This window comes from Phyllostomus hastatus, unplaced genomic scaffold (genome assembly GCF_019186645.2).
Source record: "Phyllostomus hastatus isolate PE091 unplaced genomic scaffold, TTU_PhHast_1.1 phas_contig_17, whole genome shotgun sequence".
Lineage (NCBI taxonomy): Eukaryota > Metazoa > Chordata > Mammalia > Chiroptera > Phyllostomidae > Phyllostomus > Phyllostomus hastatus.
The window spans coordinates 21,342,199-21,466,561 of NW_025333664.1; the positions used below are offsets into that span (position 1 = coordinate 21,342,199).

The 124,363-nt window shown below is 48.8% G+C and overlaps 4 protein-coding genes across 6 annotated transcripts; 1 reads left to right on the forward strand and 3 right to left on the reverse strand.

Annotated features, from left to right (window-relative positions):
- Window positions 1-468: 468 nt before the first annotated feature.
- HM13 (histocompatibility minor 13) lies at window positions 469-37,961 on the reverse strand. Of its 3 annotated transcripts, none has more exons than XR_006785047.1 (13): window positions 37,664-37,961; window positions 29,408-29,506; window positions 24,392-24,474; window positions 18,972-19,060; window positions 17,209-17,294; window positions 17,005-17,130; window positions 16,215-16,272; window positions 13,128-13,211; window positions 9,390-9,426; window positions 7,423-7,525; window positions 3,506-3,591; window positions 1,654-1,856; window positions 469-887 (listed from the first exon to the last, which is right to left on the reverse strand). XR_006785047.1 is itself a non-coding variant. In XM_045833505.1 (13 exons), the coding sequence occupies exons 1-13, from the start codon at window positions 37,844-37,846 to the stop codon at window positions 788-790; spliced, it is 1,281 nt and encodes a 426-aa protein (XP_045689461.1). In that variant the 5' UTR covers window positions 37,847-37,961; the 3' UTR covers window positions 469-787. The 3 variants fall into 3 exon arrangements, 2 of the variants coding, with proteins under 2 accessions (XP_045689461.1, XP_045689460.1); XM_045833505.1 differs by having other exon boundaries at window positions 1,710-1,856; XM_045833504.1 differs by lacking the exon at window positions 1,654-1,856.
- A 23,822-nt stretch (window positions 37,962-61,783) lies between these two features.
- On the reverse strand, window positions 61,784-70,494 carry REM1 (RRAD and GEM like GTPase 1). The gene is made up of 5 exons (XM_045833264.1): window positions 70,392-70,494; window positions 68,989-69,375; window positions 67,859-67,941; window positions 64,440-64,641; window positions 61,784-62,377 (listed from the first exon to the last, which is right to left on the reverse strand). The coding sequence occupies exons 2-5, from the start codon at window positions 69,329-69,331 to the stop codon at window positions 62,106-62,108; spliced, it is 900 nt and encodes a 299-aa protein (XP_045689220.1). The 5' UTR covers window positions 69,332-69,375; window positions 70,392-70,494; the 3' UTR covers window positions 61,784-62,105.
- A 2,709-nt stretch (window positions 70,495-73,203) lies between these two features.
- DEFB124 (defensin beta 124) lies at window positions 73,204-74,259 on the forward strand. The gene is made up of 2 exons (XM_045833200.1): window positions 73,204-73,318; window positions 74,102-74,259. Exons 1-2 carry the CDS (start codon window positions 73,261-73,263, stop codon window positions 74,257-74,259), a joined length of 216 nt encoding a protein of 71 aa, XP_045689156.1. The 5' UTR covers window positions 73,204-73,260.
- Window positions 74,260-85,288: 11,029 nt separating this feature from the next.
- On the reverse strand, window positions 85,289-93,308 carry DEFB123 (defensin beta 123). The gene is made up of 2 exons (XM_045833666.1): window positions 93,191-93,308; window positions 85,289-85,520 (listed from the first exon to the last, which is right to left on the reverse strand). The coding sequence occupies exons 1-2, from the start codon at window positions 93,246-93,248 to the stop codon at window positions 85,372-85,374; spliced, it is 207 nt and encodes a 68-aa protein (XP_045689622.1). The 5' UTR covers window positions 93,249-93,308; the 3' UTR covers window positions 85,289-85,371.
- Window positions 93,309-124,363: the final 31,055 nt, after the last annotated feature.

The following is a 124,363-nucleotide window of genomic DNA, read 5'->3' on the forward strand; positions in this document are numbered from 1 at the left end:
TTGGCTGCTGCCAAACCGGGAATACAATCTAAACTCTTCCCTGGGGACCACGAAGGCCTGCACATCCCTCTGGCTTTACAGACACGAGTCCCTTTGCTGGGCGAGGCCAACCGTTTGGTACCAACCCCTCTTCTCCCTCAATGGGGTGGGTGGAGGTGACACATCCAGCACGTGTCAACAGGCTTGCTGCCCCCTGGTGTTGTGAGAGGAGGGCTCATGGGCCCCCTCTGCTGGCCCGAGGTCATCCTCGGGGTGCTGAGCTGGCACGCTGGCCAGGAGCTGGGTGGGCATCCAGAACAGAGGGGCCCAGAGGTCTGGGCGTCCTCCCAGGTTTTGATCGTTCAGTCCCCAGGAAGGGGCTTACAGGGAAGTTGAAGGGCGGGGGACAGTGAGAACTAGTAGGCCCAATGTGAGATGCTGGGTGCAGAGAACCCAGAACCCCTCTGGGAGCACGATGTTCTGCCTGGGCAATGGGATGAGTTTTTAATATGAGGCAAAGTCAGTCCACAATACAAAAATCTAAAAATCAGACCCATTTTTCCCACCTGGCACCTGTGGCAGTGGGAGAAGTTGGGGGCTTCCTTTGCCTTCAGGTGATGGGGAGGGGCAGAGGAAGGCTGGAGAAGGGGAAGAGGGAACCAGGCCACAGGGGCCCAGCGGCAGGATCCCGCTGCCCCGGCCCCTCCCTAGAGTCGCCGGGCCTCTGGCGCCCTCTGCCTGTGCAAGCCTGTGCTGGTCCGTCCCCGCCCGCCTGGTGCGGCCCTCCGAGGGTCAGGCAGCGGCCACGTCACTTATCCTTCTTCTCCTGCCCCTTTGATGGTGAGGCCTCTGTTCCTTCTTTGGGTTCTGTCGCAGCTGCTGAATCCTTAGGATTTGACTCCTCGTAACTGACAAAAAAAACCAAAACAAAACACACATACACACACACAAAACAATAAAAACACATTTAGAGGAGCAGGAGAGCAAGATCCTTGTGCCCCACCAACCATTCCGCTGTCCCAGAAAAACCCCTGGGCTCACGAGGAACGCCAGCACCTGCTGTACCACTCAGCCCCCGCCAGGGCTTGTCCCCGCCCCACTGTGCACCACCCCCTCCCTGAGACAGGCGGCTCTGCCTCCCCAGTGCCCCGTGGTGCCCAGTGATGCCAAGGGCAGTGGCACATGGAGGAGAGGTTGGGCTTTGGCTTCTCGACTCTTCTGCTGGAGACAGGGGAAACAGGGGCAGCCGGGACAAGGCTACGGGAGGGGGTTGCTCTACTGGCAAGCAGCAAGGTGCCACCCTCGAAGGCGGACACCCTGGCTCAACTCTTACTACGGGCTCCACTTATTGAGCAACCGAGTTCATGCCAAGGACAATACCCGTGTTTCCTCACCAGAGCGGCCCCGTGAGGCAGAATGCACCCACTTACAGATGAAGAAAGACTTTGAAAGAAGAAAGTGACTTGCCCAAGATTATACACGTACAGCTAGTAACAGTCTCTGCTGCTCTACGACAAAGGCCGTTGACACCCACTCTCACGAGAGCCCCCATTACTGGTGAGGACACCGAGCTCCGGGCTGCCCTGCCTGACGGCTGTGGAGGAGCTGCCTCTTGCAGCTTGCCCCCGGCTACGGTCCCTACCCTGTTCACTGGAGCTGGGGTGTCTGCCCTACCTTGGGCCCCGGGGCAGTGGGGGGAAGCGGGCAGGTGGGCACCCGCTGGGCATTACATGGCGCTGGGGTTCAGCGGGCGCCGGCGGCGAGGGCCGGCTAGCTTCTGCTGCATGGAGTCGGCCAGGCTGGCGGGGGAGCCCGAGACCGTGGGGAAGTGGGTGAGCCTCGGGGTATGAGGCAGGATTTCCGCGGAGGACTCGTAGCTGTGAGAGACAGATAGAGATACAGAACACAGAGATGGCGAGGAAAAGACTAAAGGACAGAGACTCCTCTTCCCGGGGGCGGGGAGCAGAACTGTGTCTGTCTTTCTCTCTCTCTCTGCACTTTCGGGCTCTCTGGAAAGAAGCCACCGGTACTTGGAAAGTAAGAAAGGAAAGGTGTGCCGATACAAGGGGACTCGGGGCAGCTGGCGCCAGAGGTCCGAGGGCTGTGGGGAACACCCTTCCGTCGCACTGTCGTGTGAAAAATCAAGATGCAGATGCCACCCTCTGCGCAAGAACGTGGTGTGCCCACACACTCGATCTCAGGTGCAAAGACGTCTCTGAACGTGGCCACACCGAGAGAGAGCTGGCCTCCGGGGGGTGGCTGGGGCACTGAGGGCGTTGTCCCTCTCATGGAATTCTGAACCACGTAAGTGTGTTGCCTATTTGAAAAGACAAAGGGGGGAGTGCCAATCAAAAAGGAAAGGAAAGCGAAGGGTAAGGTGGAGAATTAGGGAGAGACACAGAAAGAGATGAGAGAGAGACCACCTACTTTTTCACCTCAACCTAAGAACCCCCCGAGGGGTGGGGGTGGAAAGAGGGGGGCAGAGCGCCTGCACAGCTGGGGTCCGGAGTTTGACCTCACTCGGACACAGCAGGATGGGCCGAGACTGGGTGAGAGCCAGAGGGTGAGGGCAGGTGTTGAGTTCAGGGATCAGGTCTCACCCCTGCCTCCAAAGCACCCCCAGATTTGACACCAAGTTCACTTTAGCCCTGTCTCAGAGTCCACAAGGCCCTGCCAGGCCAAGAGATAAGGGCAGTCAGGCTGGGAGCTTGGGGCCTCTAGGCAGGGCAGGTACGGGGGAGGGTGAGTCACAGGTTCCCTCGGAGGCAGCCAGGTGCACAGAAGGCCCTGGCGGGCGCTCCAGGGACAAATCGGAGGCCAGGCAGGTGGAGCTGGGTGGAAGGCCTGAGTGGGCAGCTTCAACTGCAGCTGGCAGCTATTTCTGGGTCCCGGGCAGGCGGGGTCAGTGGTGCTGGGGAGCAGACACCTGCTGGAGTCACGCAGACTTTGGGATGTGGGTGGGGCTGTGCCTGGGGTGTGGCTGGTGTGCACGCAGCCATGGGGAAGGGGCATGTACGTGACTGAGAGAAAACAGCTAACTGTGGGTTACAGGCACAGAGGCGCCTGAACAGAGACCGGCACTTGATTTCTAATCTGGGACACCTCCCACCTCACTGGAGGCCCCCCTTTTACTCCAATGTGAAAGCTGGGGCCTGGGGAGGAGAAGGACATGCCTGGAGTCACATACTCGGTGGCAGCTGATAGCAACTCAGGACGCCTGAGAGTGAGGCAGGGGCGGACGGGGAATTCTACACCAGCCAGTTCCTTCTCAAGACAGCTGGCCTTTGGCCGTGGGGGCTGTCTGGAGAGACCCAGGTCCTTGGCTCCCCTGGCTCCTGGCCCAAAGAAAGGTTCTTATTGGTGCCCACAGGTCATGCACCCACATGCGGGTGGCAAGGGTGAGGGGCAGGGCTGGCGGTGGGAACAGTGTTCCCCCGGACACGTGTGAAAACAGCCCCGGCAGGCTCCGCCGGCTGCCTGCAGGTGAACCTGTGCCATGAGAACATCTGCCCCCGCCCCCACTCACCTGAACATCTCCGTCACCTCTCCCTTGACCAGGGCCACCAGGACAGGAAAGCCGATGCAGGCGGGGACCAGGTACAGCAGGGCAGGCTATAAGAGGACACAGGCTGGTGAGGCGGTGCTGGGCAGAGCACCTGCTCGGGGCCATGCCGATCACCCCAGCCCTTTCCTGGGCACGACAAGGACAGCGCTGCCCAGGTTCACTGAGCCAGTCAGTGGCTGGGCCTGAATCCGGGACTCCCGGTTCCCAGGCCAGGCTGCTCCTCCCTGGGAGGGAAGGCACAGAACCGGCTGGTAGCATCTTGGTCACCTAGGACATGAGGTTCAAACATGCAACCTGCTGGGTTAGCCCCTATTCCCAGAGACCCTCCTTCCCTAGGTCTGGGGCCAGAGGTTCGCATTTCAGTTCACAGGCCAGCACTCAGTCCACTGACCACACCAGCCAGGGTAGCATTTTAAACTAAAGCCCCAGGAAACACTGATACAATAACATGACGATGCTGACGACACAGCTGCTATGGGTGGGGCACCTGCTGTGGCCTGTACTGGGGTCACCCAGCTGGTCGCTGGCTCTCCCAGGATTCCTCACACACAGGTGGTCTGGGCCCAATGCCTGCACTGAGACTCCACGTGAACCTGGGTTTGGAGGATCGCAATTGTCCCAAGGGTGCTTGTTCACGGAGCGCTGACGTGCACTCTGCCTGCACTCAGGCCTCCCAGGGGTGTTTTAGGCCCTCTGCGCACCCCTCAGGAGTGTCTTCCTCGTGCCCAGGCCCCAGAGGGTTAAATGGCTACCTGGGGGTCGAAACTCGGGCATTCTAGACCCTAAAGCCATTTTTTCCTTGTAGCACCTGAGTGGGGTGTCACTCTGCTCTTCAACCCTCCACAGCCCCAAGGCTCTCGGTCCGAAGCCCCCATGGGGCCCCCTGCTTCCTTTTCCACCTCTGCCTGACCACCCTGGCCTTGCTTCGGTCCTCATGGTCGCCTGCAGCCTCGGGACCTCCGCACGCATGATCGCTGCTGCCTGGGGAAGCCCTTCCCCACTCTGCCTAGATCCCTCCTCCTTTGGACCTCAGCTCAGCTGTGACTTCCATAGGGAAGCCTTCGCTTGCCTGGAATCAGGACCTCCTGTTGTACACTCTCAGGCCGCCCTGAGATCTCCACAGCATGCCCTAGCCATTCTGAACAGAACACCCCTGCAGACCGCAGCCCCTCCCCTGCTAGACTGGGACCTCCGTGCAGACGTGTCACAGCTGTCTTGTTCATGGCTGGATTCCGGCTCTCCGAAGAGGAAAATACTGAGCAAACGGTGTCTTCGTGGATGCTCACAGAGTTCAGAGGATGTCTTGGAGATGACTGGCTGAGGAGACACCACTGTTCCTAAGGCCAAGACAGCTCCTGGCCAGCAAACAGGGCTCCACAGACCCCCGAGTGTGACATTCAGATCATTTTTGGCAACTGTTTTTCTGGCTGTGAACCACAGCATTTCATATTAAATTATCCTTGAATCTAACAATACCACAATACTAGCATCTGAGTTTCACAGATGACACACCTGAGGTTCAGACGGAGGCAATGACTTGTCAGAGGTAACACAGGGTGTCTGTAAGTGGTCGAGTTTGGATTTGAACCTGGGCAGCTGGCCTCCTCCCACTACGTCACTTCTCTGCTATGAGCTAGGCTTTGAGCCAAGAGCAACAGAACTCACAACGACAAAGGTCTCCACCAAACCATGAGGGGCAGCCAAAGCAGGACTCACAGCTGATGGGAGGGGCTCCCTTGGGAGGCGGCGAGTTTGCGACTATCAGAAGGACACAAGTCTATTATTTTCTCTTCTCTCAAGGCACCAGGGAAGCTTTCCAAAGAAAGTCGTGCCAAAGAGAGGCTGTGATGTACAGCTCGGGGTGGTGAGTAGTGGGCTGGGTCTCCTGGCTTTTCGTCCTGCCCTGGCTTTGCTGTGACCACGGGGGAACCACTCCTCCGCCTCTGTACAATGCGAGACCCCAAACACCTCTGAGGGCTGTTCTAGAAGGCTTCTAGACCCCTGGCTTAGAGTGGCTTTATTTTTAAAAAATCCTCACCCGAGGACATGCTTATTAACTTGAGAGAGAGCGGGGAGGGAAGGAGGGAGAGACATGAGAGACATGGATCTGCTGCCTCCCACATATGCCCCGGTCAGGGATCAAACCCACAACCTTTGGTGTATGGGATGATGCTCCAGCCAACTGAGCCACCCGGCCAGGGCCAGAGTGGCTTTTTGATAGAGGTTCGATGGGTCGGAGGCCGTATAGGTAGCGGATCCTTACCAAGGGAACCGCTGGCCCTGGGACTGCCTGTGTCTTGAAAAGGGAGAGGGACTTCACAGCACAGGCTCCCCTTGTGTCCTGGATCCGCTTCCCATGGTTTTCAGGGAGAGGACCACATGGACGACTGGGAAGAACTGCTCGGCTGCTGCTGGGGAGCAGCACAGGCCTGGGCCCAGGGGACAGAAGTCCAGACTCCAGTTAGGGCCCAGCCTGACTTGCCAGGTAACCCAGGAAAGTCTCCTTTCCTGTCTTGGCTACAGCGTCCCCCAAAAGGAGAGGAGATTTAGTCTGCCTCTCCTGCCTCCACCCAGCTGTGGGAGAGCTCCCAGAAGAATCCTCTCAGTGTCTAGCCACGGCGGAAGGCAAGCCTGCCACCTGGTGGCCACTGGGGGAATGGCTCCAAGCTTCAAATCAAGAGGGCTGAGAGCTAGAGGACAGCCGCCTAAGCTCCTTCCCCAGTCCAGGCTCAGTCACTCTCTGAGACTTCCTTGACAAGTATAGGTGACTCTCAGCTTGCACAGACCCCAAGGCTGTTTAGACCAGAAGAGAATGAAAGGTAGCTCCCACTGGTTCTTGATTTCTTCACCTATGGGTAGAGGACCTTGGGTCTTAAATCAAGCATAAGGTCAGCAGCCTGCCCAGGGTCCTGCAGCCAGCAGAGAGAGGGGTCTGGATTCCCACCAGGGCTCTTCCGATACTGCCTTCCCCAGGACACAGGTTTGAATCTCGGCTCCACTGCGCACTTGCTGTCTGGCCACTGAACTCCAGCTTCCTCATCCTTTCACAGAGACCCTCATGAAGCACGGTGGGGCCTGGCACATGGGAAATGCTTTTATTTCCAGTAAAGAGTAATTCTGTCTGCTTACTTTGCCCTCCAGTCTTCCCCTCTCCAGGTCGCACTGCCAATAGCTCCCAGCCCCCACCCCACCCCAGTTCACTCTGTGGCAACTCCATATCCACCTTGGTGAGACAGGGAGGCAGAGCCTGGACAGCTTGGGGGGGGTGGGGCCTCAATGCTCCACCACTCATTGGGCAGGGCGGGCACTGGGCTGACATACTCACCACCACCCCAGCCTCATTCCTCTGTCTCCCCTACAGAGGCTGAGATGTCATATCCTCTCTTTCTTAGGCTCCCTGCAGCTGGGGCCAAGTGACACTGATCTGGCCCATGAGATGTGGGCAAAAATCTGCCTGTTTCTTTATTTTAGAGAGAGGAAAAGGGAGGGAGAACAAAAGTGAGAGAAACATTGATCAGCTGCCTCTTGCATGCCCACAAATGCGGACCTGGCCCACAACCCAGGCATGTGCCCTGACCAGAATCGAACTGGTGGCCTTTCGGTTTACAGGCTGATGCTCAATCCACTGAGCCACACCAGCCAGGGTGGTTTTGCCCTTTTGATGAAGGTAAGAGGCATGGCTGGTGGTGTTTTTCCTCCTCCTTGCCGTTCATGTGTGTGCTGCCTGGATTGTCTTTCATCAACCATGAGTGAAAGGACAAGATAATCTGACATACTTGCTCTGACATGACTGGGTCACGCCTACCTCTGCATGTGACAAATACACCTTGTTACCTGCAGTGAAGCACTCCTGAGACACGGAGGGCGGCCCTGCTCACCTGGGCGTGCTTAAAGATGTGCATGATGAAGATGGTAAGGCCCAGGCCAAAGATGTAGGCTGCGAAGCTGGTGTAGAAGTAGGTGTGGGTGTTCTTCTTCAAGCTTCAGGGAAGGGGTGGGGGGAAGAGGAGGAGGGTTAGATGCAGGCCTCCGTTCTGAGGGGCAGCTGGGAAGACGGTGCAGGCTGTGAGGTGGCTGAGAGCTCTGGGCTGGAACTGCCCCCACTATGAATCTTTGGACCAGTCACTTCCCTTCACCAGCCTCAGTTTACTCACCTGCAAAATGGGGAAACCACAAGCTATTGCTCTGGTGGTTGTAAATATCAAATGCTATAACCTAGCACAGTGGCTTAAGATTCCAGCCACCATAAAAATCACCTGGAAAACTTGTAAAAAAAAAAAAATACAGAGCTCAGGTCCAATTTCCTGATCTAATAGGTCTGGGGAGAGGTCCGGGAATGTGAGTTTTGAAAAAACCCAGGGGAATCTGATACAGGTGGACCATGCTTTTAGAGAAACTGGAAAGCTAAGTTATTACTTTTAAATGCAAGCAATGCAAATAGTAGTTGAGTAACCCATCGTGAATACCACGCAGATGCTGACTGACTGCATGGGCAAGTGCCAGAGTGACTTCTTCCTGGTCACTGGTGATTCATCCACGACTAGCCTCAGAACAGCTGAATCCCGTGCAGCCTGGCACTGCCATTATATGACTTTCCTTTACAATGCCAGTTCATGGCCTCTGCGTGTCCCCAGCACCTGGGACAATGCCTAGCAACATTTGTGAAATGGACGAGTACTTCTGACTCCCTCCTCTCCTTGCTCTGGCTGTTTCTAAGCCTTGAGCTGCAAGCATATTGAGAGTTACTCTGCTGTGAAGCCTGGGGTACAACTGACTCCCTTTGGGAATGTTGCACAAATTCTGGAACCAGCTCTGAAGGGCTTGCTTATCCTGCAAGTCCAGGCTAGGAGTGGGATTCTGCCTCTGAGGATGCTGGCAGCTGGATATGTGTCCCCAGCAAACAGTCTGATGACTCTCGTGGGTTTCTCTTTGTGTCGCCTCTGAATGGCCAAGAGTAGAGCTGGCTGGCACAGACTGGCCTCAACTCAGCAACTGGCCAGATCCTTTCCAAAGGCTGTGTTCTCAAGGTCCAGAGTGGCACTGCGCAAATGACCCAGATGGATACGAGGGGAAGGGCTAAGTTTCACATGCAAACTGGATGTCAATGATACTGGTACCGAGTTTTTCATTACCACAGTCAATGCAATGACTGCTTTTGCAACTACTGGGCACGAGGAAATGAAGTTCATAAACCACCTCAAAATTAAGCACACACCCGGCACCCCTCCACTGGGACAACCAAACGCCACCTGCTGGCAGCAGGTCCAGCTGCCCAGGTGCATTATTAACTCAGTCTGGACATTTCCTGTGTTTTAACTGGTGACTCAGGCTCGTCTCCCCCTTGTGCTCACTTTCTACAATGGACTGAAAACCTCTGAGTAAGGAGAGGGTGGGGGACAGCTCGAGCAGCTGGGCCATGGTGACCTGACCCCAGGCTGATAAAAAAAGATAATGACCGTGACTACAGCTGGATTTCCCTGGAAGTTACCGAGGTCAGCCTGTGCCCAGCACACTACAGATCTGCTCAATGCTCCTGAGGCAGGAACACTTGTTTACCACTAATGTAAGGATGAGAAACCTTATCTGGAAAAGGTCAGTTCACTTGCCAAGGTCAGAGGGAGAAGTGCTATGTGTTTAAATTCTCTGGCCTATTTTCACTTTTTTTTTCCCCGCCACAGGCTCTTTGAGCACTTAGAACCTCAAAATGCAAAATGCAGTAAAATCAGAATTGCTCTGGCTGCTGTGGAGGTGCAGGGTCTGGGCCCCCAAAAGCCACTGGAGAACCCTGCCAGGGGAAGGCCCTTCACTCACAGAGCCTGAGGGTTAGGGGTCCTAGGTAGCTCACCTGATGTCAAAACGCAGGAGCAAGGCAATGAAGATTCCTGCAGGGAGAAAGCCAGGGTTAGACAGCGGCTAGGAAGTCAGCACCTCAGCACCTGGGCCAGGGAGGAACCAACACACAACCGGGTCCCCAACCTGGTGTTCCCAGTCATGGAGCAATCGACAGGGCCAAGGGAGCTGGCACTGCCAGTTGCCAGCAGAAATCCTGTTTCTCTACCATCGGGCCTAGAACAGCAAGGTTCCAGGAGTTTGCTTTGGCCTGGGACCACACTGATCTGGCACCTCAGAGCACCGTATTACCACACTGGCTGCACCTATCCAAGTGTTCAAGGAGTGCGCCTGGTACCAGGCACTGCAGGCCATAGGGGGCAAGCCGAACCACTGCTCTCAGAGCTTAGGCACAGGGGCACGGGGTGTGCATGCTGCTCGGGTAGAACCAGTCAGTGTAAGGTTACAACTGTGAGAGGCCACATCCAGCGTCTTGGGACAGTGTAGCAGGGTTAGACCCAGGCTGGGGGGTAGAGGGGGCAGAGGGCAGGGGGGTGGGCTTCTTTGAGGAAGTGACACTTGCCAGGGAGAAGGAACAGCATGTGCAAAGGTTCTGAGGAAAGAAGGCTCAGGGGATGCAGCAGGAGCCAAGGAGGGCTAGTAAGGTTGCAGCCCAGAACAGGAGATGGAGGGGCTACACCAGCCATGCAGGGTCCACACGGCACAAGGAGGAGCTGGGTCTCCATCTTGAGCAAGGGGACACACAGGAAGAGCTCTAAGTGGGAGAACGACTACACAGCGAGTTTGAAAAGACCCCTGTGGTGGGTGCAGGGAGAAAGAGCAGGAGCACTCAGGAGAGGGTGGTTAACTCTGCCCACCCACTGCACCCCTACTGGTACTTCAATACCCGGCCTGGCCACCCTGAAGCCTCAGCATCCCTCAGACATACCCTCTGGCTTCTGGATGTTACTCGCACGGCGGCGCGCGCGCACACACACACACACACACACACACACACCAGTCTGTGTCTCCCTCACTGGTCTTTGGGCTCAGCAGGGCAAGGGCTGAATCTCCTTTAGTTGAGAGCAAGCTCTCAAGAACCTAAACATTCTTTGCGGATTAGAAGCACTGACTGGCAACACATGCTTCATTTTATATTTTTAAAAAAGATTTTACTTTTTAGAGAAGGGAAGGAAGGACAAAGAGAGGGAAAGAAACATCAATGTGTGAGCGAAACACTGGTTGCCTCGTGAACACCCCCAACCAGGAACCTGGCTTCTAACCCGGGGACCAGGCATGTGCCCTGAGAATCAAACGGGTGACCTTTCAGTTCACAGGCCAGTGCTCAGTCCACTAAGCCAGACCAGCCAGGGCCACACACTTAATTTTAAAGAGGGAAATGAGTTAGTCCCTACTGTAGACTGGGTGTGAGCAGGGAGTTGGTGAGTGGACCGCAAATGCTGCCTCTCTGGAAACAAAGTGGGGAGTTTGGTGCCCCCTGGTGGCTGAATTCTGCAACTGTTCTCCAACTGATCCAGGGGTCAGAGCTCTGCTAAGAGCTTTCACTATTCCTGATGCATCTGGTCCTCAAAACAGTGATCTCCAGCAACCTGTTCTCCTTTGAGGACTATCACTTGGGCTCCATGAGGGTACAATCCACTTCTATTTATTGTGACTGCTGAGAGACCGAGAGACACGTGGGTGTACGCAGAAATGCAGAGCTGTCCCGTGAAGTCCTCAAGCCCAGACTACAACCAACAAGGACGCCGGGGAAGCCTGCGTGGGGGCCTGTGACAGACCTCGCTGCAGAGTGAACCAAATGTTTTACGGGACTTAATTTCTTCTGCCTACTGGAGCTGCCTTTTCCTGGGGAAGCACGTCTGCCTGCCCCACGGCACTGCACGTTGTGGGAACACCCGGGTTCAAGACCATACCCCCTGTTCCCTAGGCTGTGGGCAAGTCTCTTTGAACCTCGGTCTCTTCATCTGTGAAATGGAAATGCCGTTGGCTTCATCGGGCTGCTGGGGGCAGTGAAGACAACGTATAAAAGGCACTAAGCGCAGTGCTCGGCTAACGGTAGCTGTTGCGATGATCCTACTGCTGTAATAATGACTGTTTCACCAGCAGTTCTGACGGTGTCACCTGTTTTGGCACTCAGACAGACCTGGTCTCAGTCCTGGCCCTGGTGCTTGCTAGTGGGTCATGTTAGGGAAGTCCCCTCACTTCCGAGCCTGTTTCCTCAGTGGCGTGAGAGAGAAAGTCTCCGCCTCCCACCGCACGTATCACAAAATGAAAGCATCACAACACCCAGGCTATGAGAATTACTATTACTTCCTGCAGTGGGAAACAAACTCACTTTTAATTTGTTGCAAACTTTCTTCTTTTGCACATATTTCTATGCCTTATTCCCAGCTTTTGTAATTTTTATCTATCTATCTGAATGTATCAGGGTGACACTAGTTCACAAAACCAGACAGGTTTCAAGTGTACAATCATCAAAATATCATTGGCACACGGCATCATGCACCCATCGTCTCGGCAAAGATCCTTCCATCCCCCTCGCTCTGGCAATCGCCACACTGCTGTCTGTGTCTGTTTTTTTACATATATATGTATGTATATAACACATATATGTTTTTGTGTAATCCCTCCACCTTCTTTCATCCAGTCCCCCAACCCCAATCCCCTCCGACAGCTGTCAGTCTGTTCTCTGTATCCATGAGTCTGTCTCCTCTGTTAGTTTATTTTGTTCGGCAGATGTCACATGTGAGATCACATGGTATGTGTCTTTCTATGGCTGGCTTACTTCACCTAGCACCATACTCTCCAGGTCTGCCCATGCTGTCGCAAAAGGTAAGATTTCCTATTTTTAAGCAAGCACTGGGGTCCTTTGAACCCTCTGGGGCTGGGGAATGGGTTCGCCCTTTGGACGTTCACTGGCCCGTCGCCAGGCCCTGATCAGTGGACACAGACACCCAGACCTCAGCCGCTGCAGCTGCTCTCGGAGTGGCAGCTCAGCCTTGCCCTTAGTCTCTCGACTGGTCGTTGCGCTGCTGGTGCGCTGAGAAGAGGCAAGGCCGTGTGGCCTCCAGGGAAGAGTGCCCACGACTGGCCTGCAGACGAGGGCACCTGTGCGCACACCCACAGGTGCACCGACAAGCACCCACACGTCGATAACGGGTTCAAGGGCCAGCTTGTGCAGACGAGAAAGTGTGTGTACGTAGGCCTCCGCCAGGAGCGCAGACCCAGGAGCCTACACCCTTGGTGCCCCCACGTTTACACCCACCGGCACGTTCTCCCGGAGCCTCCCGGCACCAAGAGGGGAGGACTGAGGGGCCCTGGCGGTGTGGCGCATCTGTACCTTGGGAACGTTGGTGAGGGGAATGGAGTGGACGTGCGAGAGGGGTCAGGGTCTTTTTAGACTGTCATGAAAAGTGGTGTTGTTTTTCTAAGTGTGTTTCAGTCTGTCATGCACACTTATCTATTCTTGTTGAGTAACGTCTGTTCACCCCAGCCGGAAGCTCTGGGAGGACACTCTTGCTCACTGCCGTCCCTCCAGCGCCCAGCCCAGGGCCTGGCACTTGACTGGGGCTCTAACACATGTTGAGGTGGATTCTTTCCGCAGACCCTGGGCCGAGCCAGGGCTGGGGTGCAGAATCACCTTCCCCCGTCCCTTTCCCACGGGGTAAGGCTGTCTGGTTCACAGCGTTGCTCCTCCATCCAGGGAATACACCCCCAACCCCAGCCCGGTCACCTGGGATGACGATATCGCCGAGCCCCAGCATGGCGAAGTTGTCCGCTTCAAGGCCCTTCTCCAGCAGATCCTGGGGAAACACCACTGCAGGGGAGGCAGGGAGTGAGGGGTTGGTGACGGCCCAGCTTACTTTGACTGCCCAGCCCCCACCTCTGTTGTAGGGAGCTCACATGGCCGCATTTCTGGGTGGGGGGTTGGGACAAGGAGATGAGAGGATGCTGACAGGCTCAAGGGCAGTGTCTTTATCTGAAACCACAGCTGGTAGAGCGGGGAAGACCCTAGGACCATTTAGTCAAAGGCGCAGTGCCTTTATTGAGCTGTGTAGCAACGCAACCCTTTGGTGAAGGGGACCGACCCTAAAGCCAAGTGCGATATATGAAAGAGCGCACACAGTGCTGACATCTGATGGGCTTTCGGACTCAGTACAACAGAGGTCTGGCCAGACGGGGCTGTTTGTTCTAAAGGAGGGGGAGCCTGGGCTATGGGTTCTTTCTGGGTCTGTTGTGGAGAACCGGCCACACCTACGAATTCCCTGCTTAACGCCTCTCATTCAGAAACCCCGAGGGCAGGTCTGTTTGGATAGATGCAGATTGAGAGACATGCCTCACCGGGTGTCTAGTTATGGCCAGAGGCAGCCATCCCACCTGAATTTCACCCTCAGGGCCCTGAGAGCAGAAGAGCAGTTAGGTGCGGGCTCCAGGGTAAAAACCCTGGCTGTTGTGTGACCTCTCTGATGTGTGACCTTGCACAGGTGACTTAACAGCTCTGTGCCTTGGTTTTCTCACCTGTGAAACGGGCACAACACCAGAAATGAGCTGGTAGGGCTGCGGTGAGAATCAGAGGACTGGCACGTTGTTAACTGCCCTTCATGCCTTCTACTAACCCATTCCTAACTCCGTGTGCGCAGCCCCTGCAAGGGATGGATCAAATGTGCTGTAGGGCTCAGACAGCCAGGACAACCTGGCCCCTGAGTTCCTGACCTCCCTTGCTGCTTGGGGTGGTCATGTGACCCAGCTCAGGTCAATGGTCGTAGGCAGAGGCACACTGGGGGTTGTGGGTAAGCTGGAGCTAACAAGCGTATGGCTGCCCTTCCCTGCTCATTTCTTCCTGCTTTGACTGCACAGTCAGAGTGATCTACAGGTCTTCTCCTTCAATCTTTTCGGTTCAGGAACCATTCAATTCTCAGGAGCAGATATGGAAATCAGGGTCCAGAGAGGAGAAGTCTCTTTCCTAAGGCCTCACGGACAACAACTGTCAGATCTGGGATTCAAGGCCAAGTCAAGTCCAGTGACTTCAGCACACGTGCACTTCACCACTCTGCTATTCCACCTCCGAGCCCTACTCCTGGCAGTGGAGGGCAGCTGGCCTTCTCCCCTAGCCGGAGAGCCAGACTCCAGGCACCAGAAACCAAACTACAACAGAGCCATTTCCCCGGTCAGAGCCTTCCAGTGGCTCATCACTCCCTACCCAACGGTGTCCAAGACCCCTGGCACGACGGCCTTGGCTGTGCCCAATCTGGCTTCTTTCCTGCTGCTCCCTGAAACTCAGTCACACTCCCTCCCTGAGCCTCTGCCCCCCGGGCCCTCCACAGTGTCTGCTTCCAGCCCCTTGCTGAAGCTGCACTCACTCTGCCTTTCATGCCCACGCTGCCCATGCGCGCTCGGTGAACGCGTATTCATCCTTCACGACTCAGGGAAGCTTGTCCTGACACCTGGGCTGGGTTCGTCCACAGAAGCACGTGGGCAACGACGGTTGCCCGGGCCTGCCCAGCATCTGGCCTCTCGCTCTGGAGAACTGTCCTCACCTGGCACCCTGGGATCTGGGTGGCTGCTAATTCAAACACTGGGCCTCGAGGCACAGGGGAGAACAGTGACCCAGGCCCGTCCATCCCGACGCTCCATCTCCCCGACGGGAGTGCCTGGCTCATGGGCTGGGGCAGGCCCCGTCCATTATACGCCAAAGCCGGGAGGAACTTGTTTCCCTCAGGGGCTGCGGAGCTGGGAGCACTGCCTTTAGGAGCAGCGTGGCCAGGAGCCCCGCCAGCTCACGGAGAGGCCCCGTCCTCAGCAGGGCAGAACCAGACTGCGGGAAAGGCAGCCACTCACTGACCCTCCGAGGCCGACTTCGCTCTGACTGCCGTGAGCCAGCGCCTCCCAGGAGCTCACTCGCTCTTCACGCCTTCCCACCAGGACCCTCCCCTTCGTCCTTGCTGTCATGCCTCTGTGGGACGGCTTCCAATTTGGGTCTCCTGATCCCAGGAGGTCACTCTAGAATAGTCTAAGGCTCCAACTCTAAGGTAATCATGCTTTCCCCCATGTCCCTTGCTGAGGACTGTTTGGATTTGAGCCTGTGACCCAGTTCTGGCCAGTGAACTGTAAGGGAGGCTGCAGGGAAAAACATTTCTCTCTGATGAGAGAGAGACCAAGTTCCCTCTTTCCGCCTCAATGCTGGGAACTGCAGGACCATGAAGAGATGAGTTTAAGGGACAGGCAGGCATGCTAAGGATGGTGGGGAGGGAGGAATGAAATCGCCTCGGCCCTCGGTGACTCCAGCGTGAGTCAGTGACCTAACCCTGAGGCGCTCCACCAGGGGGTTTGCTATTGTGTGCAACAGCAAAACTCCCACACTGCTTAAAGATGCTTGCCGCTGGGTTTTCTAGTATTTATAAACAGCAGATACACTAAAACACATGACCAGGGCGGCATAATGCGTGGGATAGATGGCACCCAACAGCCAGGCACCAAAGGGATCCGGCGAGGGGCGTGTCTGCAGCGCCCCCGTGCACCCTGCCACAGGAGCGCCGGCTGCCCTGTTTCCATACGTGCTCCCATCCCAGCTCAGCCCACAGCTCGCTGCTCTGTGACTGAGTGGCTGGAGGCCAGGACTCGGGCAGAGGGTGGCTGGGTGTGAACACAGCCCGACGAATCAGTTGAGGACATGGACACCAGGCTGGAGACACGGGAGGGCTCAGAGGAGGATGGGGGTGTGGGGAAGAGCTAAGGGAAGGGTATGACCAACACAGGGGCCACAAGGGAAGGGCCAGTGGGGCGGGGGCAGAGGGCCTCCCCATGTGGGGTGGTCACTTACATTTTATTGGTGCCTCAAAGGACCTGGCCACTGTCACCATCACATTAGTGCCAAACACCTAGAAGGAGAAGAGAAGAGTCTGGAAGGAGGTAGGGATGGGGTAGGACAGAAGGGCTGACCTCAGGCTCCCCGGTGTCCTGCTGTCTGGGACCTGCAGGGAGAGGGCAGGGAGCTGGGAGGGGCTCCAGGGCGGACGTGAAGTTGAGAATAGCTGGCCACCAACACTGGTCATTTGGACACTTCACGGGGCTCCCGGTTCTGGGCAGCAAAGAGGGGCAACGCAAAGCAGTTAGGAAAGGGCCTCCGGTGGCCCGCGCCAGGCACCCGATGTCTGTCCGGGGCTCTGCCCTGCCCAGCGATGCCCTTCCTTGATCATCCACTTAAAGTGAGGAGAGGCTACCTGAGGTTGGAGAAGGGCTGACCACGATCCCACAGTGATGCCTCTCGGCGTGAACGCGGCAGGCCCCCTAGCCCAGGGCTGTGTAGCCAGAGTGTGCAGACCACAGCAGCCTGTCCTCATAGCTCAGTGCCCGCGCCGGCCCGTTACTCAGCGTTAACCACCCCTGCCAGGGCCACCGTGAGAAAGAGGAGGGCGGCTGAGGGCACTGGGCACAGGGTGGGCTCTTGGTCAGGGCGGGGGGTGGGGACTGCTTTCTCCTCCGTTTCGTGGATGAGGCCAACTGGGCCCACGGGGGACCTCCTCTGGGGCCCCGACTTCCAGGCCACGGCTGTGGCCCTCTGCCAGGTGACCGCTACCCGGGCCCGGGAAAGGGGGAGGGCGCAGACTCACCCAGAAGACATCGTAGATGAAGAGGCCGCCCAGCAGGATGCAGCCGGTGCTGACGTTGTTCAGGTGCAGGAGCTCCACCCCATTGAGGGAGAAGGCCAGGCCGAAGAGGTTGTTGGCGATCCAGTGCTGGGGAAGTGGGGAATGAGACCGGTCCGCTGTGCCCCCTTGCCCTGCCCCACCCAGGCCCCTGCCCGGGCTACCTACCTTCCTCAGCAGGTACCAGACGCCCACGATGCTGCTCAGGCCCAGGCACACCAGGTCCTTGGTGTCAAACTCATAATTGATGATGTCTGGGCAGAGAGGCCGGGTAAGTCCACTCCCCGGGGCGGGGCTGCCCCTCCCACCTGTCAGCCCCTGGACGGAGGAGGGCATGGCAGTGGGCACTGTCAGAGGCTCATAGGCAGGGGGTGCTCACGGGAGCCACCCCCAGCCCCTCCACCTTCCTAGAGGGAACGAGGCTCAGAGAGAACACAGGAGCATTGCTAGGGCGTGCGGGGTCAGTGGGAGGGGCTGGAAGCACAGGGGCTGCACCTGAAGGTGGGGGACCCTGGGGCAGGCAGTTCTCTTTCTGAGCTTCAGTTTCCTTATCTGTAAAATGAGGATCATGTCCCCTCCCTGACAGGCTGCTGCGGGGAGCAAGTGAGACGGTCCTTATGAAGTGCCCGGCGCACAGTGGGGGCTCCATCAGGGCCAGCTGCCACTGAGCCCAGGTCTTTAGCAAAGTCCCAGTTCTTCCAGGAATCTTTCTATTTTGCCACCAAAGGGATCAAGAAGGCCGTAGGCAGCCCCAAATCACTAGTAGGGAAGGAAGAAGGTAAGAAATGGGGCCTGGAGAAAAAGCAGAAGGGAGTCGCCAGGTCAGCTCCTCTGGGAGCGATGTGGGCGAGACCAGTCTCCATCACTCCCCAGGTTCCTGCTCAGGGAACCCAGAGAGAGCGGGGCCTGGCCCAGGGCCACCGGGCACCGCCATTTCGTTCGGATTCCAGAGCGCAGCAGACTGCTGGTTGGCCCCACTTCTGTCCTTTCCTCTGTGCTGACAGCACCCTGGTGACTTTTATTTGGACATGAGGCCAACCAGCTCGTGGCCACATTTCCCAGCTTCCCTTGCCAAATGGGACTGGGGCACAGCTGCCTCTCCTTCCATACGGGGGGGGGGGCGGGGGGGGGCGGGGCTGTGGAGTGACGCTGTGCCACCCCAGGCCCAACAGAGCAGGATGGGTGCAGCCCAGGGCCCTGAAGGCTGTGGCGCAAGCTTAGCCTAAAAAAAAACCTTCAACAATAATTTCTTGGGCACAGATGCACTAGAGATGCGAACAATAATCATACAAAATCGCTGCTCTTTAGGGGCAAGACAGAACTCTCGAGGCTCCAGGAAGAGAGTGAGACATTCACGGGCCCAGACTTCCACATGAGAAGCACCTTCCACTTCGTGACGCCACTGACAGCCCTCCTCAGCACGTGAACCCACGTCCTAACTACTCCCAAAGTCCAGGCTTTCCTCAACACTTCGTACTTTTCACTTTTTAAAAAGCCATGGAACCTCCCTGTCAAATTAGGTGGGGAAGTGATCACACTGAAAATACTCTCATTACATGATAAAAATAGCCACGCCAGTCAGCTCCTACTGGCGTTTACTACCACCAGGAAGCAGGCTGAATGCTTCCTATTCATCACCTGTTTGCATCCTAACAAACCGCCTACAAGGGAGGTAACAGATCATCATTTTTATTTTACAGGTGGGAAAAAAAAAAGCCCCAGCAGAAACACCCAAGGCTCAGAGAGGTAAAGGCACTCGTCCAGAGTCCCCTGTGCAGGCAGTGGCAGAGCGGGGATGTGAACCTGGGCGGAGAGACTCAGAACCCACCTCCTCTATCACTAGCTCTACGGTGGAGTCTCAATGTGGGAGGGACAAAGGTGAGGGGAGGGCAGGGAGACACCCCAGGCAGGGGAAGGCGGGCAGCACTGACCTTCCTTGTTCTCCCCGGTGCCCTGCGTGAAGAGCAGCTGGTACTGCCGATTTGGGAAGCTGGCCGGAAAAAGCTTATTCATGAAGGGGCTGGAAGAAAAGACAGAGTGGATCGGCACACGGAGCGCCCGTGAGCAACCACAGCCCCAACAGCCCCATGAGCCCCCATCCCCAGCTGTGGTCTCCAGCAAGCACCCTCTCAGCCGTCCCGGTGGCAGGTGTCACTGTGCCCATTTGACACTTTAGGAAACAGAGGCCCTCAGCGGCTGAGTGACTGCCCAGGGTCACATGGGGAGTTGGCATCTAAGCTGAGACGTGAGCCTCGGGCCCTGGGCTCTAGTGTTTCCATACTGCCTCCTGGTCATCGCCCAAGGAATACACACAGGCAGACTTGCACGTACAACACAGTTTCTAGGAGAGCAGTGGATTCCAAAGTCTGGTCTATGCACTGTCTGTCCAAGAGTCCCTCCCTCAAGAATGCATATTCCTGGACTCCCTTCCAGACCCACTAAGCCAGATGACCTGATGGTCACCCTACTCCCTTGACCTGGGAGGCCTGAGATTTTTACAAACTTGTTGGACTTGATCCACCAGGTGAATCACAGCCCCTAGGGCAGAAATACCCCCATTAACTCCAGGATGGGCTTGGCCTCTTCACTCATTACCCAGCATACTCTGCTTCCTGGCCAGGCAGGGAACAGACTTCCTTTTCTGGATCACGTACAGAACAAGGTGAGCATATCAGGCCTTTTGGCCCAGCTTGGTCCCCGGGGGTGGCAGAATGTGGAGCAGCGACAAGCTTGGGTGGCCCAGCCCTGAAGCCTAATCTGTCCTGCAGCAGCTCTGTGGCCCTGGATGAGTCCCTTTAGTGGCTGTCTGTGTGGGGGGACACTACCACCTGTGTCAGGTATTGCTGTAAAGAGAGGGGAGAGGCCAGCCCAGCGCTGGACCCACGGCAGGAATGCAGGAACTGTAAGCCCCCCTCATCACTGGAGCTCGTCCAGAGCCTCAGCCCAGAAGCATCTGGCAAGGCCCGACAGACTGACAGGACTAATGAAGCAGGTGACTCCAGAACGGCGTTTCCAATGACACGTGAAGGGAGGCAGGCTGGGGGGTAACCAGGGCACAGTGTAAAGGCAGGGAAAAGGAGCCCTTATTCTAAGACCCCGCCAGGGCTTGGAGAAAGAAGACATGGAGTTAGGAAGAATCTCTGGACTCAGGCCCCCCCCACCCCCGGCATTTTTCAAACAGCCAGTCCCCCCAGGTCCACAAGGCTGTGGCATGACGAGAGGTGTGGCAGGCCTGAGGACGGAATCGGGAGTGGGCTTCCACAGCCAGCTCTGAGCAGGTGGGAGGCGGAAGCTGGGATGAGTGAGGCTGGAAGCTACCTTCAGCTCAGTCTGCTGAACCACTTTTTGGCAAGTCTAAAGCCGGAGTGTTTGTGTAGAGGCAGCAAGAAGGCCTAAGGAACTAAGCCCTTCATTCTAGTCTGGCCTCTTCCTTAGAAGCTCGATGCTTGGCTTCTCAACCAGTAGAATACAGCGACTCAGAACATGGACTCTGGAGGTAGACTCCTGGGTTCAAATCCCAGATCTGTCACTTATTAGCTGTGTGACCTTGGGAAAGTTACTTAACTGCTCTGTGCAATGATTTCTTCATTTGGAACACTACAATATCTTCCTCATAGTCTTACAAAGATTAAATGAATGCTTGGTACTCTCTAAGCTTTATCGCAGTTTTAACTTCAAGTAGGAAGTCTGTACACTGATATCTTTGTTATCCCCAAGAAAAAAGGGGCTGCTGGATAACACAGGGCGAGAGGCAGGCAACCCGGATGGTATGAGTCTGAACTGGAGGGCAGGGGTCCTGTCTCACCGCTGTCACCCCGCCCATGCCAAGCCTGGTGCAGGAGGCTGCTGGCAAACACCTGACTGAATGCCTCTGAGTGCAGACTGTTCCTGGCCACCAGTGGCTCACATCAAAGCGAAAGGTCACTGCTTCCTGCTGGGAAACCACATCCTGCTGCGCGCTCCTGTGGGCATGGAAGGCCTGTCTCAGTGACACTGGTGACATGGCCTCCGCTTCCCAGAGTGGCAAATTTTGGCTTTCAGGGACTGTTTTCCCCCTAAAGCAGGGGTCCTCAACCTCCGGGCCACGGACCAGTACCAGCCCAGGCCTGTTAGGAACCGGGCCACACAGCAGGAGGTGAGCTTGGATGTAATGTGCTGGAATCATCCCCAAACCAGCTCCCCACCCTCTGGTCCACGGAAAAATTATCTTCCATGAAATCAGTCCCTAGTACCAAAAAGGTTGGGGACCAGTGCTCTGAAGGTCAGCTGGGTATGAGCTCACAGGTGATAAAAATAAGCTGAGGTTCATTGGCAGGAGGACTTTGGCACAGCTCGAGTCCTGGTGATTGTGCAAGGTAAAGGCAGGCGGTAGCGGCAGGCGGCCTGCGGCTCCCGCCTCCCCCAAACCCCAACCTGCGGTTTCCTTCCAAAGAGGCCTGCAGTGGAGGCGGTGGCGGAGGTGGAAGGAGCCCTACAGGCCTTGGGGCTCAGGTTTCTCAGCCTTCCAGCAGGCCGCTCCCCCGCCAGCCCCTGGAGTTCTCAGGCCCCCTGGGTGAGAGGGTGGCTGGGCGATCCCCTCTTTAAGCTCCCTCTTCCCCTTCACTTTTGCCACAACTGGAAAGAATACCGGCCACAGAATCAGACAGATCTGGGCTCAAAACCTACCAGCTGTGAACCCTCGTGGTCTCCGGGTCTCGGTTTCTCTGTATCAAACCTTCAGACCTTGTCGGATCCTGAGGAGGACCTGGCTCTAAATCAGCTCACCAGAATTCCACCACCGTAGACTTTGAGAAAGTATTTCACACAACTCAATTTGACTGAAGAATAAAGGTAAATTTAATCCTTGGACGAACTTCTTAAATAGCATGATCGAATTGTGCCCTCTTCCTTTTTTTTTTAAAACTAAAATTATATTCAGCCAGTTCTTTTCCATGTAAGTTTCACAATAACAATTTCCTTCATCTCAGTTTCTAGTCCATTTCCTATTGTTCAGAGGACAGCTCTGACCCTGTATGGCGGACACCTCTTCTTGCATGTGACCATGCATTATTTTTGTAAGGTCTAATCTTCCCAGGTCAGATTTTGTGCTCTCAATGTTATCAAGCAAATGATTCTTCTGATCACTTTTAGTCACTCACAAACACCACCATGTGCAGTTCGAGTTGCTGTTGGTTCTATTTTGTTGACAATTTCTATCAGTAAAAATTTGTTAGAAGGCAGACAAACAACTGTTTCTTAGCTAATCCACGACAAATTCGGGATTATGTTCCTCAGTTACTGTACTAAAGAAAAAAAAGTGTCTTTGGTATCAAAATGATACAGGTTCAAAACAGTCTGCTTGGGCAGCGGGATGGAGCTCTGTTGCACGGTTGTTAGGATAAAAGTGAAACCACCTGTGCCCCAGCACATGGCCCACCAAGCTACCAGGTGACGGTGGCTTTCAAAATATACTGGGTTCCTTCACTCTGTGAGGGAGGCTGGGCTGTGGGGAGTGGGAGGGGTCTCAAGCCTCTCAAAGATTTCGGGGTGGAATAGGTGAGCACTGGAGTGGGGGCTGCGGTGGGGGAAGACCCTCCTCAGGACGGGAACCGGTGGGTCCCAGTGTCTGGCAGTGACTTCCTGGACCCCACCCTGGGGCCATCAGGAAGGGAGAGGCCTGCCTCTGAGGGTGACTGGGTCTGTAGCTGCCTTGCTAGGGCCACATGAGAGGTGACTTTGATTCTGCGGGATGGGAGCTGGACTAGAACTCTCCCAAGTGGCTAGACGGAAGGCAGGTGTAGCTGAACAACACTGAACTCAGTCAAAAGACAATTCAAGTCCCAGCTGTGACCTCGGGCCGGCAGCTCACTCACGGCATGTTCAGCACTGTGCTTGGGTCTGCAGCAGGCCTGGATCTGGCCCACGCCCCAACCAGGGGAGCCTGGAGGATCTCCATTTTGTAAGTGAAAAAGCTGGTGCGCAGAGATCGTGCAGCTAACACAAGTATGGAGCTGGCCGAGCCAGCCTCGGTTCCAGCGCCATCCGCCTCCCGAGCTCACGCTCCTCATGCACTGCCTGCCGCGGGCCGAGAGGGATGAGGCCAGCTCACCCCGGCCTTCAACGCCCCTGTGAGCAGATCCTGCTCTTCCTCTCCAGATTTCTCTCCGACTGCTAGGGGAAGATTCTGACCGCCCCTCCACACCCACAGCCCTCCAGCTCCTGGCCTTTCTCTCCTTGCCTCTTCCAGGTTTCCTACCCTTCCAAGCTGAGTTCAAGTTGCATTCCTTCATTTTGGGAGCTTTCCCTGGTCTGCTGGCCATGTCAAGGTTGTTCCATCAGGTGTCCTTGGCCTGAGACAGCAGCACTTTAAGGGGCCAGATGGAAACCGATGGGGTCACTTTTGTAGTTCGGCTCGGGACACAACTCCCACGTGGCGTGTAGGCTAGGGATGCGGAATGTTTACAACGCACAGAGAACTGGCGTGTCCAAAACGCCCCAGCAGGCCTGCCTGAGAATCACTGCTCTAGGTCCTTCATGCCCACCGAACTGACACAAGACGTGGCAATCCGACCAGGTGACAGTGGAAAAAAGGATGGGCCCTGGGGCCACACAGACCTGCCTTTGAATCTTGGCTCTGCTGCTTATGAGCTGCGTGATTTTAGCAAATTTGTTAACTTCTCTGAGCTTCAGTTTCCAAGTGCAACACAGGATTAAAAGTGGAAGCTAACCTAACAAGGTCATCTGGCAGGTGAACACAATGGTAACAATAACAAGAGTTAGCAGTTACTGGGCGCATTCAGTACCAGACACCGTGCTCAATGCTTCCCACATGGCCCATGAAGAAAGGTGCTAGCATTCTCCTCCACAGTCAGGAGAGCAAATTGAGGCCGGAGGAATTAGGTAACTTGCCCAAAGTCATAGGGCTATTAAATGGCAGAGTCTGGAGTCAGAGTCAGGTAGTCAAATTCCAGGGCTTGCCCTCCCAACTTCTTAAGGCACCCCACTGCCCCCTCGTGAACTATGACCACAAGTGGGTGCTTTGCACGGTGCCTGGCGCAGCGGGCTGCAGCACCCGGCAGGGGGCACTGGCACTGCTCAGCTCAGTCCTGTGACAAGTGGGACATTGCCATTACTGTTCACAAATATTACTTTCCCAACAAGCAGGGACACTCGTCTCACTCCCTGTAAGGAAACTGTGGCCCAGAGAGGTTACAGTTCTCGTCCTAGGTCACCTGCGGTGTAGGATTCCCTTGGGTTTTACAGCCAGGATTCAAACCTGGCTCTGAGTGACGCCAAAGGTCATGCTCTCATCCAGGACCCTGTACCGGTTCCTGAAAAAGCTGCTTCAAAGGCTGCGGAGATGCCTTCTGACCTGATGGTGTGCGACAGGGCCAGGATCCCCAGCACGAAGAAATACATGGACAGCAAGAGGTTGATGTACTCCTGGGAGAATATCTGAGGCAGAAATACAAAGAGAAACAGAGAGTCAGGGCTGCCGGTGGCTGTGAGGAAACCAGAGTCCCCATTCCCCCTCTTCTGGAGGTCGGCCGCAGCCCTCCGGAGCTGGGGTGCGGTGTCAGGAAGAATCTCCGACAGCACAGAGGCGTCCCAGTTTCTGTGGCTACGGGGGAAAAAGAGGGGACCACCAGATGCACCTCCCAGAGGAGTCCGTGGGTTTGCGCTCAAGCGGCTCAGTCCCCGGAGACGGGCAGTGCTGCAGTTCTGTCCAGAGCCCTGCATAGGGATCGTGGGGGAGGAGGCCTGGACTGCGGAGTCCCCAGACAGCTGCCTGGACCTAAGAACGCGCTCTGCACAGTGTCCTTCTCCCAGGCCCCGAGCACGCTGCTGACAAGTCATCTGCACCCAGCCCCACTCTCCACATGCTGCTCTTTCAGACAGCTCCTCCCAGTGGGAAGTTATGACAGCCAGCCCTGACAGCTGCTTCTTGGCCTTATGGTGTGCTGTTAGGTGAAACTGAGAAACCGAGAAACGCTCTCTCTCATGGTGCTCCAGAACCAGCTGTCACCCGCTGTTAGTGCTAGGCTTTGGGAAGGCTCTGCCATGGTCACTGCATCGTCTTCCGACTTTGCTACATGAGGGCCTCTCACTGGGAGGCAATCAGGTGCTGCCGGCTGGGCCGCAGGGACACCGGGTACTCCCAGGTAGGGCTGTTCTGGGGTCTGTTTAAATCTGCCCCACTGATCGTGTTGCTCCTCTGCTTAAAGCCTCTCAGCCTCTCGCTTCCCTCTGCCCTCACAGCCCACGGCCTCCACCCTCGCCGGCCTCTCAGACCCGCAGTGACCACCACGGGCTTCCTCAGCTGCAGCTTACACCGTGCTGTGCTCGCTCCACACGCTGCCTGCACGCTCTCCTCTCTTCGTCTGGGCCAACCCCACTCACTGTTCTCCTGCTCTTGGCTCGTATTTACTGCCTACCACCTACTACATGCAGGGCACTGTGCTCACCATGGGGGATTCAGCAAGGAATATGGCAGAAAAGTCCCTGCCTTCATGGAGTTCATGTGCCAGTGGGGGAAAAAGAATCTGCAAAGAAATGAATATGTGATATATTGTCAGGTGGTGAGGGTGTCAAGAAGAAAAGCAAGCAGGGCAAGTAGAGAGAGAGAAGTGGGGAGAGCGGCTATTCGGATGGGTGGCCAGGGACAGACCCCCAACAGGACGACACTTCATTCAGGACAGAATCCTTAACAAAGGGCGCAGCTGTGAGGGTACGTGGGGGCAGAGCATTTGAGGCAGGGGGAAGGGTGAGTGCAAGGGTCCTGAGGTGGGTACATGCTTACATGTGCAAGGAACAGTGGGGGCCCGAGTCTGGAGCTGAGAGGGCACAGGGAGGGCACCAGGAGACCAGGCTGGGAAGGGGAGGGAGACAGACTCTGCAGTGCTGTGGAAAGGCTTTAGATTCACCTGGGGGAGACAGGCTGCAGGGTAAACGTGGAAGCAGAGGCCAGTGGGGAGGGCACTGCGTAATCCAGCGGAGGGCGGACAGCGCCCTGGGCCAGAGAGAGGGAAGTGACAAGCAGCGGTCAGTCCAAACCTGGCTGGAACTGGAGACACAGGCTGTGCCGGGGGCTGGCTGTGAGAGCTGGGAAGGGGCAGAAGGATGGCTCCCGGGCTGTCTGGCTGAGCAGTGGGGTGGATGGAGGCACTGCTGTCTAATGTGGGGGTCTGAGCAGGAGCAGGGGTTCACTCCAGGATGGTTCTTCTGTTCTTTTCTGGTGCTACAGATTTTGCCTTCACAGCACTTCCCAGGGCTGTACCTTGCCATTCACCTGTGTGGTTATTTAATGAGGGTCTATCTCCACCTTTTAATACGAACTCCTTGAGGTAGGAATGTGTGGGCTGTCTTTCTCACTCTGGTGTCCCCAGGACCGGACCTGGTGTGTAGCAGGCTCTCAATAAATGTTTATGGGAAGAGTGAATGAATGGATGAGCAAATCAATTGCCAATAGAGAAAAAGACCCACAAACACAGGCTTGTGGACTATGTTTTCCTCATGACGACGTGCGGCACCTCTCTCATAGTGCTTTGCAGTGCGCGCCCTTGAGAACTTTCTCTCTGGCCACCCCTTTGAGTGTCTGGTTGGCCTGCCTGTGTGCCCAAGTCTGGATTTCTTTGTGTTGAAGCTGCAAGAAAGTTTAATTTTTATGAGCTGCCTCAAAGCACTCAGTTTTAGAAGATAAGGGATAAAGTAAACCTTAGGACTTTAGGAAATGTTACAAACTCCAGTGCTCTACTCAGAAGGACAGGAATGGCTGCAGGATGGCCACTGTCAGGCAGACCAACTGACCAGCTGTCGGTCTGGAGCTCAGGAGGAGTCTGGTGGCCGTGTCGTCCAGGCAGCTGCCTTTCAGCAATGCCGACGTGGCCGTTCTGAGGACACGGGGAGGAGGTGTGCTGTGTCCTCTGGCTCAAGGCAGGCTGGGCCTTACCTGCCAGGAGAGGACGGCAGGCTGAGTAACAGGCACCCAGTGCCTTCAATAAAAATGTGCATACCCTCTCTTGCCAGAAATTCCTTTCTGGGGAATCCAGCCTAAGGAAGGAATCCTAAATACTAAAAATGTTAGAAGATCTTGAGGCAAGGGCCTGGCTGTGTATTCCTGGCACTTAGCACAGCAAAGACTTGAGAAATATCTGCTAAAAGCCAAGTCAGAGGCAATGGGCTAACGGCACGCACAGCCACAGACAGACCTCAGAAGTACAGGGGAAGGAGGAAGGAAACAGGAGATGCACTGCCCAATTCCAGCTGCGGAAACTGGACCCTCACTCAGTACACACAGATGTGCCGACACCGAGCATTTCACGAGGAGACATGCCTACAGACACCAATCCAACTACTGGGGCAGGTGCCTCTGGCACGGAGGGAAGGCAAGGGAAAGATGGAGGCGGGCGGAGGGGACAGAAAACAGGGAGGGGCCTGGCCTGGGCGGATGATGGCGTGCTCATGAACCAAAGCATTTAATGAAGTCAACTCTTCCCCCGAAGTCCAGGAAAAAAAATAAAAAACCACCAATGAATATCTAATGTTACTTGATGCACTCTTATTCACTGACAAGAGTGAAAAAATCAGAATGATTTTTTTCTGTGTAAAGTGAGGGGGATGGTGTAAGTCAACCTTGGCTTCTCTGCTTGGGGGCAGAGACTGAAACCACGAAGAGGAGTGGTTCTGACCCAGCAATGAAGGCGCAATGGAACGGGGAACGGGCCCTGACAATTCTGTGTCTGACTCCCGTGCAGACCGGTAAGAACAAACCGGTAATGATTTGGGGTGCTTCCCAGCTCGGGTGGGAACCCAGAGAAGCCAGCACACCCGGGGCTGTTAGGGGGGTCAGCTGTGTGACCCCTCCGGAGGGACGTGGCACTGCGCGTCCAAACCCCAGATGGAGATGCTACCGGACGCTGCGGGCACACTTGTAAAGATGTGAGCGCCCCCACAGACGTGCACGAGGACGGTCCTGGCAGCACTGAGTCCCCCTCAGGGCATGTCTGTAAAACAGAACTATGAGCACCTATGAAAAAGACTGGGTTAGATTTAACTGTCTTGATACAAAAATACCTTCGTGGTAAGAGTTGTATGTTTGAGACATGCATTTATTTCTAAATTTTGACATAAATGTAGCTCTCTACGTAAAAATTCACAAGAAACTATACTGAGGACAGGATTATGGCTCATTTGCACCTTTCCTTAGATTGAAAAATTTTTTTAACCATGTACATGATATTTTTAAAATGTAAAATAAAGGTTGTCCTTGAGGAATTTTAGTATGTCCTTTGAGTATTTTATTTGATCAGGAAAAAAGTGCTTGTGATGTACTATCAAGAAAAAAAAGACACAACACTACTGTTAAAATGATTATTATAATTATGCTAAAAGTATGCTTATTAGAAGCCCGAAAGGACATAAGCCAAAATGTCATAAGGGATTACCTTTATGTATTTTTCCCCTCTCTTGATACTTCTCCTTCCTTTTCTTTACGTTTTCTGTGTATATTACTTTTATAATTAAAAAATAAGACATGTTAGCCCTGGCTGGTGTACCTCAGTGGATTGAGTGTGGGCTTGCAAACCAAAGAGTCGCCGGTTCGATTCCCAGTCAGGGCACATGCCTGGGTTGCAGGCCAGGTCCCCAACAGGGGGAGCTTGAGAAGCAACCACATATTGATGTTTCCTTCCCTTTCTTTCTCCCTCCTTTCCCTGCTCTCTAAAAACAAATAAATAAAACCTTAAAAAAACAAAATAAAATGAAAAATAAGACATGTTATATTTAAAAAGGTTTAAGGAGACTTTGCAGTAACATGAGAAAATGTTAATGAGGTTATTAATGGGAAATGGAAAAAAAGCAGCTACACGGCTGAACACACCACGTGGTCACGGCTAGGGCACAACCATGCACGGGGAGGAAGAGTGGAAGGACACACCTCCAAAGGGGGTCTGGAGCTGCCTCTGGTAGTGGGGTTTTGGATGACTGATGTTTTTTCCCCTTTTTACTTTTCTGTGTTTTCTAGGTTCTCAACACTGAGCCTGTGTGACTTTTATTGGGAATATAAACCTCAATGAATTAAAAAAAAAAGCAATTAGTATGGCAGAGGTATGTCTGAGACATGAGCTGCCCCCCACCCCAACACGAAGAGTACCACGAGACCAAACGGGCGTCACGAAAACAAAACATAAAGCTCCACACCACAGAGAAGACTGGGGGTAGAGGCCCAGACACCAGCAGCGGTGCTCTCTGGGTACTGGGTCCAGGGATGAATTGTTATGATTTTTTCCCTCTTTGTTTGCTATAAATGAACATGCGTGTTTCCTGTGATGGGAAAAATACAAGAAAAAGTTACTGAGACCCAATGACACGACAGGCGGCAAAGACTTACTTTGAAAAAGAGGTAGAGCCCCAAGAGTGTGCAGCTGGCGATGATGGGGAAGCGGGCAGCGTCCCGGCTGGTGATCGTCTCCGGCACGTCCGAGGCGTTCTGGAGGGAGAAGAGACGTGCCTACTGAGCACAGGTTGATTCTGGCTTCCAAAGGGCTGGACACTGGTGAGAATTTGACACCCCTATAGCTCCACCCACTCCGAGCCTCAGTTCAATTAGGTGCCTCAGGGGGTCCCATGTTTTGGTAACTCAATGCTGTTCCCTCTGCCAAGGGTGCTGCCCAATCACCTGCCCTAAGGCAAGATGCTCGATCCTACTATTTTGCAACTGAGGATATTCAACCCAACAGGGAAAGTCCAGGGAGGACCTCAGGCACGTGCGTGGCATGGCTGAGGAGGGAGAGCTACGGCAGGGAGGGCTGTGACAGTCGGGATGTGTAATAACCGAAAAACAAAACCAAACAAACCCTGGAAACTGGTAACAGCAGAGTTGTCCTAGACTCATGAGAATTCTCTCCAATTTTCTTACGGATTAGCTGAGAGGTACATATGATTCATCTTTTATATCCAGTAGGCAGTGACACTGAGGGGAAATGCACCAACGACGAACAAAACTGGCAGTGGCTGAACCCGCTCAGGAGAGGGACCAACACCGAGAAGCAAGTCCTAACAACACTTAAAACTTGAGAAATTTGGGAAAACCGAATGTGGTAAGAGTGAATGCCACACCTACATTTACAATGGTAGATGCTATGGTTGGCAAGAATGTGGTCTGGGCAAGGAGATGACAGAGGATATTTACATGAAAAAGAACTGAACGCAATCAAAATAACTTCAGTATTATAAACATGGAAAAAAATTGGAAATGGACTAATAGTGCAACGTAGGAATTAAATATGGGGACTCTTTACGGAATTCACAGCAACAGACTTGCTAGTGAAAACCCACCGGTCGTGGTGCAACCCAGAGTGGGAAGCTTCCAGCATGGCGTTCCCCTGCTCTCTGCTAGGCAAAGCCCGCCGTCCTCAAGGGCCTGGCAAGCGTCACCACCATGAAGCTTTTCCAGATTCCCCCACTGGGATGAGCCTACTCCACAGCAGCGAATCTCACTGCATTTTATGTCTAATCCTATTGCGAACTATAGCTACTGAAAGCCCTCACAACATCAGGTTAGACTTCTGCTCAAGCCAAAGAGCAGTTCTCTCCACAAGAGCCACAGACTCATCACAGTGCTGGAGATTCCACCATCACGTCCATCCTGTGAATCAGCATCCCCAAGAGAAGGGATCATGTTCAGCTGCAGAGTCCATTAATATTTTGGCTCACAGCTGCCTCTTAAAAACCAACAGGACAAAACAAGCTAAGGGGGAAGCTGCCTGGGGAGGTCGACTCTGGCCCAGGGAGGCCCTCATGCACCACAGTGGAAGGGGAGGGAGATGGGGGCACAGCACGGGAAGCCCATGAAATGGTCACTAGGAGACGGAGAGGTGGGGGACTGGGATGCCTGCATGGCGTCCGACTATACCAACTGGTCCAGCCTTTTGGGGAGGACACCGTGGCAGGTGTGTCAAGCTGTAACCTGCACATGCTCCAGATACAAAGAGATTCATAGAACAGGAAGCGCAAGTGGCTGTTAATCACAGTGAAGATGTTCATCCTCATTCTTAACAAGAAAGCTCAAGTTACAGTACATTGAGATTCCACTTCCCATCACCGGAACAGCAAAAACCCGCGTCTGACAAGGCGCCGAGCTGGCGAGGTGGTGGGGGCCCAGGTGCTGACCCACGCCGCCGCCAGCAGGGCACTTTGGTCTTGCTGTGGACAGCACGTTGGACGTAGCTGTCAGAACCACAAACGCACATACCCTCTGACCAAGCAATTCCACTCCTGGGAATCTTTCCTGCAGACGTAATTCATACTCATGAAAATGATGCACATAAAGTACAGGCAAGGTATTCGTTGCTCTCTTAATGGCTTGCTGGGTGGCTGAGACGAGCCATTTACTCACCTGTCAAACAGACGACAAGCTCTAGTTTTACTTACATCTGAAAGGGCCGAGGGGCTTAAACCAAACGAGATGTAGGATGTCGGAGAGCCGGCAAACCGTGCAGTGTTGTGACCTCGGAGGGGCTGTGATTATCAGGGAGGCAGGCCCTCTCCATCACAGCCCCACGCAGGCACTGCCGAGAGGCCCAGGCACAGGGAGGAACTCCCCTCCGGAGCTTCCAGAGGCGGCTCCTTGTGAGTCAGTCTCGGGCAGCATTGTAGGGAGACAGCGGAGGGGTGGGTGGGCACCCCTGACACAGAGGACTGGCTATCTCCCTTCCTTCTCCTCTCCCAGCCCTTGGTTTCTGCTTCTGGCAGGAGTGTGCTGGGGGCTTGGGCAGGTTCCACGCCCTGTATGTGCACCTCCACAAATTCTGCTCCCCATGTGGCAGCAGTGTGAGCGCCAAAACCAAACAAAAACGCAACCTCCCAAACTAGCTCCTGACCTGGAAGAGTTCATAGGCAGGCAGGCCAAGACCTGGAGAGCAAACAGAACATCACAATACGCTGTGACACATAACAAATAAGACACGTCTGCTGCTGTGGTACACGGTACGGGTGCCAAATGGTGAGAGAGGGCTCCGATGTCAGAAAGCCCGGTCTGCCTCCCCAGCGGCAGGACCTGGGGGCGATTCTCTCTCTTGGGGCCTCAGTTTCCTCTGCTGCAGTGTGGGCTGTCAAGTCTATAATTTCTGCACTGGAAGCATTTAGTGCTGTGCTGCCTTGAGCGCGTCATTCAAGCTGTATAAATGGGCTGTATTACTATGATTACATACACGGAGGTCACGAGAGAGCAAACAGGACATACTCCAGCATGGAAGTAGGGGAGTGTCCGAGGTGGTTGGGGCGGATACCACCTCAGCAGACTCTGGAGGCCAAGTGCACAGCCGTGAAAGTACGTGAGGGACTCCCGCTTCACCTGCCGACCAGTGTTAGGGCTCACTGCCGCATGTTCCTTTCAGCCCAGCCCAGTATCCTGGGCGGAGGAGGCTTAGTATTATTTGATGACAAACCACGGTTGAACAGATGCGTCAGCACACAAAGGAGTAGGTCCTCCTCCGTGGGCGACTGTTATAAATACTCCATACTGAGATGCTGAGTCAGAACGGGAGACCTGATGTCCGCCTGACAGTAACAGTAATGAGGATGACATTTACCGAGAGCTTCCTAGGGGCCAAGCACTGTTCCAGGTGCTTTATACGATTTCATCCTCACAAAAACCCTACGAAGTGGGTACTCTTAGTAGCTCCATTTTATGCACAAGAAAACGGAGGCTCAGAGAGGTGCAGTGACTTGCTTTAAGGTCACACAGCAGGCAAGCGGCAGCGCCAGGATTCATACCAAGGCCGTCTCATCCCAGAGCCCAATCTCTCGGCTACTACCCCCTAGACTCCCTCTACCTTTCCTATCTGGGAATTTCTACTAGACAGCTGTGACAAGATGCTCAGGGAGCCTGAGACCTTTCTGAGGGACAGACTCCTAACAACAGAACAGTTAATCTTCAGAGTTACAAAAATACTAAATGTTAGGATTCTCCCCTAATTCAATTTGGATTTTTTTTTTTTAAACCAGATGCTCCAATGCTAATGCAATAGCTCTAACACACGGAACGTAATTACAGAGTTGGCGGGGGTGGGGGTGGGGGTGGGGGGAGGAGCCGACACAAACGGCAGAAATAAATTCAGCTTCCAGTGACACTCTGGATGTTCCGTTACGAGGGCGGGAGCAAAAGCAGTGAGGGAAGACAGAGGCCAGGTTTCAAGCCACTGGTTCAGCGCGAGCTCGAAGAGCCCCGCTTCCAGGCCATGCCCCAGAAACGCTCTGGGTTTGTGGGCTATTCTCCAACTCTGTCGCTCCAGCTGGAAATCCCAGGTGTTCTCTCCTTACCACAATGTTCGGTCATTCACCCTGCCGCAGTTCCGCTTCCCAAGCATTCCCTGTGCTGATCCCACACCCCAGTCCTCTGCCCACCCCCACCCCACCTCACCAGCCCTTTTTCTTTCTCCCTCCTGCCAGGAGCGCCTTCTGAAGCTTAGAACTGAATGTTCTAAGTCATACCTGCTCAAAAACCTCTGGAGAATGAGCTACTAAGCAGCTACTACACAGGAATTGAGGTCACTGCTGGTAGGAGCGTAAACTGATATAACCCCTATAGTGGATAATTTGGTGGGGTTAAAACACTCACGTTGCCTTTGACCCACTAAATCAATTTCAAGGAATTTATCCTACGAATACAAAGACAAGTGTGAAATAACTGTATGAGATTAATTTCAGCATGGCTTGCAACAGCAAAAGGCTGGCTCGACCTGAACGCCCAGCAGAGGACTCTAAGTCGGGGTGCTCCCATGTGAGTGTGCGTCAGAACCACCAGGACGACGTGTGAAACAGACTGCCGGCCTGCCTGAGTCTCCCACTCAGATTTTGGAGGTCTCACAAGTTCCCACCAGATGCTGATGCCGCTGGCCCAGGAGCCACACCTTGGGGACACAGGGGAACACCGAACAGCTATCAGGAGACCACGACCACTCCATGAGTACCGACGTATTTATCGCCAACACACATTTGATGAAAAAAGAAAGGTGCAAAAAAGAAGTGTATATATAACAAAACATAAGTTATGTAGCACAAGTGGGGAAAAGCACGGTTATTTATTTGGAAAGGCCCAGAATCTCTTGGATGCTTATCCAAGAGACAGACAAGGGGGTCTGCCTCTGCCGAGGGACTGGGCAGTCGGGGTGGGAGGGACACTCCCTGTGCACCTCTCCGTTCTTCCAGCATTCCACACCGTGGGCAAGCACTACCTGCCCTCCAGCCACAACACAGTGAGGTAGATCCACACGTGCAGACAGAGGGAAACAACCAAGACACTGCTGAAGGGAAAAAAATCGAATTGCAGAGCAGTCTGCCCTATGAAGTCTTGTTTTTATAAAAACAAATTTACATACGATCACACACACATAAGCACATACATATGTTTGTATAAAAACAGGAAAAGTTCTGGGAGCTTACACACCAAACGGCTAACTGGACTACTGCCGAGGAGCAGTACTGAGGAGGGTTTTCCTTTACACCACTGCACTGCCTGGTATTTCCTACGGGCAGGCACACCAGTCATTCTGTAACCACGACCACGAACTGCCGTGCTCCCTTCAGGATTCAGCACCCCAGAAAGCCCTGAGCATCTTCCTGTCGCCACATCCAAGCCACCCCCCCCCCCCCCCGGCTCACATCACACTGCTCCCAGTCTCCCTGAACTCACCTTGTGGTCCCAGAACAGCCCCCGCTTCCTGGTCCGCCTACTGAACCCTTCCCCATCCATACGAACACAACTGCTGCCAACTCCAGGAGGCACACCAGCATTCAGTCTGGGGGGCCAGTCACACACCTGTTCCTCCCTGGCGACTGAACTCTGCAAGGGCAGGACTCCGCTGGCCTTCTTTGTCCTGGCACCCCGGGGCCCAGCCCAGCAGCCCAGTGCTGTTGGCTGAGGGGCTCCTCTGAGTTCTATGCCGAGGGCCTTTGGAGCAACTGGCTGAGCTACTGCTGCATCTGTGATCTGCCCCTTTCTGAGAACACAAGTCTGATGGGGTTGGGCACCCTCTAAGATTCCCCCTCCCATGCTACTTCTTAAGACACTCCCGGATACTCTACTTTCTTCTCCCCAAGATTTCACAATTCTTCCTGCCCATTATGGACAAGTTGGCCACTGTGAGAATTCTGTCCTCACACGCCCTTTCAACAGGGTTTGGGGTTTAACACTGGCGGGAAATCCAAACTCTCGGGCCCCTGTGCTGACTCTTCCCTCTCCTCGCCAACTGACCAGGGAAGCACGGCTCAGGGCAGAAAAAGGAAATCATCTGGCCCGTCCTCTCTCTAGGCTGCTATGTCACCTGTGTATCAAGAAGAGCACCCCAGACTAGGACTAGTGACACCTGGTTCTGTCCCTAACTGGCAGAGTGATCCTGAGAAGTCATTTCTTTGACCCTCAGTTTCTTTCTCTCTACAACGGGGACAATAAAGTTGGCTCTGCCTGTCACACTTGGTTGCTGGGACAATTGAAGAGGGTGAAGGTTTTGTAAATTTTATGCTCTCCTAGTGGTGGGAGGCTACTAAGGATCAGGCCTTTTGCAACTTCCTGCAGTCTTCCAACCCCTGCAGACCTGAAGGAGATTCTGGGGGTAGGGCAGGGGAGGTGGGGAGGTATTTAGAGGAGACAGTGGATCTAAAGCTCTCTTCTGCCTCTACTCCAGCAAGATCATCCTCTGCACTGCCTCACACCCCTGCTCCCCTGGTTTCCTCATTCCTGCAACGTCTTCCACATCCAGGCTCAAGCCCCACTTCAGCACAAAACCTCCCTGCCCTGCCCTAGGTGTGCTCAGTCTTTCTCTCTAAACCCTGAGCCCTGCCTGTATTACAATCACAGATCTGGCCATCTCTCCGTCATTCAGATACCTAACCTCCCTGGTGACAGAGCTCTGACCCACTCATCTCTGTAGCATCCCCACAGTGGAGACGATAGTGGAGGTTCGGGAAACTTTGCTGCCTGAAGGTGTTTTCTGAAGAGATTAGTGAACCATATTCAGAAGGTGCCAAGAATCACTCAGTTTGGGGAGCCTTTCAGAGAAACTGCCCAGCTTGCACATGCTGCCCCTCACCTCCTCTGTTCCGGTCTGTTTCAGAATTTCCCCCTGCACCAAGTGCCTGCCCAAAAGGTATGGTAGGGAGGCTGAAGGCCACTTGAGTTCTGTTTAAAAGAGGCAGCAAGGAACGGTAAATGGGGCCACCTAAGCCCTTCCTGACTACTCCTCCACACGTGACCACAGAGAGAGCCAGCTGTTTAGTTCTCTGATTTTGGGGAAGGAAGGTGGTAGGCCTCAGCCACTGCTCAAGTTGGGTAATGTTTTGAGAACTCGGGTTTGAGCAGTTTCAAAAGTGGCAGCTGCTTCGTGGGCCAGCCCTCTCTGGGTGGCACAGCTTCCGTTTGGGTTCAACTTCAGGTTTGGGTGGGGAGGTGTTGCAGGGAGCTGCAGATCAGGAGGTTGTGGAGGAGGGGATTGGGTGCCACCAAGTGAGAAGCCATTGGCTACTTCTATAGGGAAGAAGGACAGGGGCTTAATATAGGGAAGAAAGATGGGGGGAGGAAGTGGAGAGGTGGAAGGTGCTAGAGTTCTCTTTGGCATCCAACGGGACAGATGTTGAGGAAGGCCAGGGATGGGGCCTGGCCCAGTCTCACCTGAGAGGCCAAAACAGCTCAGTTAGTGGCTGGAAGGCCCAATTTGGGGGAGACTGTCTTGGGGGCACAGGAAGAAAGGCGACTTTGAGGTAGGTTCACAGCCTGTGGTGGGAACAGGGTGAGGGGTTAGAACAGGGTCTGGACTGAAGAGTAGAACAGGCAGGACAAAGTTGGCTGGCTGACTGGTAGAGAAAACCAGCCAAAGAAGGGGTCTATGCCTGGTTGAAAAGGGAGGCACCAAGGTGCCAGGTACTGAGGGGCTAGCTGACTGAAACTGGCTCCAGACAGTGAGGTGAAAAACTGGAGGCTATATTCCTGGGCTATTTTTTTTTTTTTTTAATGCAGGGGGAAGGGCCTGACCTGGGGATTCTGGGAGAACACACTACAGGCCACAGAGTCCAGCTAGACAGGTGTCAGGGTCTAGGGACAGCCTGGATGCCAGAATCTGCCCTGGGGTGGGGTGAGGCAGGGTCTCTAATGGAGGAGTGACACGAGACTGTACCACTCAGGAGTTCTAAGGACCAGTACCCCATCCGGTACAGACTGGAGTTAAACCACAATCTAGGATGGGGTGACTGTCTCAGATGAGATGCACAGCGAGAGCTGAGGGTGGGGCTGGTCTGGCTGGGTCCAGCTGGCTCAGAACAATTAGTGCGGGAATCACAGTGTAAGGGTCAGCTGACAGTGTTCCCAGTTGGATGTAGAGAGGGAGGGATGTGTCAGGGTCTGAGAGAGGGTAGTGACCGGGCCCTATTCGAGGAAGATGTCAGTGGCTGGTTCGCGAGTCGATGCCCCGATCCTGGGCCAGCCGCCGGATGTGAGCCGGGGGTGGGGAAGCGGTGGTGATCAAGGCTGGGAAGGGTGAGCGCAGGGAAAGGAGGTGTCGGTTCCTTCTAGGGCAGGCGGGCGGAGGCGACTCCGTGCCAGCCGTTTCCTAGGAAGGAGGTGGAAAGCACCCGGTTTTGCCGCTGACCCTACCTTGCCGCGGGCGCAGCGCACCGAGCGCAGGGCTCCGAAGAAGATGGGCAGCAGCGCCATGAGCAGGAGGCTGCCATAGGCCAGCGCGATGCCCTCCGGCGTGGAAGGCGGCCGCGTCGTGTTGTTGGCTGGGCTGCCAGCCTCGGCGCTGCCGTTATGCGGGTCGCTGAGGGCCGAGTCCATCACCACGCTGCGCTCAGAGTCCCAACTCCAGTTCCGGCCACTGCAACAGAGTCGCAGGAGGGAAGACAGCAGCAGCGGGGAAAGCCACGTTCCCCTAAAGAAACAGGAAGTGACGTGTCTCCCTCGCCGGGCCCGAGCCGCGCACGCGTGCGCGTTCACGCCTCCCCGCCCGCACGCCCTCTAGCGGTGGCGGAGGCCGCCCCCTTCCCGCGGTCGGTTGCTAAGCAACCTGCTGGAAAAGGACGGGAGAGAAACGCCACCACTGTAGTGACATCCATCCGGAGGGAGTCCGAGGGTCCTATTCTCAGTCGCTTCCTCCATCCTAGGCTGTCCCACAGATCGTTATCCTCATGACTAAGAATTTGTTTACTCATGCATACATTCATCCAATATTCCATCGTTCCTTCACTCCTTAAGTGTTTGAGTATCCCATTATGTGCCCGGCACTGTCCTAGGTTCTGAGGACAGAGAAGAGGAGCAATGCAGGCAAAAGTCCGCTCGAGCCCCCATTAGTGTGGTGGAGTGGGGAGTGTTGGGAAGACAATAAGTAAAATGAAAAAAAAATATAAAGTCTATAGGGTGCTAGTGTGTAGTTTTATGTTACATAGCATAAGCTGATGGAGATAAGTAATTTAGAGAGACCTCTCTGGGAACCTAGTGCACCCCAGGGAAGCCAGGGTGGTTCCAGCCAGTTCCACAGGATGAAGATCAGGTGGCTGGCTCTGCAGATGAGCAGCCCTGTGGGGCTTCCAGTGTATGCATGCCCAGGGGGGAGCAGAGGGTGTGGGTAGGAGTGACCTGGGCTTGGGTGCAGACCCATGCTGTCTGGAGCTCCTGGATATATTACTGCTGCCCTAGTTAAGAGCTGGAGATAGTATATGTCAGACAAACTAGAGAAAGTTGCACCTGGAAGGCACTTTGCACTGAGAACCTTTGAGCCAAGCAGTGGAGAAGAAAGCATGCTTTCCAGGAACCCAGAAAGTGAGCCAATCTGGAACCAGGAAGGAAAGGTCCATTCTCTTTCTGTGTCCCTCTAGTGGACCTTACTGAAAAGGCTTAACACATGTCAGCTGGCAAGGAGAAATATTTACAAGGCTCAGCTCCATTATCACAGAGCTGGCAAAAAGTGGATTTAGATCTGAGAGGCAATAAAATGGCAAAGATGGTGTAAGATCACATGGCTTGGTCTGAGCTTAGCAGGTGGTGAGGTGGGACTGGAGCATGGGATTCATGGTAAGGGGAGACAAAAGCAAGAAGTCAGACTATAAACGTTTGAATAATAGAGGTGTTTGCTTAGTATACTCCAGGCACTGTACTAATAACTTTATGTGTGTTTTCTTTGAGCCCATAATACTTATAAGGGATGACTGGTCCAATTTTACAGATGAGGAAACTAAGCCTCACAGAGGTAAACTAGCCAGTCCAGGTCATACAGTCGGCAGTGGGAGAGTGGACACTCGAACTCAGGTCTGTAAGACTCCAAGACTGCTCTTTCCAACACTCCAGCTACATAGAAGGCTAAGGAGTTTGGACCAGGGTACGTTAGTTCTGGGCAGATGGTGTACACTTTCAGGCTCTGTTTCCCAATAAGCTGGACATGACCTAAGTGAGTGCGTGAAGGCAGTGTGCCTGATGAATTCATCCATCAATAATTCAGGCCGTTGGAGTTGCCCAGCAACCAGCCCTGGTGGCTCTGCGCCTCCTCATCTAAGAGCAAACAGTTGGAAATCAGAGACTCCCCTGCTTCACGCTAGGTTGAGCACTTGATTTAGCTTGGCCTGGGGCTGATCCAGCCATCTCTCTTTATACTCCGGAGTGGGAGATTGTGCGTCTGACCCAGAGAATGAAGGAGTTGACCCAAGTTCAGAAAGCTCTTGTCAGGGGTTGGATTTCTGGCTTAGGGTCTACATGTCCTGATATTCTCCAGAGATAAGGATAGGGCAGTCTGAGGGTGGGCACCTGAGGCTTCATCTGACAAAGTCTCCTGTGTGAGGCTACTTTTCCAGAGAGATTTGAACTGAGGTCAGGAATGGAGGTTGTTTAGAGCCTGGGGTAGTTAAGTTACTAAATATTTGTTCTAAAGAAATATGCAGCCCTGGCTGCTCTGGTTCAGTGGATTGAGTGCCAGCCTGCAAACTGAAAGGTCACTGGTTCGGTTCCCAGTCAGGGCACATGCCTGGGTTGTGGGCCAGGTCCCCAGTTTGGGGCATGTGAGAGGCAACTGATTGATGTTTCTCTCTCACATTGATGTCTCTCTCTCTCTTTCTGCCTCCTTTCCCCTTCCTCTCTTTCTAAAAATAAATAAATATGTAAATACAAATTTTAAAGAAACATGCAGTTCTTTCCCACATCTTTTCACTTAATATTGTATTCAGTCACTGTGAGTAGATTTCCAATTTTTTCTCTTGTGTTCACACACATGTACTCACATGCTTGGCACACACTATTGCATCTTTAAATAGTTCTTTAAAATTTTTTTAAAAACAATTTTAACTACTTTCAGAGAGGGGAAGGGAGGGAGAAAGAGAGGGAGAGAAACATTGATGTGCAAGAGATACATTGATAGGTTGCCTCTCACATGCCCCCAACTGAGGACCTGGACCGCAACCCAGGCATGTGCCCTGATTGGGAATTGAACCGGCAATCTTTTGGTTCACAGGCTGGCATACAATCCACTGATCCACACCAGCCAGGGCTACATGTTTAAATGGTTCTGAAAATAAGAAGCAAAGATCATCAATGGGTAAAATTATTGAGGGAAAAGTTGTTAAGGAACAGGATATTCACACAGTCTTAAAGTGTTGCTCCACTTTAAGATTACTTATTAGTTATAAAAGGAAGACGTTTCCTTTATAATGGAGTGATCTGGTGGGCACTCCCTTCACAGAATGATCAAACAGCCTCAGCAGATAGGACAGAACAAAATGGCAAGATGAATGCAGTGTGAAGGACACGTTACCTGGGTGATCTTGCCAAACATGTTTAACCTGCCTCTACTCATGAGGAAAGGTCAGAAAAATCAGCATTGCAGTATCTTCTACATGACAGCTGGCCTGATTCATAACAAATGTCAGTGCCATGAAAGAAAAGGAAACTCCATGAGATTGTTGTGGATGAAAGGAGATTGAAGAGAGGTGAAAACCTAATGTAATATATCATCCTTGATTGGATCCTGGATCACAGCATTTTTATAAAGAAACTGCTCAGACAGGCAGGAAAGTTAGAATATGGATTGTTTGAATGTGACAACGGTACGGTGGTTCTGCAGGCCCTTTTTAATCCAGGCGTGGTCCCTGGACCCAGCAGCGTCAGCATCACCTGGGATCCCATAATAAGTGCATAATTTCAGGCCCCCTCCCACACCCACCAGATATCCAGGTGATCCACATGCACGTTTAGTTGAGAAATGCCAGTGTAGAACTCCCTTATTCGCAGAAGGTGTATTCTGCCTCCTGAGCCCAGGTGGCCCTGGGTTTTTGGCTCTTGTGAGAGAATGGGCTTGAAAGCGGTAAAACTCTATGTAAATATTTGCTGTCCTTTTCTCTGTTGAGGCCACAGGACCTTTAAATATACATGGTCAATAAATACTTATATGTAGATGAATGAATGCATTGTTTCCTCCACTTAACCTTTTTCTCACCCCACAACCCTGGTGAACCCCGACTCACCCCTCGGAACCTGAGTCAAACGTTATCTTCTCAGGGAACCTCAGGGAACACCTGCATTTCTGGCAGGGCGGGGCCCCCACTAAGTGCCGTGGTGGTTTTATGAATGTAGAAGAAACCGGTAGAAACACTGGACCCCCGTACCTCCTTGCATCAGGGCTGGAATCCTGGTTTGGGGAAATGTTTTTGGAGGCCAAAACAGCTGAGGTGCACTGTGTCTTTGGCTCCACAACCCTAGAGAAATTCTCAAACAGGTCCATGAGGGGACATATCCAAGGATTTCCCTAATAGTTCTTCTTTGGTCGTTGTTTGTTAGGGGAGAGCTAGAGCAAACCCAGGTGTGTGTCCCTGGGGAACAGGTTGACAGAACGTGCTGGATGTGCACTAAGGGACATTAGGTAGCAACAGGAAGCGCAAGCCAAGTGCATGCTCAGCTGCGCACATCCTGGTCGGGCAGGATGACCGTAGCTTCCACTCTTTATCCTGGCTTAATTATTAATAGAACCCCTTGCACTCTTAAACGAGGACCAATTTGGATGATAATGTACCATCACCATTGCAGGTCAGGTTCCCCAGAAACAGAGCCTGAGGTGGGGGTTCTGGATTCAGTGATTTTGGGGGAAAGTGTACTTAAGAGCGTTACTTAAGAGGGATAAACGAGTTAGGAGACTCCCCTCCTCGGTTCCTGTCTTGCTCTCAACAGATGAATTCAGGCGAGAGACCACATGCATAGTGGACATGAGATACTAAGTTTATTTATGAAATATACTTGAGCACGAAGCTGCAAGCGGGCACCCAGCTAGTCTGAATGCCCCTCTTCCTGGGGTTTTAGGGGTTTTATGCTCGTAGCCAGCTTCTAGGATCCCGCTCGTCCTCCCTTCTCCAGACCTTGGGATTAACAGACAGTCTCAAAGGCTTTCTTTCCCAGATAGTAGAAATGATACACACAGAATTTCAAAGGCTCCCCTCCTCCTGCACTATCATGATTTTTCTTGTGATTTTCAGAAATCTTACCCGGCAATCTTCTCTGACCGGGCTCAGGACTGCTGAATTAATGGGTGAGAAATGTCTCTCTCTCCTTCCTGCCTGTTTGAGGGAAGGAAAGGCTAAGGAACTAAAAGGCTAAGTGAGGAGGGGGTCTCAGCCAGAGACTTACTTCAGCCTGACCCCAGGGGAAGCTCTGGGGCACACACTGCAGCATGCAGTTGTTCCCACCTTGGGGCTAGCCCTCTCCTACTCCTGGACCTGCCAGGCCATGGTCTAGGGGAGGCAGGGTGGGGTTGCGTTCCTGGCTAGTTGACTTCTGTTTGACCAAGAGCAATTCTCCGGAGAACGTGGCAGCTGTGAGTGGCTTTCAGCCACCACTCACAAGGCAGGGCAGGGTGCTCAGGCCACTATGTCTGGTAAAGGGCATCTGGGTGAGGCACTAACTTCATCACATATGATCCCCCAAACCCTCATCAACATCTATAAATCTTTAAAACACAGAGCTGAGCATTAAGAAGAATGTGCTATATGATTTACATAAATTAACAGTACATATCACATGGCAACATTGCAAGGCTAACAAGAATATTTACATATTAAAGAATACATATCAAGTACATTAGAATGGTTGCCTATAGAGCAGTGATTTTCAACCTTTTTCACCTCATGGCACACACAAACTAATTACTAAAATTCTGCAGCATGCCAAAAATGTATTTTTTGCTGATCTGACAAAAAATAGATATAACTTTCATTCACTTACATCAGATGGCTATTGTTTTGTTGGATGTTGTCATTTTTTTATTTGACCATCCAGGAGAAAAAGAGGTCAGTGCCCCTGACTAAATAGTCAGGTTGTTGCATGTTTTAAAATTTTTGTGGCAAGTGGGTTTAACATTGCTGCTGTAGAGAGATGGCGATGAGCATAGGAACTGCTAATTAAAACCAAAAAATATGCAGAAAACAGCGATGACAGTCTACCAAGTAGGAATGAGAATCATGGATGCATCCCTCCACTCCTGACGTTCAGAAAAGTAAATAAAAGATCTTTGAAAACTTGAAAACAAAGTTGTCATTTCAGAGTTCCTTTTGTTCTTTTCTGGTTAGGGACAGGCTGGATTGGCAAAAGTGGGAATGTATCAGCTGTTGAACTCCAAGGAAGAGGTGAACAACCGAATGCCTGCAAAGGACAGGCAGAGACAGGGACAGAGCTGGGCCTCAGCTACCCCGCAAAGCCATGGCGTCCATGCTGCCAGGATCCTCTCGCTACACATCCTTTCTCTGCACGTCCTCTGCTTTTCTCTGCACACCATCCGTACTCTCCTTCCCAGAAAACCTGTGTGCTACCAATGGCAGGCTTCGTGATCTGAATTAACAAGTTATGATTTGCCTCGGTGTAACGGAGGACAGGCCCCCACTGGGGGAGGGGTTTCAGCTGCACCTGTGAAACTGGAGGCTGCGCCCTGGGCTGAACGCCGAGGCCAGAAAAGAAGCAACGGCAAATATGGCTGGCACTGGGCCTCATTGGTTGGAAGGTTGGACACTCCCACTGGCTCTCCGCATGCAAGGGATTCTGGGAGAGGATTTTTGAATTGGAGTTCTCAGGGGAAGAAAACTTCAGGTGGTTCTTTCCCCTCCCCCCAGCAGGGGGCGTGTCATCGGTTGCCGGCAGGCCACCAACAGTGGCCAGTGCAGGCCCGTCAGACTCCAAAGCTTCCTGAAGCTGGACAGTGACTGGAGACCAGCTAAGCCGCCCATGTTTATGACAGTTCTGGGTGGGAAAAGAGGTTCCTGGTGCAACCTGAACTAAGCTGGCAGAGGGCAACAGGAGATGTTTCTATGGGTGATAATGGTCAGCCCTGTGAACAGAGTTTTTGTTCCTGTGTTATTTTCGGTCCCTGAACCTATGTAGTAGTTGTAATGATAAACATTTAAATAGCTACTTTTGTTGTCATCCTCTGAGTTTTTTCCTTATTTCTGTTACTCAGATATTTGAGGCAGAAACTTGCCATTAAATAAAAGATTCCTTTTTTTTCCCCCACCACACTCCATCTTTGGAGATTTGCCTGGTAGGTGGCGAGTGTCAGGACCCCCTCCCCACCCCCACTGCTTGGGTTCAGTCCCATCAGAAACCCTGAGGCTCCTGTGTTCATGAGCCTCCTGGGCTCAGTGTGGTCAGGGTGTCCAGCTCTACTGTCTCGAGGCCTCTGGGTGGGTGAGGTTTTGGTTACACAGTCTGAGTCTGGGGTCAGTGAGGTTTTTTGGAATCTCGGGCCAGTCCATTGGATGTTGAAATGATGGAACGTTTGAGTCGTAGAATGTCAGCACGACAATGTACTCAAGGGTGAAAAACATTACTATTTGTCATTGGTATTTTTTTCTAGGGAGGGAACCATACACACACACACACACACACACACACACACACACCATATATATGTGTATATATACATACCATGTGTATATATACATACCATATGTGTGTGTGTGTGTGTGGAAGGTATGTCAACAACCTGCCTGAAGGGAATGTGATACCTTAAGAACTTTGGATGGCAGGTGCCAAAGAAGGAACAGAAACAGCCAATCTGCTTTGCATTAGAAACGAACTGGAATTTGCGGGAGGGGGGAATGAGAGAGACAAAAATGAGGGAGGATAGAGGAAGGAGAGGAGCCAGTGAGAAGGCGTGGGGCTGGGACACCACAGGGAGAAGGGTGAGGAGGCCAAGTGCCTTGTTCGTGAGGCTCTGCTGGGAGCTCCTCTGCTCTCCCGCATCTTGTAGTTCCCCAGCTTGCAGAGTGCCCTGGGTGGGTGGGGCTGGGCGTGTGTTTGGTCCAACACTGGTTGGTGTGAAGGGTTATAAACTGAGGAGTGAGGATTGTGGAATCAGAGAATTCCATGAGCATTCTGGCTGCTGAGTAGGACATGGATTGGCCAAGACAAGAGTAAAAATGACTAACTAGAGCAATAGAGATGGTGGTGGCTTCTTTTAAAGTGGGCCTGGTGCAAGTGGGGAGAAGTGGATGGGATTAATATCTATTCGGGAAATTTCTGATTTAGGATTTTATTTAGAAAATAGAATCAACAGGACTCCCCGATGGGGAGTCGGGAGGAGGAGGAGCTGAGTCCCAGGTTTCTGAATTGAGCTGCTGGATGATGGAGATGCCATTAACTCAGACTCGGAAGATTGGTGGGAGCCAGGCACCCTTCTCTCTTTCAATCTGGAATTGTGTTCTTCCAGAGGCTGCGGTTCCCCTTGCTCTGGGAGGAGGGCCCTCTTCTGCCAGCAGAGGGCAGCCTAGGCCAGTCAACACGCAGACCTGGTGGTAAGTCGAAGATGGGTTTAGGGACACTGGCAATGAGAAGGCTGCTGCAGGCAGCCTTATGATAAAGCCTTATGGAAAAGTTCTGGGGCTTAAATCCAGCCTTTGACTGAATGCGGATCAAGACACAGAAATGGGGGGCTGTTTACGTCCAAGGCTGTTGGCCAATCCAGGCCACAGCCTCTCTCCTGGGCTATTTCAACAGCTTCCTAATTCAGCTCCTGAAGTCACCTCCACCTCACACCTCTTTGCTTGAAAGCCTTCCATGGCTCCACGTTGCTGTCAAGATAATTCTATGATTTTTGAGACCCTGTACGTGCTGCACCTGCCTAGATATCCAGTTCAGCCATGACTGCTCACCTCTTTTACACCAAGCTCTTTTTTTGCTTCAGGCCCTTTGCATAGGCTGTTCCTCCCTGACCGGTTTTCTCTCTCCCTGTTTGTTTGTTTGTTTGTTTGTTGTTGATAAGTTAACTCCTTCTCATCTTGGGTCTCAGCTTAAATGTCACCTTCCCTAACCACTTTTTCTATTCTTTTTCTCAGTTACTTTAAAAAAAATCCTCATAGCACATAGCACTTCTATGTGTAATGTGCTATATACCAAGATAATTTGATATATCACTTGTGCTCTTTCTCTCTATTTTCTCTTTCCCTTTCTGTAAGTGTTGCCTAGGAGAGGTTTGGTCATAGGATTCAAAGCAAAGTCTGCCTCCATTTCCTTTCTGGCTTCCATTTTCAGTAAGTCCCAATAGAGCAGATATTGCAAACTGCCAGTTTCATGGGCCCAATCCTGCTCACAGATGTGGTTTTACAACTGTTTTCACTCAGTTGCTAAAGGAAGAGAAAAAAGCAATTTCAAAATACAGCGTTGGCTATTGGTGTTCTCCTGAATTTTTAGAGAACCTGGCAATCTCAGCGTCACGTTTTCACGTGATGAGCGCTGATATTTATTGAGTACCTACTAATGTCAGGTGCTGCTCAGAGTGCTTTCTTATGTGAAGTCATACAGGTAGACACAAGTGGTATTCCTTTTTGTGGTTAAGGAAATGAGCACAGAGTGGTTAAGTGACTTGCCCAAGAACTCACAGGCAGTAAGAGCAGCACCAGAATTTGAACCCAGGCAGCATATGTCTACAGTGTGGACTTCTAACCATTAGGCGATACTGTCTGATGGCATTTTGGTGAGCTGGGCTGTGTTGTCCCCTCCAGGTGGGTCATGAACTCCAAGAAAGGAGCTCTTGGAGATTTAGAAGGGAAGGAATGTTGGAGGAATCTGGGGTTGGGGGCGTGTTCCTGCCCCTTTCTTGGCAGTGCCCCAAGGGGTGGCCCAACTCTGTGGGGATGGACGGATGGTGTACTTAGGGAGGCTGGACCGGGCTCAGTGAACCTAACTTCCAGAAAGAGTCCCAAGCCCCTCTCTTGGCTTGGAAGTGGGGGCTACTGGACTTCAGGGGCTGTTGAGGGCTTGGGCATGGTCCAGCGCCAGGGAGAGGCCCTGGTTTCCCTCCATATCCCCTGATGGGGAGTAGCTTCCAGTGAGGATGGAGATTGAGTTTCCCTCCCATCCAGAAGGATGGAGGATAGGAGCAGAATTTAGTTTTTTGAGAATGTTTTTTGTACACTTGAGTTGGGGGGAGGGCTAAGATTTACACTTGATATAACACATTTGTAATTATTTTTATTATTTCTGTTCTTTTAATTGTCTTTTTAATGTTTTTTCTCCCCTATTAGAACTTAAAGCCCTTGAGGGCAGAACAACGTACATTGTTCTCCAATGTTCACACTGTACAGGTACTGTCTAGAGAACACCAGGCATATGGTAGATGCTCAATAATCATCATGGTAATTACCACGGACATTCATGGAGCACTTAATCCCATGCATGGCCCTTAACCTTTACATGCATTAACCAGCTCATCTGACCCTCACACCCCCTATCTCTGGGCTGGCATCTCTTCTCCCCCATTTTACACATGAGGAATCTGAGGTACGAAGAGGCTAAATAAGCTGCCCGAAGTCACACAGCTTGGGTTGTATCTAATATTTATTTAAAGATTTTATTTATTTTTAGAGAGGGGGGAGGGAGGGAGAAAGAGAGGGACAGAAACATCAATGTGTGGTTGCCTCTTACGCATTCCCTTACAGGGGACCTGGCCTGCAATCCAGGCATGTGCCCTAACTGGGAATTGAACCAGCAACCCTTTGGTTCACAGGCTGGTGCTCAAGCCACTGAGCCATACCAGCCAGGGCTCTAATAAATGTTTATTGAATGACTGGATGAGTGAATGATTTCCTGGCATGTGAAGTGTTTTCCTGCTATCAGGCTGCCCCTCATCTATCAGAGTGGCATGCCGCAGTATAAAATTGCATGGGTCAGACCCAGGCAGGAGGCTGTCTCAGAGCCTTCAGTGAGTCCCTGAGGCCCACGGGACAATGTCCTCACCCCTGGGATTGGTGATTGATCCTTTTCAATCACCTCTGGCCCCTCCCTCTATCCTGCTTTTTCCAGCATCACACCCTGTGCTTCAGTGCACTAACTAATCATAAGTTTCTAGATTCTTCTCAGCCTCCCTGTTTGTGCTGAAGCTCTTCCTTGTGTAAGAACCATCCTTCTAATCCTGAGGTTCTGTTATTCCCAAGGGAGATACCAGAAACGTAGGCCAGTTCTTTAAACCACAGCCATCCTCTGTTCAATAACACTAAAGTGCTTGGTTATATCTGGTCGCCAGCAGCGATGATGGTGGTGCCGGCGGTGAAGTGCTCTCATCCCTATCTCTCTGGTGGGGATACCAAGTCCCAGAGAGTAGAAGGGACTTGATAAAAGCAAAACTCTTGATCAGACTCAGCAGGGCCAGAATCCAGGCTGCTGGCCTCCTAGCCCAGAGCCCTTTCCACAGTGGGCAGCTGCTGTCTTTGACATTACACAGAGACACAGCTGGACTGCCCGGAAGGGACCCTCAGTCCTGAACTAACAGTGCTTGAAATTCCACCACTGGACAGCATTTCTTTTTGGGGTAAAGGGTGTTGAAGGCTTTTTGGTCTTCAGGGAGCCCCAGTCAATGGTGAAAACCCCCCGGGACGAGTCCCATGCTCAGCTCATGTCAGCGGGTTCCCAGGAGGATGAACTGGCTGACAGGCAGCCAAGGGTGAGATGCCGTGGGAAGGAGATCCTGGCGGAGGGCTGGAGGAATGTGGGAAGCACCAAGGCAGGCAGAGGAATGGGGGCAGGGTGTCAGCCCTGGAAGGGGTGGAGCAGCTGCGGGAGCCTTGGGCTGGGGACTCAGGAAGCTCGGCTTCATATCGACCTGCTGCGCGGTGCCAGGCAAGTCTCTTTCCTACTCGCAGCTCTGATCTGGGTCAGGGCTATGGAACAGACTTGTGTCTGGGTTTATCTTGAGGCTCTCGGTGTCAGGAAGTTGGCACTCCCCCACCCAGTGGTGGTTGCCTGGACAACCGTCTCAGTGGAGCTAGTGACCAGGGCGATTGTTGCCATGACTACAATGACAAGGTACAGGACCCAAGTGATTGGCTATCAGTTCTGCATTGAGACAGGTTCCTCCTGGTCACCTCCTTCCATCACCCACTAAAGTTCAGTGTTTGTGAGGCCCGATAAATTGACACCCAAGGGAAGTGTCAGGTGTCAAGGACAAGTGTTTCCATATACGGACAGGCGTGGTGACCTTGAGCAAGTCTCTGCTCTTCTCTAGGTCTTAGTTTCCTCATATGGAAAATTAAGAGGGTGCACAAGGCCCTTTTACCTCTAAATTTCTACCAATTTGCCTTTAAACAAGAGGCAACGTTTTAAGCCAAAGGGTTGTTTCCAAGAGTGACTGATGTGAACATGTTAACAGCTGTTATGTCTGAAATCCACTGACCTATCTACAAGACCTGGACTGCCCTGCTCTGGCAGGTGCTAATTTTTAATGCCTGTAAGTGAGGAGGTCTGGGTGGTCCCAGAGGGAGGGGCCGCCGTTATGCTTGGAGGGTGCTTGGAGGAAACTTGGAACAGGAATTATTAACAACGAGTTAGAGTGTATCTAAACATTTTGCCAACTTGTAGTCTATTCCTTTGCCTAAAGGCAGAACGCTGGCCTTGTCTGCGTGTATTGTGGTGGAACTACAGGCACTGCGAGTCGTGAAGGGACATTTTCTGAGCACAGGGACCCCACTGAGATCACAAAGATCCAGCCGCGGAAGGAGCAGATAGATGGCTCTCAAGCCTGGCCCTGGTCAAGATCTCCAAGAGAAGGATCAATCCTTCTTCCTGGCCACTGTACCTCCCTGAGTCAGCCGCGCACAGTCCCCAGAGAGTCAGATTTGCCAGCGTCTCGGTTTCAGGATGGCTGATGCCCAGACAAGTGGGCAGGGCACAGCAGGAGCTGGCAGAGCCGGGGAACCCAAGGAGGAAACAGGAAGCTTGGGGACGCCTGCTCCTCTTCTCCCAGGAGACCAGGCCCTGGGCAGTTGCCAGACCCTCAGCCTCCCAGATCCGACTCCTCTCCCCCTACCTCCAGGCCCAGCACCCCTCCCCACTCCCCCCACCCTCGCTTTTCTCAGCAGGACTTTGCAAACAGCTTCTCCGGATGGACGCGGCTGCTGCCTCCTCCCTGCACACTTTCCATTCCCAGCCCTGAGCCTCAGCCAGGGCTCCTCAGGAAAATTGGCTGAAAGAGACATTTTCCATGCTCTTGACTCCTCTGCTGGGTGGCTGTCCCTGCCTCCACTCCCGCCAGTCTCTTCTGCAGCAGGTCACCCAGTCCCAGGAAGAAAAATATTTGGTCAACTGGTTGCAGCTCACTCACCATTTAATTTTATACGTAATTTTATCTCCCTGGGCCTCACATTCTTTCTCTTTTAATATCCACCCAGGGACAGACAGGTTTCCATTGGTTTTTAGAAAGAAGAAGAAGAGAGAGAGAGAAAGAAAGAGAGAGAGAGAGAAACATCAATTGGTTGCCTCTTGTGCACCCCTGACCTGAACCCACAACCAAGGCGTATGCCCTGACCAGGAATCAAACTGGCAAACTTTTGGTGTACAGTGTGATGCTTCAACCAGCTGAGCCACCCGGCCAGGGAGGGCCTCAGTTTCTTAATCTATGAAATGAGTTAGCTCCCCTGGGAGGCAGGCTGAGGAGTCAGTCATTTTTTACTTAATTCTTAGCTCTGCTGATTACTGTGTGACTTTGGATATGACACTTAGCAACTTAGAGCCTCAGTTTTCCTCATCTGTAAGATGATGTCTCTTGCTGCTGTGAGGATCAACGAAGTAATCTGAGAAAAGGGCTTAACTCAGCGCTCTGCACATGGCAAGTGCTCAGTGAACACCTATTTTAAAAAAATTAATGTCTTACTAGTGTTTACTCGGGGCCAGACGTTGTGCTAGGTTCTTTACACACCGCCTTTCTAATCCATCCAACACCTGCACAAAAGGTTTGTCTTTGGTTCTGTAAAGCCGAGGGTCCAAAGATTCAGAGAGGCTATGTGATTTTCCCTCAGTCACACAGCTGTCAAATAGCTGAGGCAGAGGGACTCTGACTTAGGTTCGCTGATTCCAGAGTTCCTGTTCCAACCAAGGCTCTGGTAACTGGAAGAAAAAAAACAAACACCTGTCTACTCTAGGCAGATAATGAAGAGTGGGATAGCCTTGGCTAAGAATTTAGTCCAGACCTTAGAAACTGTCATTTCAATGCTTTGCCAGGGTTTGGGGCAGCTAAGGGGCACAGTCATTGAGAGGAGCATTGCTCACCTTTGTTATAATTAGGGAAATGCAAAGCAAGCAAAGAGACACTTTCTTCTCCAACCTTCCCTCATCCCATTTCCAAGAAGATATCCAGTGAGAAAAGACTTGTCTTTGGTTTCCTGAGCTCAGTTCCTTCCTGTAGGTGTGTGTGTGTGTGTGTAGGTGTCCCCACACTAACCAGCAATTCTCAGACTAGCTACCTGGAGATAGCCACAGACTCCACAGGTAAAGGGCTCACTCCCATGAGACTGCCCTTCAGTTCAGATGCCAACTGAAAGCTGAGGTTGTTACTGGTGCTTCTGACTGATCAGCTGTGCATAGGGGGTTCCAATGACCCCCTCCCACTCAGGGTGCCAGTTGCAGGTCTAGGTTGTTTCCTGTACTTCTGGCCAGCCTGGCTATTAATTAGGGTTCTCATGATCCTCTCTCTGGGTTCCATTAATTTGCTAGAACGGCTCACAGAACTCAGGAAAACCCTTTACTGACTAAATTGTTGACACATAGGGTGAGGTCCTAAGCAAAGGAGCTTCTGTCCTTGTGAAGCTCAGGGCCCTATATGGTGGCTCATGGAAGTGTTCTGATCCCCCACCCTGGAAGCTGTCTAAACCCCTCCTTTTTGGGTTTTGGTGGAGGCTTCATTACACAGCCATGGTTGATTACCTCATTGGCCATTGGCGACTGATTCACTTCCAGGACTCTCCCCTCCCTGAAATTCATGGCTGGTTCCTCTGGCTGCCAGAAGCCCTCCTCAGGTGCTTTCCAAAAATCATCTGCACTAACGTAAATCCAGGTGCAGTGGGAAAGGGGCTTGTTATGAATAACAAGGCACCCATTTCACTTTTACGGCTCTGAAGTGATTTTAGGAATTGAGGACAAGAGACCAAATATTATATTAAAAGATGCTCCCATTGCTTTATCACTCAGGAAATTTCTTGGAGTGAGCCAGGAACTGCATGGAGGAAGACTAAGTATATCTGAGAAATATATTTCAGTCATCTGAATGACTAAATATATATATATATTTCTTATAAATTGTAATATTGCAACTAGTAATACCTAATGTGGGTTGTGGTGTGGGGAATAGGGCACTATTGGTGTGAATGTAAACAAAACAGTCCTTTTGCCCTGGCTAGTGTGGCTCAGAGGGTTGGGCAGCAGCCTGCAAACCAAAGGGTCACCATCTCGATTCCCAGTCAGGACACACTCCTGGGTTGTGGGCCAGGTGCCCAGTAGGGGGTGCACAAGAGCCAACTATACATTGATGTTTCTCTCCCTCTCTTTCTCCCCCCTCACCTCTGTCTAAAAATAAACATATATTTTTTAAAAAACAGTCCTTTTGGAGGGTAATTTTCCAGTATTTGTCAAAATGTGTCATGCATATGCCCTCTGACCTAGTAATTTTCAATTTGGTAATTTCTCCTATATGTGCAAGAATATTCAGTGTCACACTATGAGGGCAAATCATTTGCATTTACCTAAATGTCCCTCAGGGGGTGAAATAATGTAGATCTATACTGAGGAGTATTTTGCAGCAATGAAAAAGAACAAGAAAAAAACTTGGACAGACTGAAAGGAGAAATAGACACATCATAATTATAATTGTAGATTTCAACACTCTTTTCTCAGCAGCTGATCAAACAAGGAAGTATAAAACCACTTAGTATATGGAAGACTTGAACAGCATATCAACCGCCTTGACCTAACTGGCATTTTAGAACACTGTAACCAATAATGGCAGAATGTGTATTAGCTTCAAGTACATGTGGGACATGGATCATGATGGACTGTGTGTTGAACTATAAAACAGGTCTCAAATTTGCAATAAAATTAAATTAGAAATCAATAACAACAACAAAAAAAGACATATAGAACCCTCGACCCCAAATATTTGACAATTAAACAACATATGTCTGAGTAATCTATGGAAGAAGAAATCACAGGGGGAATTGGGAAATATTTTAAATTGAATGATAGTGAAGCTACAACACACCACAATTAATGGGATGCATCTAGAGCAGTACCTAGAGGGAAATTTATAGCCTTATATAAATTATATAGCTTTTTTCTGATATAGCTTTAAATGTGTATATTAAAAAAGAAGAAAGTTCTCATGTGATTTAAAAAAAGAACAAAAAAATAACGAGGTAAATTTTTATGCACTGGCCTGGATAGAGAGAGTAAATTGAGTGAACAAAAAGCAAACTATGTCTAATATTTACAGTATCATGGAAGACATATAATGCTTGCTGCCCCTCAATGTCCATTCTGTCTTTCCTTGAACATGGAATCCCTGGTTTTGAGCTGGCACATGGCTGTTCAGAATAAAGTATCCTAGACCCCTTTGCAATTAAGTGTGGTGATGTGACTAATGAGTTGTAAGCAGCAGTACTGTGTGTATCTTCTGAGAGGCTGTGCCTTAGTTGGGCTCCTTACCACCCCCTGCTGGCTGGAATGTGGATGTGGTGGCTGCAGCCTGAGGAGTGTATTGGATGGGAGACGGTGGACTGAAAAGATAGAAGCAGCCGTGGTCCCTGCACTGTGGAATGCCATGCCAGCCTTGGACTGCTTGCTTCTGAATCTCTTTTCCATGAGAGAGAAATATATTTCTATTTTGTTTCAATCACTGCTATTTTGAGTTTTATGTTTTGTAACTAAACTCAGTCCCAATGCATGTAACTATGATCCCATTTATGTGGGGAAACAAACAAACAAACAAACAAACAAACAAAAAAACAACCCCAGAAAACAAGCCTATATACACATATGTCAGATGATTTTGACTTTGGTACAGAAATCCCCAAGATAAGTTGCTCAGCATTGAAAACATATTACCTTGCCTAACAGTAAGTCCAGAGGTGGGGCAGCTTCGCAGATGGTTAGTTCAGTGGCTTGACTTCATCCTCAGTGACACTGGTACTTTTCATCTTTCTACTTTGCTATCCTCTGACTTGATTCCAGCATAATTTCAAGATGTTGGCTACCGTTCCAGGCATCAAATCCATACACTTCAATGAGCAGTAGAAGAAAAGGGACTGTCCCTTCCTGCTACCGTTCTTTTTCGTTGGTGCCTCAGTACTTGTGTGAGAGCAAAGAAACTTTTCTAGAACTCCCCAGCCAACTTCCCTCACACCTCATTGACCATAGCTGGGTGGTAGGTCCACCTTTAAGCCAGTCTCTGGCTTAAAGCAATCAGGTTTATTCTTGACCCATGAAAAAGGGAACAACAGCAAAACTGCAGCTCTGAGAGCATTGAAGAAAAGAAAAATAGCCAAATGTCTGCTACAGGGTATCTGTAAGTGGGCAAAACCCTCTGGAAGGGTACACCCTACAATGCTAATGGCAGGCAACTCCAGGGTGAGGAGTGGGACATGGGGGAGAGCGGGAGGCACAGTGTGGCAAATACCCGAGCTGCCTTTCCAGTGACCCTTACCCACTTCTCCATTGTTTGTAGAAGCCATCTTGTTAGGGCAGCAAGGGATGAATCCTAATTGGCCCAAGCCAGGTGTGGCAATCTCATTCATTTTGGCCAGATGATTGCTTTTCCTACCTCTCTTGCAGCTACAGGTGGCCGTGGAACTCAGCCTGGCCAGTGAGTTATGAAGGGATACTTCTGGGAGAACAATTTCCTCATTGATAAAAAGAAAACTTCTTTTTGACCTTTCCCCTTTCCTTCTTTTTAAAAAACCATTTTATTTATTTTAGTTTTAGAGAGAGGGGAAGGGAAGGAGAAAGAGAGGGAGAGAATCATCGATGTGAGAGAGAAACATCAACTGGTGTCTCTCATACGCAACCCGAGCAGGGACCAAATCAGCAATCTGGGCATTTGCCCTCAATAGGAATCGAACAGGCAGCATTTCACTGTGCAGAACGATGCCCAGCCAATGAGCCACACAGACCAGGGTTCCCCTTCTGTTCTTACTTGGGACACTGGTGTGAGGAAGTGATCTAGGGGATTGTTGCAGCCATATGCAACCATGGGGGGAAAGCCTGGGGAATGATGCAGATGCACGCCCTGTATCCTGGCATTTTAGGGCTGATGAATCAACCGTAAAATTGCCGACCTCTGGGCTCTTGTTAGAAAATATCCTTATAAGGATTTCTATCATGTGTAGCTGAGAGCAGCCGAACAGACAAATGCATCTTTACTTTGTACCATACATTTTCCATTGTTTTTGACACATTCTTGTAAATAAAATGTATTATTTCTGCAATTCAAAATTCAATTTTAAAAAATATACCACCGGGCCTGGACACCTTGGGAATACCCAACAGGCCTGAAGAGGCAGGCACTCTTGCAAAGGGGACCGGGAGAAGGCGGACGAAAGGAACAAGCCGTTCTGTATGATTAAGTACTGACTTCATGGTATGAGGGGTGGCCAAGAATACATTTCTCTATTACTTGAGGGGTGACCAAGAATACATTTCTCTATTACTATCTGGGTTTTGATCAGAGGTTACAAACTGTCAGCCTCTGGTCAGAATTTGGCTGGAAATATTTTGTTTCTCCTGCTCAGGATTTCTAAAAATTGGAATTAGCAATAATGATTTAAGAATTGGGACACTTCACATAAATATCTGGCTTGCAGCCTTTTAAAAAAAACAAACTATTTGGCAACACTGGGTTCACATTCTAACAGCAAAAATGGGCAGCTTAGTTCTGTTGCTGCCTTAATGGGCAGGACAGGTGCTTCCAATTTGCCACAGACCTTGACACTCCCTAATGCCCTTCACCCAGTCTACCTCACCGATTTCTAGTACCTATCTGATACTGTGAGCATCTGGGTTAGTGTGCCCTGGTTTAGGTTTTAGAATCAATGTGTGCGTGCATTTGTGTGTAACATGCAACAGGTACATTCCAGATGATTGGCCATGTAAAAAGGCCACTGACCTCGACCACACAGGCAGGCAAACATTGAAGAGAATTGGATTTGGAGTGTCACACTCACCCTGGACTGTTGTGTAAGACTAGAAAGGCTAAGCGTGCCTTTGGCTGCCCTGCTGGGTCACTTGGAGTCCAACTCCAGCTTCGATACACTGGACTTGTGAAGATGTCCTGCTGGCAGAGGGAGATAACTCAGAGGCAAGGCTTACACCTGTGGGTAGGGAGTAGGGTTTTCTGAAAGGCATGTGGAGGTTTGCCCACTGGAGGTCGGAAGGAGCCAGTGCGCTTGCAGAGAAGTGTGGGCTTGAGGAAGAAAAGTCAGATCAGACTCTGGGGGTAGCCTCCCAGAGCTCCTACCCCCCACCAGGGGGCCACCCTTTAACTTAGGTCCCTTTCCATTCATTAGAACAAGATGGAGTGTGTGTGCGCGGAGAGAGAAGACCCAGCCATGACCCCATCTATCCTTCGCTCTGTCCTGCTGTGGTAGGCAGAAGAGCAGCTCCTCAAAGGAGCCCCTCAAAGGCCCACGTCCTAATCCCTGGAACCTGCAAAAGTGTTCTGTTACAATGGGCAAAGGGGGATTAAGGTCGTAAATGGAACTGAGGTTGCTAATACCTGACTTAATTTTTTTTAAAGAGTTTATTTGTAGAGAGAAGAGAGAAGGGACATAGAAAGAGAGGGAGAGAAACATCAATGTGTGGTTGCCTCTTGTGCACCCCCAACTGGGGACCCGGCCCACAACCCAGGTATGTGCCCTGACTGGGAATTGAACTGGCAGCCCTTCAGCTCACAGGCCAGAGTTCAATCCACTGAGCCACAGCAGCCAAGGCGCTAACACCTGACTTTAAAATAGGGAGGCTATCTTGAATGAACTGAGTGGGCTCAATGTAATCACAAGGCTGGAAGAAGGAGGCCAGAGAGGGGAGAACCTGAGAGGTGGCAGCATGAGACGGACTCAGCCTGACATTGTTGGCTTTGAAGATGCAGGAAGGGGTCATGAGCCAAGGAAAGTCAGTGGCCTCCAGAAGCTGGGAAAGGCAAGGAAATCGAGTCTTCTCTAGAGGTTCCAGAAAGAAGTGCAACCCTGCCGACACCCTGATGTTGGCCCGGTGAGACCCATGCTGGACTTCCACAGAGCTGTAAAGTGATAAATTCGTGCTGTTTTAAGCCACTAAATCGATGGTAATTTGTTACAGCAGCCATAGGAAATAAACACACCAGGCCACCCGGAGGAGCTGTGTGTCGTCGACATCCAGCTTGCTGCCAGTATCAACCCCCAGACCTGTGAGTGCGGACACCAGACGTGCGAGATAATGCTAGGCACTCCAGCCCCCGAGTTTCCCAGCTGAGGCCCCAGAGAGAAGCTGTACCCATCTTACTCCGCCCAAATTTCTGACTCACAAAATATATACGTATAATAAAATAATTGTTTTTATGCCACTAAGCTTTGGGGTGGTTTGTTTGGCAGTATAGTAACTGGAACAGCCATCTCTTCAGGCCTTGAACTTGAACCAGATGGAACTGGGGAAAACCGCACACGCTGCTGAACCCAGAGGTCCCATCCCATCACTAGTATTATTTTTAACAGAACCCTGAGCCGAACAGAAGGGAACACTGCTGAAGTTGAAACTGAACTGGTATATGTTTTCAAGCTGTTGAACTAGAGTGTTCAAATATTCCTGGGATGGAGATCATCACTTAGAGAAATCTACCTTCTCTCCTCCGCTCTGTGTATTTTGATCTGCCTAAGGTCACGCGTGCACAGCAGAGCTGAGAGATTCTTAATCTTTATAAACAGCCAGCTATGACCCTCTCTACCCTCCCTACCTTCCCTTACTGAATGAAGGAAGGACAGAGATGTCCTGTGAGATGTGAATTTCCCACCATCCAAGGACAGGGAGTCCCAGCCTGAACCTGATTCCTTGGGGGTACCCGAGTGGAGGCTTTGTGTCCCTGGCTGAGAAATTAGAACTTTCCATCAAGGCCAGTGGTCCTCAGCATTCCAGCAGCCTGGCTGGGGTGTGTGGGACCCAGGTGTCCTTCATCTCATCTGCATCAGGCCGGCACAGTTTGTGGCACTCCCCCACAGTGGGAGGGGTGGGGGGGACTGTGAGGAAACTTGGGGCTCCTGGGAGACATTCATCTTTCCCGAGCTTTATCATTTTTTCCATAACACGACTCTCCCTTCAAGGTGGAAAGTCCCAGCTGCTGGCTGAGGATACTCTCAAAGTGCTTTTGTGCTCCACCCCGCCCCCAGCGCAGGCTGCAGGCTGCTGGGCAAAGGACACCTCCCTCTTTGTACCAGCGCCATAGAGACAAGCCCTTAATACCATGGGATTAGAATTCTCTGTTTCGAAGCCCGGCTTTGCTACTCCCTAACTGTGCAATCCTGGCAGGGTACTGAACCTCTCTGTGCTCTTTCTCCATCTGAAAATTGGCATGGTGATAACATGGACCAGTTCTGAGGATTTAATATCTGAAAAGCGCTTAGCACAGCAACTGACACATTGATGTAACTGCTGTTATTATTACATGACCGAGGGCAATTCATCTCCTTTCTCTGGGCCTCAGTTTCCCCGATTGTACAATGAAGATAGTAGTTTCTACATGATCTAAGAGTAAACACTGATTACCCTTTCCTGCCGTGTGGTCTTGGACAAATTTCGTGGGTTCTCTTGGCCTTCATCTGCTCACCTGTTCAGTGGTACCTGTTCAGCCGCTGGCTGTGGCAACGATGAGATGAGAATGTATACCAAGCGTGTGGCAGGGGGCCTAGCACACAGAATGCGCTAAAACAAAGTTAGCTTTTTCTTTTTCCAGTTTGTTTTTATGGATGAGAAAGAACTTTCTAAACTATAATTGGCTGTGTCCCTGGGAGGAATATTGTGGTTTTCTCACATGCTTTCCCAGCCATGCCTTATCCACAGACTCACAGAACCAGAGAGGTCAGGAGTGGAAGGGCCTTGTATGGACTGGTGAGTCCGTCCATTCAACAACTGTTTACTGGTCCCCTGTTATGAGCCAGGCACCGCTGTAGGTGCTCGGGAGAGGGCAGCGAGGAGCGCCCTGCCCTCGGGGAGCTTTCCTTGGCGGGGGGGTGGGTAGACATTGACCATGAGCACAGGAATAGATAACAGAAGCTCATATTCAACCCCTTTATTTTACAGATGGGGAAACTGAGGCCCAAGAGGGAAGGGCACTTTCCTAAAGTCCTCCAGTGTCATAGCAGGGCTAAAGGCTTCATTGTAGTCTAAGAATATTCAACCCTTAACAAAGCCCGGTTTCCCCCAAGGTCTCACTGTGTGATATCAGGAACAAACACATACTGAGTCTTCCTAGATGCAGGAACTGTTTTAAGTACTTTACACACTGCAAGTCGTTTAATCCTCAGGGAGAGGATTGTTCATGAATCCTATTTTATACATGGGGAAACTAAGGCACACAGCGGTGGAGGGGAGCAGGGCGTGAACGCAGACGCCCTGGACCTCAGCCATGGTGCTGTCCTGCTGTGCTGGCTGCATACTCTCCCCCCTACCCTGATCTGCACTGTTTCTTTCTCCCCTCCCTTCTCCCCCCCCACCCCCAATCCTTGTCACGAGGATTTCTTTCACACCCCGAGGAACCTCAGAGAAGCCCTCTGCCTCTCTGGCCCTCAGTTTCCCCATCTGTGAATTGAATGGGTTGGACTGGATTGTCTTCAGGGCCCTCCGCAACCACCCTGCTTTAGTCCCTTTTAAGTTTGCAATTATTGTATGTATTTACTTTTTTCCAGCCTGCTTCCCCAGACTGTGAGCTCCAGGGGCAGCATCCTGCTCCATCTATTCACTGCTTTATCCCCGGAGCCTGGAACTGTGCCCTGCACTTAGTAGGCTCTTGATAAATATTTGTGGATGGAGAAAGAAATGACACAGTAGCCCTCAGTTTTCTCAGCAACAGCTCCTGGGCTCTCTCCCTGGGCTCTCTTCCTTTCTCAGCCTGGGGGGCCCCTCCCTCCCTCCCTCCTCCCCTCCCTCCCTCTCACCTCCCAGGGCCGACTCCGGCCCTCCATCCGGCCTGCATTTTTCCGGGTTTGATATCATTTTTTCCACTCTCCCGGCTGCTGCAGGCTGCCGCTGCCAACTTTCCACAACTGGAGCCCTTCCCCCACGACCACAGGCCGAGGACAGCTTGGGGTGGGGGAACCCTCCCCCTCTTCCTTTCGCCAGGGGAGAGTTGGGTTGGGGAGATAAGTGCCATCAGTGCCTGGCTGGCAAGATCTGGGGGGTCACAGCTGGAGGCTGTGACTTGCCTGCCTGTGCTCTACCCTTCCTGGCAGCAGGGACAGGGCCCCGTGGAAGGCTCCGGCATCTGGAAGGGCGGCTGTTTGGGGGCAGTGTGTCAGGCATCAGGGACACGACGAGCCAAACTGCTTGCATCTTGTTCTCCTCTCAAATTAGTGACACCCCTTCACCTTAGGCTGGAAACTCCTGACCTGACCTCAAGGCCTCCTCCCCAGCCAGCCTGGATGCCTTACTGCCTCCTACTTCCTGCACGGACAGAGGGGGGCGCGCCCCGGGGTCTAGTCCTCACTGGCTGGGTGGCTCTGGGGTGTTCATTCCCCTCCTGGACTTCAGTTTCTACATTCAGAAAAATGAATGAGTTAGACTAAATTGGGGGTCCATCCTGGGGAAAAGTGGATTGAATTTCTTGAAGGCTACCCTCCTTCTTTAAGTTGTGTGCAAAATTGTGCTTGAAAGTCCATTTCCCTGGGGACCCTGTAGCTCTTCGTCACACTCTCCAAGAGACTGGATAAGTTGGGTGCACCCTCGGGTCTGACAAGCCTGGACTGGAAAACCCCGGCAGCCTCCGTCACAGCAGCGCGTGGTCTCCTGCAGCCGCCGTTGCCGCCCTGTGCCCCAGCTTTCTAATTAGCAAACAGGGGCTGTGAAGATTAATTAATAGTTGCCGCAGCTTAGTACACAGTCAGCTCCCAACACCTCCCAGCTATTTTACTGTCGGGATGAGCGCTAACATTCTTTCCAGATAACATTTTATGAATCTATCATCCAAAAAATGGGCCAACGAGAAAATAAGGGGTCGCTACACTTCACTGTGGTTGTGCCCCACCGGGCCGCCCTCAAACCCGGAGCAGGGCGCCTGCCCAGTGGCTGGGAGAAGGCCTGAACGCGCGGTTGTTCCCAGGATTTCACCGACTGACCCTGACGCAGGGCAGGCGGCTAACCCAGTCTGTAGCCAGTGGGTGGGAGAGGAGGGGGTGGAGCCGCCTGTCTGAACCCAAAAGGAGCAGTCTAGACATTGGGACGTGACATTCTTCTGGTCTGCTTTATTGGGGGGGGGGGGGGTTGAGGCGGGGCGGGGGCGGGAATGTTTCTGAGGGTTGGCCAGAGCCCAGGGGTAAGGAAAGGTTTTACAAAAAGGTATGCATGGTGTAAAAAAACCTACTCTCTGTCCAGCTTGGGCTTCGGCCCCATAGTCTGTACATCGCTTCCAAGGGCCGAGGGGTCCCCGAAGCTGTGGCTCCGGGAGATGCTCTGGCCCTCCGGGCGGCGGGTAGGTAAGGCCCACGATGCGCACCCCGGGTCACCGTGCCTTTGACCCTCGGTGGCGTCGGCGGCGCTCGTGGTGCACCCCAGTGTCCCACCGCCTCTGGGAGGGAGGGCGGCCTCAGAGCACGGCCAGGTTGTGGCAGGACTTGGAGCGGGCCTTGAGCGCCCGGCGGCGGGCGCTGCGGGCTGTCAGGCGTGCCAGGAAGCGACGAGCTCGCTGACCGAAGCTGGCCCGCCGTCGGGGCGCGGGCGATTCGCGGGCGCTGCCGTCCCCGCGGCGCAGGCGCAGCTGGCGCACCACGCCCTCGAAGAGTTCGGCCACGTTGTGCTGCAGCGTGGCTGAGGTCTCGATGAACTTGCAGTCGAACACCACCGCGCAGGCGCGTCCCTCTGAAGTGGCGGGTGGTGGGGGTCAGGTGGGCGGGGTGGAGGAGGAGATAAAGGTAGGAAGGGGCACGTTCAGTCTCAACTGGAAGCACCTTTTCCTTTCTCAATACATTGTGCTGGGTGCCAGGGGACTCAGAGACAAACCAGACCTGGCTTTGAGGAATGAGTTCACGGGTTGGGGGCCGATACTGGTGCAGGAAGACAGGGAAGCTGGGACTAGGCAGGGACGGGTCTTGAATGCCAGGTAAGGGGTCTAATGTGTGCATCAGAGTGATCTGGGGAGAGATTCTGATTTGGTAGGTTCGGGATGTGGTCCTGGAACCTGCAATTTAACACAATCTCCTGGGATTACGCTGCGGAATTTTGGGATGCCTGGTCATGTGGTCCCCTATCCCCAGGATGCCAGGGGGCTGGGACGCAGCGACTCAGGTTCTAGTCCTCAGTGGCTGGTGAGCCTGTGGAACTGCTTCCCCTTGTTGGGTCTCTGATTCCATAATTTTTGGATTGTTCCTTGTAAGTACGGCCATGTTAAGATCTTTTTGGGTCCCACTTGATATGTCAAATATACTAAAATATTCCCCATCCCACTTTAAATACAATTTATATATACTAACTTTAAATATTTTGGTTTGCAGTTGCTAGATGGCACCATATCATGTTTTGTAGATAATTCAAGCTTCCTGAAGGTATAAATTTCTCAGTATACGTTGGTGCCAATAATTTCTCAGATGGCCATAGAAAAAAGAAACCTCACCCTTTGTGACAGCATGGATGGACCTGGAGAGCACTGTGCTAAGTGAGATAAGCCAGCCAGAGAAAGACAAATAGCATATGACCTCACTTATATGTGGAATCTAATGAACAACATAAATTGATGAACAAAATTGAAACATGCATGGGCACACGGAACAGACTGACAGCCGTCAGAGGGGAGGAGGATTGAGGAACTGATGAAAGAGAGTGAAAGGATTAAGAAAAAAAAATGGTACATTTACACAATGGAATTCTATGCAGCAGAAAGAAAGAAGGAGTCCTACCCTTTGCAACAGCATGGATGGAGCTGGAAAACATTATGCTAAGAGAAACAAGCCAGGCAGTGAAAGACAAATACCATATGATCTCACCTTTAACAGGAACCTAAACAACAAAATAAAGAAACAAGCAAAATATAACCAAAGACACTGAAATAGGGGACAGACTGACAGTGACCACAGGGGAGAGAAGAGGGAATTTCAGGGGGGAATGGGTAGGGTTTACAGGAACAAATTTGGAGGACACATGGACAAAAACTAGGGGTGGAGGGTAATGGGGGGGAAAAGGGGAGGGTTGGGTGGGTGGGCTGGAATGGGAGTGAGAGAAAACTGTACTTGAACAATGATTAAAATAAAATAAAAAAAATATGTATGTAACACAAAGACACAGACAACAGTGTGCTGACAGCCAGAGGGAAAGGGGCTGGGGTAGGTGGCGGTGGGCACAGGTGGGGAGATGGGGATGGAAAGAAACTTTGCCTGGGGTGATGGGCACCAGATGCCGTGTGCAGACAGATGTTTTATTGAGTTGTACACTTGAAACCTACATGGTTTGGGGAATGAATGTCAGCCCAATAAATTCAGTAAGAAAAGACAGGCCTTGAGGACTAGGCCTATCCGGCCCGTTAGATACAGTGTCTCTGACTAAGGGTATGGAGGAGCCAAAGAGGAGTTTTTAAGCAAAGAAGTGACAAGGTCAGGTGTGGTTCTGGGACACTCTGGCAGCTGTTGAGGAGAATGCATGAGGGGGGCATAGACGTATTGCAGGGCTGGCCCAGGCTAAAGTGGAGACAGCGGGATGGGGCAGCGGCCTGTGGACGGAGGAAAGAGAATGTGGCCTTACAGGATTTCGGGACTGGTTTGGAGAGAGAGGGAGGAGGCAGGAATGGCTCCCAGCTTTCCCCGCGCAGGCCAGCAAGGCAGGATGGGGGCGGGGCGGGGCAGGCAGGCCTGAGATGAAGAGCACTGTGGGAGCAGCAGTGACCACGGGCCAGAGAGGAACGTGGAGAAGGGGGGCGCACTGGAGAGCTCACCTTCCACGGAGACTTCCCTGCAGCGTGCCAGGTCCGCCTTGTTGCCCACCAGGATGATGGGCACATGGTCCGCCTGATGTGTGCGCCGCAGCTGAATGCGGAGCTCGGAGGCGCTCTCGAAGCTGCCTCTGTCTGCGATGGAGTACACGATGACGTAGGCGCTGCCCGCCTGCAGGCATGGCTCCTGGCTCCAGCTTCGGTCCTGTGCGGGAGGCACCCCAGGCCCATCCTCAGAGGACACCCAGGCCCTGGTTGAGAAAGGGGCTGGGGTGGTCTCGGATGGGGCTGGCGTCTATACTTGGGACAGGTTTGGAGGACAAATTCTGCCATCATTCCCTGTTTTCCTCGAAAAGCAGTGATCCTCTCTGAGCCTGTTTCTCCGCTTGAAAAACAGGCTCATTGCCTCACCACATTCTCTCACTCATTGATTCCTTCTGTTGTACTGGAGACAAAATTATATATATATGTACTGCAGACATAATTATATATACACGTGTGTGTGTGTGTGTGTGTGTGGTTCTGCTTCCCGCTAAGGAAGGTTTGCTGTTCAGCTGTTCTGGCTTTGCCTGCTTAACAGGTTCAGTCATATTAGACAGTTCTTTTGGTCTTCTGCAGTCTTCTCAAAAGAGAAAAAAGGAAGGCAGAAAAGTGAGGACAGAGGCTGACTTCAAGGGGAGGCATGTTTCAGGATGGTTTTAAAGAGAGAGATAAAGGAGCAGCTGTGGGGAGCAAGGGAAGGGGGTGGGGGCGGCTCGGGCCGTCTTAGAACGTGGACCCCCTGCACACTGTTTGACCAAGGAAAGGAAAGCACTGGAGTGATTCTGATAATCCAGTAAGATGGTGATTTGTTGTCAGGGATGGCACTCTGAGCCTGGACCACCTGGGTGACAACCTTCTAAGTGTTTAACGAGGCGCAGTTCTCGCCCTCTAAAAGCTCCTGGTCTGGAAGGGAGGCTGTGGAAACGGAGAGTTACAATGCAGCGAGATGAGCACCCACATGCAAGCGTCCGGAGAAGCCATGGGGGTGAGGGAGGGGGCCAGAAGAACTCAACCTGGCAGAGTGTGGGCGGCTTCACGGCAGACCTGTGGGTGGGTTTTGAAAGGATGAGCAGGTGGAAAAGGAGAGAAAGGAGTGGGCCAGGAGTGGGAAATACTGACTGGGGTGGGAGAATTGTTTGTGAGGGGAAAAGAAGCCAGAAATGTTATCTGATAAGCAAAGAATATAGATGAATAGGAAAGCATCAGATCCATGGTCAACATCATTGTCAATGGGGGCGCGTTTTCAACAGTCATATTGATCCTTCCTCAGGCCAAATAACTGTGGGCTGAGTCAGACAGTTGTAGGTACCCATTCTGGGTTCTCAACCTTGACTATGGACAGATTCCTCCCTGTCGGCCTCAGTTTCCTCAGCTGTAGAATGAGAGGGCAGGTCTTGAGCATACATTTGTTCATTGCACAAATATTTATGGAGGGTTTGCTATGGTTAGGATCACAAAAGCTGGTTGGTGCATGATTGGTGGGCAAGAGTCTCTTGGGGGTATGATTAAAAATATGGATTCCAGGATTCCACTTATACAGTTTCTTATTCATTAGGTGTCAGGTGAGTCCTGAGAATTTGATTTTTAATACTGTCTCTAGGTGACCTGTTGGTCAGCCAAGCTAAGCAAAGGTCCACCCAGTTTGTCCAGATGCTGCTTCTCTGACACCTAACCATCTAGGCTAAGGATGGAAGGGATGGAAGCTCATTCCAACAGGCTGCTACCGAATGGGCCCTTTTGGGGAACTGCCTTCACAGTCATTGACCATGGAAACTGGCATAGTTTCCTCATTTTACTTGTAGGAAAGACAAGGGCCAGAGAAGAGAAAATTTTCTCAAGGCCACACAGCCAGATGAGCACAGAATTCCAGCTCCTGCCTTCTACTCTCCCTAATGGGACTTGCAGGCTGATCATTCTTCTTAATTCACTGGACTCTTCCCCACAGGATTCTCAACTGTATCCAAAAAGTAGCCCTTCCCTTACCAGCCTGTGAGCTCCATGGGGTCAGAAAACATGGCTGCCTTATCCACTTCCGGGTCTCCAGTGTCTTGGCCCACGATATTTTCCCGGCAAGTGTTTCTTAATGAACAAATGGGTGAAGGAGTGGAACCTCAGCTGGAGGTTCAGAAGGTGATGCTCCCAGGGAGGGCGAAGGGGTAATCCTAGTACCTGAAAGTACAGGCTCTGGGGTCTTATAGATCTGGGTTTGAATCTCATTTGCTGAGAACTTTGAACACATTACTTCACCTCTCTGAGCTTTGATTTCATAGAACAGGAATCAAGAGGAACATTCAGTGTATAGTTTTTTTCTTGACTGAATGTCATAATATATGTCCAGCGCTTAGCACAGGGGCTGGCACTTAGGAAGAGGGTGTCCATAAATGTCAGCTGCTGCTGAGAGAATCATCATCACCAATGTTATGCTCATTTGGACCTGGGGCTCCTTCCATGCTTGTTTAAAAGACTTGGCTACTCAGCTCCTTCATTGCTCAACTGTGGGTCTGTCACTGGAGCTGTCAGCCACCCAACACCACCCCCTAATTCCCCCTGTGGCCAGGACCCCCCTGCGTGTTAGGGAGGACCTACTCCTAGAGAGATGGATCTCAGGTGATTTTTAGATCCTTCTCTTAGTTGTATTTCTTCAAAGTTCTCTATGAGCATGTATTACTTGTATAGCAAGGAAAACAAAGAAAACTCAATTAAGATGAGAAAAACACAGTAGGGACACGTCCCTGACTGCTGCTCTCTTCCTGCTCTGGAGGGGGCCAGGGAAGGACGCCCTTCGGTTTCCTCTTTCACCAGCTACCAAGTTTCAATGAATAAGAATTATCATTATTTATGATTCTGCACCCATGTTCAGCATTTTTTTCATGCTCCAAACTGTGCTCAACTCTGTGAAATTGCATAGGAACTTAAAAAAAACAAACACCACAGTTGGTAAGGGAGGCAGGAATGATCAACCCATTTATCAGATGAGAAAACTGAAGTTCAGCATGGGTAAGTCAACTGCACAAAGCCACACAACTGGTAAGAAAAGGAAAGGGGGGCTCACCCTCAGGCATTCTGATGATAAATTCAGTGTCCCTTCCTCTGCACATCGTGGGTGGGCGGAGTGGGATGCGGATGCTAATAGGAGGGGAGGCTTGCAAGGAAAGATGCACACCCTGCAATGGCTGTGGAGAGGGCACCAGCGGGTGAGAAAAGGGGGTGAGGGCCGTGAAGTTCTGTCTCTGGCTGGAAAGGCTGCATAGGACTACGGGTGTGGTGGGTGCTCAGAATGGCGCCTGGCTTCTCGCTGCTCTGCAGTGTCCTAGAAAGGGACAGGAACCTGCTACTAGACTCAGCACCCATCCCCCCAGACTCTGCTTGCTGTGCCATACCAGTCTCTCAGCCTCCCAGGTGTCCATGACCACCAGCGTGGTGTCTTCTCCATCCACTGTGAGGGTCCTCTCATACACATCTTCTGCAAGGGAAGGAGAGCTGGGTCTCAGGGAGGAGGGGCAGGCCTGGGGAGGGTGTGGGCTTCCCCAGGCTCTCCTTACAGCCACTGTGTCCCTCCACTCCTGCTTGAAGTGTTCACCCTGCCTGTGTGACGTCTGTCTCTCCTGACAGGTCAAGAAGCTCCATGAGGAGCCCATGTGTCCCGAGCTGCCAGCTTCGTATGTGGCACACAGCAGCTACTGAGGAAGCTTTTGTTTTTTTTGGCTGATTGAATGAATGAGTATGAAGTGATGTGGTTAAAGCTGGGCTGGGAAGTCTCCAGTCCTGTTCTGTGCCTGGCTTACTTCGGGCAGGTCAGTTACGTTCTCTGGGCCTCAGCCTCCCCATTCGTCACACCTTCTGCATGGGTTCTCACTCTTAGAGGGGCCAGGCTTGGTGAAAGGGCCCAGTGAACGTCCCCATGTGTCCCCACTTCTCTCTGCTTTTAACCAGCTCCCGTCCCATTCACCCTGTGTCTTCTCAGCTGGTTCTGCAAAAACCCATCTTCATTTCCTTTGTCCGGTCCCCATTCCCCATCATCCTAGAGCCCCCCCCACCACCCTCTCAGCTCACTGTCTCTTGGGAATAAAGGGACCCAGGGCCTAGAACTCGGGAGTCTGAGAGTCTCCATTTCAGGCAGGATCTTAGTTTTGCTGCAGGTCGTGGTGGCCATGGCCGGTTGTCTGTGGAGCTGGGATGATTCAAGGGGCTGGGGCAGAGCTGGGGCCAGGGGTTTCTGAGCTAGGTGGAAGTCCACCCCGTCTTTACACTTGACACTGAATCCCATACTTCTCACCCATGGAAAACTGGCAAAACTCTCACTATTCCAGGAATTCGCCTCCCACAGACCACGGTGTAGGCGGTGCCCTGCCCAGCTCTAGGGGGTATATTCACTGCACAGTCTGTGAGAATGATGCCCCTCTGGGTTGGGGAGCGCAGTGAGTTGCACATCTGATCTGGACAGCCTCGTGCCCCTGATGATACGGCTTCCATTCCGGCCACATTCCAGCCCAGCCCACAGGGCCCCTACCTCCCAGCGGTTCCTGGAGCTCCCGTTCTTGCTTCCCTGCAAAGAGGCTGGCCAGGCTGGTCTTCCCTACGCCAGGATCCCCGAGCAGCACCACGCGGTAGAGGGCCTCCCAGGAGCCTTCAGAGTCGCTGGAGTCAGAGGACCACCCGTCGGGGGCAGGTGAAGGCTGCCGGGTGGGCGGGTTGAGCGAGGCTGACTGGCCCAGCCGTGGATGCTGGGCTTGCGTGGCGGTGGAAGGCGCTGCGCTCAGGCCAGGCTGGTGGCCCCGGGGGGACAGGGGCAGTGGGGTGCTGGCTCGCCGACGCAGGGGGGCCTTTGCTTCTTGCTGGGTGTTTAGTGTCATCCTTGGGTGGGTGGGGACTTGGCTTCTTCCTTCTTCCCTTCTTTCTGTGAGTAAGAAAGGGGATGGGTGGTGAGCCAGGTGCTTTGAGCCCTTTCTTCCGCAGGGTCCGGGTGAGTTGCTGAGATAGCTTCCTCCAGAGCTCCTCTCGTTCAAACGGGAGGAGGAGGCGTCTCAGGTCCCTGGGGGTGAGGGCTTTCTGGCTTCAGGCCCAGGGTCTGCCCCGGCAGGGCTGGGGGTGGGGTGGGGGGGGTGTGGGTAAGCCGTGAACACACACGTGCCTGCACACCAGAGTCTGGTTCCTGTGCCTTGCGGATGACTCACTCCCCCAGGACACACAGACAGACGGAGGGGCAGCAGCGAGGTGGGCTGTCCACACAAGCGCGCACGCACTCGTGTACCAGACCTGCCCCTCCCGTTCACAACCCAAACCCACGTTCTGAAATGCATCCGATGTACCGCGTCCTCCCCTCCCCACCATCGGCGGGCTGGGGGATACGGAGTAGGGTTAAAAGTCCCTGGGGGTCACTTCTCCAGAGGGCTGGGGGAAAGGCAGGAATGCGTGGGTTGGAACCCCGAAGGGCACGGGTCTGGGGGCTCCCTCCGCGGTAACCTGAGCACCGTGGTGCCATGGGAACGGCGTGTCCGGCCCGCCCCCTACGTGAAAAATTCAGCAGCGGCTGGCACTGCCTCCCGCGGCTGTTGGGGGGCGGGGGGCGGGCTTTGAGGCAGCCGGGCCAGGTTTGGTGACCGCACAGGGTCCTGGCAAGGGGCGGGGAGGGCACCCACGGGGGCTGGGGGCGCATGTACGGTTCCCGGAGTCAGAGTCCGAACTCGCCCAGCCCGGGGTCTCGGTCGTGAGACCCCGGATCCGGGCGTGTTCCCTGTCCGGAGCTACCAAGACTTCCGGAGACCCAGGTGAAGGGCTCTAGTCCCTGGGATGCTAGTTCGAGGACCCCCTCGCCCCTGACTGCGTCGCAGACCGCCTCCCTCCACCATGCAGGCGCCCGGCAAACTCCGCTCCAACTAGACTAAGTTGGCGGCGGGCTGCGCGGGCCGTTACCTCGGCGTGGAGAGGGGTCCAGCGTCCCCGGCCCGCAGCTGCCGGGTGCTCCAGGCTGTACCACCGCCTCGGCGCGCACCCCCTCTGGCCGGTCCCGCCCCGCCGCCCCAGCCGGGGAGGAGCCGCAACCCCGCCCCGTCCAGCCCCGCCCCAGCAGGGCAGCCCCGGGGTTCCCGCCCCAAGGCCTTGGCTGCTGAAAAACTTCACGCCGGGGTCAGCTGACCTGCCTCCTCGCGTCCTTTGTCTAGAGTGGGGGCCAGAGGGAGGAAGAAGGGGGGCTCAGAATTCCGGGGTCTGGGTCGCCTGTGCACCCACGTCTGTCCACTCCAGCACCGGGGCGCACCAACAACCTTGGTCCTTTACAGGAACTGCTCGGGGAGCTCGTCGAATGTTCAGACTCCCAGGACCCACCCTCCGAGAGAGGCGGATTCCGCAGTCCTGGGAGAGGAAGGGTCCGGGGATCTGCGTTTTAAACAAGTGCCTAAGCGATCCTGATGCAGATTTGGTGGAGGCCACTTCGAGAAACTCTGCTCTGAATGGATGGAGAATTATTGGTCGGCGCGGGGGTGGGGGGGGCGATGGCTTGAGGGGAGGAGGGCAGTCCAGGAAGTCAGCACTGAAGTGTTCTGAATATCTTATTTTAGCATCATTCAGTCATTCACCAAATTCTAGGTTAAGCACCCATTTACGCAGCCAGGGCTGTCCACGCTTTGGTTGACATGTACTGAGGCTTGTGCTGCGCCTGGCGACGTCTGCGCACTTTGCCTGGGTTAGCAGCTCGTTTAGCCCTGACGCCGCGCGGAAGATGAACTGAGGCTTACCTGGGCCTGGGGCTCACGGCCTCTGCCTCCCAGCCTGCCACTGTCCCTTTCTATCACATCCCGTGTTTGTTTGTTTTTTATTCTTTTACCTTCCTGGGCACGTAAAGAATGAAAGAGACCCTGTGATCTTGGTTATAGAAGAGAAGTTGGCTTCAGGGAACTGCTGAGTTCAGCGGTCCACGGGGCCAGGATCGGGGCTCTTGAGGAGGCTGCTTCCTGTTAGGTCATGAGGGACGGGGGTTGGGGGGGGCAGGTATGCATGTGGGGCCCACGGAGATCAGGCTGTACCTGTAGGCGAGGCTCATTGTCATGGCTGAGGGGGCCCGGTGTCCAACTCCGAGCGACTCCCACAGCAGCCTGATCCACTAGCTGAACCCGTTCACGCCTGGCTTCCTTCTGTGGCTTGGCCCTCTGAGCTTCCCCTGCCCACCTACAGGATGGGCTGCCGGTGGCAGGTGGCGCGATGTCATGCTTTGTGTGGGGGTGGGCTCTGCAACCCAACTGCTGTGTGACTTTAGGCAAGTCACCTCTGTTCTTCGGGTTTCAGTTTTTTCCATTTAAAACTGAAATCTAAACAGGTTACACCATTGCTATAAACTTACTGTTGTCTGCAATACAAAAGCCTGAACATTCAAGGCCCATTGTGAATAAAAGCAGGGCAAGGGGTGAGTGTGCTGTGTGCATCATGGGGTGATGGGAGAGCTGAAAGGTTTCTGATAAGATTTTTAAAAAAAGATTTTATTTATTTTTAGAGAGAGGGGAAGGGAGGGAGAAATAGAGGGAGAGAAACATCAATGTGTGGTTGCCTCTCCCATGCTCCCTTCTGGGGACCCACCCTACAACCCAGGCATGTGCACTTACTGGGCATTGAACCAGCAACCCTTTGGTTTGCAGGCCGGCACTCAATCCACTGAGCCACACCAGCCAGGGCTAAAAACTTTTTATTTCAAATGGACATGAAAATGAGTGAATGATATAAGGAACAAGGTGAGCTTTTAAAAAACTTTTTATTATAGAAAAAATGTAAACAAGCAAAAATATAGAATAATATAATGGTGTGAATTTTAAAAAGAGACTGTCCTCTGTGGGGTCATTTCCAATCTCCTCCCCACAAATTCCCTGCTCTGGGCGCACCCCACACTTTCAGGCACACTCTGTTTCTTCTGCCTGGAATACCCTTTCCTCTGCTTATCCTTCACGATGCCACACACATGCCTGTGCAGCAGACAGTTCTGGGCTCTGTACACGTACGATCTCAGCGGTTCTCACACGTCAGTAGTGTGTTAGAATCAGTGGTCAGGCTTCTTACACCACAGCTTGCTGGGACCCACTCCCGAGCTTTTGATTCAGTAGGTTTGGGTAGCGCTCAAGAAGTTTTGCTTTTAACCAGCCCCTGGTATTTATTGGTGCTGCTTGCTGGTCTGGGTACCACACTTTGTGTTATTTTGTTTCATCTTCTAAATGAACTAGGTTGCCATCACTGTCTGTTTGGGGGGTACTCTTACTCGTTTTCAGCACAGGCCTAGATACATGCTGTTTGAACAGGTCAGTGGGGTCTGGTTTCATGTCCTTGGCATCAGGAAGGGAATCCTCCATGCATTTAGCTTTGCAAGGGGGGCTTGTCATCATTTTCCAGATGACAGCCTGGGGCTCAGAGAGGCTAAGTGACTTGTCCAAGGTGTCACAAGGCATTGGGGAGTTGCTGGCATTGAAGCAGGTCTCTCTGAAGCCAAGATGTTCCCCACCCTCTCAGGTGGAGATGCCATCCGGTTTCTGACCCAGGTGTCACTTCAGGAAACTCTGCCCTCAGTTTCAGAGCTCAGCGACGTCTGGGCGGTGTGTGCAGCCAGTTCCCCACAGAGCTGGCTGAGGTCCAGCTGCATCCCCGGGACCACAGGGCCTCAGACTCCCACTAAGTCTCCTGCTGCCCACGCTCCCACCGTGACCTGCAGCTCAATAAAGGCTGCACTGCAGGCAGCTGGGCTGGATGCCTTTGGCTCCTTGCCTCTGTGTTCCGTCCCCAGTGGCCTCACAGGAGCCCCGTGAGCATGACACAGCTGCTGCTGCTCATTGTGTCTCTCCTGGTCCTGGGTCACGTGCCACCAGGTAATATCACGTGTGTGTATGTGTGTGTGTGTGTGTGTGTGTATGAGACACAGGTGCTCAGCTCCTGGGAGACAGAGGTGCTCAACTCCTGGGAGACAGAGGAGGCCTAGCCCAGCATTTAAATTCTGGCCCTGTCACTGGCTTTCTGGGCAGGTGAGAGCAAGCTGTTAGATGAGCCTGCACCTTGGTTTCCTGAGCTTTACAATGGATTCATGCAACAAACATTCACTTGGGAAATATATACTGTGTGCCAGGCACTGTTAACAATTGATGGGGACCCAGTAGTGGAAGAAAGCAAGGTCCCTGCTTTCTTGGAGTTGATATTTTAGTTACTGGAGACAGAAAAGAACCAAATAAACATGATATTGCGGGTGGTCACAGTGCTCAGAAGAATAAAAGCAGGGCGAGGGGTGAGTGTGGCGTGTGCAGGGGGTGGTGGGAGAGCTGAAAGGCTTCTGAAAAGATTTTTTAAAGGTTTTATTTCAAATACACATGAAAGTAGAGAGAATAAGGGACAGACAAGGTGAGCTTTAAAAATACTTTTTATTATGGAAGAATAGAGAATAATGTAATGATGTGAGTGGTGAAAAGAAACCTCTTTATTAGAGAAAATTTCAAACCTAAATCAAAAGTAGTAGAGAACCCTACAGATGGATCTGTGGTCCAGTCTGTGACCAGCAGTCCCACCTGGGACCCCTGGGCTGCCCTATGTGGTCGGGAGGCTAACCTGGGACCCCTGGACCGTTCTGTGACCTGTAGTCTTCTTCTGCATGCTCTGCACAGGGAGAAGTGAATTCAAACGCTGCTGGAAGGGCCATGGAGCCTGCCGGACTTACTGCACAAGGCAAGAAGCCTACATGCACCTGTGCCCAGACGGCTCCCTCTGCTGCCTCCCCTATGGACTCAAGTCTCCGGTGCCCGCTAAGCCAGAGAAAGTGTAGCTGGTTCTGGGACTGGCACCCTTGCTCTCCAATAAAATATGTGCTGCTCCTCATCTCCTCTTGCTGTTTGCTCAATGCCCCTCTACTCACGAGTTCTCCTGGGGCTGGGGGGGGGGAGGGGGGGGCGGTCCAAGGTGTGGGGGAGATGGAGGGAGAGCTGGTGGAGGAAGTGAAGTGCCTGAAGAGAGTGGGTATTAATGACCATTGTAAATGGTTCCGGTCCTGCCTCTATCACTTTTGCTGTGTCTCCAACTCCCGAAAAATCGATCAATTTCCATCAGCCTCCCCAGTCTCCTCATCCATAAAATGGGAAATTATAATATCAGGAGATTAGGACTTTATAGAAGGTAGAGTTAACAATAGGAGTTAATTGTAATAATCATGAGAATTGATAATGAGTTAATTGTAGTAAGAATTGATAATAATAGAGCTAAAAACACATTTCTGGCATTGAAAATGAGATGCACAAGGCTTGGGAGGCAGACCCAATTAAGAGTGAAAGAATGTTTCTATGTTCCTTTATCTCCCACATCAGCATTTTAACAGCCTACACAGGTGGAAAGTAAGGATTTGATGAAAGCAAAGTTTTTGTATAAACAGGGAGGAGTGAGGGAGGGAAACTCAGCCTCTTCCAGGCCCGAGGACCTGTGGGAGCAGCGAGCCAGGGAGAGGTCACGAGCACAGCCGGGGAGGCAGCTAGGCAGGCAAGCACCCTGACTGCCCTGTGTCAGGACTGTGCTCGGCTGAAAAAATAGAAAACCCAGTTTGCAGGAACCTACTTTTCTCACTTAAAAAGAAGTCTGGAGGCAGGTAGCAAGCATATCAGGGCAAGTGTCTCTAGGGTCCTCTTGGATCTCATAACTTCAGGCCTCATGTAATTGTTTAAAGCAAGAAGTGGGGAGGGCTGGCACAGGCTAGCTTTTCACTTTGATCAAGGAGTGAAAGCTTGCCCTGGAAGCTCCCCCAGCGGACTTCCACTTACTTTCCATGGGCCAGAGTGTGGCACATGGCTACTCCTGGCATGAAGAAGGCTGGGAAAGAAAGTGTGTAGCTGCCCCAGCCTCCACCACAGACTTGAGCTTGGGAGGAAGGGCGTTGAGAACCCTCAGAGTTGGCCCCCCTCCTCCCTGGGATTGAGCCCAGACGGGGGCAGGTGCGGGGGACAATTTGAGAGGAATTCCGAGGGCAGAGGGGCTCATGTCCACTGTCCTTTGAGACTTTTTGGAGAAGTTTGGGGTTGCCTGGGAGTAAGAGAACAGACTCTGCATGGCCAGGTGGGGAAAGGAATGGTGAAGTTCAAAATACTTACCATCAGGAGGGACGATGAGCCTGGGGCTGGAGCAGAGTTTTGGAGGTGACCTGCTGTGCCAGGTGTTAACCCTTCAGTCTCTGTTATGAGAGGGACCTGGGCATATGCCAGAGGCATCTGGAACAGAGGAAGGGAGACCCAACGGGCTTGGGCCGTCACCCTTTGCCAGCCAGGAGGAAAGCATTCAATTATTTTAATAACAAAGTGTGCACCTGCCTATTAGTCCTGCTTCCGAACCTCCCTTAGATTCTGAAGTGGGGTGCAGACATTGAGCTGACAGCCAGGGCCCTGTTTTAGGGCCCAACCTGGTCGGGGTGAGGTGGTCACGCTGTCTGGAGCCTAGAAACAGGACAGGAGACAGGCGCAGAATCACAGAGACCTGACACGTGGTGACGTTTGTCTGGTATCTCCACTAGGCCTCAGTGAGTCCACAGGAGACCAGGCCAGCTCACCAGCAACCAGCCGTAGCTGCAAGCCAGTGACAGGCCCATGCCACCCGGATCCCGGCAGGTGCCAGCAGCACCTGACCACTGAACGTTCCCACCCTTACCCCAGCCTGCCTGCTGAAGGCAGGAAGGAGGCAGGAGGAATCTGAAAGACAGAGCAGTTACACCAGAGACCAAGTCTCTTTGAACTCAAGAAACCTCAAGAGAATATTTAACTTGTTGAATTAGACCAAGTTTTAAACTGGATTGAACTAAATTTAGCTCTGTCCCCTGACCCCTCCCCTCTCAGCTGTTTTACAGAAAGAGAAGAAGCTAGGTCTTCTTTGTGCAGTCTCAGACGTAGTTCGTAGTTCGAGGGAATTTGTGACCTTGCTGCAGGGAAGATGGTGATGATTTCCGGGACCGAGGAGTCAGACAGACTCAAGTTCACACTCCAGCTCCGCCACTTACAGGCCACAGGCCGTGCGGTCGGGGCCAGTCACTTCCTGTGTCCGATGTCGGGAATCTCAGCAGAATGGGCACAATGACAGTTCTCACTGGGGCGGCCGTGGGGCTGGGTGAGATCACCCGGGCTGTGTAAGTGTTCAGTGAGTGAAGTGCGCAACTGCTGCCACGTCTGAGCGAGAGGCGTGCCGCTAGCTTTCTGTGCGCGATTTTGGACTTGGAGAAAACCTGTGAGTAATACAAAGAATTCCCATAGACCTTTCATCCAGTTTTTCCAAATACTGACATGTTACATGATCATTTCTTTTACATGACCATATCTCTCTCTTTCTGGGCGCGCGCACACACACACACACACACACACACACACACATAAACAAATATTGCAGACATGATCCCTTCATAACTAAATACTTCAGTAGTTTTTCCTGAACACAAAGGCATTTTAAAAAATAGAACCCCAGTGCAATGATAAAAATCAGGACATTAACACTGACAAAATTCTATTGTCTAATCTTTAGATCTTACTCAGCTTCTACCAGCTATTCTGACGAAGTCCTTCAGGGCAAAAGAAAACCCCCGGGTCAAGCCTCCCATCCAGTGGCTGCATCTCTTTGATCTCTTTCCCTCTCAAAGGGTTCTTCTGTCTTTCATGACATTGACATTTGCGAGGGGCCCAGGCCAGTGATTTTGTGGAATGTCCCCCAGTGTGAGCTTGTCTGATGTCTCCTCGTGATCCGATTCACATATGCGTTTCGGGCGGGATACTACAGAAGCGAGGCCGTGTCCCCCTTAGGGCATCATGTCCGAGCAGCCACTGTCCTTCTGAGGGCAGAGCCAAGACAACCCCGACCAGACAGTTTTCTGAAGTGTAAGCCTCACATGTGAAGGGTGGTTTCCTCCCACTGCCCTAGCAGACCCTCCCCTAAGTCTACAGCCAACCTCCGAAGCCATAAGGCTGTCTGTAACAGGCCAGCAAGGCAAGGCAATTCTAGGTTGGAAGGTTCCTCAAGATACTTCACAGATCAGCCTTCCGAGCCCAGAGAGGGAAAGTGGCTTGTCCAAGGCCACCGAGTTCCTGAGACACAGAGCCAGGACTTGGCCTTACATCTTTGGGTCTCAGGTCAAGGCTTGTTCTGAGGTATAACAATAGTCTCGCGTCGGGAGGACAGGGGAAGCTTTGGGAGAGAGAGAGCTCCCTGGCACGGGGGTGCAGGACGCTGGAGGAGGGACTTTTGCTCTGCAGAGGGGCTCAGAAGTCCTGTTTCAGGACGAGTCGGTGAATAGCTGAGCTAGTAATAATAATCCTATCAGTTAGAGTTTAGTAAGTGCTAACTGCTTTATGCATATCATCTCACCTATTATTCACCTATGTGTGGGTGAGTAATAGGTATTACTCACCTATTACTTGGTCTAACTCAACAAGTTAAATAACATACACTATATTACTCATAGTATAAGGTAGCACTATTACATTACTACAATGTAATAATATTATCCCCTCCTTTTCCAGAACGCAACTGAAGTTTTTAGTTGAGTGAGTTGCCTCGATCATACACCCAGTAAGTGGGGGCACAGGGGTGCCACTGCTGTCCCTGGGCACTTGATTTTGTCTTCCAGACTCACCTTTGCTTTAAAATAACATTTTTCCTCATTTTAAAAATAATCCACATTCACTGGAGAGAGAAAAGTTAGAAAACAGAGAAACACAACTAAGAAAGCAAAAACCATCAGTCCTTTCACTATACACACGTGCCCACAGATAAAAAATTATGTGAAATGTCATCAATAAAATGGGATCAAGCTGTATATATTTTTGTGACTTGCAAATAAAATGAAATCCAACTGTATACGTTTTGTATACTTCTTCCAACACAAGATTTTCAGCTCTAAAATATCTCTTGGAATTTCTTTTAAAGTTTCCAATTGTTATTACTTGAGTAATACATTTAGAACACATTGTGCAGAACAAAATACAAATAAGCTTCAAAATATTCACCACTGTTTTATAATTCCTGTTAGCTTTTAGTACATATTTGTCAGGATGGATCTATCCATCTCTAGCTCTAATCTCTAATTATACAGTTGTGCAATTAAAAATTATAAAATTATGCAATGAATAATTGCACAATTAAATATACAGTTGACTCTTAACATGGTTTGACCTGCACAGATCCACTTATATGTGGATTCTTATTTTTATTTATTTTTAAAAAGATTTTTTTTATTTTTGGAGGGGGGGAAGGGAGGGAAAAAGAGAGGGTGAGAAACATCGATGTGAGAGAGAAACATCGATCAGTTGCCTCTCGTTCATGCCCCCAACCTGGAACCAAATCTGCAACCCAGGCATTTGCCCTGACCGGGAATCGAACCAGTGACGTTTAGTTTTGTGGGGTGGTGCCCAACCAACTGAGCCCCAACAGTCAGGGCAATGCGTGGATTTTTGAAAATAATGTAAATATACTTTTTCTTCCTTATGATTGTCTTAATAACATTTTTCCTAGCTTACTTTATGCATGAATACAGTATATAATATCTACAACATACAAAAGATGTATTGATTGAATATTTATGTTGTAGGTAAGACTTCTGGCAAACAGTAGGCTACTAACAGTTAAATTTTGGGGGTGTCAATGATTGCAGTAAATTTTTGACTGAACTTTTGACTGTGTATGTATATATAGATATACTTTAAACTTACAAATGTGTGTGTATGTATAATATATCTACATGGATATAGGTATCTATATTTATACATAGATATACTCATATATAGATATCTCTCTAGAGACATATTATATATATATATGTATATAGTATGCATTTTTCACATGCATTGAAACAGAGGCATCTTCTGTTGGAGATTAGGAGAATTCCTCATTCTGCTGATCAGGGGGATGGATCCCTTTGGGCTTACAAGGAAAGAACAAGGGGGTTACGGTAATGGTTACCGTAGGAGGTTCCGGGTAGGATATGGCGACTCCTCACATCCTTCCCACCTGCGTTTTTGATGGCAGAGTGTTGAGTGGACTTGTTCATTGCACCAGGCCTATATTTATGTTTGAGAGCCAGGCAACAATCACATATGGCTCAAATTACCCTGGAAAATTGCTCAGGAATGTGCTTTGATGGAGACTGACATACACAGCAAGCTTCCCTCCGTTAATGGAACACATCAAAGCAAAGGCACTGATTGGTTACAGGTAGCGGCCTTTTCTGTGACAAATACATCTCTCTCCACAGTGGAATATCCCACAGGGAAGTGTGACGCCTTCATTGCCAGGTGCTTCTGCTGCAGCAGGAGCCGGGACGACTCCCATCTGTGCTCAGCAGGCACGGGCTCAAGGAGGGACTGCGCTGGCTTATTCGGACAGATACTGCTCACACAGCACAATGGAAATGTAACGTGGACAACCACTTCGGGAAAAAGTTGCAGAGTTACTTATAAATCAAAGAAGAAATATGTATATACAAAGATTTCTTCAGTAATGCTTATAGCAGCTTTATTTATAACATCCCGTAACTAGAAACAGCTCAAAGGTCCAACAAGTAAGTGAATAAATTGAGTTGCATTCATAACTGTATGAATGCTATCCTATTCAATAAACAACAATAACAATTTACTGGTACACAACATGAATTAATCTCAAAAACATTATCTTAAGCCAAAGAAGCCAAATACAAATGTGTCCACACGGAATTGCTCCATTTATATGAAGCTTAAGAAAGGCAAAACTAAGTTGATTTAAAAAAATGAGAAAAAAGTTTTTTAAATTTCCAAAAAATTACATTTCTCTCTCTCTTTATTTTTCTCAGCACGTGTAGTTGAATTTGGGTAAGTTGTGGGTGCTTGTGATGCAGCATCTCTTGTATCAGAAAGAATACTGTTCAGAAAAACAGGAGTGCAAAGGAGAGATACTGCCATCTAGGCGTCATTTTGGGAATTTGTTGGTGGCATTTGTTTTAGAAAAGATTTTATTTTTAGAGAGAGGGAAAGGAAGGGAGAAAGAAAGGCAGAGAAACATCAGTGAGTGGTTGCCTTTATCACGCTCCACACCTGGGGACCTGGCCTGCAACCCAGGCATGTGCCCTGACTGGGAATCAAACCAGCGACCCTTTGGTTCTCAGGCAGGTGTTCAATCCACTGAGCCACACCAGCCAGGACTTTTCTTTAATTGTCAAAATTAACGGGGCACCTGCTGGAATTTAGCAGTTTGGGGACCTGGGATGCTAAGTGGCATGCAATGTCTGACTGTCCTGGAAAATGAAGTATTGATATTTCTCCCAAACAAGATTCAATTGTCTTACGAGACAATTATGTAAGTGAGAAACCCATTTATAATTCTGAGCGCCATCATCTAAGGCTATTTTGCAAGTATTTGTTGCACATTGAATTTTCCTGAAATGAAACTGTAAATCCAGGGGTGATTATACTTTGTTCTGGTTAGAACTTTCCCCAAGATGCCCACCAGTTTGGAAAGTCAGGACACAGCAAACACTCCGGGTGACCTCTGGCTTGCGCACACAGCACGCCCCCTCAAGCCTGCAGGTGGAAGCTGTCGCTCTCGTGCTATGTGTGAGACCTCACTATTCATTCGGTCTTCAGGTGGACTTACCTGTCAAAACACATATTACTATAAAAGTTTATTTTCTCCCTTCTATTATAGTTAGCTTTTAATTTAGTTTTTCTTGAAATTATGTGAGTGGATAGGTTACAATATTTATGAATCTTATTTTGAGACCAAAAGGGGACATTAAAATACTTGCTATGAAAAGGAAGCACTGGGTCCAGTAGGACCCAGTGAATGTCAAACTCTCACGAACAGACTTGTGGGACCTGGTGAGGAGATGGAGAGAGGAGGGGCTGTGCCCTTCCTCAGAATTCCACCAAGAGGGTCCAGGCTTTACTGAGGTTCCCTTCCCTCTAGGCATAGGGCCTCAGGGTTTCCCGAGGTGAGGAGCAGACATGTTCCTTCCTACGGAAGTTCACGGCAAGGATACACGGAAAAGTGAATACACAGGACGCTGTGCATGTCCCTTCCGTTTACGGTCTTCCAGCCCTGCCAATGGCCATAGCTGAAAGGACAGGTATATGCACCCCAGAACCCCATCTTCCCTACACCCTAGACACAGTTGATTGGAAAAGGGTGGGCACTTCTCCAAACCAAGCTAATCCTATAGGTTGGCCAGCGACCTACACACAGATGGCTTGGCACAAAATGTTGAACTTGACCAATATGATTCTCTGTTATGAGGATCTGAACTGGGAAATAGACAGAATAAAGTAGTTCATAACTGTAGTTGAATCTGAAAAGTTGCCTCAGTAAAAGTCAAGGTTGAAGGTAGGGGTGGGTGGTGGGAGGAGGGGCGGAGTGAAGTATAATTTGAGGAGGCAGAAGCTATGAGTAAATACAAGCCATCAGAGGTAAGGCAGACAGTCCTCTACTGTAATGCATAAAGTATGAAATGTTTAAATCCAAACCCCAAAGTGCTGTGGGTCTACCACACTCGCTGCCTCGCAAAGCTCATCCTGGGTCTCCCCCTGTGCACACCAGGCTGAGCCGCACAGCATTCAGTCTCTGGAACAGGTCATCCTCCTCTCAAAAAGCCTATGCACATGCTACCTGGAATATTTGCAAACTCCCTCTCAGCTCTTTGCAAACGTGAGTCGTCATCCTACAATCCCAGGTCAAATGCCACCTCCTCACAGAGGGTTATCCTGATAGCTCTCGGAGATCTACCTCTCTCATCACCCCCACCCTTGTTCTGAATTACCATACTCTTCATGGCCTTTTCACATCATGAAATTATTTCTTGTTTAATGCTTTTTCCTCCACAGTCTGTAGACTCCACAATGGCAACGCTCCTATTTGCTTCATTTAACATTGCGTGACTAGGGAAAAACATGGTGCCTAGCACATAATAGATGATCGATGAAAATTTGTTTATGATTGAATGAACAAATGAATGTATTTCTTACTATGGTTCAGTAGACCTAAGACATGGTAAACAAATCCTTAGCTTCACAATAGTCATGCATCACTTCAGGATGGGGATGCGTCCTGAGGAATGTGTCCTCCAATGGGTTCGTGGTGGTGCAGACGTCCGAGTGCAGTTGTGGTTAGAGCACAGGGCAGGTTAAACTCTCTCAGAGACTGCCCCGTTGTTTCCAAGCGGCTGCACTACTTCACGTTCCTGCCAGCAACGTGTGCGAGTCCCATCACCAATTGTTCCTCATCAGCAATTGTCACGGTTCATTGTTTTAACTTAGATACTCTAATATGAGCGCAGTAGTATTTGGCTGTAATTTTAATTTGCATTTCTCTAACATTGATAAATTCTCATGTTTTTATTTGCCACATATGGAACTTTTTAGGTGACATGTCAGTGCAATGCTTTTTGCTCATGTTGTTACCGGGTTGTTTGTTTAGTTATTTGTTTTATTGTGTTTTGAGAGTCCTTTACCTATTTTGAAGAAAATATTCTGTATAAGACGTGTAATTTTCAAATATTTTCTTTTCTAGGCCTTTTTGACTGATTTAGCTTCTTCATTTTTCCTGGTCTCACAATTCTTAAGGCACTTATTGTTCATAACAACCTTCATCTCTTTTTTTTAAGTTTGATTTTTATATACTGAGAAGGCAAAGATACTTAAAAACATATAAATTATAAAAGAACAAATAAAACAACAAATATCTCTAATTCTACCATCCAGGTAAAGAAATAGAATATCAGCACTACTTCTTCCAATTCCTATATTCTTAGAGTTAGCCGTTAGCCTAAATTTGTGCTTTATTGATAATTTTGTCATCTTTGTCTATGTCTCTAACAAAGTATTTGTTAATATGTGCACAACTTTGATCAAATTCTAGGAGAAATTTTTGTTAAGATTTTGGTTGGAATTTCACTGAACCCCGCAAACAAATGGTATAAAATGGACACCTCTAAGATACTGAGTCTTCTAATTCATGAACATGGTATGTATCTCTGTAGTTCAGACCTTCTTTATTGTCTTTCGATCAGGGCTTCTCACTTTCCCCGTACAATTTTTGAATATGTCTCGTGTGGAATAGTCACAGGCATTGGGACACACTGTTTCTTTTGTCTGTCAGCAGTCTGACTTAGCTGTACTTTGATTTTATTTTCTTTATGTTTACCCTGCTTGCAGTTCTCTAAGCCTCTTGAGTCTGCGATTGATGTCTTTTTTTTATTTAAAGATTTTATTTATTTATTTTTAGAGAGGGAAGGGAGGGAGAAAGAGAGAGAGAAACATCAATGTGCGGTTGCTGGGGGCTGTGGCCTGCAACCCAGGCATGTGCCCTGGCTGGGAATCCAACTGATGTCTTTTAACGGCATTTAACCTTCTGTGCATGTCTTTCATTCGTGTATGCTAGACATTGTATTTGAAAGAACTGTAGAGAGTAGACTAATTATTATTTTCACTCAGGGAGAGCATACCCTCTTCCCTCTGTTAGTAGGTACTGGTTGTTAATACACCTCTGCAAACCTAGACAGCAAAACGCTCCTAGTTCTTGTGGTGTGTCAGATAGATACAAGGTAAATTTTAAAAGTCCAAAGTAATAATTTGTTTGATGGTAATGAGGGTACAGAGATTAACAATGTAACTAAAGACAGCTAGTAAGAGCACAGTAGAATTACGGGAACAACCTGAGTTAATCTCTGCAAGTGAACACACATATACTTTAAGCCAGGGGTGTCCAAACTCTTGGCGTCTCTGGGCCACACTGGAAGAGGAAGAGTTGTCTAGGCCACACATTAAATACATCGTGACGTGTGATCACAAAAAAAAATCTCATAACGTTTTAAATAAATTTATGATTTTGTGTCAGGCCACATTCACAGCCATCCTGGGCTGCACGTGGCCCGCGGGCCGCAGGTTGGACGCCCCTGCGAGCCACCTACCTTAAAAAATCCCAGAAACATAAGAACGCATAAGCATACCTTTCACTGGCTGCCAGAACAATGGTATCAGCATGTGTCATGCAGAGTCCTGAAAATCCCACTGCACACGTGTGAGTGAGATTGAGAGGTGAATAAGGTTTTATTTTTATTATGACAATAGTTTTGACTTTGCTGACCACCTCAGAGGGGACCTCCAGGGAACTCGGGTGGGAGGGAGGGGTACAGTGACAGGCTAACAGGGGAATCAGCTAGAGGTGCTTATATTATTATTTATTTTTAAAAAATATTTTTTATCGATTCCCAGTCAGGGTACATGTCTGGGTTGCAGGCCACGACCCCCAGCAACCGCACACTGATGTTTCTCTCTCTCTCTCTATCTCCCTCCCTTCCCTCTCTAAAAATATATAAATAAAATCTTAAAAAAAAAGAAATTACTTTAAAAATATTTTTAAAATTTATTTTTTTAGAGAGAGGGGAAGGGAGGGAGAAAGGGAGAGAAACATCGATGTGAGAAACATCAGTTGCCTCTCTTACCCACCCCAACCAGGGAGGGGACTGCAACCCAGGCATGTGCCCTGACCTGTAATTGAAACTTTGACCTTTCACCTTGCCAGAGGACACCCAACTGAGTTACACCAGTCAGGGCTTATTATTTTAATATTTTTCTTTTTTTATCCTCACTCAAAGACATTTTTTTTCATTGCTTTTACAGAGAGAGGAAGGGAGATAGAGAAACATCGATGTGAGAGAGAAGCATTGATTTGCTGCCTCTCACACTTGCCCAGACCAGGGATTGAACCTGCAACCCAGGCATGTGCCCCAACCAGGAACCGAACCCAAACCCCACTGCCACACGATAACGCTCTAACCGACCAAGCCACACTGGTTCACAGCCAGAGGTGTTTATTGATCTCAGGGATTCTAGCGGGGTGGGTCAGACGCAGAATAGCTTCATCTGCATTTTTATTATGGCTTCAGGCCTCACAGAACTCAGAGTGACCATGGCCTTTGTATTTTCGGCTGGAACTTGAACTTCACACAGCATGGTTTATTATTTGTGCAGTAAACATACATCTTTTCCTTCTTGGAGCACGTGCGGCGGCATTTCCCATGAAGGTTCCAGCACTTTTGGGTGCCACCTGACACAAAAAAAGACAGCAGAGTGGAGACAGGTCAGTCCCGACGAGAGGCAGGTTCTGCGTTTGAAAGGTCTAGCAAAGGATTAAAACAGGTGTGATACAGGACCCTGGGTTTCCCTGGCCTCTCTTCCCTGACCTCCTTTCTTTTTTTTTCTTCCCCTCTTTTTAAAGAAATTGTGGTAAAATGCAAATAATATAAAATTTACCAGTTTAAGCATTTTAGAGCATACAGTTCAGAGGCATTAAGAACATTCACACCCTGGCTGGCGTAGCTCAGTGGACTGAGGGCGGGCTGTGAACCAAAGTGTCGCAGGTTCGATTCCCAGCCAGGGTACATGCCTGGATTGCAGGCCATAATCCCCAGCAACCACACATTGATGTTTCTCTCTCTCTCTCTATCTCCCTCCCTTCCCTCTCTAAAAATAAATAAATAAAATCTTAAAAAAAAGAACATTCACAATGTTGCATGACCATCATCACCATCTGGTTCCAGAACTTTCAAAACCATTCCAAACAGAGACCCTGACCCCCTGTATTCTCATTCCCCCCACCCCCAGCCCTGGGCAGCCACCAATTTGCTCTCCTTTCTCTAGATTGGCCTACTCTGGATATTTTATGCCAGATTTCATTATGCCAATGAAATCATATAATAAAAAATGTGACCTTTTGGGTCTTCTTTCACTTAGCATGATGTTTTTAAGGTTCATCCATGTTATTTTTTTAAAGACTTTATTTATTTTTTTTTAGAGAGAGAGGAGGAATGGGAGGAAGAAAGGAGAGAAGCATCAATGTGTGAGAGAAATGTTGATTGGTTGACCCTTGCACACGCCCCAACCAGGGGCCTGGGCCACAACCGAGGCATCTGCCTTGACTGGGAACCGAACCATTGAACCGGCAACCCTTTGCTTTGTGGGAGGATGCCCAACCAACTGAGCCACACCAGTCAGGACCATATTGTTTTTTAAAAAGTCTTTGGTTTTTTGTTAACATTCCATCACTCTTCATCACTTTATTTTTATTTATTTCCCCCCCAAGTTCCCTCAAGAAGGTGGCTGTACTTAAGGTTCTTCTTATTTTTAAACTGTGGTAAAATACACTTAACATAAAATTTACCATCTTAACCATTTTTAAGTGGACCATTCAGTGGTACTAAATACATTCACGCTGTTTTGCACCCACCACCACCATACACCCCCATAACTTTTTTCATCTTGTAAAACTGAGACTCTGTGCCCATTAAACACTAACTCCCCATTCCCCCTCCCTGCAGCCCCAGGGAACAACCCATCCATACAGTTTTTTATTCTTTTCCTGCCCCGGAATCTTGACTAATCAACGACCTACAAAGCTTGCAAAAACAGCTTTCGAAAGAACTCTTCTGACAATTTTGGGGGTGGGATTGCACCAATGGCATCGGCCAAGAAGCACAGAAGCCTGGAACAGTCCCCAACTATTCCAACCACAAGTCTCGCGGCAGTTAAAGGTGAAATCTGCTATGTGGGCCAAACAATGGCATTATCCCTCTTTCTCTATTCTGTGAAAAGCCCAGGCCTGCGCGGAGTCGGGGTTGCAGGCGCTCCCTGACGTCCTTTAGCTGAACGAAGACTGGAACCGCTCTTTGTCTCGGTTAAACTATCTTCTTCAGACAGTTCGGTGCCGTGGCCATTCTTTATTTCAGTAACTGGTCATTTACTCTTTGTTGTTTCCTTCTTTCTGCTAGAGATTTAGGCCAGGTTTATTGTGTGATCAGGGATAAGTTTCCTTTGCGATTATCTTTGGACCAGTATTTGTGCTCAGTGGAAAACTATGTGTCATCTGGAGCAGTGCTCTCATCTGGGGTGATCTTGATCCCCGGGGATGCCCGGGGATGTTTGGCAATGAAATATCAGGAGGCAGTTTTAGGTGTCACAACTGGTGGAGGGGGCACTACTGCAATGACTGGGTGGAGGCCCGGCTTCTCCTAAACATCCCTCCATGCACAGGACAGCCACAACGAAGACGTACCCAGCCCAAATGTCACTAACTGCCAACTGTGGCACGAGTCCCTCCTTGGTCTAGATACATTACAACCTCCAGAGTTATCCTATTTTGATTATGTGGGAGTTATTTTACAACTTCATGGACTGTTGATAAATGACAGTAATGCAAAATACGGACTTTCTACATCTATGCCAGTATGCTGTGCTTCACAGAGGTTCTGTAGACGTCCTTCCCTTCAGTGTGGGGGGGAAAGCCGGTTTTTAAAAATCTGTTTGTAAATTCATTGCAACATTCCTTTCCTCTATAGCTACATTTGTGCTTTGACCCAGTTGTAAGATCTGCCTTGTACTTTCATTATGAACTAATAAAATCTTTACGCATGTTCATTTTTATATAGCTGTGAGAGCTATATAAAAATGGGGTTTGCTTTTATTTTCAAATTACCTTTAAAATCTTCTCTGGAAGCTTGAGCAAACTGTAATCATAAGTGCTAGACTCTGAAAGACTATGTGGAGGGAGAGTGGGGTGTTTACTTCAACCAGATGTACTGTGAAGACCCTTGGTAATTCTGGGCGGTCTGAAAAGGGGCTTTGTGAGAAATCTGACCCTTCACGGTGAAGAAAACTTAGAAAACTATTCCAGGGAGAAACATCGGTGGAGAAGCTTTAATGGAACCCTGAGGCTAGTTCCAGTGTTTGTCCCACCAGTCACTTTAATTACTCTGGGAAACAGTGAAGGAGGCACATGGGGAAAAAAACACCATCCCCCTAAATCTCAAGCATTTGAGTATTTCCTTACTACTTACTGTCTTTTCTGGGAATGGCTAGATGCTTTGCCTTGCTAGAAAGCAACAGCATTTCCTGTGGCTAAAAAACAATTGATGTTTGCCTTTCCTAATCCTAGAAAAGGCCAAACTAAAGTGACAGCATAGAGATTAGTGGTTGCTTGGGACTGGGAGCAAGGGGAGGTGACTGATTGCAAAGGGACACGGGGTGTCCTTTTTGGGGTGATGGAAATGAATTATACGGATTGTGGTGCTGGTTACCCAAATGTACACATTGGCTGGAGCTCATATTGTTTGCTTAAACTGTGGGCACTTATTTCACATGAATTTTAACTCAGTAAAACTGATCAAAAAAGAAATAATAAGAGAAAATTTCAATAGAAAGTGACAAATACTGAAGTTGGCAAAGGAGATTCGACACAGAGACAAGAAGATACCCAGAGGAGGAAAACACAGAGCAAGATATCGGAAAAATACTCAAATCGTAATTTAAGGAGAAGTTCTATAAATGAAAGACGACTTGAAAATGCCGGAGTGCACAGCGTACCTGAGAATGTTGGTGTGGACGAGGGAAAATATAGAAGGAACGTGGAATATTTAAGGTACAGACCTTGTAGTCCAGTAGAAAGTATCAATATGAACTCATGAGTTATTCTATAGACATTTAAATGTATTGATTTCCCCTCCTAGCTCTGACTACCGAAGGATGAGGAAAGGACCCCTTTAGGAGCATTGACTATCTCTAGCAACTAGATCATAGTCCTGAAATACCACTTTCCTGCTGAAGAAAAAGATGATTCTAGAATATCTTGTCACACCAGAAAACCAGATAAATTATGAAGATAAGAAAGGGATGAAGATGTAACCAATAAATTAAAAAATCTAAGGGATGTCAGATTTTAAAAGAGGAGGTGACAAAAATCGGGTGTCTGTGGATGCATCCTGAGCAATGAGACTATAAAGAAATACAAAGAATTGACTGCTATGGAAGTCAAGATAGTGCTGTGATAGGGAGTAGGTGGGGTTTTCGCTTTTTGGTGACCATCAGTGTTCTATTTATCGACCTTGATGATGGTTACAAGGTTATGTGCTTTATAACAGTTTATGAAGCTGTGCATTTGTTTTATGTGATTTTCATAATCTGTAATGATGCATTTTATTTTACAAAAAACCCACCAAAAACAAAAACAAAAGAAAGCCCTTTCACTGTTTAACAATAAAATCTCAATTTTAAATTCAAGAGTGTCAACATGAATTGTGGGTGAGAGTGACAGGAGAGATGTCCTCATACACCTTGTGTGGCCATGTCGGAGGCTACGTAGCGCTGAGTCACACATTTTAAAATTGGGCACAGAATTTACCTAGCAATTTTCATTCTAGGTGTCTATCCTAGAGAAATACCCGAATAGATTGAGACTATAGTTATACTGGAGACACAACTAGGAACAAGTGAGAGGTAGAGACTGCCCTCAGAGAATTTCTAGTCTGGTGGTGGGGGGGCGTGGAGAGGGGGAGAAACAGCTGTTAAGGAAATAGCTCCCCAGATATTCGGCTGACTAGAGTTATGATGAGTGTTATAAGGGAGGAACTCTGGGTGCTCTGTGCGAGGAGATGTAATGGAAAAGCAGGTGACATGTCTCACCCAAGCCTAATACCTTCTGGGTTCTTGGGCTTCACATATATGTCCGGAATTTCCACAATTAACCTAACTTTAATATTTTCAAAGTATGAAAGTAACATATATTTTATTTCCCTTTAATTTTGGTTGCCAAAAAACAGAATTGGGCTGTTTCTGGGCTTTCGGGAAATGGTAAAGAACAGTTAGAATGACAAACTCTTTGCTCAGTTTAAATAAGCTGAGTTGTTTTAAGCAAGACAATTTTTAAGAACCAAAATTTACCAAGAAGAGTCAGGATTTCCAATTTCAAAGAGCTCCTTTACCTATTATCAGGTAAGCCTGACAGGTTCAGATAAGACTCAAGAAACGTCCATTCAGTCTCTGTTACCACCATCACACCCAGCAGAGAGTAGGAAGGAAACGCCCTCCCTGGGGAGAAGTGGGCACTTAAATCCACTTCCTGCAGCAACAGCGGCAGCTGCAGGCCTGAGGCTCCACTGGAACCTCATACTTCACCTTGGCCAACCAGGCTGATGGTGGACCCAACAGCAAGCTAGGAACCAAGGCTTTCCAACCCCTTCCCCACTCTTGGCCTGCTGGTCGACCTAGGACATCGGGATAACTAATGGTGAGAAAAGCAGGGGAAAGAGAGTCTTTTGCTACAAACACCCCGGTTGGTCTGGACAAACTGCCAGCATTTTACCCCTTGTCTCTTAAAGCGTAGCCCAGCAATTGCTAATAAACAGGACATGGCACACCATGGTGCCACCTGGAGGAGGACTGGTAATGGCTGAGGGGCCCCGGCCAGTGTGGCTCAGTTGGTTGGAGTGCCATCCCAGACACTGATGGGCTGTGGGTTTGATTCCCAGTCAGGGCACATGCCTAGGTTGCAGGTTCAATCCTCAGTCAGGGAGCCTACCAGAGGCAACCAATCGGTGTTTTCCCTTTACATCAATGTTTTCCTCTCTCTGTCTCCCCGCCCCTTCCTCTCTCTATAGAAGAACTGAAAAAATATCCTCAGGTGAGGATAAAACAAATAATAATAATTAGGAAAAAAAAAAGAAATGACTGAGGAATGGCTGAGCATCTCCCTCTGCCCTCCTGCAGCATAAAATAGATCCAGAAGCTCCCTGAGTTCCTGATCCTGAGTTCCCTGCATCTCTGCAGGGAGGTGGGAAAGCCAGTGCGAAGCTAAGGGCCAGAGGGACTTGCTGAGGATAGACCCCCGTGCATAAGACAGTGGGAGGGTGTGTGAAGAGCCTAAATCTAAGGGCTGGATGGAAGATTTGGCTGAGAAAAAAGGCTGTCAGTGGGGCTCTCAACAAGAACTGAGATTTTATTAGCCATGGGATCCAAGTAGCAAGTGCCAGCAGGACACTCACTGACCACATATCGATACAATGAGGCACATTGTCCCAAAAGCTAGTGAAGGTCCAGCGCAGGGCTCTATCCCACTTCCTTATGCTCCTGCCCCAGGGCCTTTGCACCTGATGTTTCCTCCAGCTTGAATGTTCTTCCCCACAAGTCCACGTGGCTCACCCCTTATCCTCCCTCAGATCACAATGAACCATTCATGACCACACCTTTAAAATGGCACATCTACCCCCCCATTTGCTACCCCCTTTTCCTGTCTATTCTGCTCATTATATTCATCATATGGCATTGCATATCTGTCATTTATTTTAACTTTTTCTGTGTCCTTCAGTAGGATGTAAGCTCCAAGAGGACAGAGACTTTGCTTATGTTGTTCTGATGTGTTCGCTGCTCTACCTCCTGCACCTATCCCAGTGCCTGGAATGTGAAATCCATTCAACCACATTTACTGAATGAGTCGATTGACGAAATTATGATATATCAAGTTGCTTTCTCTTAAACCCAGCTGCTATCCTGGAAGGAGAAGAGGAGTGTGACAAAAGGGAAATGCCAAAGGGCTGAATATTTATTCAAAAGAGGCAGAATGACCTTAGTGACCATTTTAAACTGGGAAAGATGACTATTTAACTGCTGAGTTTACCCACAGTTCCTATGTCCCATCCGCAGCTAGATAAAAGTCCTGGGAAAATTCAGATGAGTTCTACAAAATAGAGAAGCTACATTGTTTTTGCACACCAATATTTCAATGTGTTCTTTTTTCCCCCCTCAACCAGTTATTGCTGTAGCAGTTTGAGGAATGAGGAGATTGAAACTCTGAGCAGCCTAGCTGCTTGCGGCGGGGCGGGGCGGGGAGGGGGAGCGGGCGGGGGTGGATCACAGAGTTCGAAGATGCTGGAGCAGTTTCTAACCCTGGTTCTGGGACTTAACTTTCCTCTCTACCCCAGGAGCACGGTTTCAGGCATTTCCCACAGGCAGATACAAAGGCAGAAGTTGGCTTATTTAAGGAAATTCACACACTGACACCGTGGGAAGGTTAGATGAAAGCCTGGGGGTGGGCAGAAGCTTCTGGCAGTTGAGCAGGAGGGGCCAGGTAGCTCCTGCTGGAGCTGGAGGAACAGGCAAGTCTGATTATTGTCCTCTGCTTCAGCCTCCCCAAGGCTCCCTCGCCTGCATTCCAGGCCCATCCTCAGCTTTAGCGCTCTCCAGCCCTCCGACTCACGCCCTTAACCCACACTTCCATTTTGGGCTGAAGGCACCATGGTCTCTCCCACATCTGGATCTTCGTGTAAGCTGATTTCTGCCTGGGACCCCCTTTCTATTTCCACCTCTTTCCCTTCCTCTTCTAACTTCCACACACTTTTCAGGATGCCCGGTACCCCTCTGGGAGGGCTCCCTAGCCCTCAGGCTGGGTTGGTCCCTACCATGTGCACCCCAGCCTCCCCCCTCCCCTCTAGCACAGCTCTCATCACTCTGGGTTGTAAATGTCATTTATCCCCGTGATCCTGGCTCCCAACTCAGCGTCTGGCATGCAGACAGCGATAGTAAATGGGAGCTTTTCTCTCCTGTGAAGGTGGTTGTGACCTTTATATAGCCTAGATTTTTTCTGGGAACTATTTTGCAAAAGAGTCACTACTGTCCTCTTCCAGCTTCTCTTGCCCACCTCCTCCATTCTTTCTCCGGGTCCTAGGCCACCTGGGCACGCTCCCTGGGCCAGCAGAGATGGGATGGCTGGCCAGAATTCCGCTTGTCATAGTTGGTACCTAAGATCTGGCACCTACTGCTGGTGAGAGGGTCCTCTCCACGTGGCTCTGAAATGTGACCTGAGGCCTGGCAGCTTACCCTCCCTATCCTTGGGATCCCGTGATCAGGCCTCTGTCCCCAACCTTGTCCCTTCCCTGAAGAGGTCCAGGTTACCTGGAGTGAGCTGGGAGAAGAGCAGCAGTGCAGTCAAAATCACCCAAAGGAGCTTCATGGCTGGAAGCGGCCCAGGGTAAAGTTGCAAGTCCGACGAGAAGGCAAAGCTAACGGGGGAGAGCTCTGGCCTCTCTGGCGTGCGCTCCCTTTGACCAATCCGAACAGCTGCCACCCACACGTGCCCTCAGCTGCGGACGGGCGCAGCCCCCGCACCCCCTGGGCCCACATGCACAGACATGCACCTCAGCTGGAGCTCCTCCTCTAGTCATTTAGGTCAGCCGGGAGAGGTGGCAACAAACAGGATCCTCAGTTCAAGATTTGCACACCTCCTTCCACCCAGCTGTAAACGAAAGGACCACAAGGGGGCGCTATGTACACGGAATCCAGAGCAACGGTGGGGTAGGGTGGGGTGGGGGTGGGGGTGGGGTGGGGTGGGGTGGGGGTGGGGTGGGGTGGGGTAGGTGTAGACTTCACAGAGAAGGTACACTGAGCTGTGTTTTGAAGAATAAATGCCGAAGCACCAGCCAGTTGAACAAACGTGGTTTTCCAGGCAGAGGAAAGTCTAGACAAAGGCTTATGTTGGTGTTGAAAATGAGAAAAGTGACATAACAAGCTAAAACTGGAAGGAAAATAAGGGTGCGAGATAAAGCTCCCAGCACCAGCCTGGCTGTGTGCCCTCTGAGAATACCAGCCGCCACAGCCCCCCCGCCGTCCGGGTACTAACCCTGCACCAGACAGACGTACCCTCAGGGTCGCCCCTTCTCAGAGATCCAAGAACCAGCTGTTTGGGGCTTCTCTGAACTCAGGTTTGGAAAATCTATTATCTTCCCTTTAGTTCCCGCAACCCAAAGGCGGTAGGCCCATTCTGTAGTTATAAATTTCTGTTTCCTCTGGGTCCTTTTTTCGCTCTTTCAGTTTTCCAACAACAGAGTAACCTGTTTTGTATATTAAGTATCCTGTGTGGCTTCCACTTCCTGGCCGGACCCTACTTGATTCAGAGGTCAAGGGTATAAAAGCGTTAGGATTTAGGAGACAAAATAACATTGAGCGAGTCTCTGTAGGTGCAGATAATGCATGGAGGGGGTTGAAGACGGAATGGTAAGTGAAAGAGTGAGGTCCCTAAGTGTTAACAATCCTTTCTAAAACCTTCAGGATGAAGAAGAGACAGCAACTAGGAAGGAACCCAGGGCCCCAGGCCCAGACATCCACCCGTATTGGGTCATTCATTTTCCTGAGGGAGGCTCATTTTTTCAAACATGTGTTAGTTAGGGCTCAATCTGAGAAGCCATGATCAGTACTAAGGACTAAGGACTTTATGATGAGATTTAGACTCCATTCACTTGTGGAAGAGCTGGGAGGGTAGAGATATATCCAGGGCCGTGGTGGGGTTGCTGAGGTGCCTGACTTAGAAGTCTGAAAGGCTGGTGTCTCTTTAAGACTTCAGAGAAGTGTTTAGTGGTCGGGTCCCGGCCTGGGGTCACTGCTCAGCAGGGCCGGCAATTGGCAAGGAGAGCCCACTGACACTGAAGGGAAAATGGGAGCCCAGAAAGGCGGGTAGAACCCTGAAGCTGCTTTTGCCCTGGGGCACCTGCAAACTTGGTGTTTGGATGGTCTGGAGGTGAGAGGAAGAGAACTCAGGGGCCAGGGCCCACTCAGGACCCTCACATTAAGCTGGGACCACACAGGTCCATACGCTGAGAGTGCCGGTGAGCTGCAGGAATGCCCGCCGTCCCCTACTCGGACGTTTTTCTTGTTGCTAAGCAGAGCAAGACAGAAGAGTCTTTAGGATGCCGTAACTATAAGCTAGTTTTCAAGGTTTTTTGTAGCTCAATTGCAGTATCCAGTAAATTGTAAAACAACAAAGCAAAGCAAAAAATCCCAAGCCTTCGAATTATGAATTTGTTTCAAAATGTTCCCAAACTGATAATGTTCCAGGCATTTGACAGAAGCAATGCAAATGCCCTCTAAAGGAAGGCAGCTGCTCTGCATCCCCCACAAATCACAGATAAATTCAAGGACAAGTAACTACGTATTTGAAGATTATGAAGCACACAGAGAAACACGGTGCCATCAACGAGAACCCTAGGAACCATACTTACAAAACTTCAGTTATTAGACTGATCAGATTGTGTGTGAGAGAGATATTTAATATAACATTTAGTCATACTTCCAAAAGGAGTGGAGAGAGAAAGGTTCAAGGTTATTTTGGAGAGTTAATGGCTGAGAATTTTATAGCATGGCTGAAGTACATAAATTCACAGATTCAAGAAGCTCATTGAATCTCAAACAGAATAAATCAAAAGAAAACAACCTTTACACATGCCATACTGAAGTTGCAGAGCATGTGTGCATGTGCGCGTGCACACACACACACACACACACTAAAAACATCTTGAAAGCAGCCAGAGGGAAGAGACAGATAACCCCCAGGGAGCAACAGTTAGGCTGACAGTTGCCTTTTAAAAACAATGACCATGGAACACAGAAGAGAGTAGAATGATATGTTCAGTGTGCTAAGATAACAATATTTGTCCATCTAGAGCTATCTAACCAGAAAAAAAATCTTATAAGAATCACGGTAGAATAAAGACATTCCTCGGCAAACAAAAATTGATCAAGACTGGTACCAACATACCTTTACTAAAGAAACATTAAAATATGTACGTTATGCAGAAGGAAAAATAATCCCATCTGAAAGGTCTTAGGTTCAAAAAGAAAGTTAGCAAATAAAGTGATTATGTGTAAGAATAAACCTAAAGAATATAGAAGCAAACTCCGTGTCCATCCGTAGACAATTGGGTAAGGAAGATGTGGTACATACACACAATAGAATGTTACCCAGCCATAAAAAGAATGAAATCTTGCCATTTGCCACAATATGGGGGGACCTGGAGGGTATGATGCTAAGTAAAATAAGCCAGACAGAGGAGGACAAATACCGTGTGATTTCGCTTATATGCGGGACCTAAAAGCAAAACAAAGGGACAAACAAAACCCAACTGAAACAGACTCGCAGACCACAAACTGATGGTTATCTGATGAGAAGAGGATGGGGGAAGGGTAAAAAAAAGTGTAATCTTAGACATAATTTTGGCAAAGAAAATCAAGAAATATGTAAAAATGTCAACACTTTGTGACTAAATTGAGTTTAAATCAGGAATACAGGTTTGATTTGAAATGAATAGTTTTGGTTAAAAATCAAATACAAAAATTAACAGCATTTTCGGGCATCAGAAGTAAAAACATATAATTAAAAAAACACACTATTGAACTTTTGGGTAAAAATAGTGGGCAAAATACACACACCTTTAATGATTCACTTCCCAAATCCCACTTAAACTATAGCAGCTACAGAGTTTTTTAATGATCATGTAGGTTTTATTTTAATTAATCAATCAATTAATTAATTAATTCTTTTTCATAGAATTTATTGGGGGTGACATTGATTATAAAATTATATAGGTGTCAGGTGTACGATTCTATAATACATCTTCTGTACTGTGTGCTCACCACCCAAAGTCAAGTCCTTTTCCGTCACCATTTATCCCCCCTTTACCCTCTTCTATTTCCCCCACCCCCTTTGCTCTGGCAGTCACCATACTGTTATCTGTCTATGAATTTTTTTCTTAATCCCTTCACTTTTTTCTCCTAGCCTCCGACAACCCTCCCCTCTAACAGCTGTCAGTCTGTCCTCTGTATCTATGAACCTCTTTCTATTTCGTTAGCTTAGTTTATTCACTCTATTCCACATAAGATGAAATCATATGTTATTTGTCCTTCACTGACCGGCTTATTTCACTTAGCATATTACCCTCTGCGTCCATCCATGCTGTTGCAAAAGGTAACATTTCCTTCTTTTTTTATAGCCAAGTAGTATTCCGTTGTATATATGTACCACAGCTTTTTTTATCCACTGATCTACTGGTGGGCACTTAGCTGCTTCCAAATCTTGGGTATTGTAATTAACACTGCAATGAACATAGGGGTGCATATATTCTTTCGAATCAGTATTTCAGATTTCTTCAGATTTATTCCCAGAAGTGGAATCGCTGGGTCATAATGCAATTTCATTTTTAATTTTTTGAAGTAACTCTATACTGTTTTCCATAGTGGTTGCACCAATCTGCATTCCCACCAGCAGTGCACAAGGGTATCCTTTTCTCCACATCCTCATCAACATTTGTTTTTTGTTGATTTATTAACAATAGCCATTCTGACAGGTGTGAGGTGATATTTCATTGTAGTTTCCATTTGTATTTCTCTGGTGATGAGTGACGTTGAGCATGTTTTCATATGTCTATTAGCTATCTGTATGTCTTCTTTGGAAAGGTGTCTATTCAGGTCCTTTGCCCATTTTTTAATTGGATTGTTATTTTTTTGGTGTTGAGTTTTATAAGTTCTTTATAAATTTTGGATATTAATCCTTTATCAGCTGTATCATTGGCAATGATGTTCTCCCATTTGGTGGGTTGTCTTTTCATTTTGTTGATGGTTTCCTTCACTATGCAAAACCTTTTTAATTTAATGTAGTCCCATTTGTTTATTTTTTGTTTTGTTTCCCTTGCCTGAGACAATATATCAGAAAAAATATTGCTATGAGAAATGTCTGAAGTTTTACTAAGTTTTCTTCCAGGACTTTTATGGTTTCAAGCCTTATGTTTAAATCTTTAATCCATTTTTGAGTTTATTCTTGTGTATAGTGTAAGAAGGTGGTCTAATTTAATTTTTTTGCATGTATCTGTGCAATTTTACCAACACCATTTATTAAATAGACTATCTTTACCCCATTGTATGATCTTGTCTCTTTGACAAATATTCATGGACCATGAAGATGTGGGTTTATTTCTTGGCTCTCTATTCTGTCCCATTGATCTATGTGTCTATTTTTATGCCAGTACCATGCTGTTTTGACTACTATAGCTTTGTAGTATAGTTTGATACCAGGTAACGTGATTCTCCTAACTTTGTTGTTTCTCAATGTTGCTGTGGCTTTTCATGGTCTTTTATGGTTCCACATAAATTTTTGGATTATTTGTTCTACTTCTGTGAAAGATGCCATTGGTATCTTGATAGGAATTGAGTTGAATTTACAAATTGCTTTGGGCAGCATGCACATTTTAATAATGTTAATTTTTCCTCTCCATGAACACAATATGTGCTTCCACTTATTTGTATCTTCAATTTCTTTCTTCAGTGTCTTACAATTTTCTGAGTGCTAGTCTTTCACATTCTTGGTTAAATTTATTCCTAGGTTTTTTATTTACTTTATTTTTGATGCAATTGTAAATGGGATTGTTTTCTTAGTTTCCCTTTCTGATAGTTCATAATTGGTATGTACAAATTCAACTGTCCCTGACCAGGTGGTTCAGTTGGTTGGAGCATCGTCCCATACACAAAAGGGCTGTGGATTTGATTCTTAGTCAGGACACACACCTAGGTTTCAGTATCAGTCCCCAGTTGGGGTGCATGTGAGAGACAACAGCCAGATGTTTCTCTCTCTCTCTACCTTCCCTGTCTCTGAAATCAATAAGCATACCCTTGAATGAGGATTAAAAAATTTTAAAAATTAAAAAAAATTAAAAAAATTAAAAAATTAAAATGCAACTAATTTCGTCCTGGCTGGTGTGGCTCCATTTGGTTGTGGTGTTTTCCTATAACCAAAAGCTTGTGGGTTCGATCACAGTCAGGGCACACACCTACGTTGCAGGTATGACCCCTGGTCCCAGCATGTATGGAAGGCAACCAATTTATGTTTCTCTCCCTCCCTTCCTCTCTCCCCCCTCTCTCTAAAAGCAATGAAAAAATTGGGTGAGGGTTATAAAAAAGCAGTGCAACTAATTTCTGGATATTTATTTTGTATCATGCTACTTTCCTGAATTCACTTATCAGTTCCAGCAGTTTTTTGATGGACCTTTATGGTTTTCTATATACAGTACCATGTCACCTGCAAATAGTGACAGTTTTACTTCTTCCTTTCTGATTTGGATGCCTTTTATTTCTTCTTCTTGTCTGATTGCTGTGGCTAGGACTTTAAGTACTATTTTGAGTAAGAGAGGAGAAAGCAGACATCCCTGTCTTGTTCCCGATCTTAAGAGAAATGCTTTTACTTTTTGCCCATTGTGATGTTGGCTGTGGGTTTGGGATTGTCATATATGGCCTTTATTATGTTGAAGTATGTTCCCTCTGTTCCTACTTTGTTTAGAGTTTTAATCATAAACAGGTACTGGATTTTATAAAATGCTTCTTCTGCATCTATTGATATGATCATGTGATTTTTAGTTTTCATTCTGTTTATGTGGTGAATCACATTTATTGATTTGCAGGTATTGTACCATCCTTGCATCCATGGTATGAAGCCCATTAGGTCATGATGTTGATCATTTTAATGTATTTCTGGATCCGGTTTGCTAATATTTTGTTAAGGATTTTTGCATCATATGTTCATCAGAGACATGGGCCTATAATTTTCTTTCTTTGTAGTGTCTTTATCTGATTTGGGAATTAAGATAATGCTGGCCTCATAGAATGAGCTTGGGGATCTCCCTCCTCTCAATTTTTTGGAATAGTTTGAGAAGGATAGACGTTAGTTCTTTTGAATGTTTGGTAAAATTCACCTGTGAAGCCATCTGGTCCAAGACTTTTGTTTATTGGGAGTTTTTTGATCACTGATTTAATTTAATTGTTTGTAATCTGTGTATTCAGATTTTCTGATTCTTACTAATTCAGTTTTGGAAGACTGTTTGGTTCTAGGAATTTATTCATTTCATCAAAATTATTCAATTTGTTGGCATATAGTTGTTCATATTTTTTTTACAATTTTTTTGTATCTTTGTGGTGTCAGTTATAACTTCTCTTTCATTTCTGATTTTTTTTATTTGGGTTCTCTTTTTTTTCTTGGTGAGTCTGAATAAAGGTTTGTGAATCCTTTTTAGCTTTCCAAAGAATCAAGCTTTGGTTTCATTAATCTTTTGTATTTTTTTAGACTTTATTTAGTTTATTTCACTCTGATCTTTATTTCTTTCCTTCTACTCACTTTGGGCTTTGTTATTCTTTTTCTAGTTCCTTTAAGTGTAAAGTTAGATTGTTTATTTGAGATTTTTCTTGTTTCTTGAGGTAAGCCCATAATACTATGAATTTCCCTCGTAGGACTGCTTTTGCTGTGCCCCAGAAATTTGGGGTTGTTGGGTTTTCATTTTTATTTGTTCCAAGGTATCTTTTGATTCCTGCCTTGATCTCAGTGTTAACCCATTCTTTGTTTAATAACATGTTATTTAGTTTCCATGTGTTTGTGTCTTTTTCAGTTTTTTTCCTGTGATTGATTTCTAGATTCATACCATTATGGTCACTGAAGATGCTTGATAGTCTTTCAATGTTTTTAAACTTATTGAGGCTTATTTTATGACCTAATATGTGGTCTATCTTAGGAAATGTTCCATGTTCATGTGAAAAGAATGTATATTCTGCTGCTTTGAGGTGAAATCTTCTGAAGATATCAATTAAATCCATTTGATTTAGTGTATCATTTAAGGCTGTTATTTCTTTGCTGATATCTGTCTGGAATATCTATCCATTGATGTCAGTGGGGTGTTAAAAATCAAGAGGGTGGGGCAAGTGGGTCTCCCATGAGAGGGAGGTGTCAGTCAAGCTGGGGGAAGATGGGAGGAGTGGCTCCTGCTCCAGAGCCATACAACTTTGTCCCAGATTCTTCCCAGACCTCAGCAGGGCAGGGCCACCAGGTATCCAGAAGGTGGGGCCACTGGGAGCTCAGAGGGTGGGGCTACAGGTTCTCCAGTGAGGGGGAGGCACCAGTCAGGTTCATGATAAAGTGAGGGGAATGGCTCCATCCCAAAGCCACAGCATTCAATCACTGACACGTCCTGAGTCTGTCAGACGACTACACTCTAACCCAGGCAGCTGACTCAGTGGGGTGAGAGCTTGGCAGGGTGGGGTGACAGGGAGTCCAAAGGGTGGGGCTATTGTGTTCCCCCAGGCTGAGGCCAGTGCTCCCCCCAAGAAAGATAATGTCTGAAGTGTGGAAGACAGACACAGCACAGAGGTCTGGCCGCTGTCCCTTCAGCTCTCTCCCCAGAGCCATAAATTCCAGTCTCTCCTCATGTGACTCTACTCTACTCCACCCTCGCTCCACTTGGAGCCCAGGGTGAGTGACCGTGAATGAGATTTTGTGTGTTGGCTGTTTAAGAGTGCGCCTGTGTCTCTAGAAGACTGCTGTCTCTCCCTGGCAGAGAGGCTCCCTGCTGATATTCACAGCCATATGTTGTATGAACACCTCTTCTTGGCTCTGGTGCTCTGGGCTAGGGAGCCTGGTGAGAGGTTGACACCCCAGCTCCTCAGGGGGAGCCTTTCCATCTGAGACATCCCTCTGGAATCTCAGCTGCCTCACGTGGGAGCAGGGCTGGCCCTTTTCACATCTCCGCCCTTCCTACCAGTCTCAATGTGGCTTCTGTAAGTCCCTGGTTATAAGACTTCTGTTCAGCTACTCTTCAGTTGGTTATTCAGGTTGATTGTTCTATATTTCAGTCATGATTACAGTTTGGTCCTGGGAGGAGGTGAGTGTAATATCCACCTACTCTGTCACCATGTTGGATACTCCTCACTTTTAGATATTATTAAAAACATATTATCATCCAAGTCTCTCATAAAAAATAGAGACCAAACCCAAGTAGAATGAAACACTCATGGAGTTTTTAATAGGCTCTGCAGTGGCACACTCTTAAATAGGAGTACATGGTTAGGGATCATTTGTCATAGGATCCTTAATTAGATAAAAATATCTCATTTAAAAATGACCAACCAACTTAGCCCTGGCTGGTGTAGCTCAGTGGATTAAGTGCGGGCTGCGAACCAAAGGGTTACCAGTTCAATTCCCAGTCAGGGCACATGCCTGGGTTGCAGGCCAGGTCCCCAGTGTGGGGGCCACGTGACAGGCAACCACACACTGATGTTTCTCTCTTTCTCCCTCCCTTCCTCTCTCTCTAAAAATAAATAAAATAAAATAAAATAAATAAAAATGACCAACCAGCAACTTACAGGAAATAGATTATGTGGGGAGGAAAATATCATTAAAATCCTCAGAGCAATTAGAGAAGTTACTCCAACCATGAAACAAGAATAAGAGGCTATGAAAAGGAAAAGTCAAGGAATAAGTAAGAACTCTTAGAAATTAGAAAATACGACAGCACAAAATAGAAAATAAAGATGAGAAGAAAGGTTGGAAGATATATTTGTTAAAATTTCTCAGAAACTGGAAGGAAAAAATCCAAAGGAATGGAAAGCAGGAGAGAAAGTGTAAAAAAATTAGAGAATCAGTCTAGGGAGCCCAACAACTATAGATAAGAATTCAGAAATGGAAAAGAGAAAAATAAGATGAAGGAGAAGAAATTCCAAAGAAATTCTGTAGAACAATGAAGAAAAAAATATAAACTGACAATTCACAAAAGATAAAGGCTCTTAAACATAAGAAAAAAATGTTCAATTTCACTCCTAATAAGGAATTTTAAAAACTATCTGCTGTGGGTTGAATTATATCCACCCCTGCCTCCAAAAGGTATGTTCAAACCCTGACCCCGAGGACTGGTGAGTGTGACTTGTCTGGGAACAGGATCTTACCATGTACGAGCACAGCCTCCTGTGATTCCTCACTGGTATCCCATGGGCCCTGCCCCAGAACGGCCTGGTGTGGTGGGGCCCATTCAGGGATCCTGGGGAGAATATTCAGGATTCATAATAACCACAGCAAATCTTCGTGCATTGACTGCACATGGAGCAGCCCCAGAGTGAGACTGTGGTTTGCAAGTGCCATACAGCACATCGGATGTCGGTGCCAAGGGAAGAGGCCTCTGACCTTAGCGTGTAAAGGGACTCGGAGCCTGATGTGGGCAGCCTTGAGAATCATTAGTTGTAAACTCAATTAGCCTGGCTTGTGTTGGTGGCAAAAATGTGGAGGTCTGCAGCACTCCACATTCTGTGCCTTTTCAGTATCCAAAGAACCATAACATGCTACAGCCCATCTGTTCAAGTCTGCTCAATGGTGAGGTTTAAAGCCCAGAGAGGGAAAGTGACTCTCCTAAGGTCACACAGCAAGTGAGTGGCACAGCCAGCAGAAGGAACGAGTATTTTCAACTTGTCCCTCTCTCACTCTCAATGACAAAATCCTTCCTGAAACTGAGTGTTTAACGTGGATAGCAGGGACTTTTCTCTTATAGAGAAAAGAACCAGATAGGCACATTCTTTCAAAGGTGTGAATGAATGTCTTCCTTTCACTGCTCTGCTCTCAGAATGGAACATTATATGTCAAAAAGGAGTTTGCCTAACTTACACAAACAGCACAACAATGGCGGATCTCCAGACCAGACAAGGTAGGGATTTGTAGGGCATAGTAAAGAGTGTGCCTGTTTTTTCAAAGTGTGACGTGAAGTCTTAGAGGGTTTTGAGTTATAATAAGGGCTGACAATCTTTTTTTTTTAATCCCTCTGGCTGTTGTATGACTTCTCCCTGCTGGTCCCTAAAAGCTGAAGAGGGGTACAGGGAGATGGATCAGCACAGGGATGTGACAGGGCGGGGGGCATTGCGGGGGCATCGGGACAGTGACTGAGAAGCGTGAGGGAGGCAGGCTGGCTCAGGGCAGGCTGTACCCGTGGGCAGCCGAAGTCACATGTAAGTGACTCATTTGATTGTGTCCCAGTTGATTAGAGTGAGCAGAGTCTAGAGCTTTCAATCACTTGCTTGCCCCCTTGCCAGCCCTGAGACTACTCCTTCGGCTACCGGAAGTCATGAAGCCTTCTTTGCTAGCTTTGGCTGTGCTGGTGCTCTTGTCCCAGGTCATTCCAGGTAACCTGGATCCCTTCAGGGGAGAGATGGGGGTGGAGTGTGGGTCTCCGTTAGGGCATTCCAGGGCCTGGGAGGACCGGCTGGCAGGCAGCAATGGGTAATACCACTCATCGGGGGGAGAGGGAAGGGCCCCCGAGTCCTGGGTTGGAGTCTGCCCCACCGTGTATTAGCTCTGTGATGCCCCAGAAATGAGTTGCCTCCAACTGGTTTCAATTTACCCATTTCCAGTTTGAAATAATCAATCAGGTCGGGGGATCCTCATGAACACACTGGAATTTTGGTGTGTAACACGTGTAGCTTCTTTAGTTTCCAAGCTCACGTGAGAAGGGATGTGGCACCCAGACAGCCATCTTAGCCAGGAGCAGGCGCCAGATCTTAGGAACCAACTGTACCCCCAAGCCCTTCCCTCAGCTACCTGCCTCGACCCTGTTTTTTTGGTTGGCATCAGGGATCAGAAACAGGAGGTCTCATGTGGGAGATAAGTGGGGGTGGGCAGGGAAAACGGGACAGAGGGGAGGAAATAGTGACCCTTTCTGACGATAGCCCCTGGAATCACCTGGATTTTGCACTATTCACAGCTGCCTTCAGGAGACAGAACCTCATAACTGCTGTCACCTGTTTGTACCAGTCTCTGCGCCAGAGCCATGTTTTAAGTAGAGAAGGGCCCTCCTCATACTTGGCCAGGCCAGTGTTCTAGCACCAGCCCCTCCTCAGAGAGGAGCTTCCCGCCCCTGCCCAGACGTCTCTCTAAACTTTCCGCAGTTCAGGACGTGAGTGGATTGCTTGGGAACACTCTGGCCCCACACCGTGTGCCTGCTCATGGTAGACAGGGGCGTAAAACACCTTCTGCCTGGGGAGCAGAGAACCTCCAAGCCCGGGGTTAGAACTCGCTCCATTTGGCTGCTCTGACTTCCACTTGACTCATTTCCCGATTTGGAAGAGGATGTTAGCTTGAGGAGTCAACATCGAATACACTGAAATTTTTGATGTGTAACAAATGTAGCTTCTCTGTTTTCTAGACCTCATCTGAACTTTCCCAGGAATTTCTGTCCTGCTGGTGGGAATGTTGGAGGTCGGAAAGGGCACGGGGCTGCACATAACCTCCACAGATGATTATATGAATCCTTTCTGGTTTAAAACAGTCTTTTCAACTAATTCATTTTGCTTTGGGTAAATGTTTAGTTTCTCAGTGTTTTTCCTTTCACTCCCCTCCCATTCTTCTTCCATTGATGGCAGCTGGCTTTAGGGGACGGGGCTATGTCATTGCTTAGTTAAATAATTTATTGATTCAGTAAATATTGTTGAGTGGACTCCATGTGCCAGGAGCTGTGATAGGTGCTGGAGACAGGGCAGTGAGCCAACCAGCCAGCCACCCACCCACCCACTCACCCTGCCCTCCAACCAAACAAACAGATAACATCTGGGGGGAGGCAATGAGCAGAGTGAGCAAGAAAGGAAGAGCAAGTGTCAGGGCAGAGGGGTACCATTTAAAAAGGGAATAGCTCACTGAAGAGGTAACACTTGAACCAAGACTAGAAATGAGGGGGTGAGCCTGCAGATGTGTTGGGAAGAGCATTCATTTGTCAGCTGGACTATTTATAGAAGAGATGCTTCCCTTCATCTCCTTGGTTACCATGGGGTTTAGAAGTTTGGACAGGAAAGGGAGGATAAATGCTTGACTCTATCCATGCTTATCAGCTTGCAAGAGAATGAATTTGTTTTCTGTCAGTCTCTGAGGGTGAGCAACTAGTTTTTCCCTAAATATTGTTTTGAACTCATGATTCGAAGCCATGAGGCCAATGTATTCCAATGATCACTAGTGAAGTTCAACTTTTCCTGTCCTTGACCAGGGGGGATTCTCCAGTCGGGCTCTGGTATGACAACGTGTTTACACTCACCTTGTGGTGTCCTGCCCAAGCACTGAAATAAGCCACACATCTAAGAGGCCCCGGTTTCTCCTATTTTACTGGGAAGTGGTATTTTACGACTCCGATATGGGTGCTAGGGATAATAATTTCAATCAGTTGGTCAGTGTTTCTAGGGTTTTTCAGTGACCGCAGCTGGAAAAAAATCTCTATCTAAATACCTGTGTACTTTCAATTTAAATTAAGGACTCAATTCAGAACCAAATTTTCCTATATCACATCAGTATTTTCTTTCCTGTACTGAGATTTCTAGTTCTCAAGGCCATAGAGCATGGTAGAATTAGACTCTCCCATAATTACTCATTTGATTTATCCCTCATTACATATACAATAGTCTCAGTATAATGATAACAACACTTCCACAAAACCATGATTATACAAGGTAGCTAAAATAAAAACTTTGGGGGATTGACTGTGGGGTGAGGTTGGGTGGGGCAGTGGAGAGCAACAGTGGGGGGGAAATTGGGACAACTGTAATAGAACAACAATAAAGAATCAACATAAGTAATAAAACATTCTATGCACATGCTCTCACCATTATTCTCTCATTTTCATATTGTATAGTCACTTATTGTCAGAATACATATCCATTGCATGCTCTGCTCCCTCCTTGTTAACCTTCATTTAATTCTAGCTCTACACACGACTGTATATTTCTTTCTTTTTTTAAATTTTAATCATTGTTCAAGTACAGTTTTCTCCCTTTTACTCCCAATCCAGCCCACCCACCCAACCCTCCCCACCTCCCTCCCATTACCACCCTCCCCCTAGTTGTTGTCCATGTGTCCTTTAAATTTGTTCCTGTAAACCCTTCCCATTGTCCCCTGAAATTCCCTCTTCTCTCCCCTGTGGTCACTGTCAGCCTGTCCTCTATTTTAGTGTCTTTGGTTACATTTTGCTTGTTTCTTTGTTTTGTTGTTTAGGTTCCTGCCAGAGGTGAGATCATATGGTATTTGTCTTTCACTGCCTGGCTTGTTTTGCTTAGCATAATGCTTTCCAGCTCCATCCAAGCTGTTGCAAAGGGTAGGAGCTCCTTCTTTCTTTCTGCTGCATAGAATTCCATTGTGTTAATGTACCATCGTTTTTTGATCCATTCATTTACTGATGGGCATCTAGGTTGCTTCCAGCACCTAGCTATTGTAAATTGTGCTGCTATGAACATTGGGGTGCATAGGTTCTTTTGGATTGGTGTTTTATTGTTCTTAGGATATAGTCTCAGCAGTGGAATTGCTGGGTCAAAAGGCAGATCCATTTTTAGTTTTCTGAGGAAGTTCCATACTGCTTTCCATAGTGGTTGTACCAGTCTGCAGTCCCACTAACAGTGCACTAGGGACCCCTTTTCTCCACAATCTCTCCAACACTTGTTTGTTGCTTTGTTTATGATGGCCATTCAGACTGGTGTGAAGTGGTATCTCATTGTGGTTTTAATTTGCATCTCTCTGATAGCTAGAGATATTAAACATCGTTTCATGTGTCTTTGGATTTTCTGTATGTCCTCCTTGGAGAAGTGTCTGTTCAAGTCCTTTGCCCATTTTTTAATTGGATTCCTTGTCTTCTTAGAGTGTAGTCATGTAAATTCTTTATGTATTTTGGAGATTAAGCCCTTGTCTGAGGTATCGTTGGCAAATATGTTTTCCCATACAGTTGGTTCTCTTTTTATTTTGATACTGTTTTCTTTAGCTGTGCAGAAGCTTTTTATTTTGGTGAGGTCCCATTTGTTTATTCTTTCCTTTATGTCCCTTGCTCTAGGGGACATATCAGCAAAAAAGTTTCTGCATGAAATATCTGAGATTTTCCTACCTACGTGCTCCTCTAAGACTTTAATGGTGTCACATTTTAGATTTAAGTCTTTTATCCACCTTGAATTTATTTTTGTATAAGGTATAAGTTGGTGCTCAAGTTTCATTTTTTTTGCACGTGGCTGTCCAGTTCTCCCAACACCATTTGTTGAAGAGGCTATTTTTACTCCATTTTATGTTGCTGCCTCCTTTGTCAAATATTAATTGACCATAGAGACTTGGGTTTATTTCTGGGCTCTCTGTTCTGTTCCATTGGTCCATGTGCCTGTTTTTATGCCAGTACCATGCTATTTTGATTACAGTGGCCTTATAGTATAGTTTAGTGTCAGGTGTTGTGATCCTTCCTACTTTACTCTTCTTTCTCAAAATTGCAGCAGCTATTCAGGGTCATTTATGATTTATATAAATTTTTGAAGTGTTTGTTCTATGTCTGTGAAATAAGCCATTGGTACTTTAATAGGAATTGCATTGAATGTGTAAATTGCTTTGGGTAGTATGGACATTTTGATTATATTAATTCTTCCAATCCATGAACACGGTATATGTTTTTATTTGTTCGTGTCTTCCTTGATTTCTTTCCTGAGTGTTATGTAGTTTTCTAAATACAGGTCTTTTACCTCTTTGGTTAGGTTTATTCCTAGATATTTTATTTTTCTTTTTGCTATTTCAAATGGGATTTTTTCCTTGATTTCTGCTTCTGCTGTTTCATTGTTGGTGTACAGAAATGCCTTTGATGTCTGGATATTGACTTTGTATCCTGCTCTTTTGCCAAATTCATTTATTAGGTCAAGCAGTTTTTTGGTGGAGTCTATTTTTCTATGTACACTATCATGTCATCTGCAAACAGTGACAGTTTTGTTTCCTCCTTTCCGGTTTGGATGCCTTTTATTTCTTTTTCTTGTCTGATTGCTGTGGCTAAAACTTCCAGTACTATATTGAATAGAAGTGGTGAAAGTGGACAGCCTTGTCTTGTTCCTGATTTTAGTGGAAAAGATTTTAATTTTTGCCCTTTGAGTATGATGTTGGCTGTAGGTCTCTCATATATGGCTTTTATTATGTTGAGGAATGCTCCCTCTATTCCCACTTTGCTGAGTATTTTTATCATAAATGGGTGCTGGACCTTATCAAATGATTTTTCTGCATCTATTGATATGATCACGTGGTTTTTGTCTTTGCTTTTGTTTATGTGATGTATTACATTTACTGATTTGCGAATATTGTACCATCCTTGCATCCCTGGAATGAATCCCACTTGGTCATGGTGTATGATCTTTTTAATGTATTGTTGAATGGAGTTTGCCAGTATTTTGTTGAGGATTTTAGCGTCAATGTTCATCAGTGTAATTGGCCTGAAGTTTTCTTTCTTTGTTGTGTCTTTATCTGGTTTTGGAATTAGGATGATGTTGGCCTCATAAAAAGAGTTTGGGAGTCTCCCATCTTTTTGGATTTTTTGGAATAGTCTGTGAAGGATAGGGGTTAACTCTTCCTTAAATGCTTTGTAGAATTCTCCTGTGAAACCATCTGGCCCAGGATTTTGTGTGTTGGGAGTTTTTTGATTACTGCTTCAATTTCTTTTGCTGTTATTGGTTTGTTCAGGCTTTCTGCTTCTTTTTCATTGAGTTTTGGGAGATTATATTTTTCTAGAAATTTGTCCATTTCACCTAGGTTTTCAAATTTCTTGGCATACAGTTCTTCATAGTAATTTCTTGCAATCCTTTGTATTTCTGTGGTATCTGTTGCAATCTCTCCTCTTTCATTTCTGATTGTGTTTATTTGGGTCTTCTCTCTTTTTTTCTTGATGAGTCTGCTTAAAGGCTTGTCAATTTTGTTTATCTTTTCAAAGAACCAGCTCTTGGATTCATTGATCCTTAGAATTGTGCTTTTAGTCTCAATGTCATTTAATTCTGCTCTGATCTTGGTTATTTCCTTCCTTCTGCTTGCTCTGGGCTGTCTTTGTTGTTGTTCCTCAAGTTCTTGTAGATGTAGGGTTAGGTTGTTTGTTTGGAATGTTTGTAACTTTTTTAGGTGGGCCTGTATCGCTATGAACTTCCCTCTCAGGACTGCCTTGGCTGTATCCCATAAGTTTTGGGTTGTTGTGAGTTTGTTTTCATTTGTTTCCAGAAACCTTTTGATTTCTTCCCTAATATCATTCTTGACCCATTCATTGTTTAATAGCATGCTATTTAATCTCCATGATTTTGAGTGACAACTGTATATTTCACATGCATTCCTGGCCTCTCTCTTTTGGTCATCCAAAAAGAGCTCTTTCTCTTAGTAGATTCCTTAGAAAGGGCTCATGGGAACAATGTTTCTTGAGTTTCAATTTGTTGGTAGTATTTTGCTTTTGTCCTTTATCTTAAAAGTCAGTTTTACCAAATACAACATTGTTTACTTTTTTTTTCCTTGAGTATATCTCACATATCTGATGTCATTATTTTTGTGGCATAAAGAGTTATCAAAAAGTCTAATTTATCCCCCCCCATACATCACTTTGTGTGTGTATGTTTTGTTTTGTTTTTTTTTAACCTAAAGACTCCAAGCATTTTTTTTTCCTTTGATGTCCAGGAATTTTACTAGGAAACATTTTGCTTTGGGTCAATATTCTCAGATATGCTGTATACTTTTTCAGTATGTGTTTTTAAATCTTTTCTTTCTCACCTTGAATTCCTGTGAAGCCAGGATCTGTTGCATTTATTTGCTCCCGTGTTCCTCCTAAATTAGTCTTCATCAGGACTTTAAATGGTATAATTCTTTTTGAGATCCTGTCATGGCACGTCTGAATTTACTTAGTGGTTTTTTTATAGGCCATTTCATTTCACGCCCACAACAACGCTCTGAGGCAGGTGCTGTATCTCCTTTTTAGAAAAGAGGAAATTGATACTCTGAGAAAGGTGATGACCTACTCAAGGTCTTCCGTCAGCTTGGGGTGTAGACAGATTTCAAATCCAGGTGTACGAGTCCCAACATCCCATGCTCCCAGCCATTGTGACCCATGGGACCTGTGACAGGGAACATTCAGGAAGGCCTGGTGATTCCTCCATCTTCTGCAGTCCCCCTTTTGGCCTGGCTGTTAGTGTTCTCAAACCAGGACTTTGGTGCCCTCAGGACTGATTTTGGCTTCCTTCTTTTTTTCTCTTTATATCAGGCAGCACTGAAAAATGCTGGAATCTTCAAGGCTCCTGCCGTCAGAAATGCACCAAGAACGAACAGGTCTACATTTTCTGCTTGAGTGGTAAACTTTGCTGTGTGAAGCCCAAGTTCCTGCCAAATATGTCACCATAGCTCATTAAAGTTTGAAGGCTGGGGGCACAAAAATGAAGATAACCCTGGCCTGAGTGACCTTATAGGTTCCTGAGTTTTATTAAAACACCTCTGGCTGACTTCTGTGTATGGCTCTTAGTGTACCTAATGAAAGTCCAGCTGAAAGGGCGTGGGTAAGGAGGGATTTATAGGAGAAGAGACTAGACCCACACATATGTCACCTCATCTATTTCAACTAACCTGAGAGGTCAATATTGTCATCGCTGATTTGATGGATGACGTTTTGACGTGAGACAATTTATCCACTGTCACAAAACAAACCTGAGGGGGTGCTAGGATTAAATATCAGTCTGCATATAAACTTGCAATTATCTCCTTGCCTCCTGGACCATTACTAATATAAATAGACATGTATATTGTATTCAATGGAGTCTCTCAAATAGGAGTCCAGGGGTAAAGAGCATTACACCGGGGCCCTATTTTCTGGGATTGTTACAGAAGCTGAAAAGTTAAGCAGAAAACTGTGTTTATCCCTAGGCCTAATTCTTACTCTGTTGCTTTTCTATATATTATTTTAATTTTTCATGTTCTGTTTAAATTTCCCTCAAAATAACACATCCATGTGGCTTTAAGTGTCACCTTCGAATAAATGAGTATAATAAAATATAGGCGTCACCCACTTCTGTTTCTCCACTTCTTGCTTTCCAAAGAAAACCATTTTCATATCTTTTGGTTGTTTCTTTGAATTTTAGTTCCGTATCTATAAATAATGTGCTAACTCAAACTTCTTAATTTTTGTTTTTCAGTTTTAGGTGTTACCTGTTAGATTCCTACTATGGAAGATGAGAATTTGGTTCTTTAACCTCCTTTGAATATGCTCAGAATCACTAGGTACTTTATCACTTTTATCTGGTCAGAGAACTCTCTTCTTGGGCACTTGGACCCACTCCACTCTGAACTGGTCGCCCCTGCACCTGGTGACCTGCTGCCATCTGGGTCTCTAGTCACTTCATCTAGGAGATTCTCTTTGATTCTCTCCTGAGATAAATGCCCTGCTTTCTGGATCTTGGGTCTTTCTTGACATCTTCCCTTATTTTGGCAGAGCACCTCCTGGTAGCTTCCTGAAAACGTCTGACCTCGGTGTACTAATCTCACCATTGGTTAGTAGTTTGGTTGCTCATTCTGTCTTGTAAATGATTTTTTTTCTCTGAATTTTGAGGTCATTGTTCCATTGTCTTTCAACATCTAATGTCACTGTGGGGAAATCTAAACTCACTCTGAATCTTGTCTTTTTGTGTGTGACCTGTTATTTCTCTCTGAAAGCTTGTAAGATTTTTCTCTTTGTCTACAGGGTGTTAACTTATACACTCTGCACTTGAATTTCCTGTAGGATTATTTTCATTGATTTCATTGAGCATTCAGTTGGCTCTGCCAATCCAGAAACTCATGTCCTTCAAGTCCAGGACATTTTTTTTCTTGATTTATTTCTTTGATAATATCCTGCTCTTTATTTTTCCTGTTCCCTATTTCTGGACCTCATATTTTTCAAATGTTGGGTTCCCTAGCCTATTCTCTCATTTTCTTGTACTTTCTCTACTGCTTTTATCTGTCATTTTATTCTAATTCCTAGAATTCCATCTTTGTTCTTTTGTTTTCTAAAGTTTTTCTCATTCCTTATTTTTCTTCTTTTTTTGAAAATAGCATCTTGTTCTTCATGGTTTCAATAGCTTCTCTTATTTTTCTGAGACTTTCAAGTTTTTCTGATGATATTATCTCCTGCATAGTTTATTTCTTTTCAGTTGCTTCCCCCTACCCTATCTTTTTAGTGTCAAAACTTTCCTTATCTGGTTAGTAGTTATTGGTTACATGCTTATAGTTTAGAGTGAGCCATGACTGACTGGCTTATTTTATCAGAGAATATACAGCACCTGTGTCTTCAGGGCTTGTTTATTTGTTTGTTTTTTTTTTCCCTTGGACTGATCAGATGTTTGGGGAAGAATCCTCTACAAGCCTTTTGGATTGAAAGTTTGTGTCCCCCCAGATTTGTGTGTTGAAATTCCAATTCCCAGTGTATTAGGAGGTGGGGATTTGGGGAGGTGCTTAGGTCATGAGGGTAGAGTTCTGCTAAGTGGGATTAGTGCCCTTTCAAAAGAGACTCCACAGAGCTCTCTTGCCCCTTCCAAAAAGTGAAGACACAGTGAGAAGATGAACTAGGAAATGACCTCTCACCAGATACTGAATCTGCAGGTACCATGATCTTGGACTGGGCTCCAGAATTGTGAGAAATAAATGTTTATTGTTGAAGTCTATAGCAGTTTATCACAGCAGCCCAAACAGATGAAGACACACCTACCTGGACCTTCAGGCATTTCCTCTGAGATTTCCCTGGGAGGAATCCTCCACCATCCTGCTTGTTGCTTTCCTCAGAGCTGAGATGGGAAAGAAGGCTGGGTTTTAACATTAAGTATATAAAACTTCACTTAACTCTTCTGTGTTCAATATAATGCCCAGTGGGCATTTGGTCTCTTGTTCTTCTATCCAGACACTCTTTGTATGAGCCTCCTCATACAAAAAAAAAAGCTCTAGTTATCTGCTGTGATAGGAGATGGATGACCACAGGAATCACTGGGGGAATCCACTGGGACTGACCACAGGGGGTCAGGTAGAGATAGGGAAGGGAGACAGGGCTTTCTGAACACTGGTTCAGATCCTGGTGGACCATGAACCTTATTGCAATGCAGCCTGGGCAGAAATCTCAGCCATCAGTTCTGCTCACCTGCAGAGCTGAGCTGGTCACCCCATACAGCCAGAGAGCTCAGGGGGCAGATTTGGGTCCACAGGCAAGGAGCTATGAAGCTTATTTTATGGCTGCCCAGGCAGGGAAGCAAATTTGTAGCCCTGCGTAACTTTTCAGTAGAGACTACAGTCGCGTTGACCAGGAAGCCAGACGAGAGAACCTGGTCAGCCAGAGCTCATCCTGGCAACCAAGGCAGCCAGCCTGTCCAGCTATTAAGTATAGCCTCTGGCCCCAAATAACCAGACAGCCTGAACAGTGACCCTGAACAGCCTTGGAATTCAGCCTTGGTACCACCCAACAGTGGAGCCCAGCCTACAGTCCTGCCCTGAAGTCCAGCCCAGCGTATGACCTTGCCCAATTGCTGAACACAGCCTGTGCCCTCACCCAGGCAGAGAATCTAGCCAGTGACCCCACCCCAAAATAGAGCACAGCCTGTAGTCCCGCAAGGGAGCCCAAACAGCAACCCCACTCAACCATGAAGCACAGTCCTCAGTCCCACCCAACTGTGGCATACATCTGGAGCCCTCTTCCTACCACAGAGCTTGGCCAGTAACCTTGCCCAACAGTGGAGCATAGTCAGTGGCCTACCTGATCGTGAAGCCCAGGCTACAGGTGCATTGAACTTCGGGACACAGCCTTGCTCCTGCTTGACTGCCAAGTACAGCCTGAGGCCTCATTGGACTGTGAAGCCTTGCCCGCAGCCTCACCAAAACACACACTCGAGCTGGTGGCACCATCTGGTTGGGGAGCACAGTCTGGGACCCCTGTCTGGTCAAGAGCAAGTGTGGAGCACAGTCTGTAGCCATGCTCAATTGTGGAGTAAAAGCAGTGGTACCACCCCACCAAGGAACTCAGCCTGAGAACTTCTGCAGCCAGAGGGAGACTTCTGGTGGTCCCATCTGCCCGTGGAGCCCTGTTGAATGCAGAGCCCAGAGAGCAGGTCCAGCCAACCATGGAGTCCAGTCAGAAGCAGTCCCCCAACCCCGACCTCAGAGCATGTTGTACTCAGTTGTGAAAGGTTGAAGGCTTTCCTGCAAGGATCAATAACAACTCAGGGGTGCCCACATTCGCCACTACTATTCAACATAGTACTGGAAGCACTAGCTGGAGCAATCTGGAAGAAAAAGAAATAAAAGGCATTATACTTTAAACAGAAAATATACTTTTCTGTTTGCAGATGACATGATCTTATATATAATAAATTCTAAAGTTTCACCAAAACATTGTTAGAACTAATAAATTCAGCAAAGTTGCAACATACAAAAATCAGTTATGTTTTTGTATACTAACAATAAATTATCTGAAAGAGAAATAAAGCAAAACAACCCAATTTACAATAGGATCAAAAGCAATAAAATACTTAGAAATAAATTTAACCAAGAAGGTAAGAAATTTGCACACTAAAACCTACAAGACTTTGTGATGAAAGAAGTTAAAGGAGACACAGATAAATGGAAAGTTATCTTGTGTTCATAGATCATAAGAATTAGTACTGCAAGAGTGCCCACACTCTCCAAAGCCATCTATAGAGTCAATTTAATCTTATCAAGACTCCAGCGATATTTACAAAATATATACATTTATTGATTCTTGAGAGAGAGAGAGGAAGGGAGGGAAATATTGATGTGGGAGAAACATCTGTTGGTTTGCCTCCCGCACATGCCCCAAATGGGAACCAAACCTGCAGCTAGGTACATGCCCTGACCAGGAACCGAACCTGTGACCTTTTGGTGCACAGGATGATGCTCCAACCAACTGAGCCACACTGGATGGGCCCAATGACATTGTTTTATAGATGTAGAAATTCATATGAATCCACAAAAATCCCAAATATTCAGAGCAATCCCAAGAAAGAACTAAACTGGAGGCATCACATTTTGATTTCTAACTATAGTACAAAGCTATAGTAATCAAAATAGTATGCTACTGCTATAAAAACAGACACGTGGACCAATGGAACAGAATTAAGAGCCCAGAAATAAACCCACACAAAAGTGGTTAACTAATACTTGACAAAAGAGCCAAGAAGACTCAATGGAGCAAAGGCTGCCTGTGCTGGGAAAACTGCATAGTCAGATGCAGAAGAATAAAACTGACCACCTTCTGTCACAACTTACAAAAGTCACCTCAGATGAGGTCAGGCACATTCAGGGTCATATGGCTTTTTCAGTCTGTGTAGCAGGTCTTTCGACCAATTTTTAAAAATTAACTCAAAATGGATTAAAGAGTTACGTGTAAGACCTGAACCCATGAAACTCCTAGAAGGAAACCTAAGGCTAAATCCCCTTGACCCTGGTCTTGGCATTGATTTGATGGATATGACAGGAAAAGCACCAGCAACAAAAGTAAAAGCCTGGAGTGGGTTTTTACAAGTGGAGCTACACTAAACTAAAAAGCCTCTGCACAGCAAAAGAAATCATCAATGAAATGAAAAGGAAATCTATGGAAGGGGAGATACGACTGAAGAGAATGGTGCTCACCTTGGTATCAACAGCAATGCTGTGCAGAAAAAGCTCTGTTTCTTCTCAGTATAACTCATACAACTTCACTTCTGTTCTCCAAACGTGTGGGGTTTTGCCCACACTGACCAATTCTCCAACACTGCAGGTGTGCTACAGTTCAACTCAGTTCTGATGCTTTCTACCTGAAGCTAGCATAAGACTCCACAGGGTAGGATTTAGGTCCACAAGGCTACCTACTTCAGATACCAATTGCAAGTCCCAGGATGTTATCTGTACTTCTGACCAAATAGCTGTGAATCTAGGCTCCCGTGACCTCCTCTTTGGGGGCAATAATTTGCTAGAATGGCTCACAGGACTCACTCGGGGAAACACGTACTTATTATGCATTTACCAGTGTATTATATGATAAAGGGTACAATAAAGGTACAGATGAACAGCCAGAGATATGGAAGAGTTAGGCAGAGCAAGGCCTGGAAGGGTCTGGGGTGCAGGGACTTTTGTCTCCATGGAGCTGGGGCAGGCCACCCTTCTGGCACATGGATATGCTTACTAACCCAGAAGTTCTCTGAACTTCACGGTTTAGGGATTTTTATGGAGGGCTCATCACGCAGGCATGATTGATTAGTAAATCAGTTTCCAGAATTCTTGCTAACATTGGATAATGCAGAGACAAACACAGAAGCCCCAAAATTGAGACATAGTTGAAAAGGAGCTCAGGGTAGCCCGAGTAGAGTTTGGTCAAGGAGAGAAGCTTTGTTACTTTATATAACTGATACGATAATTGTTTGCAATGTGCACTATAATTTCATTGTCACCATTGTTATTAAAAGTAGCGGATGCCTTGACTAGACTCCTACACGGGCCTGGGCACCCACCCCCAGCTGCTGTGGGTATTACTGTTGGGGTCACCGCTGCCTCCCTTAATCCCCTGCCTTTGACCTGAGACTTGGCTAAGTATCTTAAGTTGGCATTCGAGGGCTTTAAAAACTTTATCACTGTGAATTCTCCAACATTATACGGTGCATGGACACCCAGCTGTAGCCGTGCAGTATTTTCATTGTCCCCAAATGGTTTACAAACATTTCTTCCACCACTCCTCTGTTCACCTGCTCTGCTAACCAAAATATGTGCTCATGCTTTCCCCTCTTGGCCATTTCTCTGAAATGTACCTTCCTTCAAGTTTTGGAGAAGGTCCTCCATGCAGCCTTCTCTGACCCACCCTGGCCTTTGGTGATTGTCCCCACATTTCCTTCTATTGCAATATGTTTTTTTAATTCTGTTTCATCACAGGCCCCTTTATGTTGTTTTTACTCATGTGGCTTTCCGGCTGGACCACCGTGCTTGTATATTTGGAGGTCATTAATGCTATTCGCCAAGCTTTCCGGCTTTCTGCGTCCTGGGCCTGTGGCAGAATTGTACTTCCTGGCCCTCTTGTGGTAGAATGAGGCCGTGTCACTGTTGGAGCCAGTGAGTTAGGAGCTACACGGTCCTGCCAAGGTCAGGGCTTATATAATGGTCAGTTCAAGACCCTCCAAGGCTCTCCTTTCCTCTGCCACGGTGATAAGCAATGGCTGAGTGGCTACTGAGTCAGCCTGAGTTCCAGAATGAGAAGAGAGGGAGCGGTGCCTCCAGACAGCCTGCAGTGAATATGCAGCACGTGTGAAGAGTAACCTTTGTTCTCATAACCCGCCAAGATCCTTTGTTGCTGCACCGTGACTTGGCTCTCCTAATACAGCGGACTATTAGGGGACTGTGTCCCGTCATGCTCTCTATTTCTGGTGCTCAACAGAGCACCTGCACTTAGTAGGTGCTTAATCAAGATTCCATTTATTTAGCAAACGCTTCTTGAGTGTTTTTTGAAGGATATGAAGTTTATTTTAAAACGCTTTTTATTTTTCTAAAGAAGCTATAAGTGTCTTGTCAGAGTTTTTTTTTTTTAAGATGATTTATTTATAGACAGAAGGGAAGAGAGGGAGAAAGTGAGAGAAACATATGTATGGTTGAATCTTGTGTGCCCCCTACTGGGGACCTGGCCCACAACCCAGGCACGTGCCCTGACTGGGAATCTGAACTGACAACCCTTTGGTTCACAGGCTGGCGCTCAGTCCACTGAGCCACACCAGCCAGGGTGGAAGCTGTAAGCATTTCAAGGACTGAAACCCTTGTAGACAGTTCCACCACCACCTCCCTGGCACCGTAATCCTCAGTCCACAGGAAACTTAAAATGGCCTGGGGGGTTTTGGAAGAGGAGGGGGAGGTTAGAGAAGGGCATTTGAGAAGGGATGAGAACATGACCGACACGGACTGAACAGTGGTTTTGAGGCAGGAGGTAGTCAGGAAGGAAGCTCCAGAGGCCCCGCAGGGCTGAGGTAGAAAACACCTATACATGACAAAGACCCCCTAAGACGGGTTGTTCCTGTTTTCTGGGATAACTCTGAATCATAGAATGCGCCTGCGCCTGCGCACTACCCCTGATTCATTATAATATCGTTATAATGAAATAACATTGTGGGACTCCCTTCTCCAGTAGCCAATCAAGAAAGTCATGGGAAACCACACATGCGCAGTAGCTTTGAAATCCAACTCCTTGTACCTGCGCAGGAAAAGCCCGCCAAAGACTAGCAGGGGTGCTTCTGCCCCTATAAGAATAGAATCCCCCAGCCCACGGGCTCCCTTTTTTCCTCTGCTCAGAGCTGGCCCACTCCCGTGTCCTGTGGTGTGTACTATCACTTAATAAACCTCCCCTCTTTCTTTATGCTATAAACTTTGTGTGTTCGGTTCAATTCTTTGTCCTCGATCACTAAGAACCTGGTTACCTGTGCACACCTGTGCACACCTGTGACAGTTTGTTCCTGAGAAAGTAGACACATGAAAAGAAGGATTCAGGGGGAAAACCAGCTTCTGGAAAGTGTAGGCAACAGGAAAGATAAGAAGCCAGTGAAGACATCCTGGGGAGGCACAGGGAGAGTGAGGAGCAGGGAGATGCTGATAAAAAGTGGGAACCTTCTTTACCAGCTCGCGCCAGAGCTCAAGCGGAGGTACGCTGTGTGCACTCCAGACGCAGAGGAGAGAGGCCTGTCCTTGAACCTGGATTCTGGGGGAGCACTTGGGGTCTCAGACTTGAGACCCAAAGTTTTGCAATTTCCAACCTTGATTTGAAGACGCACAGTAAGCAAAGAAGTCTCTAAGTTGCTGGCAGTCCTTGTCTCTTTTATGGAAGATCGCCTGAGCTGACGTGGAAGGAGGGTCAGGAGAGCTTCAGCGGGGAGAGAAGTCAGCAGTCAAATGCTCCAAGGGTCAAGGAAGGTGAGAATCCGTAGTAAGAACAGGAGCTACCAGCCATCAGGGGCTTCCGTTTTGGCAGGCTCTGGTCTGTGTGCTTTACCAGTGCTGCCCCCTTTAATCTTCACAGCAAATCTCTGAGGTCAGTGGTGCTGTGTCCATATTACAGAAGAAAAAACTGAGGCCCAGAGACATTGCCTTGTTCTGAGTCACTGGGTTAATAAGTGGGTTTGATCCAAAAATGATTTTTATCCAAATTTATTTAGCTCTGAAGCTTATATTATTTGGTGGTAGCCTGTTAGAGGTTATTTCAAATAACTTGAAGAAAAGGCCTCAGCGTATCCATCGTCATTGCTAATTGCATGTAGCAGCAGGAGCCAGGGAGTGGGAATGTGATAGAAAGCCCGAAAAATTCCAAGCTTATTTGGGCCAGTAGTTTCGCCCCTTTCCCTACCACCCTCCAATGTCCCCCACTCCTGAAGACGACAGAGAGGTGACATGCAGATGTGTTTCCTTCCCTCTGCTGCCGTGCTGGAAGCAGAGAATAACCAGGGGCGGGTGGCAGAAATCTGAGAAGGGAGTAGAAGGTGCTGGCCAACATGGGCTAGATCCGCTGGAAGCGTAAGAAGGTTCGTTTTCTAGATGAGGCGCCCTCCAGCCAGGGAAGCTATGGCTAACACTGGGTCAAAGCAAGAGCGATGGCCAGGCAGGCCATGACTCAGAGTTTTCTGAATATCAGGTACCATCCTATCCGCCACTAGGTCAGGGACCGTAGCGGTTCCCACTGCAGGCTCAGGAAGAGGTGAAGAGTGTTCAGTGAAGGGCCAGAGCACTTCAGGAGCCTGCTTAAAGGGGTCAAGCATGTCTGACCGGCCTCAAGGCCAGGTTACTGAGTACACTGTGAGCTTCAGGACTCTTGGCCCCTGGAAACTCCACAACAAAGTACCCTCATCATTACAAACCCCTTTCTACAGAATGCCTCCAGCCTTTCCACACCCTCAGATTGTCTTCCTAAGGGGCTACTACTAGTGTAACCGAAAGACACCAGCGTTCGGGCTGCCTGTCACTACCAAATCCAATAAGCAATGACAGTGATTGAATCTTTTATAGGTGCTTTATTCAGGTGGCCGGTGATCCAAGAAGATGGCGGGTTCATACCCTAACAAACCATCTTCCTCTTTCTTTCCCAGCCAGATCTTTTATAAGGGGGTTGGGGGAGGGCAAACAAGGTGTCAGGGAAAGCCTTTGAAATTCAACAGTTGCCTCCAAGGGGGAAGGGTAGTGGCTTGCTTCTTCCTGGTACAGAAGTCTCTAGATTAGGTAATCCCCAGTCAGTGACCCAGGAGGTCAACTGCTGAATCCCAGGCGCCAGGATGGGTCTTATCTGTAGTTACTGAAACAAAAACTTAACATACACATTACTTGCTAGATTTATGACCTATTTACCTTAAGCTAAATTTTCCCAAGTCTTAAACCCCTATCACTAGCAGACTCTTCCTTTCCAATTCTGTAATCTTGCCGCAAAGCACTCACTCCCTCCTCAATTCTCTTTTCCTTTCTTCTTCTTCTGGCTCTGCTTCCATCACTTCCTTTGCTCTTTTTCTGTTCTTAATGGCAGGTGTTTACCCACTCACCCAGTTCATACCTCATGTGTGGCAACAACAGCAACAAAAGCTCAAGTTTGCAGATATCAGTGAGGCAGATGGTTCCATAGTTTTCTGTCTTTTTACAAAGGTTTGCCTCTGTTAGCTAATGAATCAGATTCTTTTTAGCCCATTCTATTATTTTCTTTGAGAGCTTTGAATGAGCGCCATGGCAAAACAGTTGACTATCAGAAGTACAATTGTGGCCCTGGCTGGCCCAGCTCAGTGGATTGAGTGTGGGCTGCGAACCAAAGCATCACAGGTTCGATTCCCAGTCAGGGCACATGCTTGGGTTGCAGGCCACGGCCCCCAGCAACCGCACATTGAAGTTTCTCTCTCTCTCTCTCCCTTCCTTCTCTAAAAACAAATAAATAAAATCTTTTTAAAAAGTTTAAAAAAAGAAGTACAATTGAGGAGGAGATGCCAAATCTTCAGACACCCCAGAGATGCAGATAAGTATAGCTCAGGTGTGGGGGAAGCCCCTTTTAGCTTAAAGAGCAGTCAAGGAATTTTGTCTTGCAGTACCTTGTGCCAGATGGGAAGGGGTTTCTTGTACTATTTAAAACCATCGTTGATTTTGCAAAAGACTGCACATAATGGAATCAGGCCCTCCCTTCATTAGGCCACTTTATCCTGGTAATTAGCATCCACAAGAAGAAGCAGGCAGAGAGCTCTGATGGAGTTCTGTACTGGAGGAGAAGTAGGTCTCCGAATAGGAGTTCAGAGTGGGAGAATCTTATGCCGCCGAGGGTTCCTTGGATGTGTGAAGGAGGCCCTTCCAGACTGAGGCTTCTGCAAGCAACGTGCCCCTGTGAGTAGCTCCCTTCTTTCTCTCCAGCCTTTCAAGAGCCCAGTACCTTGCTCTCCTCATTAGGAGTGACCTCCTTCCTTCAGAGAGGACGAGGTTGTGCCCTCTGGTCTTGCCCCGGGCTGTGTGGACTCAAGTGCAGCCCTTTCTGCAAGGAGAGGAATGAGTTCCTGTCCGAGGGCCGGTTTCCTCGCCAGCCAGCTGTCCTGAGAAGTGAGCCCCTGGCAGCAGAACACTTTGTTTTCTTTCTTTTGAGTCTTCTGTGGCCAAGGGTTGAGTTAATGATTTGTGGCAAATTTGTCTTCATGGGTCTGACGCAAAGCCTTTCTCTTGTTTTATTTTACCGACTTGCTGATTTTTATCCCTATAATCAATTCCCATCCACGTCCCGCACAGGCAGCTCTTCAGATATTTTAGTTCGTATCTTATAACGTGTGTTTTTATTTCATATAAGTTGTTTTATGTTGTATACCTCATTCGGTGTTTTAAAAGTCAGCACTTTTTAAAAGTCATTATTTTAAAAAAATCAGCACTACTTTTTAAGGAAGTCAACTTACTGAGATATAATTTACATAAAATAAAATGCACCAGTTTTAAGGTGTAAATTTTGATGAGTTTCGACATCTGTGTACAGAACGTTTTCATCATCCTAAAAGTTCCAACAGTCCGAAAGTGAATATTCATTTAAAACGGGCTAAGGAATGACAATAGGTTGCTGGGATCTCTTAAGACAGTTTACCGGAAATGCTCTCTTACTATTGTTTCCAGATCGCGATGCAGTTTCCTCTCCTTACCCAGAACATTCTAGAATTCCCTGAACTTACAAGGGTCCGAGCAAGAGAGGAACACTGAGCCTTCATGAGATCCACAGTCATTCTGTCTCTGACCTGTCTCCGACCTGTCTCCGACCGGCAGTCCCTGAATGTCTCTCTGTCCCCGTTTTCCCGACACCATTGACCGCTGTTCAGCTTTCTGATGCTTGCGGGTCTCGACTCAGCCTGCCGCCTGATTTTGCATGGCCCAGGAGCTAAGAATATCTTTCACATTTTTAAATAGTTGAAAAGAAACCCAAAAGAGTCATATTTAGTGACATGTGAAAATTATATGAAATTCAAATTTTAGTGTCTATAAAAGTTTGATTGGAACACCGCCACATCACATGTTACGTGCTATCTATGGTGCTTTCGTGTTGCAGACGCAGCGCCGAGCCGCTGTGACAGACTGAATGGCCGAGGCCCTGAAATATCTAATATCTGGGTACTTACAGAAAAAGTCGGAGGACCCTTGGTATAAAGCATTATTTTTCTTGGAGACAATAATCTCCTCTATCAGCAAGAAGATATCCCTCCTGTTAATATGCCTTTGTTTCGGCCCACTTTGGAATAACAGACCTTGCCATTATTGTGCTAAAACAGCGTTTGGCTCTTTTCTGATCTACCTGCTGGTTCTGTGTATCAGTAAGCCACTACAGTGTAACCGTCCACTCCAAAACTCAGTGGCTTACAACAGCAGGGCTTTACTGCGGCTCATGTGCCAGCAGGCACACTAGAGTCTGGCTGGATTGCCCTGCTTGGGGCCGGGGTGTCGGGGCAAGGCTGCTTCTCACTGCAGACCTGTGGGTCGTCTGGGATGGCTCTGCTCCGCGTGTCTCTCCTGGTCTTTGGACCCCTGGGGCCTGTTCTTCCCATGGTGGTGACAGAGGCACAAATGGGCAAGTGAAAACAGTCATCACCTCTGAAAGCCTGGGCTCAGAACTGGCATGCAGTCATTTCTGTCACTTTCGCCCATGTATCATTGGCTAGAGGAAGTCACACAGTCATGACAGAAGTGAAAGGATGGTGAAGGACATTCCTCCTAGGATGAGACAGTGGCCACAGTGTGGATTCCAGTGGGGAGAAACAATAATGCAGTCTATCACACATTATGAGAAACACCACAGTAACAGTAAAACAGTTTTCCTTTGCCATCTGGGAGGATGCCACCTGTTCTTGATCAGCATGCACCGTGAAAAGCGAGTGGCCTTGCTGCTCATCTGACTCCACAAATGCTGTTATCAGTTTGCAGTGGTGATGGCTATGGAGCTATCAGGGCATTTCCCTCTGCTTCTGCCCCTTAGTATTCTTAGAATGAACCACTAACATTTGGGAGGTCCTGAGATATCCTTACTGATGGAAAGAACCCAAGGAACATAGAGGTATCATCTCTCTCTTCTCCTCTCTCTTTCCCTCTCCTTATTTACCCGATATGGATTAATAATAAACACATTTCCCCCCTCCTTGGCTCTCCAGTTGTATTATAAAACTCTTCAAAGAAAGACCAGCCTGTGTCTTCTTTTTGATCACTTCTCT

Coding starts and splice junctions, on each gene's coding strand:
- HM13 (XM_045833505.1), bottom strand. CDS start 37,846: ATGGACTCGGCCCTCAGCGACCCGCATAACGGCAGCGCCGAGGCTGGC. Junction 7,526..9,389: donor CTCCTGCGTTTTGACATCAG/GTGAGCTACCTA, acceptor CCTTCCCTGAAG/CTTGAAGAAGAACACCCACA. Junction 888..1,709: donor CCGCTGAACCCCAGCGCCAT/GTAATGCCCAGC, acceptor TTTTTTTGTCAG/TTACGAGGAGTCAAATCCTA.
- REM1 (XM_045833264.1), bottom strand. CDS start 69,331: ATGACACTAAACACCCAGCAAGAAGCAAAGGCCCCCCTGCGTCGGCGA. Junction 64,642..67,858: donor CCTGGGAGGCTGAGAGACTG/GTATGGCACAGC, acceptor CCTCCCGCACAG/GACCGAAGCTGGAGCCAGGA. Junction 62,378..64,439: donor CAGGGAAGTCTCCGTGGAAG/GTGAGCTCTCCA, acceptor CCGCCACTTCAG/AGGGACGCGCCTGCGCGGTG.
- DEFB124 (XM_045833200.1), top strand. CDS start 73,261: ATGACACAGCTGCTGCTGCTCATTGTGTCTCTCCTGGTCCTGGGTCAC. Junction 73,319..74,101: donor CCTGGGTCACGTGCCACCAG/GTAATATCACGT, acceptor TGCTCTGCACAG/GGAGAAGTGAATTCAAACGC.
- DEFB123 (XM_045833666.1), bottom strand. CDS start 93,248: ATGAAGCTCCTTTGGGTGATTTTGACTGCACTGCTGCTCTTCTCCCAG. Junction 85,521..93,190: donor CTTCTCCCAGCTCACTCCAG/GTAACCTGGACC, acceptor TTTTTGTGTCAG/GTGGCACCCAAAAGTGCTGG.